Below are 143,505 nucleotides of genomic sequence, written 5' to 3'. Positions count from 1 at the left end.
CTGAGGACAGGGGATGGGAGCGAGGGGTGAGCAGACCCCGGGGCTGCCAGGAGGGACCTCCCTGCCAAGCTCAGGTACAAAAATCCTGCAGCAACTGAGCAGGACAGATCCCCCTGCAGCTCCAGCTCCCCGTCTTGTCCTCATATTTTAGCTGAACATGCTGGTGGTTGCCTTTTGATGTTTCTAGCTGAGAGAACATTTTCATAAAGCACAACAAAACAGAAAAATCTCTTTGGGAATCCCTGTCGGCGCGATGGTTTTGATTAGTGCTAATGTTTTTCTGGCTGGCTGTGAAAATGCATTTAACTCTAATTGACTGGGCATTGTAATTCCAAAGCTTTCTGCAACAAAAACCCACCGAGTGACAATCTGATACAGAAATCTGGCAAAAGATGATGTCTCTTGCTCCTCAGAGACAAGTTTAATGGAATAAAAATATTGATCTAATATAGAAAGATTGGATATACATTTTCTTATAACTTTCAGTATTGTCAGGGGGATAAGGGAGAAAATTCTTAACATGGAAACCTTTTCATATTTGGAATAGTTTCCTCTTCAAGGAAATGGTGTAATTGTAATTTCAGCACTGCAAATCAGACAAAGCACCGAGGGCTGTGCCAGAGAGAGGCTCTGCACCAGCTGACTCCAGCCCATCTTCCCCAGTTCCAATTTCTGTGATTCCATTATTTCCTTTTTCACTGAAACTATGACAAGCAGTGGGGAAGGAGGCAGGAGGAAGAAAGCAGCAGAATTTCCTCCCTGGGATCACAGCACTGGATTCAGCCAGGCAGAGATGGACTCAAACACCATTTCCCATTTCCTGAAGAGCTCCTTTTCATGGGAGCCATGAGGAAACCACGTGTTTGCCCAACTCAGCCTCAAAACTGGAAAAAAACACAAGCCTGGGTGATTCTCACACTGTAAATTTCAGCAGGGACTTTTAAATAATGCCCTAAATTGGATCTTCATGTGGGAAAAACAAATCTGTCAAGAGAAGAGGCTTTTTAATTTGTGAAACCAGGAGCTCAGCTGTGCAGCAGCAACAGTGACAGCATCAATTTGGTTCTGGCAGTTGATGCTAAACTGGGAGGGGTTCAGGGATGGAAACAGGACTGGCTGGATGGCACCAGGGACTGTCCCCTGCTCTCCCTTCAGTTCTAGGGGTGGGGTGTTCACAACTTAATTTCAACCACAGCAAAAGTTGGGGATGGTTTTGAAAGGGAAAATGGGGGGGGGGGGGGGGGGGGGAGAAAAAAACAGAAAAAAAGAACAACCCAAAAGAACACTGAGGATAAGGAGGAAAAAAATTGCAGCATCGAATCAATTAATGCGAGTTCTTCCGAACTTCCATGCAAGCTTTGCCTTCAATTAGCATGATCTCACTGAACCCTCTTGTGTAGGCCTGGAGCAAAAGCAATGGAAACTTTCTCCCTTCTTGTTTTAATCTTTCACCAAGTCCTGACTTTCGCCTCCAGCCCGTCTAATTGAAACTAATCTTCGCGGGCGAGGCCTGTCTCTTTCCCTTAATCCCTCTCTAAGGAAGCTCACATGGTCCCAATTACAGCCACACCGGCCCCTTTTATTCCCCTCCTCGGCTCCTTCTGCCAGTTTCATTTTTTGAAAGTTTGCATTATTAACTCCATGCTTGCGAGTTCCTGTCTGTCACGGGGGCCTCGAGATGTTATCACCGCTGGCCGCTGTCTAAGGTTACCATGAAAGCATTTTATGGATTACATTCTGCGAGGAGGCGATAGAGGCCACGATAGCCCAGCACAGTGGCCAGCTTCAGAGCAGCCCAGGGCTGCAATAAATGGGAGGCCAGGGAAGTGTTTATCTTGGATTTAAGTGTATACCTGCTCAGTTATCTGCGGGCAAGGACAATAAGAGCTAAGAAGGGAGCGCTGGCGCTCACAGAGATGCTTTTGAGATGGGTGCTCCTGGCCTGGGAGGAAGGCAGGACATGGAGAGGAGCCTGGCTGGAGAATGTGTTTAACATTACAGAGTTAATGAGGTTAGAGGAAGGCAAAGATAGCCCTCACTGGTTCCCAAGCTGGCTCCTAATCCCAAGGCAAAGCCTGGGCTGCTAATACCAAAGCTCAAGCAATTTATTAAAAAGAGACAATTTTCTTTCTCTTCCTTTTTTTTTTTTTTTTTTCCCCTCTCTACACTTCCTTCTCATAACTTGCAGACTCCCAGGGAATAGCTCCTGTGTTCCAGGATTTCTAGCTCCTGTGTTCCAGGATTTCTAGCACAGCTTCAAAGTCATGAATCCATGGTGGTGGTTGCCCCACTGAGCACATTTGAACTTCTCAGCACCACCACAGTGACCTCCCTCCTTCCCATCCCCAAAGGCCACTCTGGATTCCTTGCAGCTTTCCAATAACGACCCTCCCAACCTCACGTTCCTTTCCAAGAAGTCACACAAGAGAAGAAAGTTTTCCACCACAGCAGAGCAGATGAATCAGTGCTGAGCCAACTGGTGACAGGAAAACGAAGGGAGGACATGTGTGGTCACATTAAATTGTAGGTGTGGTCTTCATAACCACCAGTGGTTCTACAAATTGGGCTGCAAGCAACCAAAACCACTGAACCACTGCCAGGAACCAGATGTTACTGCCAGGGACAGATGTTCCCATCACCAAAACAAACACAGCTCAACTCTGGAACCACCAGCCTGCCCATTTTTTGATCAGTTGAAGTCTCACCTTTCTCTGGCCACAACCACCAAGGATATTTAGTTGCCTGAAGAAGTAGTTTTGTGTTTTCTCATATTGTTCCTTTCACTTTGGAGAAATATTCATTTTTGTATGTTTTTAAGTGTCTTTACTCCCATGCAATAAAGTTCAAAAGCAAAAAAAAAAAGTCATTTAAAATTTCAAAGCAACACATCTTGACAATCAGTGCAATAAAGTTCAAAAGCAAAAAGTCATTTCAATGAGGAAGATGACAACTGCACCCTCTAAAATTTCAAAGCAACACATCTTGACAAGCACAAAGCATTTGTTCAAAACACTATTCAAGTCAAGAATTGGTAAGAAACCATTCTAACAAGGAAAAATGGCATTTTTAGGAAAAATAGAAACTTGCACATCTGGAAAATGAATTTTTGGCCAAGGCTAACTCGTGGACTGGGGTCTAGTGAGCAGCAGCTCCACCTGTAGCAGAGTCATAGCTGGATCCTCAAGGAATCAGCCATGAGTAGGACTGGGGCTATTTCAGCTGCTCCTGGGTGAAGTCTGCTCACACGTTGGCTTTTACTCCTCCTGACCTTCCCTTATAATGGAAATACAACATGGGCTTTTCTCCATTGGTTTTTTTTTTAGTATGGAAATCCTCATGACTCATTATTTCCCTCTCTTTTGGAAGATGTTTTCAATAAATGCCTGAAAATGTCTCCCTTCAAAAACAAAAGTGGTTTTGACTTCTGCAGTTGAGAGTCAACCTTGAAAACCCCTCCTACCTTCACATTTTGCATGAAAAAAATAATAAAATAATGAAATAATTGAGCTTTTTTGAAGCCTAGCCAGTAGAGGTGCTGCAATAGTTTGGAGCAGTATTTTCTTAAGTTTACATCACTAATATAGATTTTAAAAAGAGAAAACACATCAATACACACCTACATGTGATGCTGGCTGTCTCTGTTCTCTCTCCTGGGAGGTTATTTGGTTTCTGAACACATTTATTCCACCTCCTTTTGGCCTAGAAAGCAGAGTCAGCAAGAAACCCCCACACTGCAACCTCTGGTTTGCTGCTGAATTTCTTACCTGTGAGCTGAGGAGTAAAAACTCATAGCATAACACCACCCATTTATGGCACAGCAAGAACAGGTCGTTCTTTTCCTTTGCCCGGGATATTTATGAGGGCTTGGAGAATGATTAACTGAGGGGGAGGGTGGAAATGAATCCTTCTAAACAGCAAAGCTTTGGGTTCTCCAACCAAATGAATGGCTCTTGTTCCAGATTTACAACCTTCCCACAGCCTGGCTGGGATGAGGGATAGCCTATCTTTGTCCTATTAAAGAATTTATGGTGACTATTTATCACCAAAGTAACATCACAGGGCTTGAGAAGGTTGGGAATAATGGGAGGAGAGCAGCCAACATTGTCCCAGTGCTCATTTGCCCAAATACTGCAGAGCTGAAGTGGGAGTGGCACCTGCTCAGAGGGAAAGTGTCCCAGCAGAATGGCTGGGTGGGAGAAAGTCCAGAGTCCAAAGGTGGGCATGGGAAGGGAACAGCTCCAAGGGAAAGAGAAACAGAGAAAATATCTGTGTGCACTTGCAGCTCTGGTGTTCCCTCTTTATCCCCAGGCTTGATGTTGGGGTGGGAAATAGATTTGCAAGAGGGTATTTAGGTGGACTAATGAGGTTATTCCCTGTGGAGAACAAATCCCTATAATGGTAACTGAGTGTAACTAAATCAGACCCTGGAGATTCCCCATCCCTGGAAGTGTCCCAGGCCAGGCTGGACAGGACTTGGAGCAGCCTGGCATAGTGGAAGGTATCCCTGCCATGGCATGGGGATGGAAAGAGATGAGCTTTAAGGTCCCTTCCAACCCAAAGCTTTCCATGATCCCGTGTTGCCCACAGCAGAAGGAACTCTAAGACAATGAACAGCAAAGCTGAGTGAGCAGTGAGTGCTCTGAATCTGAGGGGAGATCCCCAAGGGTGTTCTAGGAGCCATACAATATTCCACACGCTGCTGGCTGGGTTTTCTCCAGTTTTCAGCTGTGGAACTGTCTGAATTACAGCTGCCTTTGGGACTTTTCAGGCTGAGAACAAGGCTTGAGCCCAGGGCACGAGGAGTTTCAAAATTCACTCCATCACTTGAGCTGAAAATATCCCTCCTGAAAGAAACCTTCCCATCTCCTTACAAGAGACTGCTGCTAGATGAGTTTTCCTCTTTGCAGAGGTTCCATCCTGATGGCAGCTCCAACTCAGGGAACCAGGAGCAATCATGGATTGGCTCCAGAGCCTCCGCGTGTAACTGAGATCAGCCCGTTCCACTTTGGAAGCAGGCTGTCAGTAAATGTCATATTTTATTTCACTTCTGAAAGAAAAATATGGCAACACACGCTCTGCTAGCAGGCCAAAAAGAATTCTAACTGCATTTTGCTGAAAGCAATGTTGATTTGGATTTAGCCTAGCACCGCTTGTAAAACTGAATTAGAATGAATTTGTTCTAAGCAGCTGCGACACAAAGATCTTTACACACACAGACACACACACACACACACACACACACACACACTTCTGCTGGCTGAAGGGAAACTGCAGCTGATGCTCAGGGGAAAGGCAGCTCCTCTCAAAAGCACAGGAAGTCTCTATCCACTTTCTCCAGGCCTCAGGAGCCAGTGAAGTGGGAAGAGAGAATTCCTGAGCAGTTGTGGGTGATCCAGTACCAGGTGGGTCTCAGGGAGGAGAAGCTCCATGAGTACCTGGAATCTCAGTCAATCTCCAGCCAATAAAGCCCAGAACCAAAGCACTGAGTTTCACAGCCCTTCCACTCCCTGCACAAGCACCTGCTGCTCCAGCCCAACCCACAGGTTGAGGGCACCAGGCAAATTTGAGGGGGAAAAGCCCAAAGACAGTGGGCAGCAAATGCAGGGACTGGAATTGAAAGAGGAAATCAGCAGGGCTGGGCTGGACTCAAACATCTGGAACAGCTGCAGAAGCATCCAGGGCCTCGAGGCTCGCACACCTTCCCAGTGGGATGTGGCTGAGCAGGATGGCAGGAGGCACATGTGGGGTGTGTTGAGAGCCATGCCAACCACCCGAGCTGTTCTGGGTTTCCACTGCTCTGCAGAGACCTGACAGCTGGGGGAAAGGAATGGGAGGATTCCCTGAGCAAAGGAGAAGGCTGTTCCCTTCTTCATGGGCACAACTAGAGAAATAGACCTTCCCTGGATGTCCAGGTTAGGATGGGAGCTTCCTCTCCCACGGAGAGCTCTGCTATGGAGCAGTTGTGTTTTCAGGGCTCAGTTCAAACCCTGCCTACAGCTCACCTCATTCTGCTGGGGTTTAGGTCAGGTCTAACATCTCTGGGGCAGCAGTTCCTCTCTTTCCACAACGTATTTTTGTTCCATATTCAAAGAGTTCCAGGAAACTTCACGGGGTCGTGCCCCAGTCTGAGCCAGAGTCTGCTCCCAGAATAGGATCCCAGGTCTGCCAGCTGTGGTGTGCCCACTGCTCCCACTGAGCTGCTGTGTCGATCCCTGACACCTTTTCCTTCAGGAAAAACGAATTACAAGGCACCAGGCAGAGCCTGCTTGTGGCAGTTGTTCTGGTTTAGGCACGAGGGTGGATGAGAGGGGTCACAAATACGACAGTGATGGTTTCTGTGTTCCCAGAACACAATCTCCAGCCCAACTCACCAATGCCAGGGCTCCGAGTTCCCAAACCCCATCTGCAGCAATCATTAAATCAACTCTTAACTGTGTCTTCTGTAGCTTTTAATAGACTGGAGTACTTATACTGTCAGTTTTTACTGGGCAAGATGTAATTTTCCAATAAACACGACCTCTTCCAAAAAGCAGCACTTTCTGAACTTTTTCCAGAACCCAAAGGTTTTGGCTGCAGCTGCAGCAATGGGAATCAAATTAGAAAAACAAAAATCCCTCCTTTCACTCCACGCTTCCAAATGTTTTTCCAGGGCTGAGACGAGAGGAGCACTCACTGTTTGTCTCTGCTTCTGTTGGCTTTTAAAAGCACAGGAGGGTGAAGGGGCTGGGTGGCTGGGACTGGAACTTTCACAGCTTGCTTATGTACACAGAGCCATAACCTTTGTGTCTGGCTGGGAGCAGCTGTGCTGCCATTGTGCTCCTCTGCCTGACTGTAAACTGTGGGTGAGTATGGAAAACAGATTGTGAGTGATGGTGACTAATTGGAGAACATCTTGGGGGGACACCCTGAACGTGTGGGAAATGTCAGCCAGCTGGAGGCTGCCTTGGAGCCCTCTGGGTTAGCAGGGCCCACCAGGAACTTTACAGAGAAATGGCATGAGGAGCACCCCTTGTTTCAGCCTCCTCCACCTTTAGTAACTGATAATTAATCAGTTATTTAGTGATTAAAGTTATTGGTTAGCTGAGAAGTTACTGATCAGTTATTCTGATAATTACTAAGAAATTTAGGTATAAACCTCTGATTTCTCCCAGGTCATTCAGAGCATCCCTGCCTAGAGGAACCTCTGGCAGTGGTGAACTTGGATAAATCAGCTGCCCCTCCAAACAAAAAACCCCAAAAAACTCAAGTAATAAAAAACATCAAGACACAGAGAAAAAAATCCTAGTAACACCCATTCATATTCTAAAATATTTTCCCTGGTTCTGGTGCTCTCACAGAGGGACTGACCTCTCCTAGAAAACCATGGTACTCCTGGCTTGGCATCACTGCCAGTGCCAGAGATACAGGGTGGGAACCCTGGCTCAAAATTCCAGCAGATCCTAAATCTCAAAAGGAAAATTTATCCATTCGAGGGAGGGCTTCTGTTACAGGAACCAAGAGTTGCACTGGATGAAATATTATATTTAATTGTCAGACCACTGGCCAGTCATGCTGGTGTTCCTGAAAGATTCTCTTCCAGCTAATGTGGATGGGATGGTGCTCCCACCTCAGAAAGCAACTCAGGATTTTTTCTGTTAAAGCCTTCCACTGCAGGTGATAAAGCCAAATAAATTCTGCAGGGGACTTTGAATGAAATCTCTAAAATTTCTTCAAAATTGCAGCTCTCCTGCATAAAAAACTAATGCGTCCGTAGCAGTAAAATGTACTTTTTAATGGACACAGAAAGTGGATCAGTTCTTTTCTTAAACACAATTGCACAATGTATTTTAAAGGAAAGAAGAACTTACACTTAAAAATAACAGATTAAGAAGAGTGGCCTAGAACAACAACCAGCTTTAATAAAAATATATATGTGTAAATATAATACTAATACTGCTGGCCTGTGGAATATGCCCACAGCAACTGCCATGCCACACACCCACTGGGGTCCACAGCAGGTAAAATATTGCAAATTATTATCATTGAAGGGTTGCAGCTTTTGTCTAGAGAAGCCATTGGAGATGAAAACTTGCAGGATTCCGTAGGGAATGGGAAGGGAATGGAAATCCCTAGCTCAAACAGGGATTTGTGTGAAGGAGCCTCCTCAGGCCTGTGCAGAAACATCTCCACAGCCACTCTGCAGATGCTCTGAGCCCTCACAGCACAAGACAAGTCCAAAAACCTCCAGCAGCAAAGCCCACAATGTCCCCCATTGTTCCCTGCAGCTCCCCTGGCCACAACCATGGCCTGGTTGTAGTCCCAAGGAGCTGGGACATATCTGTGAGCAGGGAGGGGAGCTGAGGGAAACCCTGCTGTCCTCCTTGGTGCTGAAAAGCCTTTCCTTTTCTCTGCTATCCAGGGCCCTCAATTGACCAGGGAGCATCCCTGAGCTCAGGATGGGATGGGATTAACCAGGGAGCATCCCTGAGCTCAGGAGAGGATGGGATTAACCAGGGAGCATCCCTGAGCTCAGGCTGGGATGGGATTAACCAGGGAGCATCCCTGAGCTCAGGCTGGGATGGGATTAACCAGGGAGCATCCCTGAGCTCAAGTTAGGATGGGATTAACCAGGGAGCATCCCTGAGCTCAGGGGTGGGGTGGGATGGGATTAACCAGGGAGCATCCCTGAGCTCAGGCTGAGATGGGATTTCAGCTGCATGGCCTGAAGTGCCCATTCTGAATTTAAACACCACCAGGATGACTGGAAGGTGACCAGGGCTCAGAACCAGCTCCTCCACGGAGCTCCTGGAGATAATCAGCAGCAGGGTTGGGGTTTGCAGCCCGGCCAGGGGCTCAGCAGGGCCTGGGGAGCTCTGGAGGAGCTCCATGTGCTGCTCAGGTGGGGCACAGGAGCCTGGCCGTGCCCGTGACCGGGGCTTCACCCCCAGCTCTCCAACAGAGGCGTTTTGTTCCCCGGGCATGGAGGGCGTCCAAACACCGAGCGTTCAGCAAGGGCAGGAAGAGCGTTTGAAGCAAATTCTTGCAGAAATAAATGTGAATTTACTTAACTTACCATGTCTCCTGCTTTTCCCCTCATCCCCCACCCCCCTTTTCCTTCCTACTGCTGTTCCTCAATAGCATCCCTCTCCTTTCCAAGTCATCCCTCACACTCACCGCTGTGTCCCCCGCTCCCTTTTGCCACCCACTGCCTGCTGCTTTATTTTCTTTTTCCAATTTCTTTCCCCCTCCCTCCACCTCAGCACAGACTTCTTTCCAGGTGAGAATATTTTACCTAGCGACTCTGTTAAAACAGGCTGTAAAAAAAGCCCTGACTCTCACCATTTTTTAGCCACTCACAAAGCCACTCCTGCAAAAAGGGACCCCCAGACACAAACCTGCATGGAAATATTTGTTTCCCATGTTCTCTCCTCTAAGTGGATCTGAGGTTTTATGGCTTTGTCAGCCACACAGATTTTTTGTCCTGACTTTCAGCACTTTGCATCAAGCCAGAGCTTTTGCCTGGCTGTGTTTAGAAGTTAATTGAATTTTCCTTTACAGCAAGTTGTGGACCACAGGTTGAACATTAGAAATACAAACCTTCAAAACCCCAAATTTTAAAACAATCTTTCAGCAGTAATTTGTGGGTTGAAGCCAATCTCATCAACTGGGAGCTGATTCCCTTTTTAAGGCTGCTTGGTGAAGCTGGGCCATCTCCAGGAAGAGCAAAGCACAAGATCTTGAGAATCTGCTGCCTGGAGAAGCACAGGGAGAAAGGACACAAGGAGAAAGGTGGGAAAGTGCTTTTTTTCCACACTTCAGAGTCCTGCATGGAGCCCCCACTCCCCCAGCCACACCCCAGGGGCTGTGGGGACAGGTAACAGCCAAACTGCTGTGTGGGGCAGTAAAATTTCCTTTTCTATTCCTCAGTTATTTCTTTTTAGGGATGTCCAAACTTCTCCATCCTCCACCCTGCCATGACTGAACACAGACACCTCAGTAACAGCCTCCACAACAGCTGCACCCTCTCTCTCATCGAAATTCCCTACAAATATGGGCTCAGAAGGAACATTTTCCAGAACAGAAACGACCCCAGCAGACAAAATAAGAGGACAAATTCCCTGCTTGCCATTTTTGCCACCTGCCAACAAAATTCCCAGCACTGCTCTGTATGGCAGCAACAAAAACAGCTTTGCTACCCCCATGAGCCTGGGAAGAGTTAAATCCTCTCCTGTTCAAGTTCCCAGAGCTTTTGGAATGCAGATATGTCCAGAATAATATTCAGGTTGCCATTAAGTATGTTATATTAACACGCTGTATTAAATTTTAATATAGTGATTATAGAGGAGAAAAATTATCCTTCAGATTAGGAAGGTTTTAAAGAGTTTGGGGGGAAAAAAACCCTTTCTTTTGAAAGGAGCATTTATCAGGCAGCTTCCAGGACATTGGTTATTCCTCAGAGCACTTCACTGGGATGTTCAGAACCAGGGGAGCCTCCACATTAATAAAAATGGGAGATTCAGCAGCATCTCTTCATTTTAGCTCCTCTAACATGGACTGAAAGTGTGCTCCCAAGCCTAAAAAAACCACCTAATTCCAAGGGCCTGGTGATGGTTCCTCCCAGTTTTAATTATCATTAAATATGGACTGGAAGTGTGCTCCCAAACCTAAAAAAAAACACCTAATTCCAAGGGCCTGGTGATGGTTCCTCCCAGTTTTAATTATCATTAAAGCACAGTGAGCCCATTGACTGGGGATTTTCTTTACCTGACCCCATCCTTTCAGATACTGAGGAAAAATAAACAAACAAAAAAAAAACCCCAAACCCAACTTTTGGCAAGTCCTCTGCTAATCAGACTCAAGCCAGAGTTCAGCTGGATCTCAAAATCCCAGCTCCTTTGCCTCCATGGGGATTTTTATGGTGTCCAGCTCTCCAGACTACCTGGAAGGCTTCATATTTTCCAAAGGGAGGAAAATGCTTGTGCAGGGACAGCACTGGAACCATTGATCCCAGAGGCCCAGATCCTCCAGCAGCAGAGGGAAACAATGGAGGCAGTGTTTTCTGGGAATGAAATGGAAGAAAAATAATTTTGGCTGAACCAGCACTTAGCAATGAAAACCCTTTTTGTCAGAAAATTCCCAGCTAAATCTGCTGGTGGGAAAAATATAAATATCTTGTCCCATTGCTTTGAATCATCCTGATCCAAGATACAGCTGATCACAGGTATCACAGGGAAGGTTTTTCCCTTGGAAAGCCTCATGGCATCAGCAGCAGAAGAATTTGTAAGGAAAAGCTCTTCTCAATTACAAACACTATTCCTTAGAAACATTTCAGGAGAAGAAGAAGAGCAGATTCCAATTTTCTTTTGAAATTACTTCTTGAGTTTTGTATGACCAGCACGAAGATGAAACTGGAATGAAACACATTTTTCAGCCTCACAGGAAGATGCAGGAGGCATCTGGATACTGAGCTTTGTTTCATGGAATAACATTTTCTTTATCCTGTTTTCAAATAGAAAAGACTAAACATTTCCCAAAGTGACAACTCCAAGTGCTGCTCTGCCTTCTTTATATGCACAGGCATTGATAAAAGGCAGAAAATAATGGTCAGTGCTAATTGCCAAGGGTTGTCTTAACTTCTTGTTTCCTTCAGGTGCACCTTGAAGACACATCAAACACACCCAGAGCCAGCAGAGAGCCTGAATGAGCTCAGTGTCTCTGCACTTTCATTAGCAGAAAAGCCACAGTTCATTTCCTAAAGAAAAAAAAAAAAAAAAAGGAGCTGAGGAGAGGAGGAGGAGGAGAAGGAGAAGGAGGAGGAGAAGGAGAAAGAAGGAGAAAGAAGGAGAAAGAAGGAGAAAGAAATAGAAATAAGGAGAAAGAAGGAGAAGGAGAAATCCTGGGCTGCGCCTTTACCTGGGCAGTGTTTGCAGAGCCCTGTTGCAGTTCCCAGCCCCAGGACCCCTCTTGGATGTCCTTCACACCCTGGAACTCATCCTTACACAGACCCACCTCCTGCTCTGCCCCTGGAATAACTCCTGGAGTGGCTCCAATTCCCTCTCCAAGCTGAATTCCCTACCTGGCTTCTCCCAGACTCACACATGGTGATTTCAGGGCTTGGGCAGCACAGCCCTGCCCTGTCCTGGGCTGTTCCCCACAGCCCCTGCTAACATCCCAGCCATGCCTGCTGATCCCAGTGCTCCCAGAGATCCCAGAGATCCCAGTGATCCCAGTGGTCCCAGTGATCCCAGTGGTCCCAGTGGTCCCAGTAGTCCCAGTGCCTGAACTGGCAGGAATCTCAGGGAAACAGGCAAAAACTGCTGCCATAGATGGGGGGAGAGGGAAAATCTAACCCTGCAAAAGGGCTGAGCTTACATGGTGGATGGGAAACTGGAAACCAAAGGGATGTCCTGGAAATGGAAATGGGAAGTTGAAAGGAAAGCTTAGGAAGCAAAAATGCACTTTTTGGGTGTAAGAGGAAGCTCTGGTATCTGCACTAATAACAAGCAGGAAAACTGCTGTGCTCCCTCTTCCCACCTGTGCCTGAGCAGCATTATTTCAAGCTTCCTCATGTTGTGTTTTTTATTTAATTTTCCAGCGAACGCACTCTTTTATCATCCAGAACCGTGAAAGTAAATTAAGAAGAAATGGTTTTCTTTCAATTAGACTCACAGTTGCTTTGAGTAACTGCCTATAATTCTATTTAATGAAAAAATAAAATCATTATTCCAGCTCTCCCTGTGCCCTGACAAGCACACAGACGGGCCCCATTAGCAAGCACTGTAGATTTACTTAATTAGAAAAATATTTTGTTTTCTCCAATTTTTAAAAAAGGAGAAAGAAAGGGAGAAAAAAAAAAAAAGAAGCAAAAAAGAAACCTTCAGGCACAATATTAATCTAACCTGTTACCTGGTGCTTAATAAGTTATAAACTAAAGGCATCTATCAATCTATAATTTAGTTTTGCCTTTGATCTGCTCCAGCCCTTGGCTCCCAGTCTGGCAGCTGCTGCTGTCTTATCCTTCCTGCTTCGCTTCCAAACACGAGGTCCCACACACCCTGCCTGGGCTTTAATGGGATTTTTGGACACAGAACCCTGAGGTTGGAGGGTGCAGAAGAGCAGAACTTCCACCTTGAGCTTGAGGAAATAACAAAACAACAGGAGGGAGCCCAGTGCCCGCCCTGGACCAACCACCCACCCTCTGTGCCCTTCCCTTGGAGTGATGCTCACATCCCACTCTTGGCTGAGGGGTGGGAGATTTTCAGGACATGATCTGCAGTTGTCAGTGACTGCCTGGACTGGTTTCAGCACTTTGAGAACAAATATTCTGCTTTTGGTGAGTGTTTCCACAGCAGAAGAGCCAAATATCAACAGGACAATGAAATGACACAACCACGACTTGGGCCTGGCTGTGCCCAGCTCTGGTGCTCCCCAGGCAGTGGCAGTGCAAAGCAGGGCATTCTCCAGCAGAAAAAGACCAAACCCCACATTTCTGACAACAAATCTTATGGAGCCTCTACTGCACTGTTGGTAAAATCCAACAGAAGGTCCAGTGGGGATCCTCGAGCTGGGCACTGAGTGCCAGAGTTTCCCTGGCGTTTATGGGCTCCTGGGAACAATGCCCTCTCATTTTATCTGCATCTCCCTTTCTTTTTGATGATTATTATTCCTCTGCAGAAGAATGAATGCCTCCAAGAAGAGGAAGTTTCAATTAGGACGCCGAAACCCTAAGCTGTAGTTTTATGGCTTTAAATTAACATATAGAGATTCGCTCCAGGTACCGTAACAAAATCAACATCCAGCCACGCTCTCTGATTACAGAGCTGATAAAGAATTTATGGAACATAGCACAGGAAGCTCTGTCTTTGCTGGCTGCCATTCCAGGGGCAGTGCCCCTCGCTAGGAAATTATGGGGGCAGTGGCAGAGCAGATAAAACACACGGGGCTGCCCCTCCGCTGCTGTAAATCACCCCCTTCGCCCCCTTCCCGAGCCATGCAGGGCTCTGGAGCTGCCTGGAGCACTCCACCCATGTCTCATGCAACAATTCCTTCCCTTTTCAGCATTCACTGTCTTTTCTTTGCTAAAATTACACATTAACCTCCGAGGGCTGCAGTTTTTCACTGTACCCTTCATTGCCACTCTCTGCCTGCCTGAGCTGGGAACTTTCAGATTTTCCCCCATCCTTACAGACTCTCTTGAATTAATAAAGGCCAGTGATGTGCCAGCAGGTAAATTCAAATGTCAAAAATTAAAATCTTTCTGTCTGCGGGGAAATAAAAAAATTTAAAAAAGGAAGAAGCAAAGACATTTAAGGCATTTGAGCCCCCAAAATTAACTCCTTCATTCTGGCTAGAAAAGTCAGGATTTTGCAAGCAGCCTTTTGGGGCGAGTTCCTTGCGCTGAACCCACAAGGCAGTGGCAGCTTCCTGCTTCTGTGTTAATAAAAAATAATAATAAATAATAATAATTTAGGGCCGATTCCCAAACGGGAATTGCTGCCCTTTCCGGCGGTGCGCTGGCCCCCCCTGCTGGCGAGGCCGCGGCATGGCAGGGGTGGCGCTGCGGGGACCGGGGGTGACAATCGCGGCTGTGCCACTCCCCAGCCGAATTTGGGCACAAACCCCTATTTCTCTATGACCACGGGAATCTTCATCTCGCTGTAGAGAATCCTTGGATGCCCGTGGAGTGGGGAATTCAGCCCTGATTTGGGGTGAGAGCTGCGGGTTTTGTGGGATGCCAAACGTGCCGGTGGAACAGCAGGGATGCTCTGCAGCCACATCCCAAGAACTGCTTCCAGGCTCTAGGTTTGCCCTGCTGTCAAAAATGTCCAAATCCTCTCCTACAGATGTTTATCTGACCCATTCCCAAAATCCCTGGTGACAGATCCCACAACCTCCTCGAATAATGTGTTCCCATCTTAGGACAAAATTCCTGCTGCTTTCCATCAGATTATTGACTCCTGATCCAGTGAGAAGCGCTCCCGTCAGGGTAACGTGGGATAATTCCCAGAATGACAATTTATCCAAGGGATAAGAACAGGGCGAGCCTCATGTGGAGATTTTACCCATCCAGGAACTTGGAAAAATCTCCTAAATCCAAATAGGTCAGTGCACCTGCCATCAGACGGAGTGGGCAGCATCACCTACAAACCACAGTTTGCATTTCTCCTTCTTATCTTCCTTTAATTATTATGTCCTTAAGACCCAATTCCAGCTCTCTGTTTAACTTTTGAGTGTAATTTAAAAAAAAAAAAAAAAAGTTAAAAGAAGAAAAAAAAGTCTTTGAAATGCATGTGAGCTGGCTATTATTTATATTAGAATACAAATAATATCATTATTATTTATAGTGTAGTTGGGGGATGAAAGTATAATCACCTGCAAAAAAAAAAAATGTTTAACTTTTGAGTGTAGTTTTTTAAAAAAAAACTTAAAAAGAAGGGAAAAAAAAGTCTTTGAAATGCATGCGAGCTGGATATTATTTATATCAGAATATAAATAATATAATTATTATTTATAGTGTAGTTGGGAAATGGAAGTATAACCACCTGCAAAAAAAAAAAAAAAAAAAAGGCTATTATTTATATTAGAATACAAATAATATCATTATTATTTATAGTGTAGTTGGGGGATGAAAGTATAATCACCTGCAAAAAAAAAAAACCCAAACAAATGAACAAAAACAAATACGACCAAATAATCAAGTTTTATCTAAATAATCAAAACTGTATTTAAATTTTCCATTAAACCAACAGAAAATTTCTGCCAAAAAGGAAACAGAATGGGGGTAAAACTAAAGTAAATTAGTTTTTATTAGGAAGTTCAGGATTTCTTAAGTAGATACCAATCAGGAAGGCTGAGAGAGCCTTGTGCAAGGGTGCCCAGAGCCTAAGTGTGCACAGGGGTGTGTAAGGGCACATCTGGGCACCCCAAATTGCCCAAAATAAACCAAAAACAAGCCCAGCACTGCAGCAGGACCAGCACAGGGAGAACTCCCTCGTCTGACTTCATTAATCCAACTCTTGCTCGTGTATCAAAGTGCAGCACGTTTTCTTGTAAAAATGATTAAGCTGCTAATTAAGCTGTTTATAACTTGTTTCCCTGGTTGCTAATGATAATTAACATGCAAATTAGCTGAGGGAAGAGAGGCACAGGGGTCCTCAGTTCATTACCAAGTTAATTACTGTTTGCATACTTAAACATAACAGTTATAAATGGTGGCATTTAATGTAATGGCCAAGATGATAATTATACCAACGACATTTTGAAAAGTCATTTCACTCTGTGCTATTTTTCTGGGTGATTGATGTTGCCATGGCTGCTTGATAAACTTACTGCAGGCCCAGATGACTTGGAAACAGCAGAACCAAACAAGTTATCCCTTAACAACATCCCCTTATCCCTGTTTGTTTGGAAAACAGGGAAGGAATGAGGGGAAATAAGAGCAAAAAGCTTCAACATTAACAGAGGAGGGATAAAGTGGGCTGGTTAACAGTGTTTAATTTCAGCTGGCAACATTAACAGCTTCCCATTTTCATCCCTCATGGTTATTCCAAGTTTTAGCAGCGCTGGGAGTCCCTTCTGAGGCTCAGCCCACCAAATTCATCACTGTCCTCAGCCTCAAATGCTTCTATGCTAAATAAACATGACAAATAACACATCACGCCAGAAATGTGATGACTTTGTCACTTTGCACTGGGAAGAACAGAAGCAGAGGGCACAGCTATTCCTTTGGAATGCTCCTTGCTTGGCACATTGAGGAATTTGTTCAAACAAACCTGTTCCAATGTCCCTCACTGGCCACAGAGGTGCTGAGCCAGATGGAAAATCAGCCCAATTATGAGGGTGGGAAGTCTGGGATGTTGGAGTGTTTGGATACCCAGAGGTTGGTCTTGGTCCCCAGTCACCCATGGCCCAACTGCTCCTGATTTCAGCACTTTCCATCTAGAAAATCCTGGACTTGCAAAGCCAGGCTGGGAAATTCCAGTGGAATAACTCAGAGCAGGAAAGGACAAGATTACAGGGGGTGAATTTTGTAATACACAGCCAGATCCTGACTGACTGGGTCAGATTATAAAATAACCAGGATAAAACTTCTCCAGCCTGGGCCACCTTCCACCCACACGTTTGAGAGCTCTCTTAAACACCAGTTTAATGACTAGACGTGGACTCAGAGCTCGGGTCTGGATGACAAGGTGGTGATTGGTCACAGGTTGGATTTGATGACCTTGGAATCCTTTTCCAACATCATAATTCTGTGATTTCAGCTGGAAATTTCTACCTTTGAGCCTTTGTATCAGAGATACAGCATCAGAGGGGAAGGCAGGTGCATGACCATCCTAAAGGAGCACCATGAACATCACAGGGGAGCCTCCTTCATTCACCCCACAGATTTTTACTGCTGGTCAAGCACAACCTTTGTGCCTGTAGAATAGGCAGAGCCACTTCCCTGTATCACACAGAGCCACTGCAGGACTCCCAGCACAAGGAGAACAGATTAAATTCTGCAACTGCACAGCTGAATCCCAGAGCCAGAGCCCAGACAGCCACTGAGACAGCAAAGTCTGTGTGTGGTGACCTCTGGGTGCTTTCTGCTGTCACTGCTTTAATCTCCAGAACATAAACAAAGGGATTATTCCTGATTATTCCTTTTTCTAATGGAACAACCACACTTTTCTTGTAATCTCGCTCAAGTGCATCTTAATCCTGCTCCTTAAGGAGGATCCCTGCAATCCTTTTTGTTGTCATTCTTATTGGGTGAGCAGAGATGAAAATAGTCCAGTGCCTGGAGACATCACCTTGGCTTTCTGTGCCCACACACCTTCATGCACCCAGGAGGTTGTGATTACCTGGTGAGCAGAAAAGTTTGACTGAAGAGCTGTGTAACACATTCTATAATAGGATTTTAAGTCCTGGAGAAAAGGAGGCTCAGAGGGGATCTTCTTTCTCCTGACAGGAGGGGTGTCGGTCTCTGCTCCCAGGGAAAAAGGAACAGGAGGAGGGTAAATGGCCCCAGGGCGTGCCAGGGGAGGCTCAGGTTGGACATCAGCAGGAATTTCCCCATGGAAAGGGTGCTCAGGCCTTGGCAGGAGCTGCCCAGGGAGGTTTGGGGTCTCCATCCCTGGAGGTGTCCAAGGAAGGGCTGGATGTGGCACTCAGTGCCTAGGCTGATGACAAGGTGGGGCTCAAGCACAGGATGGGCTCTGATCCTGGAGACCTTTTCCAACCTCAATGATTCTGTGGTAGAAACCACTCTTAAAAGACTGAAAACATCCTGAAAATGAATATTTCCCACCAGACTGCATTAGGAAGCAGATCTGTCACCAACACCCTTAGAGGTCTCTGGAACTCTGCTGGGATCCAAAGGAACAGCAGCAGCTGTGGGGACATGGGGACAAGGTGCCAGGGCTGCAAATTCCCTCCACAGGAGCAGGAGATCCTGCCTCAGGCTGACAACAGATCTCCCAGCAGCCCAGCTCTCCCAACAGACTGAGGGCGTGGAACTAAAGATGCCTCAGGATGAAATTTCATCCTGTGGCTTCAGACACCAGCGGAGCTCCTCTGGCTTCGGTGGGGAGGGCACCCAGCCTGGATCATTTAGGACAAGCATCTTCATTCCCCAGCCTGAATGTTCACACCAGCCTAAAGAGAGCAGAATTTGGCATTGTTTACACCAGCCTGAAGAGAGCAGAATTTGGTGTCTGCTCTCCAATAATATTTCCCACCAGAATGCATTAGGAAGCAGATCTGTCACCGACAACCCTTGGAACTCTGCTGGGATGCAAAGGAACAGCAGCAGCTGTGGGGACATGGGGACAAGGTGCCAGGGCTGCAAATTCCCTCCACAGGAGCAGGAGATCCTGCCTCAGGCTGACAACAGATCTCCCAGCAGCCCAGCTCTCCCAACAGACTGAGGGCGTGGAACTAAAGATGCCTCAGGATGAAATTTCATCCTGTGGCTTCAGACACCAGCGGAGCTCCTCTGGCTTCGGTGGGGAGGGCACCCAGCCTGGATCATTTAGGACAAGCATCTTCATTCCCCAGCCTGAATGTTCACACCAGCCTAAAGAGAGCAGAATTTGGCATTGTTTACACCAGCCTGAAGAGAGCAGAATTTGGTGTCTGCTCTCCAACTCAGAGTGAAAAATAGTCATCAAATAAGTCAAAGATTTTTTTTTTAATATTATTAATACCCCACTCCATTATGCTCCTTTCTGTCAAAGGAAGGTCATCCTTCTTTTAAGCCAAATTTTCAACCCCAAAATGCGGGTTTCTCAGCCTCAGCCATACCTACACGTGGCATTTAACAGCTATAAGAGAAGGGACTTGTTACACTGCAGGAACTGAGAGCATTTAAAAGAAAGAAGTGCAATATTTCTCAGCCCTGACTCTGAGAAACGCTGTTGCAGATGTGTTTGTGCACCTCCTGCTCTGCAAAGCAGGAAAAATAAAGTTTGCAAACTTATTCTGTATTTACTCCCTCCCCACCCACCTCCCTTTAAAAATTCATCAGTAATCAGAGACATCCCAAGGAGCTCTTGTAGTAGAGTTACTATTTAATGAATGTGTGCTAGACTTAATATTTAATGTTTAGATAGACATCTCCACAATTTATCCCTCCTCCCCTGTGTTTTTATGACCCTTTTAGGAAAGGAGCTGGTCTTGTCTACCCCACAGGACATTGGTAGACATTGGTAGACATTGTGTCTACCCCACAGGACAGCAAATTATCTGGGGGCTTGAGAAGAACCTGTAAGTCTTTAAGAGGCATTGCTGGTTCCACCTCTTACAACAAAAGGTTTAAACACTCACAGTCTCAGGGATCATACCAGGGCACAGAGAAATATTCTCTTTTTCCACTCTGCTCCTTAGATGTTGCTCCTCTTATTCCTTCAAGCTTCAAAGTTAAGAACCTAAACTGATTTAAGCTTGATACACAATGTAAAATTGGTTGTGTTTTCCTCACCTAAAGTCAACAAAACAACATTTCATGAGGCTGCTGCCTTTTTGGCCAAGCACAGCATCCCCTAAACCACCCGTGTACATCAGGGAGCACACGGGATCCTTACCCAAACCAGCCTTTTCCGGCTGGAAATGATGGATGGAGGACAATGCCATCCTCACATTCTCTGTATCTACAGGGCAAAACGTGGCTGGGAGCAACTTCCAGCCCACTCAGTCATGCAGCAAAGTCAGATGATGGGTAATGATTTTTGCAGCCTGGACCAGGCTCTGTTGGAGGCTCCAGTCCCAATTTTATTCCCACAAGCTCTGCCTGAGCCTCTGAGGAGGGGCAGAGGCATTTGATCAAGCCAGCTCCCCTTAATGTGATTTCTATTTCAGAACTGCTTCTGTCGTGCCCTTGAGTCTTTTCCTGGCAATATCACCTGTGGCCCAATGTGACAGCAATGCTAAATTATATCTTGATGGCTAATTAGGGTAATTAAAGTGAAAGTAATCAAATCAACGTAATGGGCAAACTCTTAATAAAATGTCAAAAAATCTCTATTCATCATAGAGAGATTTTTTTACTCTTTTGAATGTCAAAGAATGTGGAGAGAGAGGGAAAGAAAGAGCTGGACTTCAGAGTGGCCCTGGCTTAAAGGGACATCATCAGGCTAAACACTCCTAAAAACAGACTTGATCTATTACTAAAAACGCTCTAATTGTTAAAAAATAAGGGCTATTATTTTAAAATGAGGGTTATTATTTAAAAGATAAGGGTTATTTTTAAAAAGTAAGAGTAGTTATTTAAAATTGGGATTACTATTAAAAATAACGTTTATAATTAAAATACAAGGCTTATTAATTAAAAATAAGGTTAAAAGTTTAGGCTGCATCACAGAGTTTGCTGGTTTGTGTAAGTAATTCCCTGTATCTTGTCCTCTTTCCCCAAAATGATGAGGATCCTTTCCCCAAAGTGAATGGAATCCTTCCCCTAAGGCGAGTGGGATCCTTTCCCCAAGGTGATGGGGATTCTTTCCCTGAGGCGAGAAGGATCCTATCCCTGAGGGGAGGAGGATCCTATCCCTGAGGTGAGGAGGATCCTATCCCTGAGGGGAGGAGGATCCTATCCCTGAGGTGAGGAGGATCCTATCCCTGAGGGGAGGAGGATCCTATCCCTGAGGTGAGGAGGATCCTATCCCTGAGGGGAGGAGGATCCTATCCCTGAGGTGAGGAGGATCCTATCCCTGAGGGGAGGAGGATCCTATCCCTGAGGTGAGGAGGATCCTATCCCTGAGGGGAGGAGGATCCTATCCCTGAGGTGAGGAGGATCCTATCCCTGAGGGGAGGAGGATCCTATCCCTGAGGTGAGGAGGATCCTATCCCTGAGGGGAGGAGGATCCTATCCCTGAGGTGAGGAGGATCCTATCCCTGAGGGGAGGAGGATCCTATCCCTGAGGTGAGGAGGATCCTATCCCTGAGGGGAGGAGGATCCTATCCCTGAGGTGAGGAGGATCCTATCCCTGAGGGGAGGAGGATCCTATCCCTGAGGTGAGGAGGATCCTATCCCTGAGGGGAGGAGGATCCTATCCCTGAGGTGAGGAGGATCCTATCCCTGAGGGGAGGAGGATCCTATCCCTGAGGTGAGGAGGATCCTATCCCTGAGGGGAGGAGGATCCTATCCCTGAGGTGAGGAGGATCCTATCCCTGAGGGGAGGAGGATCCTATCCCTGAGGTGAGGAGGATCCTATCCCTGAGGGGAGGAGGATCCTATCCCTGAGGTGAGGAGGATCCTATCCCTGAGGGGAGGAGGATCCTATCCCTGAGGTGAGGAGGATCCTATCCCTGAGGGGAGGAGGATCCTATCCCTGAGGTGAGGAGGATCCTATCCCTGAGGGGAGGAGGATCCTATCCCTGAGGTGAGGAGGATCCTATCCCTGAGGGGAGGAGGATCCTATCCCTGAGGTGAGGAGGATCCTATCCCTGAGGGGAGGAGGATCCTATCCCTGAGGTGAGGAGGATCCTATCCCTGAGGGGAGGAGGATCCTATCCCTGAGGTGAGGAGGATCCTATCCCTGAGGGGAGGAGGATCCTATCCCTGAGGTGAGGAGGATCCTATCCCTGAGGGGAGGAGGATCCTATCCCTGAGGTGAGGAGGATCCTATCCCTGAGGGGAGGAGGATCCTATCCCTGAGGTGAGGAGGATCCTATCCCTGAGGGGAGGAGGATCCTATCCCTGAGGTGAGGAGGATCCTATCCCTGAGGGGAGGAGGATCCTATCCCTGAGGTGAGGAGGATCCTATCCCTGAGGGGAGGAGGATCCTATCCCTGAGGTGAGGAGGATCCTATCCCTGAGGGGAGGAGGATCCTATCCCTGAGGTGAGGAGGATCCTATCCCTGAGGGGAGGAGGATCCTATCCCTGAGGTGAGGAGGATCCTATCCCTGAGGGGAGGAGGATCCTATCCCTGAGGTGAGGAGGATCCTATCCCTGAGGGGAGGAGGATCCTATCCCTGAGGTGAGGAGGATCCTATCCCTGAGGGGAGGAGGATCCTATCCCTGAGGTGAGGAGGATCCTATCCCTGAGGGGAGGAGGATCCTATCCCTGAGGTGAGGAGGATCCTATCCCTGAGGGGAGGAGGATCCTATCCCTGAGGTGAGGAGGATCCTATCCCTGAGGGGAGGAGGATCCTATCCCTGAGGTGAGGAGGATCCTATCCCTGAGGGGAGGAGGATCCTATCCCTGAGGTGAGGAGGATCCTATCCCTGAGGGGAGGAGGATCCTATCCCTGAGGTGAGGAGGATCCTATCCCTGAGGGGAGGAGGATCCTATCCCTGAGGTGAGGAGGATCCTATCCCTGAGGGGAGGAGGATCCTATCCCTGAGGTGAGGAGGATCCTATCCCTGAGGGGAGGAGGATCCTATCCCTGAGGTGAGGAGGATCCTATCCCTGAGGGGAGGAGGATCCTATCCCTGAGGTGAGGAGGATCCTATCCCTGAGGGGAGGAGGATCCTATCCCTGAGGTGAGGAGGATCCTATCCCTGAGGGGAGGAGGATCCTATCCCTGAGGTGAGGAGGATCCTATCCCTGAGGGGAGGAGGATCCTATCCCTGAGGTGAGGAGGATCCTATCCCTGAGGGGAGGAGGATCCTATCCCTGAGGTGAGGAGGATCCTATCCCTGAGGGGAGGAGGATCCTATCCCTGAGGTGAGGAGGATCCTATCCCTGAGGGGAGGAGGATCCTATCCCTGAGGTGAGGAGGATCCTATCCCTGAGGGGAGGAGGATCCTATCCCTGAGGTGAGGAGGATCCTATCCCTGAGGGGAGGAGGATCCTATCCCTGAGGTGAGGAGGATCCTATCCCTGAGGGGAGGAGGATCCTATCCCTGAGGTGAGGAGGATCCTATCCCTGAGGGGAGGAGGATCCTATCCCTGAGGTGAGGAGGATCCTATCCCTGAGGGGAGGAGGATCCTATCCCTGAGGTGAGGAGGATCCTATCCCTGAGGGGAGGAGGATCCTATCCCTGAGGTGAGGAGGATCCTATCCCTGAGGGGAGGAGGATTCTTTCCCCAAAATGATGAGGATCCTTTCCCCAAAGTGAGTGGAATCCTTCCCCTGAGGTGAGGAGGATCCTTTTCCCAGAGTGGAATCCTTCCCCTGAGGTGAGGAGGATCCTATCCCTGAGGTGAGGAGGATCCTATCCCGAAGGTGAGGAGGATTCTTTCCCCAAAATGATGAGGATCCTTTCCCCAAAGTGAATGGAATCCTTCCCCTAAGGCGAGTGGGATCCTTTCCCCAAGGTGATGGGGATTCTTTCCCTGAGGAGAGAAGGATCCTATCCCTGAGGTGAGGAGGATTCTTTCCCCAAAATGATGAGGATCCTTTCCTCAAAATGATGGAGGATCCTTTCCCCAAAGTGAGTGGAATCCTTCCCCTGAGGTGAGTAGGATCCTTTCCCCGAGGTGAACCATCATTTCTGCCAGATGAGGGGGATCATGCCCTGGCCATGCCCTGAGCATCCCTCCCGCTCCCTCGGGATAAGGAGGGAGAAGGGCAGGCACGGTTCCCGTGCCCGTCCCCGCCCCGCAGCACACCCGGGCAGTGTTTGCGGTCTCCAGGCAACACTCCTGCCCTGTTCTCCCTCCCTCCTTTTCTCCTTCCTTTCCTCCTTCCCTCCCGTCCCGTCCGCCCCAGCCCCGGGCTCGTCCCCTCTCAGGTATCGGCAGGACAGGGCTCAGGTGTGCGGGATGAGGAGCAGCAGCCTCCGCTGGGTGGAAAAAAGCCGATTTTATCCTCCTTTCTCCAGGCCAATGGAAAAGGTAAGGGGTGGGGGAAGCATCAAGGTGTGGCCCTGTTTCCTCCGTGTCCCCCGCCATCGGCGACATTGATGATTAAAGATTGAAATTATGATTAAAGATTTATCAAAATGGTTGTCCCAGCCTCATTCCATGGGCAGGGAACGCTGACCAAGGGGGGTGGGTGTTTCCCAACTTCTGTGATGTTTCTCCTCGTGGCTTTACTCCCCCAGAAACCTGGCAGTGACCAGACTTTGGCTTTTCACAGCACCTGGGCTTGCTGGCGTCTGGCATGTGAAAAGCTGCTCCCTCCCAGAAAAACTTATGTTCCGAGCCCCTCGTGGCTGATTTTCTGCTAAAATTCTGCTCCATGGTCCCCTATGGCTGATTTTCTCTCAAACCTGTGCTCCACAGCCCCTCATTTTTGATTTTCTGCTCAAACCCTGCTCCACAGCCCTTCACTGCTGATTTTCAGCTCAAACCCTGCTCCACAGTCCCTCATTGCTGATTTTTTCTGCTCAAACCCTGCTCCACAGCCCCTCATTGCTGATTTTATGATAAAATTCTGCTCCACAGCCCTTCGCTGCTGATTTTCTGTCAAAACCCTGCTCCACAGCCCCTTATGGCTGACTTTCTGCTCAAATTCTGCTCCACAGCACCTCATGGCTGATTTTTCACTAAAATTCTGTTCCACAGCACCTCACTGCTGATTTTCTGCTAAAATTCTCCTCCACAGCCCCTCCTTGCTGATTTTCTGCTCAAACTCTGCTCCACAGCCCCTCATTTATTATTTTCTACTCAAACCCTTCTCCACAGCCCCTCACTGATGATTTTCAGCTCAAACCCTGCTCCACAGCCCCTCACTGATGATTTTCTGCTGATTTTCTGCTCAAACCCTGCTCCACAGCCCCTCATTGCTAATTCTCTAATAAAATTCAGCTCCACAGCGCCTCACTGATTATTTTCTGCTCAAACCCTGCTCCGCAGCCCCTCATTGCTAATTGTCTAATAAAACTTAGCTCCACAGCCCCTCACTGATTATTTTCTGCTCAAACCCTGCTCCGCAGCCCCTCATTTCTGTTTTACAGGCCCCGGCCATGTCCCCCCCGTGATGCCGCTCGGTGAAGGCCCAAGCACAGGAAATGTCCCCCGAGGAGCTCGCCGCCCTGCTCTGTGGGGAAGGGGACGAGCGCCTCTCCCAGCAGGAATTTCCAGCAGCCACGGCTTTTTACCTGGCCGCCTTCAGCTGCTGTGCCCCCACAGCAGTGCAGAGAGTGAACTCCATGGCCCACGGGCTCTGGGAGCGAGTGGTGGCCACCTTGGAGGCCTGGTGCCAAGGCAAGGCTCAGATCCCCAAAATCCAGAGCAGGAACCTGGCCGTGGTGTCCCTCAGCGTGGGAATAGCAGCACTTTTCCTCTCCACCCTGATCCCCAACAATGTGGTGGCCTCTGTGTACGAGCTGGAGGCCCTGCTGCGGCGAGGGTGCTCGGAGGAGGTGGTGAGCAAATGCAATCTCCTGCTGGAGGATAACCCGAGGGGTTCCATGGAGCTGCTGCTGCTGAGGGCGCTGGCACGGGTGCTCTCAGGGACACAGGTTGGGAAGGGAATCGTGGATTACATCCAAGCCTTTTTGCTGCACCAAACTGAGGCAGTGGCCTACGTGTGCAGCAGGCAAAGGGAGCACCTGCCCCAGGTCGTCCAGGCTTTCTCTGATCATCTCTCCACGTGCCAGGAGGGAAGCCCAAGCTGCAGGTCCTCGGAGCAGTGGCTGGGTGACTGCTACAGCTTCCTGGCTGCGGTGGCACCGGGGCACACCTGGGTGTGCAGGGCACGGGCAGCCCACCTCCGAAAAACAGGAGAGTTTCAGGAGAGTGTGGCTGTCTGCAGCAAGGCCCTTGAGAGATTCTCAGCTGAGAATCTCAGAGGTGAGGACATTCTGGCTCTGCTCCTGGAACGTGCTGCTGGGTATTTCTTCCTGGGAGGATGCACGCAGGAAATGATGCAGGATTTAGCAGCGGCCTTTGCAGCAGACCCTGCCCGGGCAATGAAACGCTTTGAAGAGCTTTTCTCACCCTGTGATGCTGAGAAGGTCGAGGAGCAGGCCAGAGCTGCCCTGGAGGGGAGGTTTGCAGCATACAGGGAGGCTGTGCGTGCTCGGGCTGAGCTCAGGGGCACCTGTGGCACTGAGCTGCTCCCTCCTGTCATCCAGACAATCCAGCTGCTCCTGCACATCTGCCCAGGGTCCAGCCGGGAGCTCAGTGTCAGGCTGGCAGACTGTCACCTCCTGCAGGGACACTCCGGGGCCGCCCTGGACATGTGTGAGCAGCTGCTGGCAGCAGAGCAGAGCACTTACCACAACACCCTGCTGGCACTGCGAGGCTTCTGCTCCCTCCACGCCCAGGACCAGCAGGGAGCCCTGCAGGATTTCCAGAGGGTCATCGAGCACGAGTCCCCACATCCCAACAGCTGCATCAAAGCCCTGTGTGGGCGTGGGCTGATCCGAATTTCTGGTGGCAGCAATTACTTGACAGCCCTGGATTATATCACAGCTTGCCAGTTAAAGCTGGATGAAACCATCTTCACCATCAAGTCCTACGTGCCATGGAACCAGAGGGGATTGCTGCTGAAGGTCCTCCAGGAGGAAGGACAGATGATGCTCCAGAAAAAGAGGTACCCAGGAGGCAGCTCAGTTTCCTTTCAGAAAAAGCAAACAGGGCTGTGCACATTCCTAACCTTGAAGGTGGTTTTTTTTTTTTTTTTTTTTTTTTTTAAATTGGCCTTTGTTTTTCCTCTCCAGAGATGCCCCTGGGGTTTTCCAGCTGGCTTCTCTCTTGGTGGAGCTGGACAGCTCTGATGAGGCATCCCAGCTCCTGTGTGCTGATGCGCTGTACCAGATGGGCCGTGGGGAAGAAGCCCACAAGATGCTGTCACTGGCCCTCTCCAGAAACCCCCAGAGGGCTCCTGTGCTGGCCAGGCTGGCCCTGCTGCAGCTCAAGAGAGGCTTTTTGTATGATGGCAACCAGGTAAGGAGCACCTGGAAAGCCTCATCCTCGGGGTCATTCCCTCCTCAACAGCTTTGCCAGGTTTTTTTCCCAGACCACAGTGAAATTACAGATTAATCCCTGTGTTCAGTGGTTTTGGTGCATTTCCCCTTTATAACTAAACTTTGCTGTTAGGAGCTCCCTGAATAGCAGCAGGGAGAGCTGTGACACAGTGAAACTTGGAGCCCACATGCAGAACCTCTAGCAGAACTTAAAGGTGTAAATACAGGGCTGATATTGCCATAAAATCATGGAATCACAGGAATTTGTGTCAAAAAGGCCTCACAAGGACTCCCAGTTAAATCCAGCTCATTCCTCACATGCTTTTTAATGGCATTTCTCAGCACTTTAACCAGGCAGAGCATCCTCTCCCTGGGGACAACATTATGGGATTGGAATGCTCCCTTAAAGAAAAGAAGGCACAAGTGCCACCTCCCCAATTACCCTAATGAAGCATTGGAGAAGAAAAACACAAGTGCAGAAACTTCAATATCAATATTCAGTTTTCTTTCTCCAATGCTGATAAATTGTGCTGGAAACCCTGAAAGCCATTCCAGCAAGTTGGTTCTCCAGGATTACAAAGCTGAATTCCCAGGCTCTGCCATCAGAGGGAACTCTTGTATTCTTTTTAAAACGCCATATAAATTCTGCTAACCCATAAGGAGAAGGGTTTTATTGTCAGCACTTCACTACTGCCTATGAAAACGTTTGCTGTAATTTGCTGCCTTTGGGAAGGCTGTTAATGAAGGGTGTGGCTTTATTAGAATGCTCTCCTTGGAGGTTGGATTTCCATCTGCAGCCTCTGCTGAAATTTCTTCATGGAACATCTGAAAATTTATCTCCAAAATATTTTTATCCCACCTGCCTGTCAGATGCCAATCACTTTTATCTATCAATAAAATAAAGACATTTATGAGTTCAAGGGATGTGTCTGGTACATCAGATAGGATAACTTTGTTCTTGCCCAGATTTCTCTGGCTCAGATTTGAATATTCAGTCCCTGCTGAGCACTGTAATCTTTTGATTCATTTTCATTGGAAACAAAGTAAAAAAAGTGCTTGTTGAGGCAAAGATACCAAAAGTCAGACAGGATTCTTTTCCAGAAGGACAGTACTTTGTGGGTTTGAATCCATGCTTTTCCCAGATTACCAATAACAATACTAAAAATAACTTACAGCAGTTCCCTAATTTTCCATTAATTCACTGGTTTTGATTTTGCAGTCAAAAGGATCACTGGAATCCTTGTGTTCCTCAGGAACATTCTCTTTTTTGGGCAATCATCCTGCATTTATAAAAATACTCCACTGCCAATGTGGATGCTACCCAAAACAAAGCAGGCAGCACCAGGTGTTTGCCCAGAATTATTTCCACAGCTGCAGTGGTGGTGAGGAAAGATAAGAATCCCTGTTTTCTCCAACCTGCATTCACAGCAGGGCCAGCTGAGGAGATAAATCAGGGAGATTTGTGCTCCTGGCCTGGCTGAACCCCCAGGGAGAGTTGGGGATGCTGGAGAAGGACACAAAGCTCTCACACACAACCTCACATCCCATCCAACTCTTTCTCTGCTGCCTTTTCCTCTCCCATCCTAAAGCTGCTGAGGAGATTGATCAGAATTGGAGACTCCTCCTGCCTCCTGCCAGTGCTGGACATTTTCCAGGACGAGGACCGAAAGCTGCTGCAGAGCCACTGCCGCTGGCGAGCCCTGGCCATCCTCAAGGGCAAACAGGAGGCTGCTGCCATCAAAGAGGCCATTGCCCACCTGTCCTTTGCCATCCTTGCTGCAGGTAGGACACCAGGATGCCTGTGGGGATTTGCTCCTAAGGGAAATGATGTGGGTGGGCAGGATGTCCAGGTCTCCTCTGTCACCTCCTCAGTGAGGGCTGACACAGCACGTTCACCTGGGCCGTGAAGTGGTGGAGTTCAACAATAAGGAATTTTAAATTCCTTGAAATGGGTTCAGCTCAGTTCTACAGGGACATCACCCCCTTTTCTTCAGCCAGTGCAAAGAAGTGAGTGCAGCCCCTCACACATTTCACTATCCCAGCTTTCCCTCAGGAGAGAGACCAGGCTGACATGGAAATTCTTCTGGCATGTTCCAAGTACAACCATGTTTGTATGGAAATCTGCCTTTCACTCTGAGCAAATGTTATGACAGCAGCACTGAGAAGAAGAGAGACTGGCTCGTGGAAATGGAATAAAAACCCTGTTAATTGCTTGGAGATGGTTCCATTTCACAGCCCGTGCATTCCAGCTTATCAGCTCCCCACCTGCTAGAACAGATGCTTGTTAAGGAATAGATATTGTCTTTAGAGGAGCCAACTGGTAGAGCTCCAGAGTGATAATAACCTTTGGTACAGAAGTTTTGGAGCAAATCAGGCGGGAGAAAAAGCCTCATTACTGCAGAGGAATTGCTTGGAGCCTGTCTGCTGGCTGATCCCTGCAGGCAGCTGCATTTGATGACCTCCCTATGAAAACATATTTCCAGTGGCACTGATGATTTATCATCCAATACTGGATGCCACAATTATTGATTGCAACCCTGGGCATGTTAAGATCCTTATCGAAATTGCCTTGGAAGGAAGGGATATGTGGATGGCAGGCAGAGAAATGCTCTGCAGGCAGGGAATGGAGGGACCAGGATTTTCTCTGACAACTCTATGTGTTTATTTGGGCAGTACTTGTGTGAAAGCAGAGGGAAAAACAAAACAAAACAAAACAAAAAAATAAAATAAAGCACCTCAGTACCACAAATCCCAGTGCATATTAATTCTGGCAGGGAATTAGTCCCATCTGGATAACTCATTTATCCAAAACAATGTGTACCTTCCCTGCCCGTGGGAGAGGGCTGGGGACTCTTTAAGGTCCCTTCCAACCCAAACTATTCTGTGATTCTGACCCCACTTTATTAAAACAGCCAAATGGCTTTGTGCCTCCACTCTCACATAGCCACAGATCTCCCTCTTAGAGCTTTCTCCTCTCATTCCTGCTGCTCCCACTCCAACCTGACTCAGATTCTTCTTTCCTTTCAACTCATGGCTGATAACACATGGCAGGAATTCCACTTGCAACAAAAATAAAGGAAACTTCCACTTAAGAAAACTTTCATCCTGAGGTATCCTCAGGCCAAGTGGAGCTTTTTTGGAGCTTCCTGTGGGTATCCTTGCAGTAACCATGGCTACATCCCTGTCCTCCAGGTGGTTATGCTGAGGATTGCCTCCTCACCAGGGCCCGATGCTATGGGCGCCTTGGGCAGATGAAAACTGCAATTTTTGATTTTAATGCTGTTCTGAAGGAGGATCCCAGGAATGTGCAAGCTCTGAGTGGCCGAGGCTTTGTTCACCTCGCTCTGAGGCAGCAGAAGGTACTGTCCATGGGGGGCTTTGCCGGTTTTTCTGAGGGTACTGAACAATATGAGTGTAAAGCATCACAGAATTTGTCGTGGAATCACTGGAATCAGAGGTTTCTCACAGAATTTGGATAGTGAAAGGCTCTGAGTTTGGCTGGGTTTATGAACAGCCCATCTGGCTTTACTGATTTTCTTCCCCAAGCCTAGGGAGAGGAGGGCTAAACCTTGGTCATGATTTTCTGTGATAACCCAAGGAGTTTAAAGCACTTTGCAAACACTCATCCAAACCTGCCTTTATGACCTCCTATCAGCTTTGCAAATGGAAAAGTTGCAGCACAAAAACAAGGAAAAGCAAAGTTTTTCCATGGTTCAGCAGAGAACAGAAAGCAGCTGAAAGAACAAATGATCAATACTTAATTACTGCTTCCATTTCTTTCCTTGGTGTTGTTTTTCCACAGGAGGCAGTGCAAGATCTGATCTCAGCACTGAAGGTGGAGGCAGGAGCAGTGATCCCAGCAATCCTGTCCTTGAAGCCTGAAGCCCAAAGGTTGGTCACTGGGTGGCTCCTCCAGCATGGCAGGGCCACTCTCAGCGAGCTCGTGGCCACCAAAGATGTCCCAGGAGAAGAAACCCTTGGGGACCTTCTCACGATGGCAAAAGCACTGACCAAAATCTGCAGGGCTGCACGACATCACATCTTCTACACTGATGTTTTGATGGCAAATGGTGAGTTCCAGTCCTTCAGCACAGCTGGTCAGGCCTGGTGAAGGAGCAGAAAATGGATAGAAGTGGATATGAAATGTCAGGGGTGTTGCTGGATGGTGCTGGATGGTTCTGGATGGTGCTGGGTAATGCTGGATGGTGCTGAATAGTGGTGGATAATGCTGGACAATGCTGGATGGTGCTGGATGGTGCTTCTCAAGAGAAGTTTGAAAACACTTTGGGACAGGTATGACATAATTAACACCTTTAAATGCAGACTGGCTGCCTGAACCCACCTCGCTGTGGTTTCTCGGTACCTTTCTCCCCACAGGATGGGTTGTGGAGTTTGTGCTGGTGTTCCCCAACAGGAAGGCACCAGGAGGCCCTCAAGCACCTGCAGGAAGCCTTTGGCCACTGTCCTGCTGAGGACTTTGCCAGGGCTCGCTTGGCTGTGCTGCAGCTGCAGAGCAGGAACGTGGCAGGGGCAGCTGCCCCGCTCAGCGTCCTGGCCAGGAGAGATGAGAAGGACTTGGCCTTTCTCCTGAACTTTGTAGACACCAAGAAACAGCAGCATCTTGCTCAGGTACAGCCCTTTTTTTTTCTTTTTTTTTTTTTTGAACCCACATCTGTGGATTCAGTGGGCAAAGAATTGGGAAGCAAAACTGGGATTGAAGGGATTTCTCCCTGCCTTGAGAAGTGTGTGGGAAGAGTTTTAGCAGATGGACAGGGCACAAATTGGCTTTTCCTCCAGCCAGGTCAGGGAGCTGGAGCCAAACTTCTTCCACTGCAGTGACCTTGATCAGTCTCTAATCATCCATCATTGCCACACCTGAGCATTTGGGATTCCTTTTTGGTCTCCCTGGCACAAGAGCTGGTGATGCCCACACTGAAATTCAGGGGGTGTGAGGGCAGCAGGTAGGGATTAAACAGATCATTGCTAATTGTACTCTGGGGGATACATGGGGCCCATGGATGGCTCCTGGTGAAGGGGGATTCATGTTTTGTTAATTTTCTTGATGAAAAGAAGCTGAATATTTCAATTCAGTGACATTAAATGCTTCCATCCTTCTTTTGTGCAACATTTAGGATTTCTAGTATGTTCACATTTTTACAAAATGTAAGGTTTTGAGGCTGGTTTTCTTAGCTAAAATTGACACAACAATGCCACAAAGCTCTGGTCCCCCCAAAGTATTTATTACTAAGCATTTTTTCATGTTTCTCCCCCAAAGTACACCCAGAAAGTATCTCCAATAACAAGACAAGAGAAGGTCAGATTGATGGCAAAGAGCTTTAACACTCAGCCAAGCATCTGCAATTCTGATTACCCAGAAGCTCTGTGTTCTGAGAATCAGTTTGCTTCCTTTTATTCAATTTGTTGCTGGTGTGCACCCTGGTGAGAAGCTATATTGTTATGCTCTCTCCCAGGTTATAAAACAAACAACATGCTGATATCCTTAATGCAGCAAGAGGAGCCCTTGGAATGTATTTGAACAGAACAGCAGGAGGATATAAGTAAACAAGTATTAATTTACCAGTCCCCAGACATGACCCATTACAGAGAAAAGAGCCCCTCTCTTCTAAATAATGTAAAAAGTTCAGTCTTAGGGGGAAGAGTTGGAAGATTTCAGAGGCAATTTGCAATCTTCCACTTTAGAAAGTTGATAAAGGAACAACTGAGACTGTGAGTAGGGAGGCTCTAAGGAGGTGTCTGTAAATGAAGACACATTTTACAGCTGAATTTCCCCTGCTGCCACATCACTCCTTCTGTGGGGGTCTCACAGCCCAGTCCATCCATGCTGCTTCCCTTCTGAGGCAGCACAGGAGGGATGTTCTTTGCTGTCAGTAAGAAAAGAAAAATGAAAATAAAAAATCAAACTAACATTTGTATCGCTTATACTGCACTGACAAGAGAGAACCCACTGGTGCCACAGGTGAGTGAAGCCTTTAAAATGGGAGAGAAACTTATTTCTGCCTCTTTTTGGCAGTTGTGTCTGAAATAAAACCCCTCACTGTAGCTTATTTATCATGAGAGATTGAGACAAGGGGTGTGACCAGGCTGATTTCAAAACTGGAGCCCAATACCAGAGTTGGAAGTTTAAAAAGAAAACATTGCTCTCTTTCATCCCATGCTTTTGTTCAACCAGTGAATGTTTGAACTCAAGCACCTGGGGGTTTTTGGATGTATTTTGTGACCAGGGGAGGAGTGTGTGCTCTCTGGGGTGTGGAAGGAATTGTTTCATCCACCTGCCCAGTGTCTGAAAGGATTTCCCAGCAGCACTTCCTTTTGCCTGTCAGGTTATTCTGGTTTATGAAAGGAAGACCTCAGTAAAAGCAAAGTTTTAAAAGCTTACAGACAGAATTAATGCTAAAATTCCCAATGATGGCCTGACTTTGCCAGGGTTCCTACCCTGGGAGAGGGAGTTTGCTCTGTTCCTGAATTTCCCAGGTAGGAAAAGAAGAGTTCAGAGTTCACACCCAGGCTCAGCACTCCAGCACAAAAGCATTTCTGCCACGTTGTTTTTTTGAGAATTTGGAATTACAGGCATTTTAAAAACGTGTCATCATTATTTTAAAAACGTGCCATCATTCCTGGAGCCAGGTCTGAAGAGCTAAAAATAGTTCTCCATAAGCTGAATAGGAAAGGGTGGAGGAAGGAGAAAGCTCCTTGATGTACTCTTTTTTTTTTCATGGAAAACAAAGTCACAAAATTCTCCCATTATTTATAGTGAAAGGGTCTCATGCTGAGAAATTTGTAAACAACTGGGAGAGCCCCATGGGAATAGGAATCTGAAAGATTTATTAAGCTGCAAAAGGTCAGAGGAAGGGAGTTTGCTTGCTGCTCGTGCAGCTTCAACCCTTGGCTTTCCTAAGTCAGGGGTAAACGCACGACTGATTCCCAACCCCTCACACAGATCCTCGGGGCTGCAGCTGCTGTGGAGATCCAGATTCCTACAAAAAATGGTCTCCAAAACTACATGGACTGTGCCAGAGTTAGGTGAAGTTGCCATTCCAAATGGCCTTCATGGCATGTGCAGGTGGGGAAGGAAAGACTTGCTCCAAACTCTCCTGGAAACACCCAACCCTCTCCCAAAGATCAGAGTTTATCATTCCATCTGCTGGGATTTACTGCTCAGGGACTGACCCCTGGCCATAATTCCATGCCCAGTAAACTCCTCACTCTTTTTTCTTTCTAAGGAATTAAGCCTTGGTCTTGTCATAAGGTTGGTCCCTAGGGACTGGATCCAAAAAACGTCACAAAAATATGTGTATGTTCAGTCCTTTACACCCAGTGAGGTGAACAGATGGAAGAAAGAGACACAGAGACCTAATCCAGGAATCCAGGGATCCACTCATTGCCCTTTCCACATGACACCTGAATTATTTCAGTCTGGAAGTCAAAATCAAGCTTTTAGTGACAAGCTGGACTCGAATTCCCCTGGAATGCACTCCAAGGATTTTCCTGCCCTTCCAGGTCACCTGCAATGAGGCTGATGACAAAAATGCTTCTCCAAGGCCACGTGCAGGGAGCAGCTGAACCCAGCTGTGCCATGTCCTTCTGGCTTCCTTTGCCTTCCCTCCCTGAGCCTGGCTTTCATCTTTATCTCTGTTAGGAGATAACGTGCAAGCTGCTGGTTAATCTTTCCCTGTTACACACCAAAAATGTCCCAGCTCAGGTCTCTTAAGTCAGGCAGAGACAAAAGAGAATCCAGAATCCAGCTGCCCAACCTTGCTCCATCTGCAAGGGTGAAAGGGAATCCTTTCTTTTCAGATGGGATTTTTCCTCCAAGTGTGGCAGGAAAGGCAGAGTCTCGTGGCTTGTTTTGGGGACTCTCAGGGAAATGTGAAGGAATCAAAGCAGTGGCTCAGTGAAGAAATGCAATATTGCAATATTGCTCAGTGAATAAATACAATATTGTGGTGCAATAACCCCAAATGCCCCAGGTTAGAGCACTGAAACCTCCAGCACCAGATTCAACATTCAGCACAACAACAACCATTGTGTTTTCTTCTGCCTCTGAGACAACAAATGCACCTTAGAGGCTGAAAATGACAATTTAACCACACAAACACAAGCTGTCTTGAGGAACTGCACTGCGTTCCTTGGAACAATGTGATCCAGAACTCTGGAATTTCTAGGGGGGAAAAAAAAACACCTTCTCCTGCCAAGATGCTCTTCAGGCAGCTGCAATTCCACCTTGATCCCTTGTCAAATTCCTGCCACTGAGGGGACACTGAGGAGTTCTCTTAAAAACATTTCAAAGGACAAAGCAAATGTGCTGCTCTTTAAATGTACACAGGACATCTGAGATGGGTTTGGACAGGCTGCCTGAAAATTTATGGCCAGAATTGTTAAAGCCAGGGGTTGACACTACTGGGGGAGAAGTCCTATTGCTATTGCTCTGTGTGGAAGCTGAGAGACTCCTTAACAAATATGTCAAGAAAAATAGGAATAGACATATATTTTCTTTTATATATATATATATAATTATTTATATATGTTATCTTACCTGTATGCAAAAACACACCAATTATTGTTTCTCCAGCTAGATGCAATTCCAACATTTGATAAAACAACTAACATTTCTTAGTGTCTGTGTGTATGACCAATCCAAACTAGATATTCCCCTATTTTTTCCTCTTCATTACATGGATTTTTCCCTTTATAACTTGGATTACTCTGTCCCCACAGGCAGCAGCCCAGGAAGGGAAGGTGCTGATGAAAAGCCATGACCACCAGCAGGCTCTGGGCTACCACAGCCTGGCTGTGCTGGCCAGCAGGGCCAGCCCCAGGTACCTGAGGCGCAGAGCTGCCTGCCTGATGCACCTGAAAAAATACGAAAAAGCTCTGAAAGACATGGAAAAAGTGATCCAGGGGCATGGGTGTAACAGCCCAAAAACACAGGCTGGGGACCACTGCTGCCAGGGCTTCCTGCTGCTGGCCCTGGCTCGGGAGGAGGCAGCAGTGCAGCACTACATGCAAGCCCTGCAGCTGGATGAGCCCCTGGCCCTGGGCACCATCACTGAGTGCCCTGGCAGGGAATGTTTAACCAAAATATTTCATAAAATTGCACAATATAACTTTGAAAAGCAGCGTTATGAAGAGGCCTGGAAAATCACAGACTATGGGCTTAAAATTGATAAAAGTTCTGAGCTCCAGAAGCTGAAAGCAAGACTCAAAAGAGAGGCATCGAGCTGTAGCATACATTGATTTCTCTGTTTGGGGATTTTCCAGTCTGATTGCTTTCTGGGAGGCTGCAAGAATGAAGGAAAGATGAAAAAGATAAGAAAGATGAGAGGCTGATGATAAATATGCAGCAGACGTGACACTGAACAAGGAGTAGAAAGTTTAAGGCAGCAAAATAAAACTGACCAAGAGAGCAATGAAGAAAAAAAGCAAATTGCAGCATTCAGGATTCCTTAAAATCATTGTGGATTATGTAAACTCCCCGTTGTGAAAAAAGCCCTTTTTTCTGGCTAAACAACAAATTCTAACACAGGGGTTCCAGTCCTACTGAAGGAAAACATTCAAAACACTTGCAGCTCATGAATAATAATAATGTATTTCCTAGCTGGCATTTGATGAGCTTTAACACATACTGTTCAAGCAATTCACCTTATTTTTAAGGGCCAGTTAAAAGGATCAGTCAAAAGTAACTCCTGTAAGGTGTTTGTGAAGGCTCTGTCTGTTGGTTACTACTGGAAGGAAAACATGATCCAAATTTTTTTTTACAGCTTGCAAATGGAGTCAACAGTTGTTTAAGGATATAATTTCATGATTGGAAAGAAGCTCTCCCCCAGCATCTTGATGCCCATTATGGGGAAAAGCCTCATCAGTGTCACTAGGATTAAAATTTAATTTGAAGGGGTGTGTTACACCCCTCTCCTGCCCCACTCCTGGATGAAGGATCTGCCCTGCTGGGAATGCAGTGGATTTGCCAGGATCAGCACCAATATCAGGGATGGGGCAGCACAAGCCCCAGATAAACTGCTCTACTGCCCCAGGGGGCAGTGAAATAACAGATAAACTGTTCTCCTGCCCCGGGGGGCAGTGAAATAACAGATAAACTGTTCTACTGCCCCAAGGGGCAGTGAAATAACAGATAAACTGTTCTACTGCCCCAAGGGGCAGTGAAATAACAGATAAACTGTTCTACTGCCCCAAGGAATAGTGAAATAACAGATAAACTGTTCTACTGCCCCAGGGGACAGTGAAATAACAGATAAACTGTTCTACTGCCCCAAGGGGCAGTGAAATAACAGACAAACTGTTCTACTGCCCCAAGGAATAGTGAAATAACAGATAAAACTGTTCTACTGCCCCAGGGGACAGTGAAATAACAGATAAGGAGAAAGGTGAGACTCAACAGAGATCAAACATCCACTCAGGAACTCCTGCCCTGATATCCACTCCAGGCTTCACCTCGGTGTCTCCCTTGGCCAGCAGATAACAGGGGTCATCTCTCCACGGACTGATCATCTCTGGTGTCTGCCAGAGCTGCTGAATCCCATCCCTCACACTCCTGGGTGTTCAAACCCCAGAGGCAGCCCTGCAGCTCATCCATGCTGGAGGCAGCATCCAGTGGGATTGCTCCCAGAGCTGCAGCATTCCTTCCTTCCTCCTCCTCCCTGCTGAAAAAGGTGGAATCAGCCCCTGGCAGGCCCAGGAGGGCTTGTCCTGCTGTGCTTTTCCTTTTTCCAGCTTTCAGGTGGACTTGGGTCAGTGCTGGGACATCCCTGGGGGTTCACCTGTGTGATGGGAGCCCTCAGCTCAGCCCAGAAGCAGAAAGGACCCGAGGTGGGGCCCAGAGCAGCAGCTCCTTCCTTTGTTTTGGCTGCTCCAAAAGAGTTGTCCCAGTGTTTTTGGAGTGTGGTAATAGAACCATGGAGAAAAACAGAAATTACTGCTGAAAACAAAGATTAAAGCAATGCTGAGGAGTGCTCTGCTGCTTTGATTAGGATGAAAGAGAAGAGGCAGCATTCTCTTTTTTTGTTGAGCTGTTATCTCAAAGGCAACATTCCAGGGTGGGACTTCATTCAGCAGCCATGGGATCAGCCCATAGCAATGATACCACCTGGAACCTTCCACCTCCTCCTCCTCCCTGCATGCTCCTTTTTTCTGCCCTAAGAGCACAGGTAAGACTGGGCTTCTTGCCCTTCAAACTCCATTTTAATCCTAGTGACACTGATGAGGCTTTTTCCCCATAATGGGCATCAAGATGCTGTGGGAGAGCTTCTTTCCAAGCATGAAATTATATCCTTAAACAACTGTTGGCTCCATTTGCAAGCTGGAAAAAAAAAAAAAAAAAATTGATCGTGTTTTCCTTCCAGTAGTAACCAACAGGCAGGAAATTCTGTCTCAAGAAAATTTTTGAGAAGTGGTTGTTTAAGGCTTTGTAATTTTTTCTGGAAGTCTTTCCATTATGTAAAAACAAGATATCCCACTTTTTTCACACCATGGAAAGCACTGGGAAGACAATCCATTTGTTCTGTCCCCCAGAGTAATATTCCCTCCTGTAGTCTGTAAGATTGGGACATTTTGGCCTTGGTTTTTTTGTTAAGCAATGTATTCTCCTGGTCAGAATGCATTTCTGCCCCAAAAGAATTTTTTTTTTCTTTAAAAATAAGGACCACAGGCATCCCTGCAAGACTGCTAGAGAGTTGTCCTGAGGAAAAATTCCTTTTCGGGTGACTGCCTTTTCCTCATGGCCTTGAGGAATGGCTGCTTCTCCCAGCACCTTCTGACTCTTCTCATCAGCATTTTCATTGGTTTCTTTTATTTTCCTAGTCCTCTGTCTGTGCCCACTAAAGTCCTTTGCCTGTACCCAAGCTGCTGATTTATTCTTTAATTCTCTGCTGTGTTCTTACTCTTCCAGCCCATTTCTAGGAGAGGGCTTGGAGTAACCTGGGACAGTGGGAGGAAAAAGCCATTTTCTAAACAAAAAAAAAACCACAAACAAACAAAACCACAAAAAAAAAAACCCACAAAACCAAAACAAAACACCACAACAACAAAAACTGGTTCTACTTCTTCCAGATTGAAGAATCTAGCAGAAAAGCCTACAATGATAATTTCTGTACCTTTTTTTTTAATGTTAAGCTGCAATTCCTGGGGATTGAGGAGCTCTTTCACACTGCTTTGAAACCCGTCCCTCACCCTGTGCAAGCAGCCCAAGGCTGAATACTTAGAAAAGGAACTTTATTGCTGCTTGTACAATGTGCTGTAGGACATATCCTCAAGGAATTCTGCTGGAAATGTCACACAATTGTGAAGAATTCAAATATACTTATATTAATCAAGATTAATGTAATCAAAAAGAAAATACTGCCTAATAAAAGATGAAACCAGATATCTGTTTGTAATCCAGTTTGAAGCTGCAGTCATTAATTAATTACAGCTTAAATATCTGTATGTACAGACACTACCAACTATTTCTTTGCTCTCCATAAATTTTGTTCCTTTAAACTTCACCTCGGTGTCTCCCTTGGCCAGCAGATAACAGGGATCATCTCTCCACGGACTGATCATCTCTGGTGTCTGCCAGAGCTGCTGAATCCCATCCCTCACACTCCCGGGTGTTCAAACCCCAGAGGCAGCCCTGCAGCTCATCCATGCACAAGAGGAGGCAGCATCCAGAGTGGGATTGCTCCCAGAGCTGCAGCATTCCTTCCTTCCTCCTCCTCCCTGCTGAAAAAGGTGGAATCAGCCCCTGGCAGGCCCAGGAGGGCTTGTCCTGCTGTGCTTTTCCTTTTTCCAGCTTTCATGTGGACTTGGGTCAGTGCTGGGACATCCCTGGGGGTTCACCTGTGTGATGGGAGCCCTCAGCTCAGCCCAGAAGCAGAAAGGACCCGAGGTGGGGCCCAGAGCAGCAGCTCCTTCCTTTGTTTTGGCTGCTCCAAAAGAGTTGTCCCAGTGTTTTTGGAGTGTGGTAATAGAACCATGGAGAAAAACAGAAATTACTGCTGAAAACAAAGATTAAAGCAATGCTGAGGAGTGCTCTGCTGCTTTGATTAGGATGAAAGAGAAGAGGCAGCATTCTCTTTTTTTGTTGAGCTGTTATCTCAAAGGCAACATTCCAGGGTGGGACTTCATTCAGCAGCCATGGGATCAGCCCATAGCAATGATACCACCTGGAACCTTCCACCTCCTCCTCCTCCCTGCATGCTCCTTTTTTCTGCCCTAAGAGCACAGGTAAGACTGGGCTTCTTGCCCTTCAAACTCCATTTTAATCCTAGTGACACTGATGAGGCTTTTTCCCCATAATGGGGGGCTCGGCGGGACAGACCAACAGTGCCGAGAGGGGGAGCCCCAGAGCGATCCCACCCCCGAGCTGCGTGATGGAAGATTCTAAACAACTTCTGTTTCGAGGGTAAAGAACATTAAAAAAAAAAAAAAATCAAAAACTAGAATTGTGTTTCTGCTGTTGCTTTTCCCGGGGGATCTCCAATACTGTAAGATTCAGCCTCTTTGTCTCTCTGACAGCGCCTGAAAGTTTGCGTCACAAAAAGGCCAGAATCGTGTTTTGAAGTTGTGGGAAAGACCATTTCGTAGACATGAGATTCGGACAGAAAGACCGTACTGTCTCTCTAGGGCAGGAAGTAGGCTCGGCAGCTCCAGGCGGTGGAATTCACATGCGGCTCACGGCTGCCTTCGGCCGCCGGCGTTAATGGAATAAAAAGGGCCCCTCAGGGGCGGCGACGGACGTCCGGCAGCGCTCCGGGCGCGGGAGAGCCCTTTTGTTGTCCACCCCCTTTTCCTCACGGCTGATGGGCCGGGCCGGGAGGGGGCGGGGCCGGCAGGTGAGTGGCAGCGCCAGGGGCTCGCGCGCTCCCGGGCTCGTGCGTGGGGGTCCCGGGACCGGGACCGGGAACGGGAACAGGTGTAGGTCTGGGTCTGGGTCTGGGTCTGGGTCTAGGTCTAGGTCTAGGTCTGGGTCTGGGTCTGGGTCTGGGTCTGGGTCTGGGTCTGGCAGGCCGTGTCGCGGCCGGGGCTGTCACTCAGGTCGCGGCCAAGCTCCCCAGTGTCGGGGCCGCCGTTCGAGGGGCTCGGGCGGAATTCCCAGTCGCCCAGCGGGAGGAGACGGGGGCGGCGGGAGCGGCCCCGGCCCCTCTGCGCGCTGCTGAGGCCGCGTCTTCCCTCTGTGCATCGCAGGTGCCTTCATGAATAACTTAAATGACCCTCCCAACTGGAACATCCTGCCCAATCGGCGCGATCCCGGCGATGACGGCAGCCGCTGGAATTACGCCCTGCTGGTCCCCATGCTGGGCTTGGCCGCCTTCCGTGAGTAGCGCTGGGCCCCGGCCCACCGGGGGCTCCGGGAGCGGGGCGGTGACAGAGCCGTACCCCGCCTGGGACTTCCCCAGGCCTCCTTGTTTATAGCGCTGTAAACAGCCAGCGCTCCTGGTATCGCTCAGGCAAAGACCGCTTCTCACGCACACGGACGAATCCATATTTAATAAGCTCCAGTATACAGAGGTGTCTCTGAAGAAAAGTAAGATACAAGATGTGCTGGAGAGCCCAGAGGTAACAACGCCAGATGTTGCTGATGTATTTATTTACTGGGCCTAGAAAGTTCTCCATGCAGTATCCCCATTGGAAGCCTCCAGTTTGTTTCTCCATGACTTTATTTTCCTTCTCTAATCTAAGTAGTGCTAGCATAGACAATAAAAGAATAGGGGTATTTTATTTCAGAGAAAGCATGATCATTTAAAGTGACTCACTTTAAATAGTGAGAAATACATTTTGTAGAGACATGTAAATAGAGGTGAGTATCACTGGCAAGGGCAGGAAAGAAAGTTTTTTACCACTTAGTAGCTTCATTTCAGGCATAGCTAATTAATCATACCCCTCACTGCTGCATGTTATACTTGCATCTGAAGTCTTGTTTATGTCTGATAGGTTGGATCTGGACCAGAGAATGTCAGAAAGAAATAGAAAAAGAAAAACAAGAGTATTACAGAAAAGAGTCAACTTTACACAAAGACCTGGAAGGCAAATACCGGGATATAATCACGGAGAATCGTCGCGCTGTTGCTCATCTGGAGGTGGAGCTGGAAAAGGAACGCAACAGGACCCTGAGCTACCGTGAAGCCCTCGTGTCCCAGAGCCGCAAACTAGTAGAAGAGAGGAAGCTCCTAGAACAGGAGCAGGAGAAGCTGGAGCGAGAAAAACAGGTCCTTTTGCACTCTGGAGCAGAAGGTACCTTGTACCAGAGTTGCCTGGCAAAGGAAGAAGAGTGGCAACAGAGAGCCAAAGAATTACTAAAAGAATTTGAAGAGGGACTGAAGGAAAGACAGGACATCTACTGCAGTCTTGTAGTACCCAGAACTCAGAGACTAGAAATAGAGAAAAATCTGCTAGTTAAAGCAGCAACTAATCCTGTTGCTATGGCTTTACATATGGAGAGTGGCTTAAAAGATATTTTCAAACATGATAACTACTGTTGTAATGTGCTGAACAGAACCAGGAGCCAAAATGGAAAGCTTATGTGGCTGTATCTGAGATACTGGGAACTAGCTGTTGAGCTGCAGAAATTCAAGAGGGTAGAACAGGCCATGTTAGGAAAACGCTAAGTAGGGGAGGCAGTGGGATTCCGTGTGATCCACCATGCATGGTAGGGACAATCACAGTTGTAGTCCGAAGCTGTTAAATTCTTCTGCTGTGTGGCCGTCTCTCCTCCTCCTTGCACTTGTGTTTGCATGGGACGTGTGCAGTGCTGGTGCCTTTCCTCTCACTAACAGCAGATGCTCTGGTGAGCTGTGCATGCTCCTGAGCTCCACGAGTGTCTTTGTGTGGCAGTATAGAGATACTCCGACTCCCAAGGTATGAGCAGCAGCAAAACAGAACTCAGTTTAGAGGGATTTGCCTCATTGATGGTCACACTCCAGCTAACAGAGAATGGTCATTTATCTCCCCCAGGTGTGGTAGCACATTGTTGTCCTTATCCCTGACATTTTACGTGTTGTCTCAACAATGTATTTTTTTTATTACTATTATTTTTTAAAAGTTTATTTAAGCAAGACTGATTTTGAGGCAGATATTTGAGAGAGATGGTGTTGGAGCCAGCTGCTTGACACATGAATCTTACGTGTCTGTGTGTACAAATATATAGATATATATGTGTGTGTGTGTGTGTGTGAAAGTATTCTGAGGATGGAATAGATTGATCCTGTTTCAGATTAGTCAGTCTTGCATTGTCTTCCAGCTTAATATACAAATAATGTTTTATGAATGAAACATCCAAAAGATGCTAATTCAAATAATACATAAAGAAACAGATTGATGTCTCATTGGCACTTGGGATCCATTATCAAATTCTAGGGAATGTATAAGCTGGAAGTTATATTTTCATATATTGGAGATACCTTAATAATACTTCTTTTTTTCTCAGCAAGGTTTTAGTTGCACCCCAACAATGTGCCACCATTATGGATGTCCCCATGCTGCTGCTTCTGCCTCTCGGGGCACTGGCTGCCTCCTGGGTTGCTTGTAGGAACTTCCTTGCCATTGCACCCGGTTCTGCTCCTTGGACAGGTGCTGTTTGTTATTTCCAGATGGGAACATAACTGCAGCCTGCACTGGTAGCCACTGCTCTCTTTCCACCTGTCTCCCTTCTCCCAGAACTGAAGTACATGCTCTCTTCTGCAGCTCTGAAATTTTGTGCTTGTGGTTCACCACTTTACGTACACATGAGCGTGAAAGCCTACAGATATACAAGCTTTGCAAACTTTTAATAGAGGGGCCTTTTTAATTTAGCTAGTAAAATAAAATAAGATTTGGTAATAATAAGTACAGTGAAATAATAAAAAAATAAACATCCAGATTAAAAAAACCCAACAACAAACAAAACTTTTAAACCCAGTGCATTTCAATTTCTTAGAACTTTGAGTATACTTTGGGTCCTTTTTAGCAGTAGGAACCACCTTTTTTCAAACGTGCCATGTATTTAAAATAATAACTTTTTTCTTCCCCCTTTCTAATCCAGCCTTAGACCTCAAAGGGGCAGTGTTTACCCTTGTGTTTATAGCATCTAGTCTTCTCTGTTACTTGACTTTGATTAGTGCTGATAGGTTGTCAGTTCATTAATTGGCAGTTTTATTATTTACTGAGGGCTAGACTTGACAAATGTGTTTGCACTAGGCAGTCATGTAGAACCATGGCTTGGAAGCAATCCAAGCTAAGTGAATGTCCATCTTCCTGCAGATGTGGGGTTTTTCTCTTACTGTTCTCTCCTGGTTTCATTTTAGTCTGAGCACAGAAGACAGCAGATAAATCTTTTGGAACAATGTCCGCAACTTAATCCAGTTACTAAATAGAAATATCTAACATGAAACAAAATTCCTGAACAGAATAGATGTTTCCCAGCTACTCAGTTTTCCAGTGGAGACTTTGCTCACCTTGGTAGTCCCAATTATACTGTTGTGTTGACTTGTTAATCCTTTCTTCATACTGATGTTTTTAATAAAGTTTTAGTAGACAAACTTGGAGGAAAAAAGAGAGATCACAAACACCAGAAGGGCCACAGTTTGTCAGGGTGCCAAGCGTATTTGGGGTGGGAGATGAGAACACAATTGAGTTGCTAATCGTGTGTGACCCTGAGCCAAGCTGCTGCAGCTGGACATAGGCATGCAGTCTAATTGCCCAGGGAACAAATTAGTTTTAATAACAGCCCGTGTGTAATTCCTTCAGGATGTGGAAAGTAACCATCCAGCTGTGGCACACTTCACATGCTCCTGCATGCAGTTAAGCTGCTCAGCTGACTGTAAGAGCAGACAGTGAATCAGTGCCAGTGTATTTGAGATTCATGCCTTGAATTTGTGTAAGTTAGCCTTAAAAGATCAGAGGTTTTATGCTTTTTCATTTTTTCATTGTTTGTTACTCATATCACTCAAAGTGTTTAAAGAAAATGTAATCAAGGGTAAAATACTATTTTTTCAGTATGAATATGTATATTCAAGCCTTAAACACTTGAATGTGCAGGGTTGGATGCCATGTAGTAAAGGTTTGATACTCACTTTTTCTTTTTTAGAAGTGTCATTTATTTGTACAGCTAATTGAACTGTTGTTGAACACTTCAAAGATCATTGTCTCAAGACAGAAGGGTTATTTCAGAAGGCTTTTAAAAAGTGTATAACTGATTTGGCATCACTGGTCCTGTTAGATTCTTCCAAAACTCATGTTTGTGGGTATGCAATGTATTTTTGAAATGTTCCCCCTTTGTAGGTTGTTATTCTGAAAATTCTAATGTAAGTTTCATCTTGCCCAGCACTTGTTCTGAATTAGTTAATTGTTTGGAACTGCCCATATACATATGTAGAATGCAAGAATAATTTGTTTTCAAAGTATTTAATGAACTTATTTTTATTATAAAATTGTCACTCAGCTATTAAACAATAACAATTAATAAAAACCTTTACATATTTCTGCACTGTTTCATAACTTGAGGAAGGTGGGTGGGGGAACTGGAATTTGCTACTTTATTCAGACTTTACAAATTGGCATATAAAAAGTTTTGGTCTTGGTGCTGAGAAAACAGCATGTTACAAAGTCTTTTTTTCTTAGCAAAGAACACTGTTAAACAGGTAAGTGCGGAACATTAAAGATGTGGGGTTAAAGGTGACCGTCCCTCTGAAAGACTGGGGACATTGCTTCAGCAGAATGTTGTGCAGGATATTCTGCCTTCCTCCAGAATCCCTCAGATGTCTCATTCTGCATGTCAGCTGCTTCTTATTTCCCTCATCTTCCTGCTCTCATGAAGAATTGCAATCCAGCTGCTCTAAGGCAGCGTTCAGACACACTGAAAATCCTTGTTCCTGTAATAAAGGATCCTCAATCTGTTTGTATTTGACACGGTCCTTCACCATCCTCTGGCTCTATAAATCTTGGGTTTAAGCACTCTTGTGTGAGGATGAGAAAACTGACTGTTCCTCTGTGGAGGATACAAGGCAGAAACAATGGTCAAGGGTTCAGTTACTGCAGTGAAATCAAAGGAATTTGAGTTATTGCTGTGAAAAGAGGATGAAAGGCAGGGTTACAGTTGCAGTTGTGGTGCAGCTAGGTATGAAGGCTTTTCTGGTTTGCATGCCAAGGGCCGCTTTAGTGGTCATTAATTTACTGCCTGGTCCAGGAGCTTTCCCCGGTCACTGCCTGTCTGAGACGGCAGATGGACCTGATAAGAAGTAACTCACTGAAATTTAGCATAGCTCAGCAATGAGGCAACGGCCACTTCACAGCAAAACAGCTGAGTGATTGCTGCTACAAAAACTGAAAGTAAACTGAAAGTCAATGTGCTTCTGGAAACAAGGAGTCTGGATGGAAGAGTTTGAGGAGAGCTGGTGGATTGTAAGAACAGCGGTGGCACCAAACAGCCCTGTGCTGGGATCACCCAGGCTGTCCAGCTGCTGGAAAAATGCCTCCTCACTCTTCATAACAGGCTTGTATTTCTGAGATACCTCACCTCTAAACTTATCTCAGTCAGAACAAAATCCTCAGCTGCTGTGGTTGGTGTTTGTGTGGCTGGATGCTGCTTCCCCCTTGTGGCTGATGGCTCTTCCAGCCGGCAGCCGCAGCCGCATCCTCTGCTCCCATGAGCATTAGGAGCACATCTAATGCCACGCCGTCAGAGCTCTCTGGCCCAAACACCTCCGGGGGTAATAACAAGAAAGGTGAGCAAAACCGTGGTGTTCGGCGACCAAACCAGAATGAACTTGTCTCCGCTGAGGTGTGTGCTGCGGCAGACCTCTGTGCAAAAGAGGCAGGCGCAGGGGGGTGGGTGTAGTTCAGCAACCTGTTAGCACATGATCGTATGTTGAAGCACTGGAGAAGAAAACCGTGACAAACTCGATTGAGGAACACTGTTCATTGTTTAATGAAGATGGCAAGAAGCAATCTGCAAATGTCAACATGTTCTGCTGCCTGCTGGAGGAGAGACACTTGTGGTGTGACAGATCCCAAGCAATAGCACTTCACAGGCTAAGAAATTTAGGGGGACACTGACCACTACAGAATGGTTTGGGTTGGAAGCAACCTTTAAAACTTATCTAGTCCAACTCATCTGCAGTGAGCAAGGACATCTCCAAGCAGACCAGATTGCTCAGAGCCACATCCAACCTGACCGTGAATGTTTCCAGGGGTGAAACACTACCACCTCTCTGGGCAACCTATGCCAGTGTTTCAAAACAAAAGAATTCTAACTTATGTCTAGTCTAAACTAACTCTCTTTTAGTTTAACATCACTATCCCTTGATCTGTCACAACAGGCCATGCTAAAAATTTATTCCTATTCATAATAAGCCCCCTTGAAGTACTGAAAGGCTAGAGTAAGGTCTCCCGAAATCTTTTCTTCTCCAGGCTGAACGACCCCAGTTTTTTCAGCCTGTCTTCACAGAAGAAGCATTCCAGCCCTCTGGTCATGAGATCAATTTGGTGCTGTCCACAGAAGCATTTCTACTTCTATGCTCCTTACCTGTATTTACCCCCAAAGTTATTCCAAAGGTGAGATGTGTCCGAAAATGGAAACAATATTTTGGTGATCTTCGGACTGTATATAGTGAAATATTAAAGACAGCACACCTATTTCCCTGATGTCAAAAAGAAGAACAAAACAACAAAGCATGCTGCTGCTGGAGCTGGTATTGCCTCAGTTAAATATTTATATATAAACTGAAGTAAATATTAGACAAACTACCAGCATAGACAAACATAAAGATTGTGCCTCTTTCTGGGAGATAAAAAGGAGAAAGAGGCCACGTGAGCATCAGTGTCAGTTCTGGATGCACTACACAAGACATGCTATTCATAGCTTGCTCCCTTTTATTTTTCTGTGGCTAGGGACACTGCCACTTCCACAATAAACATAAACTGAAAGTTTCTCGACATGTCAGATTGCTGAAGGAAACTTCTTGCCACCATAAAACTACTCCAGAATGGGATGCATGTGGAAGTCATTGTGTGTGACATCCTACCTCTGCTGTGTTGCCAGTAGTCTGGGACAGAGTTCCAGCAACATCTCAGTGCTGTCTTATTTCTCCCTTGCAGTGATACTTGTTAGCACAAGTTGGAACTTCTCTCCAATCTGCATAAGTTTACAATCTCAGGGGAAGAAATTTAGGCTCCAAAGTTTATTGGACATCTCCAAAATCTTTAGGTATTCCTGCTGTGGGCTGGTAGCAGCAGCTTTCAAGCACTCCCATAGGAAACCCAATCATGCCAGCTGAGGAGCTGTGAGAGCTGTGCCTTTTGGTTACTTATCAGGTAGAGTTTGAGAACAACGGAGCATAAAACTTAGATCCAGTTAAAGATCTACAGATCATTCATTGGCAAGGTAAACTGCATGACCACCTGTGATTGTTTATTACCCTTAAAACTAAGTAACTCTGAAATATCTTGCCTGTGTATCTTCCTTTCTAAGATGGTCATTATCATCCCCTAGGCTGGAGATTTTGAGTCTGCTCTTGAGCCTGGGGCCCCTTTTTTGCACATCTGGTCAAGGATGTTACCCATTGGCAGCTTGTAAAAGGATATTTTGTTTTCACCACCTATCTTAAAGGATGGGCTGTCACAGACACTATTTTATTTAACTTCTCCTTCTCCTTCTCCACCATCTTTACATTTCCATCTTTTCCTGGTTCAAACTCATTACACAAGCAAGAGTAATTGTATTGCTGTATATGATGCTTTGACTACTAAGTAGGAGCTGACTGGAAAGAAACTGGGATTAAGGGTGGTAAGATATTGCTATAGAATTAAGAGTAAGAGTTTTCACTCCAGCATCTGCTGCAGGACTGAAAGGGTCAGAAAATAATGTACTTAATCCTAATAGCCTCGTATATTGCAAGGAACGATGAAAATACCTGGAGAGTTACAGATTTGTCCTGTCATACCAGGCATGACAGAATCACAATGAAAGGATCATACTGCATTTCATGCCTGAAACTATTGATTGCAACCTGAAACCTAGTTGCAAACAATGTGTATTGCCAGTGGCCTCTGCTTTTCTCAGTGGCTTTACATGAAAAGAATTGTTTTTTCAAATGAATAGTCCTGTCCTTCTTCTTCCTATTTGTCCTCCCCTTCACAGGATCCAGATTAAAAAACTTCCCCCAAGGCAGTCTCCTCCAGCCTGTGATGGAGGGCAGAAAAAAATCATAGAATCATAGAATATCTTGAATTGGAAGTAACACAGAACCACTTCCAACTCCCTGCTCCTCACAGGAGCATAGCTGCACATAGCTTTACGTAGCTGTAAAAGATTTCAGTTTGCTTTTAAATTATCTCAAATGTTTCATTGTGACAATAAATAGGAACAATTAATACACTATTATGAAACTGTGCAGAGCAATTTGTTCTGAAAGCTGTTGCACAAGGTATCTCCTGAATCTTTTAGAACCTAAGGCTTCAAACTTCAGTTTTTAGCACTGGATTCCAGTCTTTTTCTTAATTTGTTTTTGTTGCTAAGTCTGGTAATCCACGTTTATCAGGATATTTCAAAATCCTGCTAATTCTGTCAGCTGTTCTGATTTTGTCCTTGTCAGCAGATGGACTTACACCTAAAAGAAGAGAAGCTGCTTGAGCACTTGTTTTCTGTTCAAATCCTCCTTTACAGTACGATGAAATGCTACAAGTTCAAGGTGGAAACTCTACATGGAACAATTGCCACACCAAGTCCAGTTGGTGCCGTAGTTCTGGCCAGCCCTCGTCTGGCTTGGCTCAGCTCTGTGGGCACCTGCAGGGTCCCTGGCACCCTTGGCACCATGTGTGTCCTGGAGGCGGCTGTGGCTCCTTCCATGGAGGAGACGAGGCTCAAGCACTGCAGACAAGCACTTCAGCCAGTGCTTCACTCTGCCCCTCCACTCTCTCAAGGACGAGAAAAACCCATCCTTAGAATCACAGAATCGTAGAATCACTGAAGTTGGAAAAGACCTCTATGATCATCAAGTCCAATCATTTTTCCAAACAGGTATGGTCGTGTTCGAGGGTCCCAGGATGAGGGAAGAGACAAGAATCTTGACTCCATGTTTCAGAAGGCTGATTTATTATATTATGATATTATATTTAAATGCTATATTAAAAGAATAGAGAAAATTATACAGACAGAAAGTTAGAAAGGAATAGAAAGGAATGAGTAACAAAATCTTGTGACTGCTCACAACCTCGACACAGGTGGCTGTCATTGGTCATCAAGTAAAAACAATTTCACATGCTGGGTAAACAAGTCTCCAAATCTCCAAATCATATTCCAAAGCAAATAACATGGAGAAGCTGAAGATTTTCAGTTTCTCAGGAGAAAAGATGCTGGCAAAAGGATTTTTCATAAAATATGTCAGTGAAAAACAGGTTCACCACTAAACCGTGTCCCCATGTGCCACATCCACACACCTTTTGAACATTTCCGAGGCTGGAGATTCCACCACTTCCCAGGGCAGCCTGTTCCAAAGCCTGGCCACCCTCTCCAGGAAGCAATTTTCCCTACTATCTAATTCAAAACTCCTCTGGGCACACCTTGAGTCCATTTCCTCTGGGTCCTGTCACTTGTTACCTGGAAGAGGAGACCACCTCCCACCTCATTACAGCTGCCTTCCAGTCCTTCTCCACATGGGATAGCTTCCTGAAGGGCTGGAGGGAAGCTATGCTGACCCAGGGGTGCCTGTGCTGGCACAGGGAGGTCACAGCAGGAGCAGCTGGTTTGATGAAGTGTGTCAGGCTGCACCTGAGCTCCAGGGGAGGACAGCTTGTCTCCAGCTGGGAACATCCCTGTGGAGCCAGGCTGCCACCACATTCTGAGGGCTGCCCATAGCCAGGAGTTCCTTGGCCCAGGTGGGTCCGCACTGTGACCAGACCTGGCTCCACAAAAGGAAGCAAGTGGCTCCGTCCTTCCTTTAGCCTTGATTTATATCCCAAATAACTTTCTGCTACCATTTCATTTCTTTATTGCCACCCTGTCTCATACTCTTTCATAACATCATCATCATCATCCTGCGAGATGAAAGACATGTTCATCTAAGAAAGGGAGTATGCCCACGTTCTTCCACAAGTGCCTGTGTGTGTATGTGCAGCAAAATATAAGATTTTTATAAAGGGGATATTTCCCTTTTAATTGGGTTTTTGTAAAATTGTGTGTTATTTATAGACAAGTTGGCTTACTTTTTTTATAGCCCTCTTTAGCTTTTGAAAAAGTAGTATATTAAAAATATGGGAGTAGGAGACAAAAAAACAAATGTGTCAAAAACCAATTAGAAATGTTTTAACACGAGTAATCCAATCCAATAATTAGTAGTATGCAATACATTTCTTGTGTAGTAGCCTATATCATGAAAGGATGATTTTCATAGAGATTTATTGGCCCTAATAGACCTGTGGGACCTGCCAAACATAAGCCTAGCATCTCTTGAAGGAGGAGTTTACCTTAACTGGGGAAGGGCGCTGTTGAATAAATAAGTGACTGTGACAAGGCAAGGCAGCCCCAACTTCCCTCTTCCAGTCCACAGGGTGGCAATATAGACAACACCTCCGAGCACCTGGGGATCATACTGGCGCTGCTGTCACTGCTACTGTAAGTCCTTCAGAAAAAGGCACAGTGCCTTCCAAGGTCATTAGCCATGCTATTACACTGATAAAAACATTTGAGCTAGATGGCAGACCAGCGTATTTGCTTCTGCAAATATTTAACAACTGATAGATAACTTACAACCACTGGCACCTTGCATTACCAGAGAAAAATAAAATTCTTCTAAAAGAGAATTTTCTCAATGTAAGGCAATCAGGACTGTATTTTTTGGATTCTGATAGAAGCTGCTTGCTCATGAAACTTAGAAGAGAGAAATTTTCAGTAGTCCAGTTGCCACGTGACCACAACTAGATGTATTAATTGAACTAAATAAGAGATATAACATGAACACAGTGTTGCAGTTGACACAACAGAAGGAAGGAATGCCATCCATGGAGGCCTGGACAAGCTTGAGAAGTGGGCATATGAGAGCATAATAGGGTTCAACCAGTCCAAGTGAAAGGTGCTGCACCTGGATCAGGGCAATCCCAAGCACAAATACAGGCTGGGTGACTAATGGACTGGGAGCACTCCTGCAGAGGAGGACTGTAGGGATGTTGATGGACAACAACCTGGATGTGAGCCAACAATGTGCATTTACAGCCCAGGAGATGAATCAACCAAATTCTGCATCAAAAAAAGTGTGATCAGCAAGCCAAGGGAGGTGATTCTCCCCTGTACTCTGCACTCGTGGGTCTTCACCTGGAGCACTGCATCCAGCTCTGGGGCACTCTGCACAAGGAAGATGTGGACCTGCTGGAGCAAGTCCAGAGGTGTCCACAAAGATGATCAGAGAGCTGGAGCACCTCTCCTCTGAAGACAGGCTGAGAGAGTTGGGGCTGTTGAGCTTGGAGAAGGGCAGGCTCCAGGGAGACCTTAGAGCACCTTCCAGTCAGTACCTAAAGGGTCTACAAAGAAGCCAGAAGGGGACTTTTGACAGGGCATGCAGTGATAGGACAAGTGGCAATGTCTTCGAAAATGAAGAGAGTAGGTTTAGATTAGATAATAGGAAGAAAATCTTCACTGCAAAGGTGGCAAGGCACTGGGACAGGTTGCACAGAGAAGTGGTGGATGACCCATCCACAAGCTGGGTGGGGACTTTGAGCAGCTTGGTCTAGTGGAATGTCCCCCTGCCAGTGGCTGGGAGTTTGGAACTAAATGACCTTTAAGGTCCCTTCCAAAGCATTCTATGGTTCTATGATGACTCTGGGAACAAAGAACTAAGTAAAAATCTAATTATGATAGTAAGCTGTGCTTGAAAGAAGAAATGGTGGTCTAAGGGGAGGTTGCTAAGGCAGATCCTGAAGGATCAGTTTAAGAACAATGTTTTGTTATTCTCCTACTAATGACTAAGGACAAAAAATAGTAGCATGGTAATTAAATGTTCCTGACACATTCTCAGAAGGACTGGGAATGCTGTAATAGTATCAGTCAGGAAGAGCTGTGCAGCTCAATGCACTGGAGTAGCAGAAACAGAGTGAAATTGAACATATGCTTTCAGCAACTTAGAAAAGAGACTTCTGCCACAAGCTAGGAAATCCTTAGTTGGAATCAGTAAAGGAGAAGAAAGTTGCTGCTCCAGTGGTTAATCAGGAGATAGCACATCCACAGACCTGACAGGGTCATGAGAAAGGCAAGTGCTATCACTAGGCAGACTGAGACACTTTTCAAGTCACTTTAGGGAAATATTAGTGCCTATTGCAAAACCCAGGGAAAATCCATATGGGCTACTGTATACAGTTGTCCATGTGAAGGATGAAGATTTCTCTTTTTTTGTAACTTTTCTATCCAAAAATATTGAACAGCCTTTGGAATCAACTTTGAACACGGGAAGATTGCAAAAGGATGCTACAATGCATTCACCTTTTTTTTTTTCCAGGGGCTGGACTTACAAGATCTCTCCTAGTTCTTTACAACACGGTAAGGTTGCAAAGGGATGCTACGAAGCATTCACCTCTTTTTCCAGGGGCTGGACTTACAAGATCTCTCCTAGTTCTTTACTTTGGCCACCCTGTGTCACTGCATACAATGAGCCTGCAGCTGACAACATGTCTTATTACACATGCAGTGTTAGATTTTATATATAGTCTTCAGTGACAAGTAATTTATCTTTTGAAAACAACAATGTTCAAAGGGAGCAGTGTTGTTATGATTGTGCTGAAATAACGAGGATAGGAGTAGTATCTGTGATATTTGCTAACCAGTGGGGTTTTTTTTTATTTTTGAGCACTATATCTAGGGTCACTGAAAAGGTGAAGGGACCTTTGGTTTCAGGCCCATTTATAAAAAAGACATGTTCTTCAGACCTTGTTCTGTACTGATTAGAGGTGTTGGGGTAAGCAGATTATGCTTATGACTTTAAAGGTCAGATTTTATAATCCCTTTCGTATTCCATCATTTTGGTCAGAGCTTTTAGTAGGGTACAATCTGTTACAGAGGAACATTTATTATGAAACATACAATTTTGTAGGCATACACAATTGGAAATGGAACGTGATGGTGAGTCACAATCAGTTTATCTTCCTGATAAAAAATGATATGACATCTCCATATTTAGTCTGAGGCCAGTGGAATCCTACTATTCCTCATTTGCTAGGGCTATATTTGTATTTAAGTGAGTTTAAACAGGGGAGTGGCAAGGGGTGTTACATATCCTTATAGGTGATTAGGGTTTATAGCCAAATTATCTCCTGAATTACATTAGCTGAAATCAATGTATTCTACTGGACGAACAGACTGTTCCATAAAACCTTGGCAGATAAAGCATTAATAAGTGTCAGAGCTGACTTGGTCAATTGAATGATTTGCTGACGCTTCTTTTTACCACAAGCCTGCACTTACAAGTCCAGTGCCAAAGGTTCAGTATATATAGCTGAAGACAGCAAATAGATGCTCTCTTTTTGAGCAGGGTTCTGACAAGCTGCCTTTCTCATTATCCCTCACTGGCAGCATTTTCAGGCAGGAAATTTAAAACATGGTAAAGCTGAAGCTGCCCAATCCTGGCCTGGAGGACAGGATACCTTCCCATGCTGAACTTGAGGTCCTTGAGAAAGAAGAGGCAGACTCCAGACCAAAATGGGACAACAAGGCACAGTATATGCTGACGTGTGTAGGGTTTTGTGTGGGCTTAGGAAATGTCTGGAGGTTCCCGTATCTCTGTCAGAGCCATGGAGGAGGTATGTCTTTAACACATCTTAACTAACTTTGGGTATAAACCAGGTTAAATCTCTCTTTTGGTAAGCAAATAATGGAATATGTTTAGAACTGTTCAGGTCCTGAGAGAACGGTGATGGTCTCTCTAGAAGAACTGCATAACAGAGAAGGTAATTTCACAGGTCATGATCACACACTGAAGTCTCTTTCTTCCACTACTGATGGAAGAAAAGGAAGGGTCTGTTTTTATTTCAGGACATGGACTGAACAAGTGAATCTTCCACTGTCATGTACATAGTTTAGTTTCTCAATCTAAACCCAATGTTGCTTTCCATACGTACATATATATAGCATGTATCTAAACTATTAATAAACTACTTGGGACTATGATTCTGCTCATGATACCAAATGATCTTTTTATAATAGGTTTTTCATTGGGCTTGGACTGATCTATATATCACCTATAGAGTCAGTGTTTGTATACTTTGTGCTAGTATTAACAGCATGAATGAAGTTAATATTAAAAATATTTCTTTAGCAGTTGGTGTTATTAAGTAATTTAAAATCCAAGCATATATTATTTACCATATAATTTACTGGAACTCCTTATGGTTTACGTAAGGACTAAATTACCATGTTAGAAATTTTGTTTTCTATTGCTGTTTGTTTTGAAAGGTAACTTTGAGCTGAACCATTGCTTAATTATACGACAACATACATTTTTCATTTTCTTTCTGACTTTTTTGTCTGCTATCTGGTTATTGTCATTTTTCTCTCTGGGATATGTGTAAAATGTATTTGTTCCTTTGTAATATTTGGTTTTGAAAGAAAAATTTTGGCTTAAGGAACAGTATTTCAAATTAATATTGTTTTACGTGTACATGGTGAGATATTTAAAAATTGCTTTCCTTGTTAGAGTAGGGACAACTGAGGGCTCTGTAGGGAGTTGCTCACACAGACTCAGGACATGTAACAACACGTGCAACAACAGGTGCAAGAAGAGATGCTTTTATTATTAAGATTTCTCTAACGTGGGCTGATATTTAAAGTTTGCAGTGCAAACTGGAGGTCATTTGCAGCAGAGTCATCTTGTAGCAAAAAAGTTACAGCACACACACAATCAGAAGTGTTTCTATATTTGACATTTTTAATTTGAAAAAAAGTGGATATATATCTCCAGAACTGATGGCACTCATTTTCTTCTCAGGTTTTTAAACTTAGTTTAAGAAAGTGGACATGCCCTGTTTTCCAGGATACATTTATAGGCACTTCCTTGCTTTTTGGTCTTTTTGGTCCCTGTGTTCTACTCACATGAAATGCAGCTGAAAAGCAAGCACCCAACTAATGCAAAGAACTTGGTACGGATCATGGTTTTATCACTGATGTCAGTGAAGATTTATGAATTGCTTGTGTGTATGTGTGAGTCCTCTGGCAGCAATTAACTTTCTTTCTCATCATCCTGTAAATCGTTCTTTCTCAGGAAACACTGTCAGGAACACTGACAGCAGTTAACCCTGGGTTTTTTTTCCCCTGGGACTCTCTCACTCAAATTTTAGACAAAATTTGAAAGGGAGCACACAGCAAAGGAATTATAAGCTAATACACAGTGTCCTTCTAGCTAGACTTGCTACCTTCTCTAATATTCTTCTGCACAGCACCAAATGCCGTGACACATATCAAAGAACACAAGTAATGCCTTCCTGTGACTTCTTAGAAAGGATTCCCTAATTTCATCACACATAAGAATGGAGAGCTTCTGTGCAATCCCTCCTCCTCCTCCTCCTCCTCCTCCTCCTCCTATATTTAATGTTTAAACCATTGATTAAAAAAAGTCTCTAACTCTACGGCTCGCATATGGAAACCTTGCCACTGCATGAGGGAGAACTTTTTTATCTCTCTGCGTGGCACACTGAAAGAAGGGACAGTAATGACGTCAGCAATTCCTCACTTAGCAGCTGATGAAATAACATGTTGCTAGAGTTGAGGTCTAAGAATATGTTGGTGTAGTAAAACATCTCCATCTAAAGTCTTCCTGCCTTCCCTTTGTGATGAACTGTGTGCAAGCAATAATGATTTTTTAAAATTTGACATAAGCAGCTCTTAGAGAGGAAATGACATCTATACAGATGTTCAAACCAAATATTATTTGTTTTGAAATACAGTATTGAAACAGGATGAGAATCTAATAGCTCAGCTGTAAGGTTTTCAGACTAGAATATCAATCATTGTTTGTGTACATATATACAGTGTCTGTTTTCAGATCATTGGTTCATTTGTTAGGATCATAAAATCATGGCAGCTTAAAAAGTATTTGTTTATTTTTTTGTGTCCCATGTGAAGCTGAAAGTGTTCTAAAGGTGTGTGGGTGTGGCACCTGGGGACAGGGTGTAGTGGTGAGCACTGTGGTTAGTGCTTGGACTCCAAGATCTTAGAGGTCTTTTCCAACCATAATGATATGATCCTATATGGCAGCTTTGCCAAGCCAAATTATTATTTTTCCATTGTAGCTTCTTTCAGAAAGGTTGGGGAGAAATTGAGAGAAAGGGAAAATGCAGCAGAGATGGATTTCTGAGCTGGCTGCTAGAATTGAACCCTGGAAACCAAAGAACTCAAGAAAGAGAAAAGAAATGTCGTATATCATTGAGAGCTATAATTTTATTTCTCTTGAAAATACAACAATATTCCTACAGCTAAATATTGGTAGTTTCAAATACATAAAATGCTGTTCAAAATGCTGAGTCCTTTGTGGCACGTGCCACACATCAGGGTGAATGACTAGTCACTGAAGAGTGATTAGTGCACCAGAAAAGATATTTTTATTGAAGCCAGTTGCCAAGCGTAGCTCTGAAGACATGGTATTCTCAGACTTCTATACAGCATATAATTTAGCCACACACAAAAATCCTTCTTACCAAAAAGTTATCAGTTTTTAAAATCAGTGTGGTTCATTTTGCTTGCATTAAAAGGTAGTTACTACTGTAAAAATGTAGACTGACAAACTGAAAACATTTCAGAGGAAAGCCAGAAGAAAAACTGAGACATACTTTTTGTTAGTCAAAGACTGAAGGACTCATTATGATTTATTTGTAGAGATGTTTGTTAAATTTCCAACTTTGCTGACTGTTTCTCTGTGTCAGTCTGTCTCTTCAGGAAAAGGATTACGTGGACATCATCTCCAAGGAGAAGAGTGTCTCATTTATTTTCATCCTCACTTCTCCCATCTCAGCTACATCCCTTCTCAGGAGACCATTTAGTCCTTGCAAGAACAGCCTTGCATTAGTGTGGAGCAGCTCTGTGGTAGATCTAGGAGCCTCAGGCTGCTGCTGCCTCACTTTGGAGAAAAGTGGCTGTTTTGTCATGCCAGGAAAGAGTGAACTATGATGATCCACCCGAGTTTTGAGGAAAGTGAGCTGCTCTAGTTGCAGATTCAAATTTAGCATTGTGGTCTTAGTTGAGATATTGTTACAAATGGTGTCAGTGCTAAAGCAGGCAATTCCTGACTCAGGTCTTTCTGTCTGTATTTTCATGTCACAAACCTATGAGACATATAGGGCTTATTCCAATTTTTGAGTACCTAAAATTTCTTCCAAAACAAGGTTCTTTTCTCTGTTTCCCACCACTCCAGGGACTTCTACAAAGTTGCTGACTGCAGGAGCTACTACTGTCAGATACAACAGGGCAGCCCTCTCTCCATGCTTTGTTGATTGCCACCTGAAATGGCAATGGACTCCTCATCCACCTGTGCCTGGCATCACTGCTGACAGTGCAAAGGTTTTGCCCATGCTGGCAGAAGTTCTGGGACTAAATGAAACTGTGTCAGACACAGTCACTGCGGAGAACTGACTGTCTGTCCTTTCAGTTTCTAAAGGCTTGTCCCATTTTCTCTTTATGGACTTCCTTAGCTGTGCTGGAACATGCAGTGGTGTGCACGTAAGGGCCCCTGTTCACCTGATAAGACATGCAGCGCATGCAAATTTGGCTTCACATAGTTTGTTTTCTGCTGATTCTCCACCCTCTTTCTGTGAATAACACTTCTCATAACTGTTTTACTTTTGTTTTAGTAAGCAAGATTTTTGCAGTGTATGCAATGAGAGCTCCCTCACTCTTGCATTCCATGCCCTTGCATCCTGATGGCTTCCTTTCCTCATGGAAGAGAAACCATCCTCCCCCTCCTGATGGGAGGCTCAGTAGCACAACTTCCACACATGGAGTCTGGCCATTCACAAAGACAGGAATTGCTTGCACTGCATGGAAGTGCAAGCAGCCACAAATGTGCCCTGTGCTGCAGCCCCAGGTCAGCCTGACACAGTTTCCTTTGTGTCACACTGACCAGGAGCTCTCATGAGGGTAAGATCAGAGGACACAATCATTGTGTTTATACCAGCAGTTTAAAATACCAGAGTATTCTCTCTGCCTCAAGCAAGACACCTCATAAAAGTCTGAAACCTGACCCTGCAGAGTTTGTGTGGATGCCTCATCTGGACCTTTTCTTGTTACCTGCTCTTTCAGATGCCGTATGGGTCTCTGCTATACCACATTCTCAATTCTCTCTGATAAAGCTCTTCTTGAACAATGGTAACACTTAAGTCCAGAAGATGGATCTGTACAGCTACCTGATCCAAACACTCCCCATTTGCACGGAGGATAAGTCCTTGTCACCCTTTGAAACTCAGCTTGCAGTGACTTTAGATCACGCCTTGATACTTAAGCATGGAGTGGCAGTTAGTTCAGCTGAGGTGCTCCTAATGGAGACACATCACCTTTTTTGGTCAGGTCACAGCAAGATCACTTGAGGACTTGATTGGAAATTATGTCCTTGGTCAAAGATCTTATTGAAGAAGGAAATGTACAACCTTTATACTCTTTTGAAACTATGACCAATTGCTCCTTATCATACCTGTCAAAGAAAAAATCTTTTTGATAGCTATCATCCCTGTTGGCAGAAGGGGGAGAAGATCAGGCTGTTTCTAATGAGCTTTAGAAAGTATTCAAAGGTAGTCTGAACCTTTAGCTTTCTGCAGACAGCAGGCAGACTGATATTCTGATTTAGGATCCATTTTTTCTCACTAATCTAAAGTGCACAGTTCACCTCCACTCACACAGTTCTAGCAGTCTGGGCAGTCATGGCTTTCCCTCCAAGACAGGAAGACTCAGCAGCAGCACAGTCCCAACACCACAGCTCTCCCTGTCAACAGCACAGTGTGTAAAGTTTGCTGAAGGACTCTCAGAGTTGAACCATCTTCTGTGGTGGACATGGCAAAGTGTTCTACCAGCCTCAGGGGATTTCCTCCAGATGCTTACGGAGTTCCCTTTATTAAGATGCTGTGGAAGAAGTCTTTAAGTACAACATATCTATGACAGAGCAGTCAGATAAATGGGTCCCGTGACTGTCTTTGCACACGCACAAAAAGAGGAAAGGAAAAAAACTAAAAAGGTGTGGTGTGTGCTTACAGCTCATCAGCTTTCTTGATAGCTTGGAATTCCCAGGAAGTAAATTTCAGTTTCTGAAAAGGTTTTCATTCTTCAGATTTCCTCTTTCATTTGCTATCTGATTTTCATTGCACACATGAAGAGAAAGTCAGTAAATACCCAGAACTGAACTCTTCGCATTCTGGTCTGCATTCTTTTCATTGCTTTCAGATTAATTGCTCCTATTTAGATTAGGAAGATAAAGCCATTTTGTAATGACAGATAACCATAATTCTAACATGTATCAATATTCAAGCATTTGACTCTGCACTTTTACAGTGCAGTGTTGTGTTCTGTGTTACCTCCCATATCCAAGGTACACCTTGTTCAGGAAAAAAATTACTTAAGAATACTTGTCCTATACTAACCAACTTTATCGTCATTAACAGGGTTTGAACCCTGTACTTCAGATGTCTTCTAATCAAACAACAACATTTTTGAACACAGATGCCAAGAACTTATTGTTGTTTCAGGCAGACAGCCCAAGGCTCCTGCCAAATATTTAGGGGTACTTTGCTTAGTTCATTCAACTGTTTCATATACTTTGCATGAGTCACAGCTATAAAACCACAATTTTTCACAGGAAAAAAAAAAGGAAGTCATTCCAGGAGAGTAGCTACCTTTCCTCCACTTGCAATACAAAGGTGGCTTTTTCAAATTTTAACCCTGAGAGTGTATAATTTCTGTGTGTCACTTGGGAAGAATAAGAATTCCTGCCTGAAACTACAAATGTAACTGAGTGGCCTGCCTGGGCAATCAGGAAAAGCATTGCTCAGAAAACAGGGAAGGGTTTCCACAAAGATGCTTACAGGCTGCTTGCCATGTCAATGTCTCACAAAACTAATGGTTTTGTTTTGTTTTAGTACTTCACTGATTGGAATCGTTATTTTTCTTATCTATTCTAGGGGCCTTCATGATCCCTTTCCTGATTTTGCTAGTCCTGGAGGGCATCCCCCTGCTTCATCTTGAGTTTGCCATTGGTCAAAGGCTGAGGAAAGGCAGTGTGGGTGTATGGAGTTCTATCCACCCTACCCTGAAAGGGGTTGGTAAGTCAAAAAGCCGCCTGAGAAAGCACAACTCTCTCAACTGATGATCTAAAAACCAAATCTACTGGGTTTTATTCTTGTGTGCCATACGAGATTTCAGGATCTATTCGTTTTCCTCTCTTCCTAACTCTCCATTGATAGGTCAAACTAATCATGCTAAAGCACAATGACAATTTTGTATTCACATTCCCAAGTCGCCTGGGTCCTGTTAAAACCTTTCTCCAATCTGAGATCAATTTCAGCCTCAGAGATATTTCCTGTATTATCCATACTGGCTGTTTTTACCATTAGGATAAATCTTTAGGCATGCCAAAAATTGTCCTTTAACTGTTCTGTGGATAAATATTAGTTGAATCTTTATCTGATAGACCTCAGCTCCACCTAGTTTTATTTTTTTGCATCTGAGAGTTGCCATTCCATAAGCCATAGAAACAGTGTTTTGCAGAAAATATTTCTTCACCACTGTACCAAACTTCTGAGTATTCCAACAGTCCATTTGAAAATGTTGCAAAAGCAGCATTATGCACACAACATAAAAATCTCCACAGCTGCCTCCTTACACAGGAAACAGAGGAGGTGCCTCTGAACATCAGGAAACATGGTGAGAGTGCCCAGGGAGGCTCTGGCATCTCCAGCCTCAGAGATACTCAAACCCTTCCTGGACGTGCCCTTCCTGGGCAAGCAACTTTGGGTGGCCAGGCTGGAGCAGGGGGTTGGACCAGGTGACCTCCAGAGATCCCTTCCAACCTCAACCACACACTTGAAAGGGAAGAAACAGGAGGGCTTTGGCATCCACTGCATTTGTAAATCAGTTACGAAAGATAATTGTTCATTGCATCTGGAATTTTTCAAGATTCTTTAGAACGTAGGAGCTCTCAGGAGCTAATGATTAGCATTTACTGTCTGCCAGAGAAGTCATCAGAGGTTGATTACTTGGGAACAGGCAGAGGAAGAGAGATACCAGCGTGAATTCTGTACCTGGTCACAGACTGTGCCTCCTGGCAGCCGTCCATCCTGAACACCACCTCTGCTGACTTTGCAGGGACATTGTGGAAGAAGGAGATATTTCAGTCTCATTTAACCAAAATCCCAAGTCAGTTGAGCTTTACATGTGTCCAGCATCCCAAACTCCCTGGATATCAGCTGGCAAGGCTGTGAACAGGATTGTGTGGTGTCTGTAGGGAATTAGTCCTCTCATAAAGTTGGCTTCTAAGTGGGCATCACCTTCAGTCTCAAAGAGTTTTTAGGATGTAAAACTATGTAGGACTCACTGGTCCAACCTTGAGGCAAAAAATTCACAGTGATAAATCTACATCCAAAATGTAGCAAATTTTTTCCATCCAAAATGAGGAGGGAAAGGTTGAGTTTGATACCATGTACTTTGATATATCTTGAAGACAAGAGTGTTGCAATTTACACAGTGTTCTGATTTTTTTTTTCAGGCATAGCATCAATGTTTGTGTCTTTCCTGGTGGGCTTATATTATAATACTATTATTGCCTGGGTGATGTGGTATTTCTTCAACTCCTTCCAAGAACCCCTGCCATGGAATAACTGTCCTCTCAATGACAACAGAACAGGTATATTTTATAAAATAATCTATTTTGTTGCACAGCACAGATTTCTGTTTCTAACAGTTACCCTAAATGAGCCTTTCTGTGAAATAGCAGTAAGGCATGGCAGTCCTGTCAGGCACATTGCACTATTTGATACTTGTGTTGTGTACAAATTCACATCAAATAAAATGTGGCCAGCACTTAATCTTTGAGGCAAATTTTGGTTTCTTTTATAGAACCTCATGGTAGATTTTGACAGATGTGTTCATATACAGAATATCCACTAAGTGCAGATCTAGTATAAACATTAACATTTTCCAGATTTAAGTAATGACTTTCATCCATCTCTTCAACAGCCCTCCATTAGCACACTGAAAATGAAAAAAAAAAAAAAATAAGCATAATCCATTTGAAACACCTGCACCTCTCAGTATGACGAATCTCCATCTCCTTGGAGACCATTTGGTGACAGCATCTTTGTTCTCCACAGCCAGCCCTGCATGACACTGTGTGAAGCAGGCTTTTCTGCTGGGTCTGTGCACAGCTGCTCAGAGTGCTCTGCCCCTCTCCTCCCAGAAGGAGCATGGAAAGCCTCATATAAGGGCAGGCCAGGGCTGAATATTGCACAGGCCAGCACAGTGCAGGGAGCTGGGGATTCAACTTGAGCTGACAAGACCTTGAACACTGTCCCACAGAACAGAAGAAAAAATATTGCTGAAGGAGGTGTAGGAGGGGAAGAGACACTGTATTAACACACCTGTTAAACAGCTGTCTTTTAAATCTCTCCTTTTGTCATGAAACTACCCTCCAAAAATCTGAAAATTTGCCAACAACAAATCCATTGGCATTAAGTGGAACAATTTAAAACACTGATATTAATTATTTAGCTTCCTTTTTTCCAGGTAAATAAAAGACATACAGAATGACAACCATTTTCTGGTTACAGATTATGTAGAAGAATGTTCCAAGAGCTCTCCTGTAGATTACTTCTGGTACAGAGAGACACTGAACATCTCCACCTCCATTGACGATTCTGGCAGTATCCAGTGGTGGCTATTGCTGTGTTTAACCTGTGCATGGGGTGTGCTGTACGTGTGCACAATCAGAGGCATTGAAACAACAGGAAAGGTACTCTGTCTTGGGGGAACTTCTAATGAGATTATATTAATCATGCTGTTGTGATCCCTTATTTATACAGAATTAATAATGCTGTAGAAGCTGTCTGGTTCTTGAGTGAAAGCATGTCCAAAATTTTGTCTCATCATTGGGACTGCTTTTTGAAGAAGGAAGGTGAATGAAATGGAATCTGACTTGATTTAATTTATGTGGAGAATTTTGTTACCAACTTTTTGTGAGTCTTCCTTGTCCTTACAGGTCCTAGTAACACATTTTTAGGTATTATCACTTTAACACTAATATTAATCTTTAATGCAAGATTAAGGGACTCTCTTTTTATTATTGCTGTTCTCCTCAAAACATACCTATACAGATTTATTTGGGTTTGTGCAAGTCCTAAATATTATCTCTACAAAAGAGTGACCAACATTCTTCTTCCCAACAAAGTCCTGAGAGTCCATCCTTGCATCAGTCTGGTCTCAGGGTGTACATTATTTTTGATGCTGCTTTTGAATGATCTGAGTTGAATTTCAACAATGACAATTTCTCTTAAATAGGCTACTATTGCTAAAAGGTATTTATTATCCAAATGTACCACAAATACTATTTCATTGAACATTTATTACTGTAGTATGCTAATTGTGACTTGAAATTTGCCATTATTGTTAATGAGCAAACCTTGATAATTTCCTATTTTCTTCACTTATAAAAAATAATTCAAGTGTTTTGTTTCATTGGAATGGTTTATTTACTTTTTTTTTTGGTGCAGGCTGTGTATGTGACATCAACTCTCCCGTACTTGGTGCTTACCATTTTCCTGATCCGCGGCTTGACGCTGAAAGGATCAACCAACGGAATTGTGTATCTCTTTACCCCTAATGTAAGCCACTGCTTGGGTCAGGGCTCGGTGAAACATGGTGTAGTCCTCTGTAATTGATAACTGATTGAAAATTAGCTCTCCCCACTGGTGCTTTTCTAACTATCCCTCAGGCACCCTAAAAAACCTTGATTCTGTGAGGTGAATGTTCTGCATTGGATATAAAGAGTATACATGTACACAAATACTTTCTCTCTCCATCCTCCATCAAAAGCTGTTCTAATGAATGATCATCACAGAGCAGTGGGGTTGTCATTTATTTGGCTTGGTTCATTTTCCTGTATTCTACCTAAGAACCAGCTTAAATTTAAGGCATAAATCACGTATTTGGAAGTAGAACCCACCTAATTGCCATATAAACAAAAAACTCTAAGAGAATGGTTTAATTATACAACAGCATTTAAACAAAATTAAAAGAGGGATCATTTTCCATAAGCAGATCTCTGAATGATCATTATGAATGCTAAGTAATAAACACCTTTTCTGAAAACAGGCATGGTAGCTGTCAGCCATGCAGAGCATTTTTTTAATCAATTTTCAAAATATTTACATAAAAACTTCAGATAGGTTTTCTTTTATAAAAAAATTGTAAGTTTGACAAAAATATTGACCTATTTGTTGAATTTCTTCAAGAACAATGAATCTTGCATGGTTAATGTTCTTGTTTTAATTGTTGTTTTAAAACCCTATTTATACTCAGTTTAAATAGCAATGTTGGATGTGCTTAAAGCTGTGTCTCTGATGCCTCAGGTTAGTGAGCTGGCGAACCCAGTGACGTGGCTGGATGCAGGAGCTCAGGTGTTTTACTCCTTCTCCCTGGCTTTTGGAGGCCTCATTTCATTCTCCAGTTACAACTCTGTTCAGTAAGTAGCCGGGCAAAACCCAGATTTTATATGAATATTTCATTGTTTCAAATGAAACATCTCTATTTTGCCCTACTGCTGTGCTACTTGGGACTGGGACAGCCTCCCCTCAGACACGTAAGGTGCATCCCCTCTGACTGCTCCTAGCTCTCCCAAACCAAGATTTCAGGTCCCTGCTCTGGCTGATTTCCTAGAGAAAGATGTGATGATGCAGGATAGGAAGAAGGAGACTGGCTGCCCAGCAGCAGCTGATGAGCAGGAGTTTCCTCTGTGGGATTGCTCGGTGCATGGTGATGCCTTTGGTCTCAGAGCAGGTGGCAAAGAACATACTTCAAATAAATTAACAGAACAAGGCTCAAAATTTAAGCTTTGCAATGAAGAGATATATCTAATCTTGAAATTTAAATTCAATTCCTTTATAGTGTGCTTTGGGGGCAGGAAGTGAAAAATCCCATCGTCCAGAGACTGTCCCAGTCTGCAAATTATGATGCAGTGCTATATTCTACACTCTCCCTCATAAAATATTGCAGCAATCACCAATGCCTCTTGGTGCTTGCCATCCCTTCAGAACTCCTGAAAGGAAAACTGTCTGGCATTCGCTAAATGTAATATTTTTGATAAACATCTCTGAATTAAGTTTTGGATATGTGGTTTGGTCATGCATTCAGAAATTTGTGTTTCAGCTTTGGCTTGGATTCAATTACACCACAGCAGCATTTCAGTCACTGAGGAAGTTCCGTGCCACCACTCTTGATTTCAGGTGTTTTTGAAAAGATCACCTGGAATTTTTGGTGCCTGCAAGTCTCAATGTGAGGTGTCAAGCCCTGCTTAAGGTCCAAGCCAATGTCCCATGGCCATGGGGTCAGAACTGGGAGCATGCACCTTTCCAGAAGACACAAAGAAAAGGAGCAGTATCCTCTGGGTTTTCCAGCACATGGGGCAGTTGCATTCAGGCCATGTTCATTCAATGCTCAATGATTCTTTACTTAAGGAGGGAACTGTACAAAGTCACCAAACTCCCAAGGAATAAATAAAAAATCCCCATGCAAATTCCACAGTGTTACACTGAGGTGTTGGGCCACCTGCAATCCAGCACCAGCTGAACCGGGTGTCAGTGAGTCTGCCCCTGGATGGTTTGGGAGTACAAAAACATCAGAAAATACAATAAGGTTTCAATGCTGTCAAGGATTCACTAACTCATAATGAGAAGGAGCTTGAGCACCTGACTTTCTTTAAAAGGAAGAAATGTTTTTCAAGCCTGTCATTGAGAATCTCATGTTACATTGCAAAAACTGACACAAGACTACAGCAAGGAATTTCCATTCAATGCCCAACATCCAGCAGATGCCTATTTGCAATGCTATAAATGGGGAAAGGACACAATGTGATAGGTCTTGGTTGGACAAGCTTGTCTCTCCTCTTGAACATGTTCAGAAAATTAAATATGACAACATCAAGTTTTTCTCAATACCCCTCTCTTGCCCAGGAGAAATGAATTATCTACAGTTTTACAGCCTTCTCTTACAATGATTAACTAACTTAATATTGATATTTTATCTTGTCCCTTGGATGAAAGTCTGTTTCTGGCTCTGCAAATTCTTTATTTAGCACGGGCACACTGGCAAGAAGTGCCTGCAACAGAGGCGTTTCTACAAAGAATTTTTCTGTCCCAACCTTTCAGCATAACATTACATTGTTCTTCCAAAACTTGGGAATATTTGGAACCGTCTTTTGTCAACAGTCAAACAAAACTGTTCCCAAGTGCTCTTGGCTACTGCAATTTCACCATACCTAAGTGCTATGAAAAGTGAACTTGTGCTCACTTTTCATGTCTGAGTATTTGAGTTCAAGCCCAAACCTTTCACCGTGTAACACAATACACCAGCAGTGAAGGCACATGTTTCTGCACATATCCATGACAAGCCTGAAAAGGAGGGGACTCTTCTGCCCTTCATCCTTTGCTTCCCATGAACCGAACATGAAAACAGCTCGGGCAATTATTCCTTATGAACAGGATTATCAGAAAAGGAAAGAAAACCCCAAAAGAAACCAAACCCATAGCTATTAAATTGCTTAAGGCACCAAGTTTTAATTTACTAAATCTAACAGCACTACTTGTGTACTTTTAGAGGGTTCACTGATGTACCTATGCATCCTAGACTACTTTTTGCTTAGTCTTGGTAGCCAGTTTTACTATTTATTTTAGGAATGTGATTGACATCCATTGTTTCTTCTCTTTGAATTGCAGCAACAACTGTGAGAAAGATGCTTTGATCGTTTCAGTGATCAATGGTTTCACATCCATCTATGCCGCCACCGTCATATACTCCATCATTGGATTCAGAGCCACAGCAAGATATGATGACTGCTTTGACAAGTGAGTTATTGGGAAAAAAAAGCCCACAGAATACACAGGTGTTTGTTTGGCTGAGGCAGCTCTGTTAGCCTGCTGACAATGGATTTATAATTTCTGAATAATTGCAGCTCTTGACTCACATGGCATCAGAACCACTCATTACTTATAAAAATATGGAATCTTGTGGAACAAATCCCATAGAAAATGATAATTGTTTAAGTCACCTTATTTTCTACATAAATGTTGCATAAGCAACTATATTTTACATTATTCTCCATGCTGACATATGGCATGAATGTAATATTCCCTGGTTCTTGTGTTAGCTCCGTGTTTAGGTTTCCTCCTGGAGAGCTCAAAAGCTTAGGTCTCATCAGAGGTGCCTCATTTTACCCGGGCAGTCAGACTCTGTGGTTTCCAGTCTAGTTCCTCCACAGTCAACTGTGAAACTGCATGATTCACAGCTGCAGACAGCTCAGACATTCCCATAAGCCACCCACTCTGGGGACTGGTGTTTAGTCTGCAGTGCTAATACGGGCACTTAAATTCTGCACGGGTTCCTAGAATGTCCATCCATTTAGAGTCATCTATGCCATGAAAGACGGTGTTATATTCACCTTGGAAGAAAGAAAATTGTAGATGCACATCTGGACCTTCCAACTTCAAATCTGATCTTGATATTGTACTCTTAATAACTTGTTTGATGATGTAAATGAATCCTGATGATGCTTACGAATTAATAATTTCAAGTTACTGACATTTCACTTTTTCAGAAATATTCTTACTCTGATGAATGCATTCGATTTGCCAGAAGGTAACGTAACCCAGGATAACTTTGAACAAATGCAGCAGCTGTGCAACAGGACTGATCCAGTAACTTTTGCAACCCTCAAGTTTGAAACCTGTGATCTGGAAACTTTCCTGAATGATGTAAGTTTAACAACCTAACAGATATTGATACCTTAAATATGGTAGGAGTGCATGGCAACTATTTAATTGCCAAGTCTAGTGACTACCAGTGTAAATTTGAGTGATGTTAATGATCCTAAATCTTCCCCAGGGAGCTGAAGGAACTGGCCTAGCCTTTATTGTCTTCACTGAAGCTATCACCAAAATGCCCGTCTCACCTTTGTGGTCCATTCTCTTCTTCATCATGCTCTTCTGCTTGGGTTTGTCATCTATGTTTGGAAATATGGAAGGGGTGCTTGTACCTTTACAAGATCTCAAGATTATACCCCCCAGAGTGCCTAAAGAACTTATAACTGGTAAGTGCATTTTTAGAGAAAAGTGACTTCCCCACCCTCCCCAGGGAGCAGCTTGTGTGCTGAAAAAGCAGCCCAGCCTGCTTCTACCTTCTGATCTGGAATGGTCTTAAGACTGCCAGATAATCTACTGAAGATTTTCTCATGTTCCCCAGTGGGGCAGCCCATGTGAGGTTCCTTCTGAGCCTGCAGGCAGCTGTTAACCCTTAGGCTTGCCCTTCAGCCTGCTCATGATGACCACTATCTCCTCCATTGGGAAGTTGGAGGACCTGAGTCCTTCACCCAGGCAGGATTTCTCTCAGAGCAACATTATCCCATCATCTATGAAGAAGAGGACCTGTTTTCCCTCCTCAGCTTTCTCCCTTTTTGTTTGCAACATCTGCCACCTGTGTAGTGTTAGGAGAGTATTACCCAAACAGAAGCCAGCCTCTCCAGAGTGCTTTAAAAAAAAAAAGAAAGTGGTGGCCTTCAGGCTGCAAGAGTTACTTTTTAAGCCTTACAGCTACTGGGGAAATATTTTTCTTTCCCATTTTGCTTTCTTTGCCTAAGTGTGCTGTTGTTTTTGTTTTTTTTTCCCATAGGTCTCATTTGTTTGGTGTGTTATTTGATAGCTTTCATTTTTGTGCTGAATTCTGGTAATTACTGGCTGAGTCTATTTGATGGTTATGCTGGCTCTATTCCCCTGCTGATAATTGCATTTTGTGAGATGTTTTCAGTCGTCTACATTTATGGAATAGACAGGTATGAAATACAGCTTAACCATTACTTGATCTCAATGGATAAAGCGATTGTTGTATCGCTACAATCTTCCTGCATCTCTGTGCACAGAATTTCTGTTATAGAAATCAATGAAATTATGCAGCCATAATTTATATGTTTCAGGTCTTTTAAAGAGTTCTTAGTGAAAAGAAATAATGTTTGTTGAGAATTTGTATGTGAAATTAATACATTATTATACATTATAATATGTATTATATTATTAATGTATTATAATGAATAATGCTCTTTAACACCTAGTTCAAATAAAGATATCCCTAAGATACTGCAAGAGAATATTAGGCATCAACAAGAGCCCTGGAGTGCATTAATATAGATACAAATAATTTATTTTTAAAGTAGGCATGTAGATATTTGCAACAGTTACATAAGAGCCACTATAGATAATTTACCTTTTAAATATGGTGATATTTATAATAACTCTTCTTCAGGATAATTGCATTAAGCATTTAGTTAGCAGAAGCAAAGTGCACGCACATTGGCACCGAGCTGAAAGTTTAACACAGAGTTATATCTCAGGAGTGTTTACAGGGAGTGCTAAATGGTGCTGTCCAACACAGGGATCTCCAGGCAGGCTGCAGATATTGGTTTACAGCAGCTTGCAAAACCAGGCTACTGAGATACGTTCTTAGCTGATAAATCCAGATCTTTATCAGTTGTAGCAGCGAGTAATTATTCTCTCAACTTTCTACAGATGTAATAAATCAAGTTTCAACATCTTCATGTTTGTAATAAATACAGAAGAAATGTGAAATAAAGTACAGGGAATTCAATCACCCACATGTTTTACTTGAACTTGTGCCAGATTCAGCTGCTGCTCCTGGCAGTGGGGTGAATGCCCTTGTGACCCATTTTCCCATACTTTTATGCTACTCGAGGAAACACAAATCAGGTTAGGTAAATTGGATGGTGTACTCTTGAGAAAGAAGGCTTCTTTTAATTTGTTAAGGACAGAAAAGTCTATGTTGATTACTTTTCCTTCCCTTTAAGATCTCAGAAGTCCTTACAAGAAAATTAAAATAATTCCCAGGACACAAGCATGGGTTGAGTCCATAAAGTGGGGGCAAGGGGTGTGTATGTGTTTGTGTTTGATCCAGATAAAAGCCTCATACCAAATTTTAATGTTCCTGGCCAGTACACACCACTGTAACCCTCTTTGAGAACAAAGCTTTTCAGGGCTACCCAAAAGTGGTGTTATCTGCTCCTGATGAGTTTCTGTGACCTTTCTCTGAGAAAGGGTCATTGGTAGAAAGACTTCTCTGTTGCTTGAAGGAGAACGTGTGTTATCCATGGCACACATGAACTACACCTGAACATATGCTGCAGTCAGGACATGGGGCTCCATATCCTTTTAAGACACCTAGATCTTAGAAGTTAGGGATGGAAATATAAAATAAATTTACATAGTAATTGAGATTCTGGTGGATTCAGTGTGTTGTTCATAGTTGAAGGACCAACTGAATAGTCCCCTCAGGGTTATTCCCATAGGATATGCAGGAAATCCAGACAAAAGGACTAAAGCAGAAATCTCAAACTTCCAAACTATTTTTTAAAGAAATGAGTGCACAAGGTGTTGCATTACATGTAGAAGCCATAAATTGGTTCAGGAATGATGCAGACATTACCACTCTCAATGCAGGGCTTGTTTCTTCTTGTGGAAATATTTTTGCCCCACTGACTGCTGCATGTTCCATGAATAATCCAAATAACACAATGTAGGTGTTTTTAGTAATGTGTAAAGTTAAAAAAAGGTTTCATTATTCAGCCTGAGAAAAATTATAGATATCCAAATTAGGCAAACATTATATTATAATCTAATTATTACATTACTTCTATTTGCTTTTGTTCTTTTTAAATATTGTATCACTCCCTTTAATTTATGCAGTACTGAGATACTTATCAAAAATTGTGAAGCAATACTGCAATATGTTCTGGGGAAAATCGTCTGCAGTGACTCTTTTTTGTTGAAGCTATTTCACATATGCCTCACAGACATCTTCAAGATAGTACATCTCCAAAAATAATTTTCCAGACTTGCAATGATATGTGCCTTAAATTGAACTAGTGAGGTCTAACTCCTGATTCTTGTCAATTCTCGTCTCAAACTGACATTAGCAGATTCCTGGGAACCACAGTAAGGGGTAGTTTGGATTTCCTTGTTTATGAGCAGGCATTCTTTTATCCTGACCAGCTTTTAAGTCTGAACCTCCTGCTTTTTCTTTCTAGGTTTAACAAGGATATTGAGTTCATGATTGGACACAAGCCCAACATTTTCTGGCAGGTTACCTGGAGACTCATCAGTCCCCTCATTATGTTAGTTATCTTTATCTTTTATTTTGTGGTGAAAGTCAACCAAGAACTGCTCTACAGTGTTTGGGACCCTAGCTATGTAAGTGTGTAAACCAAAATATTTATTTATAATTATTTTAAGTATTCTTCTTTAATGTAGGAGTCATTGTCAGTTATATTCATCTTCCATCTGAAACAGTTTTCTAGCAAACTTGCCACAAAACATGGAAACGGGACTGCTTTCTTTTCTCCTCTTTTGCAACCTCACTTCGCTCTTATTGATGTTTCAGTCCTCCCTCACCCTTTGATTTCAGCCTTCCCACAATAAGGCTGATTGGCCATAAGGCCCTGGTGGCCAGTCAGGCCCCCCATGCCCACATTCCTTTGTGCCAAGGAAGTGTTCCAGTCCCCCAGTCTTCTTTCCTGGCTCTTACTGATTTCATGCCATTTTCTTTACATCATTTTAAAGTAAAAATAAGCCCAAAAGAGCTGAGGCTGGAAACCCTTGAGCTGAAAGCTGCCATGGAATTGGCAAACTGTTGTGCCATATGGCCAGCCAGCATTCTGATCACATTTTTGATCTGTTGAATTATTGAATGTGTGCATGGTCCCAGGTATTTGCTCCTGGTGACTTTCTACAACTTGGTTGTTTGCTCTTTCAGGAGGAGTTCCCCAAAACAGAGAAGACTGAATATCCCTCCTGGGTGTATGCTATTATTGTAATCCTCGCTGGAGTGCCCAGTTTGACCATCCCTACCTTTGCCATCTACAAAGCCATCAGGAACCGCTGTCAGAAAAAAAATGATCATGCTGGCCTTATTGCTACATCTGAGACTTCCATTAATGGGAACTTAAAGTATTCATCATAAAACCATTTTTTTTCAAATGTGGAAGGATGCCCTGTCAGTGAGGAAAGTAAAAAAAAATATATTTTTTAAGAATGCAGAGTTAATTTTATTGTCATGAAAGGATAACCATGTGCTGTTTCCAGGTAAATATTTGTGTAACAATGCAATGCACTGTGAAGAGCTGATGGCCTGACTTCTGGAAGCAAAAAAGTGACATTTGCAAGTGATTAGGGCACCAGGCCAAATAATTTGTCCTCTTTTGAGTTCTGAAGCCAGCTTGTTTGAAACTGGCTTCTATCCCCTGTGCTTGGGGATGCACTGTGCATGAAGTGACTCTTCCATGTGTAATCATTCTGGTTGGGTGGCCAATATGAAGGGTAACTTAATGCTGTCCTCTCTTGCACATTCAATTGTTTTTACTTTACATGCCACTGTGTTGCACAAAGCCACTAATATTATTTGTGTCATAGAGAAGTTTAAAATATTTAATAAAAACATTTCTAAGTATAAGAATGACAGCTTGATTCATTTAGAATTCTATATATTTTATAAATTGCCTATAACTTCCAAGTTCCTAGCAGATAGTGCTGCTTTTGCTGATGACACCAGAGGAAATCTTGCAATGGGGCAGCAGCAGCAGCTCAGGAAAGAGCAAAATCTGCCTTCTGTGGCACCCATGAGCAGGGGGTGCACCACTTGCCAGGGGGACCCGTGCTACGGGAGTCCAAGGCACACCAAGGTGCAAATCTTGCTCTCCTCTGTTGTCATCAAGGTGGGTGGCTCTGGTTCATGTACACACACACACACACACACACACACACACCCAGACCTTACAACTATTTGAATGTTTTAACTTCCATGTGACCCAGTGGAGCTCAGTGAGAAGTCCCATTCCTCATGTGGTCACCGGAGAGGGAAAGGGACACTGTTAGAGCACTCAGGCAGAGTGCCTGGAGCAGACAGTGTCCATGTCCCCTCTGGAAGGGTGATCCTCTTCATCCAGCTGTCTGTGTATACGGACAGTGACACTCTTGTATAACCTTGCAGCAATTCCTACACTCACCTTTTGAAACAAGAATGGATCCAATTGCGATCCTCATACTGATTGTAATCGAAACACTCTCTTAAAAGGAATAGGTACACTTAGGGTACATTTACTCCAGAATGTATCTTTAGAGTAGTCTATCTCCTCTAAATTGAGAGTGAAGTGCCAGACATTGCATGTGTACTTCATGGAATCACAGAATCAATGGTTTAGGTTGGAAAAGGACTTGAAGATCATCCAGTTCCAATCCTCCTGCCATAGGCAGGGACACCTCCCACTTGACCAGGTTTCTCCAAGCCCCATCCAACCTGGACATGAAGACTTGCAGGGACGGGGCATCCACAGCTTCTCTGGGCAACCCATTCCAGAGAATCTGAATTATTAAATTAATTCACATTCCATTTTCAACTTTTAAAAATCACATTAATGTAAATAACTATCTAATCTATTTGAAGATGTTACTCTTTAATAGGAAGAACATTTTTTGACAGATTTTTCTGCTGATAAAAAGCTCAGCCACCAGGAACAAGTAACACCCCATGTGAAGTGGCTGACTGCGGTGCCAGGTGTGGAATTCAGGGTGTTGCTGGAAGGGCCCAAGCCCAGCCCAAGGCATCTCCTGATCAGAAGAGCAGCAGGGGAAGGAGTGATGGTGATGTGTGCCCTGGGACCACTGACACTGTGCAAGGGCTGCCAAACCATCCTGTGTGTCCAGCTCGTGTGTGCCCTCTGAGTGAGACAACCCCGACAAGACACTGGGAAGTTGAGTTGCTCCATCTGTGAGAGGTGTAAACAGATGAGCTGTGACAGCCCAGGGAGTATCAGGCACCCTTGATCTCAAACTGGCTTCTGGTTGGATGATCTGCAACCTGATCCCATTTGTGTGCTTAGCTGCAGAGCAGGGCTTGTATTTTGGGGAAAACAATTCACACTCACTTAGAAACTACCCATTTAGAGAGGGGAATCCAGGCATAAACTGTTGATGTACTGAGGCAAGCAAGCTGACTGGCTGCTCTGTTTAGTGTGGAGTGAACTGATTTGGCATGCACACCAGCAAAACCCTGGTATGACTGAAAGAAAACAGAAAAATACTCTCACATACTTTCAATTGAAGGAAAGCATTCAGTTCTTGCATTCATCAGTAACTATTTAATGAATAATAAAAACTGTCACTGGGGATTCATTGACAGGTGGGAAGTGATTAACTTCTAGCAACTATTGTGAAAATGGACTAAATTCTAATGTCTGAACATACAAGGTCTAATTTTTCTTGGCTTTTTTTTCTAATTGACTTTTTGTATTTGGAAAAGATGCCTTCATTTATTTACTTCTATTAATAAACTAAGAAAGAAAATGCCAACGTTTTATTCACAGATTTTTACAGGTATTTTGCAATTTTGATTAGTCCGCTGCAAAAGTTTCTTTTTAATTATATTCATTGTCACACTTCTCTGACAGAGTCTGAGAACATAAGGAACAGAAAATAAAAACCTGTTTGATCCTGAGTTACCCATTAACAACATATTCCCAAGTTGTCTAACTATAGAAGGAGCTGCAAAAAAGGCAAGAGTGGTAACTCTCTATATAATAATAATTCCTGGTTTTGTCTTTAAACAGCAGCCTTGGCAATGACACAGCCCTTTGCATCAGATAAAAAGAAAGCTCCACCTCTCTTCCAAGATCCTTCTGTCACCCTGCATAAAACCTGTAGGAGAGACAGATTTTGAAGCATCTTCCCATTTTTAAGGAAAGGGGCTAAGGAGCCACGGACGTTTCATTAAAATGTCACAAGATTTATCAGCAATACCTGAAACCCCCAAAGAAGATGGCAGACCCAAGTGGGACAATAAGTTCCAGTATCTCTTAAGCTGTATCGGATTTGCCGTTGGCCTGGGGAACGTGTGGCGGTTTCCATACTTGTGTCAGATACACGGAGGCGGTAAGATTGGAACGGGACTTTGCCAAAATACTGAACTGCAATTCTCATGCAACTATACTAACTTCTGAGGGGCATGGGAATTATATAATTTATATCAGTTGTATCCCTTTTTAAAAATGCTGATTGTCATTAATGTTTTGCACCAGTTAATTAGCTCTTTCCATAGGAAGATATTTAATTATAAAATTATATGTTCAGTTAGGAAGACCAGACTGATGCTGACCTGACTGATGATAGAACAAATATATGTTGAAGTTTTTATACTGCTACTACAGTCCCAATGGAAGCAGGAAACTTAACCTGCAGCTGGCTACCTTAAGGAGAAATGAGAAGCCCTGGGGAGGCCTGAGGGAACTGGCCCCTAGACAAATGGCCACTGAACTTCCCTTTGGGATGGTGAGTGAGTCATTCCCCACCCATGATCTTAGGAGGTACCTCATCAGGTGGAATTGCCTCTGAACAAAACTAAATTGTGCTTTTGGTTGTCTGTGAGACTGCTTAAAATGCTCAGCTGATGGAGCAGCAACAGGAGCCTGCCAGGTGTCATGGACAGCTGCCTAAGCCGGTGCCTGGGCATCAGTTCACAAAGAATTGCTTTGGAAGCAGACAATTTGGTAAATATAAATGGATCTGAAAAGAGTACTTGGTAACTCACTGTTCACAGAAGCTTTTGAAATCTGCCACAGTAAGCTGTCTAAAGAAGAGGGAGCAAATTGTTTCAGCCCAGTATTATTAATCTTTCAATTAATTGAAGAAACCGAAAATTCACACCTGGAGAAACTGTCAAGTGACAGAAAATTTTATCACATCCAAGTGTGTTTTACTGAGGTGTCTGTATTTCTTGATGAACTACATATATTTCAATCAAGCAAGGAACCAAGAATTGATATAGCCTGCAAAGGAAGGTGTTTCAGAGAGAAGCAGCCACTTAGGGACTATGGTGAGTAGCTCAATGAATGAGCTATAGCAGGTTGCATCAAGAGAAAGAACCTTGGCAGATGTAAGCAGAACACTAGGAAGTAGACAGAGATATTGCTGCCTATAGTAAGACGACTTCTGAGTCTCTGACTTTTTCTGAAAGTCCACTTTTTAAAGTCAATATTAAAAATTAGACAAAATTTTTTAAGACAAAATGCAGAAAAGTCCCAGCATTTATTCAAGGGTTAGAAAACTTCTGGGACACAAAACAACTCAAGAATTCCATCTATTTAGGCCATGAAGTTGAAAATTAAAGACTATGATTAGCATAGCCTATAAACAAGAAAATGGAAATTATTTTGTGGCAAGGAGCCTTTTAAGGCCGAATATGCAACAACTGAGAGTTACACAAACAGAAATAAGAAAAGACAAGAAGCAGTAGATTAGATTCCTCCCAGGACACTTGATGGTTTCCATTATTTATTTCAAAAATGTGACACCCAGTGAAACTCCCACAGAAAAGCACCATCAGTGGGTGGTTAGAAAGCCAGGACTGCACACTGTTTCTCTGCATTTGTCCAGAGAATGGACAAATTGGGAATTACTGGGAAAAAATCCATCAATTTAGTTAATGATACTGGCATTTATGAGACATGATGAACATCTTTAGAGAGACATCCCCATAGCAGATATGGCATGAGACCTGCAAGGAAAATATTCTTATGCAGCAGGAGCTATAGGTCAAATCTCAGGTGATCTTTCTATCTTGGAAAGCAAGGGGGAAAGTATTCAGGATTAACAAATAACATAATAAAGCAAATACAATGTGATGTTTTTGTAATGTAGTGAATGATTAACACAAAGTGCTCAGTGGAAAGTTTGAAAATCCCAGGCAGGGCCATAGGAAGATGAAGCTCCTCCACACATTTCATTGCACAGAGCAGCTTCTAGAGCCACCAGCTGCAGGAGGCTGTGCATTTGTGCTAAATTGGGATTAAGATTAAATATTGTTCTACTGGCCATAAAAAGGCTCTCACACTTTCCTATGAAGTGCCAATTGTTGCTTCTCCTTGGCCAGCTGTGGCCAGTGGTGTTTCAGATCCCAGCCTCACTTCAGAAGGAAGCAGCGCTCATCTGCTCCTGAGGTTTGATCTCTCCCCTCCACCCTCCCTTCTGGGGTTCCCTGCACCCCTATCCTCACTGCCCCAAGAGAAGCATGAGGTCACCTGTCTTATGGACTTAGCAGTGCTCAGAAAGTCTGCTTGCTTGTGCATCCAGCTCCAGAACTCCACTATTTCCCACAGTAACTTCTAGGGACAAGCAGGTTTAAAGAGGGTAAAAACAGGGAAATGCTGCAGGGGCAAGGGCTGAGTTGCTCCTTTGCTCCCTGAGTAGTAATGCTGCCAGTGAGAAACCAGCTTAAAATAGCCACCAGACTCAGGAATGGCAAACAGCTGCTTTGCATCACCACCAAGAGTGGCACAAGACAGTGGTGAATTAAGGTCAATGTATGGCTTGGCAGCTAGTGTTTGCTCTCAAAGTGCTCAGTAGCAGGATGGACTCTCTAACAGAGTGCTGTGAGGTTTCTGAATAATTTATACTAGAAAGCTGGCATTGGAAAAGTCGAGTGAGTTATGAAGATCACTGAGAAAACAGAGCTCTTGCATTTACATCTGTGTGTAAGGTAGCTGCATTTTTCTTCTGTTAATTTAAAGCAGTGACGTGGTTTGGGTTTGCATTTTCAAAAGCAAACAACTCAGGTGCAAAAGCCCAACAGATTTTCAGGGGTACTGGAGCACAAATCCTGTGTGTATGCATGTGAAGATGTGCACATGGGAGACACCAGCAGCACTGTGTTTAACTGGGAGCCCTGAGAGTTGCCATTGCTTTCTGCATGCAGCCATAACCACAAGCATGGAGAAACCAGGTATGGATATGGCACAGACATCCTTGCAGGCTGGATGGCTTCTGGGGTAGTTTTACAGCTGGTTCAGGTGATATCCTCATTTCTGCATCTTTTCAAAAACAAGAGATGAAACCAAGTGGTTGTACATTTGTCTCATGTCAGCTGTTCCCATCAGACCTCTGGCCCTGATTCATTGCACATTAGTGTTACTCAGTAACTCAGATCTAATATAATATCAGTTCTGCTGACATTTATCACCTGCTGCCGTTACTGATTATTTGGGTTTATTGCCTGAGTTAAGTTAGCTATTTACTTTTCATGACTAATGGGTATGAAGGTTGTTTGCCACAGTTGGTAGAGACAAACACAAACGTTCCCAGGCAACTGGGATTGAAAAGAATTCTCTAAATAGCCCAGTACAGAGTTTGTCACTTAAAACTGAGACACTAACTAGTCATGCATCTACATGTGTACACAGAATCATCTGAGTATACTTAGAGAAACAAACTCAGTTCTAGCTAGAACTGACTGCAGTGGTTTACTTTGGATTATAGCTAATGTGTGTATATATATATATATATATATATATATATATATACATATATGTCATATATATGCACGCTTGCTTAACCCAGGGGTATTAAAAATGTGTATGGTGCCTGAACCTATAAAATTACTGAAAAATATTTGTAATATAAAATACAGTTTCTTTCTAGGAAAAGAAAAACACAAAAACACTACTATAGGTAGCAGCAACCACCATCTAAACCCCATGCTGTTACACACTACAGTCATGCTACAAATGGAGAACTGTTTACTTCTGGGACAACCATTTACAGACGTTCATAACTCGTGGCCTACTTGACCTTTTGCTCAAATTCGAACTAAAATGTGCTGTGAAATGCCTGGTTCACTGTGTCCTCAAAAGGAAAACAAAACATAAGAGGAACAAATTGTATAACTGACAGATGTAAAAAAAAAAACAAAAAAACAAAAAAAACCAAAAACAAAACAAAAAAAACAAACAAACAAAAAAAAAAACCAAAAACAAACAAAAAAACCCCAAACATAGTATGTTGGGAAGAGCAGAACTATTCACTGTCTGACAGAAAAAATTGGGTTACAGCTAGTAACAAACTTCATTTTCCAGTTTATTGCCATATCCTACTTAAGCCCTTGGTGAAAAGCTGTGACCTGCCTGTTACACACTACAGTCATGCTACAAATGAGAACTGTTTACTTCTGGGACAACCATTTACAGACTTTCATAACTCGTGGCCTACTGGACCTTTTGCTCAAATTTGAACTAAAATGTGCTGTGAAATGCCTGGTTGACTGTGTCCTCAAAAGGAAAACAAAACCTAAGAGGAACAAATTGTATAACTGACAGATGTAAAAAAAAAAACAAAAAAACAAAAAAAACCAAAAACAAAACAAAAAAAACAAACAAACAAAAAAAAAAACCAAAAACAAACAAAAAAACCCCAAACATAGTATGTTGGGAAGAGCAGAACTATTCACTGTCTGACAGAAAAAATTGGGTTACAGCTAGTAACAAACTTCATTTTCCAGTTTATTGCCATATCCTACTTAAGCCCTTGGTGAAAAGCTGTGACCTGCGAAGTCAATCCTTTCATAATTTGATATATTAATTGCCCTTTACATCTCAGGTTGGTTCCTGCTTGTATTTGAAAGCTGCCTGCTTGCATACTTCAAATTTCACAGGGGAGTTTGCTAAGCTTATTTTATGAGTTAGCTGTGGGTGTTACCCATGTTCATTTGAAATGGCCATTGCCCCTTTGGTTTTCTGGACAAGGCTTTGGCTCCCTCGCTGTAGCTCAAGGAGGTATAGTCATTTATGTGGGAAATTCAACCCTGCCAAGTTTCAGTCAGTAAGCTGTGCCTGAAAGGCAGTATCAGTGCCATTATAAGTGTGCTGCACAAATATGTTTAGAGTAGCTCATACTTTTCATCTGTATTGATGCATGTGAGAAGACATAAAAGAGGTCATGGAGTGCTGTTTTCTAGAGAGAGAGCTGAGTGTGATTAAGTTGCTTTTTTTCCTTTCTGATGTCTTGATGTAATTCCTTGCTGTGTTGACTATACCACACTGCTTAGCCACTGAACTGCCATGGAGAGAATGGGTCAGGTCTGAAAATCCACTTTGAATAGCTAATATCTTTTTCTCTGCATCTGAACAAGTAGTTCCCACCTATTGCATAAAATTGCATAAATTATCTCAGGTATCTTGCCATTAAGTTCTTAGTCTTTTGGAAAAGTACACCCATCCCTGTTCCTCCTATGTACCAACTGAACTGATGAAGTGGATCTCTGAATGCTTGCTGCATTTTATCACATTGAGATGTGCGAGACCCTACGGAGGGTCAATACGGATGCATTTCCTTCAAAACTACTATTTTGCCACTTTCCAGGTCATTTCAGTCTTTATTATCATTCCTTTTTCTACTCCCAAATCGCTATCTGAAGGAAAAGTATTATTCATGTTCTGGACTTTCAAATGCTGTTGTGTCCTTGAATCATTATTTCAAGTCACTTGCTTTTCTTCTGCTAGCTGATTCACAGGTACTGGTAAGATGCAAGACTGAATCATGGATCAGTCCTTCCTGATTTTTGATCAGTCCTCCCTACAGTTTTTCTCCATCATTTAGGAAGTCTTAGTATCCCAATATCAAGCGAACCTACTGGGTCTTTTTCTCTGCTTCTCACTGAGCCACATCGATTTCTGCAGGTCTTAGTACAAGTAGATTAGGAGGTCACCCAGCTGATACTTCAAACTGCTTTACATTTCCACTAGCCCAGTCTGTGGGTCTCTCTTTCCAAGTGACAAACCCAATTTGGTTGTTTCACTCTGCTTTGCTGGTTGCTGAGAGCCAACTTTAGACTGTGCTCCTTCCAGAGCCTCCTGGTGTCTCTGTCCCGTGGATCACTGGCAGCTCTCCCCAGGCTGCCCAGAGGGTCCTGCACTTCCCCCCCAGACTGTCACGTGCAGGTGACACAACAAAGCTTGTGCCCCTCAAGTGTCATTTTGCTGGACATGGTTGGGCAGCTGCTGTCCTGACCTGACTTGCCCGTGCACTGCATTCGAGGGGTCAGGTTTTAAAATCCCTCTGTGTATCTCGAGTGCACCGGCTCCTTCCTTTCCTACTGCTGTGGCTGTGGAGCTGTCTTCACTCCAATGGTTCTTCAGCAGTCTTGTTACACAGGGGTGCTCCTCGACACTTGGGACTCTCTTGTAAACGACACCAGCTAACCAGTAGTGCAGTTTTTGATAGCCTGATTTGAAAAAGCTTTTGTAGCCTTCTGTGCCTTCTCATGTGCAGGGGATTGTTCCACGGCTTTGTGATATCCTTGTGCAGGATTCCTTCCAAAATAACTTTTGACTCTTGCAAGTTCTGAAGAGTTTTGGGGTTTTTTTTCCCTCGACCTTCTTTTAGTACCACGTGTTTTTACTTGCAGGATGGATGCTTTATGAGTCTTCAGTGTCTTTCTGACAGAAGGAATGTTGTAGACTAAAATTTTCCTGAGTCACACCCCAGGGATGGAACTAAATAATGCTTTGGCAATACTTTTTATTTTTATGGGCATTTCTCCAGGCTTTTAAAGTATTTAAAAATGTTTCACCACTATAATTTTCCTTGTTCACTTTTCGAGAGGAAAAAAGACTCCTAAACTCTTTTTTTTTTTTTTTTTTTTAGGTAGAATATACAAATACAAGATAATTTGTTGCTTGTGCTTTATGATTTTTTCTGCTACAGTTTCCTTTTCTCATGCCCCATGGAAGCCAAATCTACAGAGTTTTGCTGTGCCTGGGCTTAAAATCACATGGGTTCTGCTGAGGCTTTGCTGTGCTTGTGTTTGAATGCTCTGGTTTGTGGTACCTGCTGTGCCTTAGGTTATCTGCTTCTTGGATTTTCTGCTTGCTTTCTCCATGGTTAGATTTCTCATGGCATTTTTTAAAATAGGTACTCACTTTTTGCCTTCTGGCACATCCTCTTCTATCTATTAATCAGAGTCCTCAACTATACAGTGCTAGAGGATTCCTACTCACTATTCCGTATCTGATAACTTACTGTTAATGTTTCTCCATGTTTTTCTATAGGTGGAAAAGAGTAAGCTTCAAGTGCTCCAGCGGACTCTCTGCTCTTTTTCTCTGTTTTTTTTTTTTTTTTTTTTTTAAAAAATTTTTGATGCAAAAGAAAGAAAAAAAAAAAGAGGATTCCTACTCACTATTCCGTATCTGATAACTTACTGTTAATGTTTCTCCATGTTTTTCTATAGGTGGAAAAGAGTAAGCTTCAAGTGCTTCAGCGGACTCTCTGCTCTTTTTCTGTTTTTTTTTTTTGGTTTTTTTTGACTAAAAGTATTGTGATGCAAAGGAATGAATAACTAAAAACTTACTTTACACTACACGCCATTTACTTGAATTAGGTTTGAGAAAGATTAGATTCATAGACTATTTCTTGTTAACCCATTCCTTTACCATATTTTCATATCTTCAGATAGGAGATTATTTTATATAATTCTCATGGAAAACCAGCATTTTTGTCCAAGCGTGACATCATGTTTTGCCATGCTGTAAATATGCCTGAAGATACACACAAGCCAGCACAAAGTAAACATGCTCTTATCAGCAGAATGTCTAAACACGCTCTGCTGCCAGTGGTTCAACTAGCAAACAGAGAAGGGGAGACAGATAACAGTTTGCACTAATTATTACCCAGTTATTTCCCAGGAGATATGATATGGGAGATAGGCTGGTCTCTTATGGAGTGCTCTGCTAGCGAGTGCTCAGCACAGATTGCAGCACGGATTGCAGCTGCTGCCCAGAGCTGGTGGAGAGCCAGGCAGATGGATGAAGAAGTAGAGCACTCCATACTGCAGTGCTCTGGTCACTTGCCTCAATAGTTTGCTCTTCTCAGGAGACAGCCCAAGGCATCAGAAGGGCTGGGCTGGCACCCTCAGATGTGCTGTGGAGAGGGATACTGCAGCAGTTTGAAACAGACCACGGGACTGAGCATGGCAACAGGTTACTGGGTTCTTCTTGAAGGGACCTCAAACTGAGAATTTAACATACTGGGAATTAACTGTGAGGTTCCTTTTTCAAATCTGCTTCTCAGTTAAAAACATTTCAAGAATAGAGATCTTAAGGTGAGACATTTATTCGCAAGTTTCGCAGGTTAAGAACAGTTCTTTGCTGAGTAGAGTTTTTTGATTTTTGTTTCCACGCATAACTTGATAAAAGGCTAAACCATCCAACAACACACCTTCTCTGGGTGTTGTATTTATTGCAGCATGTAACAAGAGGTAGCAAAGTTATTGCAATACAACACTAGCTCAAGAGATTAGATTTTATCTGCCCAGCCTTTCTAAATAGCCATGGATTGCAGAACCCAGGCGCCATTCCAGGTGGAGACCAGAAATCCTTGTCATTCCCCCACCTCTCTCTCAGGGCCAAAGACAGAGCATAGAGAAAGTTTCCTGAGCTGGAAGAGCAGAGGTAAGCAGACCAAGATAAGAGGTCTGGAGGTAAATCAGAAATGGCAGAACAAGGCACAGGTTTATTGACAAAGCTATGAGGAGCACAGAATCTGCTCCCTTTTTAGGAGGATGGGGAGGTGGCTGAGGCAGGACTTCTGTCTTTGTCCCCCTGGAGAAAAGAGACTTTGTGGTCACAGTGGTTGCTGGTCATGGCAATAAACTTCAGTCTATTTCACCATTTCAGTATAATTGGCCATTTGGGCAGGTGGTACAAACATACTGATGAAACTTCTGGTTTTATGAAAGTCAGCATCTGTGCAAAAGAAGGGAGACCCAAATGTGTGTCCCTTCTGGGGGAAGGTGGGGGAAATGAGGCATTGCACACAGTTTAGCAGGAATCAGCCAGGCTGTTGGTAGGACTGGTCCCTTCCCACAAGCAACCAACAGGACATGCTGCTTCTGGCCCAAGGGAGATGTTGTGAGGAAAACAGAAAAGATGTAAAGGACACAAAATGGGAAGAAATGAAGTTTCATGGCTCACATGTCTCAGAGAACAATTTCAGCCTTGCTTTCAGTTTTTCATTAGCTAGAGGCTCTGTCATCTGAGCAGAACTTCATGCAATAAAATAACCTGGTCTCTTGGGGTTATACAGCACATAATCCTGCTTTTCCAGTGCAGGACAGAGGAGCACAGCCCTGAGAGCCTTAAGAAATGAAACGAGGCAATGCACTGAAGGGAAAACAGATGGAATAGGGGACAGGCAAACCCTTGTGCTTTATGAGAAGGGGGACAAAAGAAGATGCTTAAAAGAAAGGGAAATGGATGAAATAGTGAGGCTACTTATAATGGGTTGTAGCAATGCCTGAGGGAAGTGTCCTGCAGCACTAAGCATCCCTGTCCCTCCTCCTCCATCTTCAGCACCAAAATTACCAGCAAAAGATGTCACTTGTAGGTGTCCCTAGCAATGATCCCACTCTCAACACATCCTACAAGAACTTTGTTAGGCTCATAAAGCAAATTAATTATAAACCAGTAATTTCAGTGAGATGCAGAAAAATCATGTGGCTTAATCACACTTAAATGTCTTTTCAGGGGCTTTCCTCATACCATACTTCATCGCTCTTCTTTTTGAAGGAATCCCACTGCTACACCTCGAGCTGGCCCTTGGGCAGTGCCTGAAGAAAGGCAGCATTGGAGCCTGGAACACCATCTCTCCTTACCTTGGAGGCGTTGGTACGTCCCTTCAGCCCCAGCTCAAGGAACTGCAGACAGCTCCCACCCAGCACTCACTTCCTACAGACCTGTGCCTGATGTGTTTTAGGATATAAAAAGAAATGAGTGTTAGGATTTTGTAATGAGGGTGGTGAGATATTTAGGGGTGGTTTCCCTAGAAACATTCAAGGCCATGTTGGATGGGGTTCTGAGCAACCTGGTCTAGTTGAAATGTCCCCGTGCATGGCAGGGAGGTGGCATAAATGATCTTTAATGTCCCTTCCAACACGAACATTCTGTGATTGTGTAACTGTGTATTCCTCTCAGCAGGCGTTACTCCAGGCACATTTTAGGATCATTTGAAGAGCCTAAAATGCAAACCTAATAACCTTTGCTGTGGGGAGCATAATGAACATGGGCTCAGCTCCTCAACACTGCCCCATACCAACGAGACCCTGGTGCTCAACAAAAGCTGCCTGCCCGCAGTGCTTCTTGCTCCTCTCTCACAGGCCCTCCAGGACCCAGTCTTCTCTGTCCATGAATAGCCAGACTTGAGGAAGGACAGAAAGACAGGAAATCAAGGATCCTGGTACCTCCTAATGAGTGCAAAGCACATGGGAAGGCTCCCTTCCATCAGAGGGTGGGGCTACTGAAGGGATTTTGTCAACACAGCTGGGCATGAGGGACAATCCACATGACATAGTGCATCAGACTGATGTGCAGTCCTCTACTGCCAGCTCTTTTCTACTTATTTAATATATGAAAAACCACATCTGGTGCCCCATGTCCACCATTGTTAGGCTGCAAAAAGTGATCCAGAATAGCCACCAGGAGGAGGTTAAGGCATCGACTCTACTGGGTATTTGACAACACCCCTGTGCCTGCAGGGCATGGGGAAACTCCTGAATGCTTTAGCCAGCTCTGCTTGATCATGACCTGCTTTAAGCAGGTGCCTGAAATACGCTTGGCACTGATAGCCCTGCCTGTGGGCCTGTGTGGGAGGAGAAGGGGAGGGTAAGAGGAGTCAACTAAGGGCTGGAAGGCAACAAGAAATAAATACCAAGCTGCATGTGGTGCTTCCAGCTAAACCCATCTCCTACAACCAGGCATGTTCATACTCCCTTGCAAAAATGCAAGAAAGCAAAAACTGTGGTGTTGATAGTCTTCCCTCCTCATCACAGGAGTAAAACAGTGCCCAATTTAGGGCACCTGTGCATGATTTAGGACAAGAGTGGCCTCGTGCAGCTACAGCACACTATAAAACTTTGGTCTCTTTTGCTCTCTGCTATTACGGTTGTCCAGTATTGTAGAAAACAATGGACTACATACTACAGCAAAGATTTGAACCCTAACCTTCTATGTAAGTAGAGTCTCAGCATTCCTGGAGCAGGGCTGGTGATCTGGGGGATTGTGCACCAGTGTTTGGCTACTGAGGACACAAATGCCCATCCTTCATGGGAAAATCTCAGGACGGCATCAGGGGGATGGAGAAGAAAATCTTGAAAAACTAGGAAATGTGAGCTTCTAACAGCTAGTGCTGATAACTTTTTCCAAAACTTTTCTGAAGTAAGATCTTGTGCTTTCTGTAGGAGTTGGTTCATGGATGGTGTCGGTTCTGGTGAGCTTATACTACAACACTGTTTTAACTTGGGTGATGTGGTATTTTATAAACTCCTTCCAAGAACCTCTTCCTTGGAGTGTCTGTCCTCTAAACGAAAACAGAACAGGTAAGTACACCTCCATGAGCATTGCTAGCAAAACATCAGACTCTGGGCTAAGCAAGAAACCACATTTTATTTCGCCCCGAATTGTGCACGAGTCCTGGTTTGATTTCCTTTTAAAAAGCCACAAGAGTCATGCTAGCTTACTCAAATTCATCATCCTCACAGGAGCAATGATAGCCAGAAAGTCCACGAGTCCTTTTGCTTGACTTTGAAATGGGAAACAAAATAAAGAGCAAGTTCTGTTATCCATTACAAAACCTTTACTAAGACTAAAGAGAGACAGTGTACATAAGCAGAATAAGGAAGAATGCTCTCAGGTTTTAAAAATATTTTTAAGCTTCCTTTTTTTCTCAGAGCAGGAGAGAGAACAAGTTTCAGGGCACAGCAAGAAATACCACCTGAGTAAAAGGCTAAGAAAAAAGACAAAACATAGTGGAATTAAACTTTCTCTTGGAGGCCTTAGGACTGCTCTAGAGTAGGAAGATAAATGGACATCACAGGTTGCGGTGTACACCACGTTCCCAGTTCCCTTTTCTTCAGGCACAGAGCCTGGCTGGGGAATGCCCTGCATACAGATGCCTGAAGTTCCTGTTCACAAAAGTCCTGGAAACTCAAAGAGGCCAATGCCCCAATGCCTGGGTCTTTCCCCACCAGAGGGCCATGACATAGCCAGGGAAGCCTGGACTTAAATGTATTCTCAGGTGCCTGAAGTTTGTTATGGCTCCACCAGCTTGTAGCTATACAGCTAAAAAATGTCACTGTTTTCACTACAATTAGTGTAGATTTTACCTTGCACTGAGTGCAACACTGTTTCTAATCAGAAAGTTATCCCCCGTATAAAATGCTGGTGATATTCTGGTGAAGATCTCTCCTAAGTCTCACAGTCTCAGCCTGCTGTGAGTTTGTCTTGCTGCACATTACAGAGAGTGCAGAAAGTCCATTTGTATTAGATTTTGCAGCCCACAATTTATTCTAACACTTGCCACTTTTTTTTTTTTTTATACCTGCTATCGGTGTTGCCATTGCACAGAAAGTTAGCGTAGGACAGATGGCTTTGTTGAACTAACCTACCAATTGCTACACAGGGTTGTGGCACTTCAAGGACTTCAAAGGCACAGTAAGCACACAGCTTCAACACTGCCCTGAATGTTATGAAAGCACTGCAGTAAATTATTTTTGGTACAGGAAAACTTTGAACATAACACCTGATATTGCTGAGAGTGGCACGTTCCAGTGGTGGCTCATTTTGTGCTTAGCAGCTTGCTGGGCAATTGTCTATCTCTGCACCATCCGAGGAATTGAAACCACAGGGAAGGTATGGAAAGGGCAGAGAAGTGATTATCCTGCAGTTTGAAATCTTGCCCTCCAGACACTGAGTTTTTACCACAAGGAAAACCCCATTTACCACACTGGCACCATTCAGTATGCTCCCCGTCCAACAAATTGAGAACAGCAGTACAAGTGGCTTAAAATGATGCTTCTCTCTTTTTCCACTGCAAACAATTCTGCCCTACCAGCCTTCCCTCTCACAGTTTTAAGAGCCATTTTATTAAAAATATATTCTGCAAAAGTACCCCCTGCTTATGTGAAAGATGGCCATACTCATCTGTAGCTGTCTGATCTAATATTATTATTATTGTATGTTGCAATAACTTAAATAGGATTGATTGAACTTACTGCCAGTAACACTCTGTCTTCTGACCTCCTTACTTTAGGCAATTTATGTAACAGCAATATTTCCATATCTGGTCCTGACTATATTCCTTATTCAAGGACTCACTCTACCAGGAGCCACTGAGGGTCTGATTTACCTCTTCACCCCTAATGTAAGTATTAGTATTAATTTTCCTTTTACTCCTCCTCAGATTTCATACCATTTTCCAATAACTCCTGGTTTAGATGTCCATCCAAGAGCTCAGCTAAGCTCTTTTTCTGAGATGAAGCAACTTATTTTAATATATTTTCACAAGAAAATAAGCAGCAAAAAATTTAACAGTTCAGTAGTAAGCCTATAAGAAAATACTGGAAAATTAAGTTTAAGAATGTTATGGGTGCCTCAGTCTTTAATGTGTAAGTGAAACTGATGTACTTCACAAGTACACGAGAAAGATGGGATTTCCCTGCCACTGCTACAGAATTTACACAGTTTTAATCTTTTAAGAATTCACAAAGAGAACTACTGAGGATTTACACCGTAAAGTGATTTTTTTGGAAGGTTGAAAGTAATTTTCCCCTGCCCCTGTTTCTTCACAGTATTTCTCCACTCCCCCATATCTCTTCCTAAAAGACAGAACTGCTGGAGAACAGCCCCTCTCCCATTTTTCTTAATTTCTCATATGTTGAACTTCTCACATGGACAGGAGTTCCAGATCCCTCCACATGCTGGCCATTTCAGAAGCACCTTTCCTACACTGTCCTTGGCAGCATTCCCAAATGCAAAGTCAAACTGTCCTACTAAGTGGTTGCTATCCACTAGAGGCTCCTCACAACTCTGCCTTCATGGCTAAAAAGCTCCATGAAGTGGTGGGTGTAGAGGAGGAAAAGCAGCACTCACGGACGCATTCTTGAGCATCTGCTGCCTCCACAGCCACAGCAGTGCTTCAAACACAGGAGCACTGGATTTTTCCTTTCCTTTCCTACAACAAGAACACAGATATTAAAGAAAACATAAGCCAAGAAGCTCAGAGATATTTTATATGTCACGCTGGAAAAGGACAAGAGCAAGAGAAAGCTCACATGAGACACTGTTTTATCCCTCTTTCTACAAGCCCAGTGGCACAGACACCCATTTAATGCTGCCAGAGTTCAAGGACAAGCTTGGTTTTTACAGATGATCAGGATATTCTCTTATATTTTTGAAGGGCCAGACAGGACTGGAAGAGCTTGGTGCAATGTCTTAGGGAAGAAAGCAGCTTTGACAACACAAAGAAACATGCCTCAGCCTGTCATCAGTTGGTCTCAGCTAGGCTGTCAGGTTTCTCGGGAAGAGCTCAGGCATTTTTGGAATTTAGTTTGCAATGATTCTGAACTGAATACAGGAAACTAGATTTGTGTGTACTCACAAAGCCTGGAGCTATTGCAGTGCTGAGGAGGAGCAGATCATCGTAAAAGAGACGGATGGATTTGTACACTGGCAACAGAAGTCAGAATGAAAATCCACCTGCAGAGAGCCTGCAGCCGATGGTCAGCTGGTTTGAGGAAGCAGATCCTGGGCACATTCATGAAAAGTCGTCTGAAGATGGTTTTAGTGATGTTCCTATCTACAAATGTGGAAAAGCTGATGTAACAGCCTGGTGAGTGTATATCGGTGTTGCCATTGCACAGAAAGTTAGCGTAGGACAGATGGCTTTGTTGAACTAACCTACCAATTGCTACACAGGGTTGTGGCACTTCAAGGACTTCAAAGGCACAGTAAGCACACAGCTTCAACACTGCCCTTCTCTCTTCATCCCCTTACTCCACAGCTGCAGTACCAGTATTGCTTTTGCTGTTAGGCTATTCCCACCCTCCCTGTGAACAAACACCAGTTTTTCTTTTACACCTCCACAGGGAATGCCTCAAAGTGAGTTGTACAGGAGGGCTGTTATTTACAGGGCAGAGATGTACTTGGCCCACCCAGACTCCATCAGTTTACAAAACTGTAAAGCATATTTCTCAAATGTGTGCTGTTTTCCTCTTCTTGTCCTTTTTGCAGAAGAAGTTTTAGCAAAATAAAGTAAGAATTAAATCACCTACTGTCTGTTTCAGCTTGTTTTAAAAATACATAAAATCAACCCTCTTGACATTTTTCCCTGACTGGACACAATGTTTTCCAACTTCTTTCCAACTCTGCAGTGCAGCAGAAATTGTAGTTTTTCTGTAACAGCTGCTACATCCATTATCTCATAACTGTGACACCTCATTTTTGTTTGTGAAAGTCTGTGAAAGTAATACCTAGCACAAAAAGTTCCATCTTACCCAGTTTCAACATCATAACCACCTAACTGAATTTGTTTTTCTAAACCACAATTTTTTGAAGTTTATTCACTTTCCAAGCTTGGAAAGTGTTAATAAGTACCACAAATAATAAAACCATGCATATGGATTTTAATTATGCGAGGCTGTGTTTTTATTTTCATGCAAAAATACACAATCAGCTTTTGTCATGTGACACACTTTCCACCTTAAATTTCAGAATAAATAATTAATACTTCTTTTCATTGACTTTCAGACACAGAGAAGTCTGATGATTCACTCACTTTGTCGAAATTCTTGGTTACTTGGAAAATGAAGCTACCAAGAAAACAAAAAAGTATCCTGAAGTGACACCTGAGGGGAAAGCAGAAGTTGCACAACGATGAAGCCACACAGGGGCTGGAACAGACTTTTGGAAAGGTTTTTGGAAAATATGTAACCAGAGGCAGCAGAAATAAATAAACCAGATTCCATCATGCATCAGCAACAGTCTGCATGTTCAGCTTCTCAGCTTCAGGGGACACCTGTGTAACCTAAAGAATACAAATATCTCCTTCTCCAGTCTCTTTCACATTTGAAAGAACTTCAGAGATTGCAAATATTTGGAGGTTCTCTGGCAATGAACAATTCCAAGAACTTGGTAGGGAAACTGTTGCCTGTGCCCAGAACTGAGCAGCTATTTAACAAGCAGAGAATGAAAAAAAAAGAAAAAAAAAAAGAAAAAAGGAAAAAAAGAAAAAATAAAAAAGAAAAATGAAAAATGAAAAAAGAAAAAAGAAAAAAGTCAGCACAGACCCCAAATCCTCTATTCACAAAACCATCAGCTGTTTTTACACCAAAATTACACATCACAGGGATCCCAGTAATTTCTAATTCTGTTTCTGTCTGTGCTTCACATATACAAGAATCCAAACACCTTACTACTCACGAGGGAGCAATTATATCTCCTTTCCTCCTTACTCCCCTGTTCATTCATTAACACTGATTGTATATCTTCATCCACATGTTTCTGACATCAGCACATTTTTCTTCTGAAGATAGGCTTATAAATCTTATGCCATACAAATACAAAATACTTTTAACAATTTGCTGAAGACCAGATAATGCTTTCTTGCCCATTATCTTTTCAAGTTTGGGGGTTGATTAGTACCTTTTGGAGTCAATAAATGCACTGCACCTAGTACCAGTCTAAACTATCTCCAGACTCATTTGCCAAAGTTCCCAGTGAGAAAGCCAGACTTTTAGGAGTCACATCTGTCAGCATCAACTGACTTGGCAGCACTTAATCAAAGTGTGAAGGCCACAGAGCCATATGAGTGCCAAGTTTCTGCACTGCACCAGCACCTGCACAAGGTCCTGCCAATGAGCACTCTGGCCTTTGAGGGCTTGACTATGATCTTCCAAAATAAACCTCTAGAAGGGTTTACCTTTGCTGAATCACTTCAGCCGGCAATGGTTCCACGAATCTACTTGTTATGTTGTGTTGTAGAAGAGGTGACACTGGTTCTGCTGTGGTCAAAGCACTGGCCTCCCTGCGGAGAGAGCACCTGCAGTAATGGCATTGCCTGAATCCATCCAACCGAGGTGGACCCATTGTTCTTGCTCTTCAAGCTCAGGCCAGCTTCAGAGAGACCCAAAATGCTATGAAGGGTCTTGTGGCATAATTACCTCTCACTCCTACATATGTTCCAGTCACGGACTTGGATCACTAGCACAGGCACACAGACACAAAACACACAAGCTGTCCTGCACGACTGGGATGCAGATTTGACTCAGACTGTTGCAAAACAAAGTGAAATAGTCTACAGTCCCAGCATCACTTTTGAACTATCCGGCTTTTAAAACATTTTCAGCAAAACATTCTTCTAGTCCCTCTCCTTGATAATGGATCAGAGAGCAATTCACATGGTAGGATATAACACACCACTTTGTAGTTTCTGAAGTAAAGTAACATTCATTGATCACGTTTACATTTTGCGCATTACTCGTGTTCTCTTTCTTTTATATAGATTTCAACATCAAGACTCCTTAGTGGATCTATCTAAAACTGCTTAATTTTCTCTGTAATCCACCAGAGATTGTAATCCACTAATCATTGCTTTTTAATTTACCTTCCTGTATCATACTGCCCTTACAAAAAAATTCAAATTTCACTGTCAGTTTCTCCTCTTTTCTTGTATTACCTATGCTGACATTCTATCTTTTATTGCTGTTTTCACAGCACTTTGAATAGCAGATGCTGCTCTTAATAACTCTCTTCTTGCCTGCTTGTACTTTTAGTCACTTCTATTAAATTATTTTTTAAGCAAATTTGGACAGCTACGGAATCACTTTCCATCTTAAAACAGTTTAGGTTTAGTATTTGTTTATAGAGTTTTAAGAAGACAATATTCTTTAACTGCAGGTTAAGTATGTGAATTTTTAAAAAAAGAAAGTAATTGAGGAAAAATGTATTTTCCCTATTGTGTTCCTAGTGTGGTCTATCACTTAGAATCACATTTTTATCATCAGACAGACAAAGATAAAGAAGATTTGTAATTGTTGCACACATTTAAAAGCCTCAATGACACTCTTGAAAACACCTGTTTTACTGACCTGTTTAGTACCTATTCCCATTTTCACAGTATTCAGATGGCAACTCAGCACAAAATTCAGAAGTGAAATAACAGATGAGCTATGAGAAAAGAGAAAAATAAATTTTAATTTAAGCCATGTAATAATACATGTAATACATGCATTTATTCCAATTATTTCAGCTGACCACTTTGAAAAATCCCCGTGTATGGCTTGATGCAGCTACACAGATTTTCTTCTCTCTCTCTTTGGCTTTTGGAGGGCTTATTGCATTTGCGAGCTACAATCCAACAAAGTGAGTAGAACTACAACCTTTATTAGCTGGCTGAATTCTTGCTGAATTTTGTGCAATTTCTTTAAACTTTCAAAATGTTTCCCTTAATTTTTCTGAAGGATCTTTAGAAAAGTATCTTTCTAAAAGGCCCGCTAGATTTTCTAACAGAACAGAGAAGGGGAGGGAGGGAGAGAAGAAATTTTAAAAAAAATGTTTGCATTAATAACTGCATCACAGATAAGAAAACCTGCCTTTTTAATCACTTCACTTGTTTGAATGCTATCTCTAGAAATGACTGTGAAAAGGATGCTGTGACAGTAGCAATTGTGAATAGCGTGACATCTCTCTATGCTTCCATCCCAGTCTTTTCTGTTTTGGGGTTTAAAGCAACCACAGCCTACTGGGACTGCTTGGACAGGTGAGAAAGTTGTGTTCCCAAAGTTATACTGTGGTTTCAGTGCCTAAACAGATAATGTGATAATGTGTTATTTGAAAGAAATTTATTTGAAAAATTTATTTTCATTAGAAAGGAAAAGCACCAGTATGGAGAAGTTTAATGTAAAAATATAAAGTACTATGGGATTGAGTCAAGGGTGATCATTTGTAAGAAGCAAGACAAATTGCAGAACAACCCATTTCAAGTAGTGAACCAAGGCTTGCACCTTACTCTCAGGCTAGAATTAGAAGTAGTAAAAATCTCCACCTTTTTCTATTTCACCAGAAATTTATTTCATTAACTTATTAAACACAAGTAGTAGAAATGGTCTGGAAACCTGATAAAATAAAAATGTTTTAGAGATTGCATCTGTATAAAGTACTCAGAGTTTTTGTCCTAGACAACATTAAATAGTCTGAATATTTTCTGTTTTATATATAAGCTGCCAATTAATAGTCTCCTTTATATTGTAAACAGCAACACAGAAAGTAAACATGACTTTGAAGTAGCATCTGAATACACAGCATAGCATTTCCAGCCACATCATCTGCAAACTTTTAAACTAAAGTTTAAATATGTTGGCTTCTCTGGCAGGAACATTATCAATATCATCAATGAATTTGATCTTCCAGAAGAAAGCATCATGCGACAGAACTATACATACTGGATTAATTTTTTGAATTCATCATACCCAGAAAAAATTGCTGGACTCAAACTGAAAAGCTGTGACCTTCAAGAATTTCTTGATCAGGTACTGTAACCGCTTTCAACAGGTAATCCTTAAACAAAGTTAGGTAGGAGGATTGGTATCTTCCTATCTCTTTTCTCTTTTAGGACACGCACTCTGTCCTACCTGCAATTATATATTACACATAATCATGCAACAAATCAACATTTGTTGTAGGATTATGTGTAATATATAATTGTATCTTTCAACATTTGAAATAACAATACTGCTGTAGGATAGTCTGAAGGTATAGCTGTCTGTTATGGCAAACAAAACTATACATTATTACCACAAAACCGATCTTCCAGGATGCTCCCACCAGAAGTCTACCATGGACACTAGACACAGTCCTAGTTTGGTTTACAGAAATAAGCATAATGGGGGAACACATCTAGATGAAAGATTATAGAAAAAGGATGCTGAATGGGAATTTCCTAAATATGTATTTAGGAAAGTATCAAAAGATCCATTACAATGTACACTGTTCACCACCAAAGTACATCACGAGCCTCTCCTAATTTTCAAACCTTCCTGTAGCATTCCCCCTACCACTAAACACAGACGTTTCTTCTCTGTTTTTTTGTCCTACCTAATTCCACTTGCTCCAGAGATCCTGTTTGGCACAGTCAGTGTGTGCTAAAGCATGACAGGCCTAACACACAATAATGGTAAAGTAGGCTATTTTACTCACCTGATGGAGAAGTGCAAGGACAACATTCCAGCCCTGGTAAAAGTCAGTTTCTTCTGTCTCACTTCTTCTGATGGCATCCATTTCTGATTTACAGTTTGAAATATTCCAAGTTATAGCAACATTAGCATTTTTCAATGCTTAGATTTGAATATCCTTATCCTCGGGAGACTAAATCAAAAGAAACTTGGTTGAAATTGGCTTTTTTCCCTATTAGTCTTTTCTGCCTTGGCCATTACAGGGGGTTTTGTGACCAGTGATTCATGAAGTCTCTTTGGTGTTAAGAGTGATAATCATATCCTTATTTACACCTCTTTTTTTCCAGAAGCTACTACATCATAAATTTTTTAAAAGCACATTTAAGATGGTATTAGCAAAACAATTTCTATTACAACTCTCCAAACTACTCTAAACCCATCTCTGTGCAGGCTAAAATTCTGCTCTATGACTCTCCAGATATCTCTAGAACACTTGAAATTAAACTCCCCACTGCCCATTTTCTCAACTGCTGGCTGCCACAGAGGCCACAGGGTGACCATCAACCTTGACTCCAGAAAAGGACAGCAATGTGTTATAATTACTTTATGCATGAGAAATGACATTGTAATGTGTATTTTTATCTATCTGTTTATGAATGCTGCAGAGCGTCTCAGGAACTGGCTTGGCTTTCATCGTTTTCACTCAAGCTATCATCCTCATGCCAGGCTCCCAAGCGTGGGCCATCCTGTTTTTCATAATGTTGTTCAGCTTGGGCCTTTCTTCGATGTTTGGAAACATTGAGGGTGTCTTCACTCCTCTTCTAGAGCTTCAAATTATACCTAAGTCAGCACCTAAAGAGCTATTATCTGGTAAGGTATTTGCTTTGTTCAAAGAACGTGACTTCCTTATAGATGCACAAACTAATAACTGCTTAATTAATATCACAGAGGAATTAATAATTTTTAGTATTAATTTAGCTGAATGTCACAGTGTAAGTAAGGGCAGTGGATTGTGTTTGCAGAAGATAAGCAGAGAGATGAGGTAGCAGTTGTGGCAGAAGCTGTCAGGTGACTATATTGTATTGCCTTGGCCAGTTTTTTTCTTAGTTTGCAAGTTAAGCTGCTCCAGTCTGAGAAAGCTTGTTAAATTGCTATTCCTGGAGTCCACTCCACTCTGAGCTGTTGCAGTCATCAGGAAGAGCCCTGCCTTCCCTTAAGCCTTTGGCACTGATACAAATCACTTTAAGGCACCCAGTGACATCAGCTGGTCTGCCATAACCACCCGCACTTGAACTTACCACTGTAAGAGAGGTCATTCACCCCTATTTCACCCAGATCCATGCTGCTGCAGATTCACATTTACTGTGAACAGGTCAGAGTAGAAAATTACCACTTGACAACGAGGAATGAAGGTGTGTGATCCTGTTCTGGCACCAAAACTGGAATCTTTTCAACCAGCCATGGTTATTGAATGAAACCTGCTCCTGAAGAACCAGACTCAATAAGAGTCTGAGAGATCCTACCATGAAATTGGTCCAGAAAAATCTATGGCAGTTGCAAGTAATGGATAAATATTTCTGCAACGTGCTGTTTTAAATTCTTATGGGAAATATTGCTGTCATGCCTTTTGTAGAGTATTCTGTGGCATCTAAATTGTATCCCTAACTTTACAATTTTTCATGTAAAAACAAATTTATTCCCAACTTGATGAGTTAACAATATTATTTTTAAATTGATTTTACAATTGTGAACTTTAAAAAATAAAAAAAAAAAGTCTGGAGCCAACATTTCACACAACTGAACCAAAGGCCATCTCAGAGTTAGAAGCAATTAGCCACACATTAGAAAGACATACAAACTGATTTGTAGCCTGTGTCTGTGTCCAGGAATACCTTTATTCCTGCCCATTTTTTCTCTCAATTACCCCAAATCTAAATCTTGGCTAAAGGGGAACTGGCTGTACAGAAGCATGTTGAAACCCAAATGATACGTGCTGGAACATAAGGGACACCCACATTTGTAGCTCTGGGCTCTTTGAAGAAATGGGGACAGAAATCCAGGGAGTCCTTACACTTCTGAGGTGGCACCTGCCTGTGGTTTAAGCCTATGGCTGCATGGAAATGAGGCACTTGAACCTCACTACAGCAGTCAAAAATTAACACTGGCTCACAGCACAGCCCAGGCTGTCTGATGGAAGGAAGCATGAACTGAAGGATGCTCTGAGTCACATGAATGCATTCCTCCTGCAACAGCAGTGCTCTTGGCCAACACACAGGGGAAAATTGAGTTTGGGAAGTGGTATTAGCTCCCCTAATGAGAAAACAGCTTGTTGTAACTCCATAGAGAGGGAGAGAATAAAAATTATTAGAACAAGAACAAAGCAATTTAGAACAAAAATAAACCTACCAGTACTCCAGTAACAAAGATATCTTTTTTTCTTCAGGTATAATATGTCTAATTAGCTTCCTCATTGCTCTGTGTTTTACACTGGGTTCAGGGAGTTACTGGATTGACATTTTTGACAGATATGCAGGTTCAGTGCCTCTTCTAGTCATCGCTTTCTTTGAAGTGATTGGAGTTGTGTACATCTATAAAATTAAAAGGTATGTTGGAAAGAGATGAAATTTTCTTCTTCTAAGACATAAATGCAGCTCAGGCTGCAGTAATTTTGATCCTGACCTGATTTGATTTGGTGCTAGTAACTGAGACATCTTCCTAGCAGGCTATGTTTATTCCCTTGGCAATTTTGTCTTTTTATTTTAAATATCTGAATAGTTTACAGAACTGCTGCAATATTACCATCATTTATCTAAGCTTAGAAACCTTACACTAGGTGCTCAGGTAATTAAACTGACAATGTAAATTGGTCATTCATCTCTGGTATGGCTCAACAAAGACCTACTTGAATGATATTATTATTTACTCAAGCAAGCAGTGAGTTATTAAAGAATGGTGTGGAATAGAAAACATTTACAGCACTGTACTCTGTGTTTCCAACTTACAGGAAGCTATAAAACAGGGAAACTCTTACCACTCTAGATCTGACATCATCATAAACATGCCCTCTTTTACAAGGTTCAGTGAAGATGTGGAATGGATGACCGGACGAAAACTCAGTCTCTTCTGGCAGATCACATGGAGGTTTATTAGCCCTCTGCTCCTGCTAATTGTCTTCATGGCCTTTGTTACTCTTCAGATGCAGAAGCCGCCAAGCTACACAGCCTGGAACCCTAAATATGTATGTGCTCAAATATTTTTAGAACTTCTAAAAAAAGGAAGAATTATCTATTTTCTTCCCTTACCAGATCCTTTAATATCATTGTTATCTACTGCTGACCCATTGAAAACAGCTTGAAGTGATGTAGTGCTCAGAATGAGAAAGCACTGATTGAAAGAGGTGTCTTCTCTTGAGGTGCCCTGCTTATCCCATGCTCCGTATTTCTTATGGATACGTGAAACGCTCAGAAGTGTTGAAGTGAAACTTGTCACAGACATTCCATAACCACAGGGGGTTCAGAGGTAGAATAAATGCCTGAGAAGAGCTTTAGAGCTGCATAACAGACATCAGGGATGAAGGCATTTCTCAGTGAGAGCTACCAATATCACTGGGGCCCTGGTGGATATATGAATGTGTACTTTACACAGGCAGACAGGGAGGCAGTGGTCTGAGTACAGTGTTATTCAGCAACAAAGACATGCCCATGCTAAGAACATTTCATCTGGATGCCACTGTCTCACATCAACTGCAGTTTCTTTGACTGCTCTCAAATCCACCCTTGTGTGGGGGTTTGAAGATTGATTCTGTTCCTAAACTATATGAGGATTACACAGCAGCAGTGTCTCCCCCAAATGCCATTAAGTGTCTATCATCCCAAATAAAACTCATAGCCACAAACTTGCAGAAATTGCTCTATCACCATTCCACCAAAATCTCTAATATACAACTTCCCTATGTGACAAAGAACATACGCAGTAATTGTTGAAACCAGTTAAGCTTTGTGTACAACAAAAATGAACATAGTTTAACCAAGAGAGGGTGAAGATTTGATAACACTTAGGGCAATCCCCATATCCCTAGGAATGTGTCACAATTCCAGCTATACATCTTTGAAAGTGTAAAACATTTACAGCTGTCTCTAGACCCACAAGAAGGGTTTGCAGAGGACACAGCCACTGACTGCTATTGTAGACAGAGTAAAACTTGCTATCCTTACTAAAACAGTGTAAGAAAATAAAAACAGAAATCATAGCAAAATCAAAGTGTACCTATGAATTATTTCTTTTGCTTGCTTTTTTATCTCCACAGGAAGGCTTCCCCATGAAAGAGGAGAAAGTTTATCCACCTTGGGTACAGGCCATTTGTGTGCTGTTGGCTGCCCTTCCTTGCGTGTGCGTGCCACTGGTAGCACTCTTCCACCTGGTCAAACAAAAGCGCAGGAGCAAGGAGCCAAGCTTTGTACCACCAGAAGTCTCCTCCTGTCAGGGGGCTAACAGCAACTTTTCTCATCCAAAAGAATAAATATCCATTGTACCTGTCTGTAAGCAAAAATAAGACAGCCTTTGTTAGACACTATTAGCTGTCATTTTGTATCATCCAACCAACCTGCTATACACAGTTCATATGCTTACAGCAACCACTACTACACTCTGTAAACAATGCCGTTGTGTTTCCTTTAATTTCAACCAATTTCACAGCTTCATGTATCTCTCCAGACAGAATTTGAACTTGGAAAGCCTGTAAAGTATTGTTGCTGGCTTCTGTCTTTCTTCACTTTTAAAACACTAGTCTGTTCCCAAGCATCAGCAACAAAAATTGGAACACAAGCATCTACAGCTTCACTCACTGCCCTGCCCCCCTGCTCCAGGGGATGCAGAATGGGAGCCCTCTAAAAATAAGGACTGCTCTTTACCACTACACTCTAATTTTTGTAAATCCCTATACACACTTAAGTAGCAGTCATTTTGTGATTATTTCATATTCTCAAGCATCACAAGGAGCAAAGATAAAGCATCAGCAGATGAAGAATGTTAAGTAAATTTGAGCAATTAATTCTGCACAAATATCTTATCTTAGCAGATTCCAGAATTTATCGTAGTGGAAAATACTGTTAAAAAAAAAGTCCCCATTTTTGTCCTCTTTGTTTCTCTTACTAAACACAATAGCTGAATAGCATAACAAAAATGCAGATGTATAGCAGCCTTTCAGTGAGCTGCAAGCTTACAGGACATGACAATGAAATTAATCTTTACTGAAAAACAGGATTTCCTGTACTTGGCTGCAGATTCTGGCCACTCTGTAGTGCTGGGAGATGAGGATTCCTCTTGTCACAATACTTAAGGAATCAGCAGCCTCTGAAAAAATATGGAGAAAATACGTGAGGATAAAGTATGACAATACCTTTAGGCTGAGTAACTGAGTCAAGGAAAAGAAAGGATTAAGGTTATAAAGCTGTAAATACACAAATAAGAGTTTTTAACTAACTGAAGCATACATTTTATACTCATGTTTCTGATTACAGATAGCTAAATGTTCATTAAAATCCTAGAGGCAACTACATGCAGCAGGTTTAAGTAGTCGGAGTTCTGTTCTTAAACGAAAACACATCCAATTAATACAGAGAGAAGCTGAGAAAATAATTAAACTAGATCTAAAAGACCTTCAAATCTATAAATCTGTCTTGAGTCACTCGGTATCCAGACGTGACTTTTGAGCTCTCCCTTCCATTCAGCAGAAGGAAGACTTTATGGATCACCGGACATGCAGTTCAACCCAGGACAGGACTCTGGGGGAGGACAATTTTCAGCCCCAGTCACTACAAATGATGGCTGGGAAACACAAGCTGAAGTTACTGTTTAGCTTAAGTAGGCATGTAGAAAAACGTGTTGAGCAACTCCTGCATGAACACTGCTTTTCTGTTGTCAGTGCCCTTCTGATGTTACAGCTACCAAAATTCCAAAACTGTAGCCTTATTCCAAAAAAGTTAGTGATATAGGTTCCCCTTCTTAATCATGAAGAGTAAGATGACATCCTATAGGTACATTTTTCTCCTGAACAGCTCAACTGTTTTACTTGAGGAAGCACATGTATGCAAACACCTTCCACTCACTCTTTTCCCAATCTTTTATCTCCATATTCCATCAAATCTTCTTTGCTCTAATCCCCTGCTGTGAACTCATAATGTTGTGACAAGACAAGACTTTCCTAGAATTGTCTAGACTGCAAGAACCACCTGGGTTCTTTGGGGGTAAATCAGTAAAAGACACAAACACAGCTATGGTGATGTTCAGCCTTAGCCAGAATCCACAGCCCTAAAACAAGGAGATCAATTGCCTATTAAAGGAAAAAGCCTCAGAAGGAGCATTGGAACAGCAGATAAATAAGGACACATCCAAATTATCAGAATACAGTAAACAGAAAACAGATGCAGAAAGAAAAGCACAATCCTTCTGGAACACAGGGGTTTCCTACGTTGTGAAATTTGACACCTACCTCAACCTGAGATTCCCAAAAGCAAACAGTGGAGAGAAGGACTTCTTTGATGGATGCATCCAAGATATTGTGATTTCCCCTAGAGGGGCTTCTGTCAAATTCCTTCCTTACACCTCTGTAGACACACTAAAAACAATGTTCAGCCCTATTTCTCCCTGTCCCCATTTAAACCCTCCAGCAAGATCAACTTCCTGAGTGGTTTGCAACACTTGCAGTGCAGGGAGTTACGTTCAGTGGTTTAGCTCTCAATCCCTCTACTTACCTTCTCTTAAATACTGAGACCTTAACCCTCACCGCAACTCTCAAAGATTTTGAAATTTTCCCAGCTGTACAATGATTGTTGAAAATCCACATTACAGATTCAGAATGCTCCTAAGGTAATTCATTTAATATTTCTAGATTCAAGTTATTCACTCTACCCAAACGTTTCCTGTCAGCAGTTGCTGTTTAACGCACTGCCTTGCTACCAATTAAGTAGAATATATTTTACCACCACAATGGATCATACTACTTCTTTTAGAACAGTTCTGTGTTGGAATAGCTTTATGGAATATTTCTACCGTCCCAACTTCATAAACATCTATTTTTAGAGCAAAAACTGTGTGCCTCTGCCATGGTTAATCTATTCCTTACACATACACTGATAGTTTTTTCTTTCCAATTATCATAAGCCACAGCAGCAACTTCAAGTTTCCAGTACAGACTGCCAGCTCTTCTTCAATTCTCCAAATTCTCCACTTGCTAAAACACATACCAGTTTCACTTTACTTTCACTTGCCTTTTTGGGGGAAGGATATTTTTAATGAAACAATCTTCTCTTGTGATTTCTACACTGTATTTGTATCTGTTTACAAAGAGCTACTCTTTAAAACTGATGACTCAGCCAGTAATCGTTGGGAAAGGCTCAAACATCAGCTCGGAGAATTGCAAGCATTACCCTGTATTCATTTTTAGAAAATAACACCTTCAGCTGAGACCACATCATAAATTTATATTCTCACAGAGAAAAATGGGCTAATCCAAGCCATTGGTGAAGTTTACATTCCCTCCTTTCTTCATGTTGGAGCATCTTGCTGTCTCTCTTCCTGACACACAATCCCATAAAATAAAGTTTTCTGCACTGCCAGGCCTCTCTTATGCAATGCTGTTCCTGACAGTGCTCCCTCATCCAGCATCACTCAGACCACTGAGAGGCATGGGGGTGTTTAAATGTTTGAGCTGCTGGCTGGAGAGCACGACTGTTGTTCTTCATTTCTAGTAGGAACAACTGCTCTGTGACTTTTTTAGAATGTATTTTAAGAGTGCCACTTCGCAGACAGAAAAAGCCCAAACCTGTATGACTGACTGTACATTTTGAACTGAGTTAGGATGTAAGTGGACAGACTGCAATACTGCAATTTAACCACCAGTCCCTGTGTGGTGGGGATTTGTCAGCGATGAGGCAACCATTACTTCTCTGGGGAACCTCTTCCAGCAACTCAACACCATCACACTAAACAATTTCTTCCTTATATGGAATGTAAACCAAACCCCAGTTTAAAGCCATTATCCCTTTTTCTACCACTACATGTCCTTGTAAAAAATTTGGTTTTGGAGAGCCAAGGGTATGCAAATAGAAAAGCAATATACTTGGTATATTATCTCATCAAGAACTTTTGTTTTGTAGGTATAAATGCACCAGCATCATTCTGTGTAACACTGCATTAAAATATCACTAAGTATTCAAAATAAATAAAACATACACCAAATATAATCAGCTTGGACAGTGAAATCTGGGCATATATTATTTGTGACCTGCAAAGCATAAAATTTCTAGCCTCTGCATCTTGCCATGAAATGCATTTGCCCTGTGCAGATAACTGCTTTTTGTGACGTAAACCAGCATAAAGATTACTACAAAATAAAGGCCATGTAAACAAATGTGTTATTGCAATTAACCAGCCAATTTATTACAAAATAGTCTGCAACACAGAGAAGTAAAAAACAGCCCTTCAAGACAACTCATTGAAACAAGAAAGTTAGTAATTTTGTACAAAACATAGTTTAATGATTCCTTCATCAAGAAGGTAAGAATCACGGAACATAATCAAGTAAATTACTTCAAACAGCCTGTGAATTTACAAAAAAAACCCCACAAACAAAAAGAAACCTGAACAGGAAGGCATTAACAAAATTATCTGCTCTTTTTGCGTCCTCGTAGGGTATCTGAGAAACAGACACATAAAACTTCTGCGTGAACTTGATTTTGGCCCACTGTACCAAAATAAACTACAGAGAAGTCACCTAAAGACACAGCATTTATTTTCAAACCTGAGAAAATCATGACATAAACTTCAACCAGTTAGTCCAGGATAGCTTTGAAATCTTGACAAAGAGACGGTTCTGTCACTGCCTGCAGTAGTGTCACAGTATCCTTTGGGATCCTCCTGATTAGCTTCTTCTTACCTACCAAAATATCAGAAACAATTCATTACGACTGGTTTAGGGAAAATGCTAATGAAGCAATGAAATCCATACTAGCTAAAACCACCTAAAAAGCTGAAACACCTGGAATATGGGGACAAAAAAAGCTATAATAAAAGATGCTACTGTTCCTCCACACTTAAATCAGGCTAACAAATAAAGAAGTTTAAAAATTGTATGTGAAAATATTATCAAAGAAAGTAGGAGGAATTTGCTCCTTGATTTTCTGTTTTTGTGGAGGTTTTTTTCAGATTTGAGAACTTCACTGAATTTTGAAAAGTATAAGCCCATTTGTTCAACAACTTTACCCACCAAATAAGGCCTTCCATTAAACCTCATGAAAGACTTTTGAAAGACTGAATGTTCCATCAATAAAAATACAGACAGCAAAAAGAACTTCTTACAGATTAGAAAGAACATGTAAAATCCTAGCAACAGTTTAAGTCCATCACTAAACAGAGTCAGCAAAATTGTCAATGATGCAGAAAGCCAGAAGTACTCAATAAACATTTGCCCTGTATGTGGAAAGGAGACAGATGATGTATTTATATCTCATCATGATAAGGAAAGATTCTTGCTCCCTTCCCCACTGGTAATAACAGGAGGGATGTTAAACAATAACTGTGTTTTAAATACTTAACTCTGAAGAATGATGACAACTCATGACAAACCCCTGATGTTGATATTTAATAGGTTTGGGAATAGTGGGAAGAACCTCCTCCCCAAAACCTATGAGCTTCATTTCAATTCCCACGGAGAGCAATGGAAAGGCACGTGCAGGGACACAAGAGAAAACCACATTTATATCAATTCCTGTCAACAATATTATCTTACAGAGGTAATAGGTTTTATACAGCCAACACAAACTCCAAAATGACAACAGAAATTGCAGCTGTTAAGTCAACATAGGGGCTTTTACCAGCCTTGTTTATCTCTGTGCTACAGATTACTGCAGCATGTAGAGATACTGAGCAAACTTCACAGGATCCCACCTGAAAGTCAGTGACTTCCCTGTCATGACTACTGACATCCACACATGCTACCTGATTTCCAGAAGATAAAACTTAAAATGCCATGTTTAGAATTAGCTCTGACATCTCTACATAATGCTTAGCTCTCTAGTAACCATCTCTACAAGATGATGTTCTGATTACAATAACATTGCCCAGGACTAGGTCTGGTGCAGGGCAAACAAAACAAACTTGAAACTGCATAGAAAACTATCAATATCTCTGTGAATGGATTTCATTGTATGCCCAAAGGATCGGGACACTTAGTATAGTACCAAATTCAGAAGAAAATAAAAATATAAACACCATATACAATCAGGGTCAGAAAAACAGCCTTCACTTATGACCAGAGACCTTGGGGACACAGAGATAATGATCCCCATTCACACCAAGGGTATGCATGTGACTTGTCACCACAAGGTGTCTTTGTACAGCTCCACCAATTATTGTATCAACCCCTGCTGCACCAGTGGGACAGGGCTAGTGGAAGTACAGGTAAGATTTTAAGCTGGCTATAAGCAAATGGAGAGACAGCATTTGAATTACTTGGACCCCAGTGATCTGTCAACCAATCACAGTGAAAGTTTCCATCTTAAAAGTTTCATAGTAAAGCCACAAGTCACAGCCTGCTAATTGTTCAGGCAGCTGTTAAGCAAAGATTTCTGAAGCCTTGATCTCTCAGTAGAGTACTTGAAGTCTCAGATATTTCCAAAAGAAACTGGACTCTGTAGATAAGAAGAGTGGATTGTCTTAACACTATGGATATGAAGAATAGATTCTGCCTCAGAGAAGGTAAGATTTATGAAAAAGCAGAAAACTACTCTTTGCAAGAGAACGCCACCAACAACTTTCTATAGACCTTTGGACTTTTCCTGCTGCACCTCCACAATACTCAGGAAGTACAATTTAAACAGCATTCCTCAGGAATTTAGGAAGAAATATTATTATTCCCTTTCTAAAGGGCAATTCTCACTATTCTCACTGTCAGAGAAGCCAGCTGTGGTCAGCTTTCTCTTCCTGGGTAAGAAACTGTGCAGAGTTAGGCCTGGACCACATGCAAGTTTCAGGTCGGTATTGCAGTCAGGCAAGCAGCTCTATGGGTACAGCAGAAGGAACCCAGTGACAATCACTATTCAGACTAGGAAAACTTCACCTCTACTTCCCAGCCCATTTTCCCTGGTATCTGTGGTGGTGTGACTTTGTGGACAGCAGAGACCACCTTTATGGCTGATGCACACAGCCATGGAAGGTGAGATTCTGCTGAGCAGTAAAGCTGCCTGGGACTGTGCCTCCACCCTGGAAGCGGAGGCACAGATTAAACAGTAAAGCGTGCACAGAGAAGGATGGAGGAGCTTTGGCTTGGATTGTAGTTCGCCAGTCAAAGATCCCAAGAGAAAAACCTTCAGCATTAGAGATGAAAACTCCAATGTGCCCTATATGGATCTCAGAGAAGTGAGGCAGCTCCCAGAGAAGCCACTGTCCTATTGGTTGTGTATACTGCATTCACTGCTTAGTGCCTGTCCCCTCCAAGTGAAGCAAGCAGCCCTGCCCTGGTTTCTCAGCAGCAGTGAGCAGACTTGGGGCCTCTGGTTTTGGTGTCAGTGAGTAACTCAGAGAAGGAGTTCCTCTGGGAAAGGCTGTTGGAATTCTGCTCCATACAGACAGTCCACAACTCTCAAGAATGTGGCTGGCAAAATCCCAGCCATCAGTCTGTTTCCTGTGAGAGTGTAAGTGTCGTCTTGATACATTCACACTGCACCACTGTAGCAGGCCCAGGGCCTGCAATGGCTCCTTGGAGGTCAGAAGCCTGAGCTAGGAAATGCCAAGTCATGATGACTGGGCCTTGGAAGCCCCTCTCTTCTGCCTTTTGGACCCTGCTTATCTCTCTGTAAGCCTATAGGTCACTTTCCCCTGACCCTTTCTATTGGACAGTTTTGAAAAACTCTGCAGGGTATTCTTCTGGTTCGGCAGAAGAAGCTGTCACTGAGAGCCTTCGTGGGACACCCTAATAAAGAATCCTGCGGAACCTTACACAGCGCTTCTCCTCTCTCTCCCTGCGTCTGCTGCCTCGGCCCAAGCAAGCCAAAAGAGCTGATAATCACACAGAGCTGATAATCACTAAGAGCTGAAATCACTTGAGCTTGTTTGGCTGCCCGCAGCTGGGAATGGCTTGGGAGATCGGACCAAGTCTGAGCCTCCACTGAGACTATCCTGGCCTCGGCAGTCCACCGCGTGTAGCCCGGCTGGAACCTACCGGGATAAACTGGCGCCTGATACACCACCAAAAATCAGACTCTGCACTCAGGCATTGCTGCAAACCTTTGATATGGGAAGGAAATGCTTCCTTCCAAAAGAGCTGCTTTCTTTTGGGGGCACTGGAACTCAGCAGCTATCAAAGGAAGCTTATGATATATTTCAAATCAAATAGGTGTTACTCTGGAATGAGACCTAGGAATTTCTTGGTCTTGTATACCAAAACTGCGTAAGCACTGACTCAGAGTGCGAATCACAGAGTCAGCAATGAGAATCTGACCATCACCACAGCTAAATTCATAAGCAGTACTGGCTGCGTCAGGAAAACATCTTGCTGTCTACTTTTAGCATCTTAAAACTGAAAATTCTGTTATTTCTGGGGCTGGCAGGCAGACTGCACAACTGTTTAAGGAAAGAGCTCCCCAGGGGCCAGGGACACAGCTTCTTTCACCAAATGGAAGTGTAAGAGACACACCAACACCACAACTCTGCAAGAATACACATGCAGTGGAGCCACTGCTTCTGCTTCCAAGTGACTCTGGTGACACTATTTTGGGTAAAAGTTTAAATTGCCAGTTAATCAACATTTTTAAAAATAGAAGATTGAGCATTTGTGTTTCATGTACTTAAACCTGCTGACAATACTTACATATTTAACAGTCTTATTAAGCCTTCTGGACTATACAAGCTTACTGAGTGCCAAGCATCAACTGTCCTGTGAGAATAAGGCTCTAGAAAATGCAGTGCTGGAAAACATTTTAAATCTGCCTACTTAGTAAATTTGAATAAAATCAGAAAGATCATTAATGTACATCTGAGAACAACATTTTAGGATTAGAAAACTTGAAAAATCCACTAGTTTTTAAGTTTAATTACAATGAACCATAGACAAAACTGTAAAAAGAGCTGAATACTTACAGACTTTTAAGGATGTAAGCAGACATTTGTAAACAGCTTTGTGATTTAACAGTTTGACAGTGAAGGCATGGTAGCAGAGCCATTCTGCTACCTGAATAGGGAATATGTCAGATACACCTTTGTTAGCTTTAGCAATCCCTAAAGATAGAAAAGGAAAATAATGTAACTGAAAATGATGAGCATTAAAAAGTATGTCTGGTCTCTCCTCTCTTTCTATAAAATCACCCCAGGAATTTTTACTAGAAACCTGTGCAGTCAGTGAAGTCTTGTGCATCAGCAGAAAACTAAGAAACTAGTGCCTGAAACACAATCTTCAGAAAACTGAGTTTGAGAAGAAAAATGCATTGTGATTCTTATTATGCATTTCACATAATTAATTCCTGATTTTTACCCCAAAATTACACCATTGGACTGCACATTCAAGATGTTCTACGTGTCTAAAAAAACCCCAAACAAATCCAAACCCACTACTTCACTGCCATTAACGTCCCATACCTGCATTTATTGTTTTCAGGATAGCATAGCAGCATGATGCAGTCTGAGAGATAATCCTTAGGAAGAAATCAGGATTTTTTCTAACTTGCTGGCTGAATGGTAATTGAAGAACACAGGCATGGAACCTGTTCACAAAGACAGCCTATTCAATAAAATGTAATTTGCAATTTCAAGTGAAACTATGACTACATAGCTTAGGCACTATACAACATTTAAATGCCCACAATAGTCTTTAGGTGTATCAACACTGTTACTGCATGATACCTCTCCCATATACAACATTCCTGGAATGTCAAATGTAAACTATGCTTGTTTCTAATTTTAATGCTGAAAGAAGATCTTGAAGCTATCTAGTTCTAGTTTAGAAAACTAAACTACCTATTGTCACCAATTCCACATCACGCAGAGAACACTCACATGAGAGAGAGTGAGAGGAAGAAAATCAAGGCAAAATCCCACAATAAATTCTGTTCAGGTATGCAGAAAAATAGACTTCCAAATGATTTCACAGTCCAGCCTTTGCCTATTTGGAAGCCAATTCTACAGATGTTATTTGTATCATATGCTTCCTTACACCTGTTTGAAAATATTTGGAAACTGCTGACTTTTTTTTTACCTTCAGACTCTGGCATTATAATCCTGCTTATGCTGAATATAGCCAAGTACACTGTTGATTTTTAATTAATCAACAATGTATACACTTGTTTATTAAATTAATGCAGCAATCACTTTAAAAAATGGTGACATTTTCAATATATAAAGGATAGACCTAAGTACCATGCTGCATTAAAAATCTTTGGCTGAATTAACCTGACATACACTTATCATGGTGGACAGTCTTAAATAACATATAAAAGGCCACTATTAGAATGTTACCATAAAATCAAACAGAAGTAACTAAGTGATCACATCTATCAGAAAAATCTTAAATCAAGATTTAATCAAGCCAAAAGTTTAAGAGCTGGACACATCAGTGCTGTACTAGACAAACCCAATTACACTTCTTGGACAAAGAATACAGCTTGAATGTGGTCCAAGATGAATTTAAGAACAAAACCAAAATGTTCCTTCATAACAAGTGTGACCATAGCAAAAGAGCAACATCTGATTTCTGTGAACAGTGAAGAACGTCTTGCACATTTCTGTGTTAAAACAATAAAAACCCAATTACTTGCTGCTGCCAATCATTCCAAGTTTTCAATGTACATAGTTTAGTATTTTCTTCCAACCTGCTAATCAGTTTTGATTTCTTTCCCTTATCTTAGTTTAAAACATTCACTTCCTCTACCGATCAAGCCAAGGTCAAAAATGCCAAGATATTACCAGCTAAGGAGCAACTAAAATGTTATCAGAAATAAGAAACTGCAATTAACTTGGTAGAATGAAACCTCACTTTACCTAGAGTTATACTGGTCAAAGTATGACTTTAACAGATACAAAGTTCTAAATATAAACTACCTAATATTTAACTGATCTAAATATAAAATTGTTAATAAGGCTTCTTATCATACTCCTGAATCAAAACAGACTGGTTATCTTAAGGTCAGCTGTCAAAACCAAGACACTGAAAATCCATTTGGCGATGTATCACTTAAACACACACATCAAACATATTCCTGTATCCTAAATCTAACAGTATTACTTAAGAACACTGTTGAAACAAGAATAACTTGACCTACTACTGACATTTCCTATTGCACACATCATACATACATATACACACACACACTGCACACCTACATGGCACACTTTTTTTCTGATTCATAGCTCCTCCATGTGTCAAGAAAGAGTAATGAAATATTCATGCTTATTTCAGAAGACAGTGACCCACCTGTAAGCCTGGAGTAAAAATATCTTGTAGATGTTAATGAGAACTGTTCTAAGGCTGTTGATCTAGAACAGAACAGAAACCGATCTATAAGAATATTTCAGTGTCATAATAGGATTGGTTGAAGATCTAGACAAAAAACATTTTATGCTAAACTTAAGAGATTTCTTTTATGCAACTAAGTTAACAATGTTGTGAAGGATCAGTTCCAGAACCCTACACTTTATTTGATGTCAACATTTCCAGATTATGTGGATTTTCTCTCAAAATAAACTTTTATGTTAGAACTCAAAGCAGTTTTAATGCTCTTCATCACTAATCACTGTATTGCCAAACATCCATTTTCATATTCCCACCTGTAAATCAAGAAATAAACTATGACATTTCAGTTTGAGGACTGCACACAGTTTGTATTTCATGTTTTTCCCAGCTGTTATACTTGAATTGAAGGAAAGACTTGATCTGATAGAAGTACAGCTGTAACTAGAAAAAAAAGTAAAAAAAGTAGTTACTCTATGGGATAACAGACTAAATTAAATTCTGTAAAGTAAGCCTCATTTAACTTCCCATGTTACAGAGATTTCCTGCTAATCAATGAGCAGTAGCTAAAAGACAACCATAATTAAATTCAGTGTTGAAAGAGAATAGGCCCTGTGGCATTAAGGGTACTAGCTAAGGGCTGACTTCAATATCTCAGGGCTGAAAAATTCAGCCTGCTAAAAAAAGCTAAATCAATAACCTTAAAAACAAACTAAATTTATTTCTTAAACACATTGTCTAGCCAGAACATTATTCATTACTCCAGTGACAATCATCTTATCTATATCTAGGATCCATGCAATGCAGAAGCTTAGACTTGAAGCCACCTTAGTTACCGGAACAACTGTGGTGTTCCAGCTAGTTAAGTCAAGCTTATCAAAAGCAAAGCCTTGAAACAAACACTGTGGTGGGCTTGGCAGTGCTGGGGTAATGGTTAGACTTGATCTTAAAGATTTTTTCCAACATAAACAATTCTACAATTTTATGATTCTGATTAGTGTCTCCCAGACCAGTAGCATCAATATCCTTTTCAACATAAACTGCTTCTTTTAAGAACTCAGCTAGTGAATAAATCTCTTTGGCTATTGAGTTTGGTCCTTCGCTATGGGAAACCATGTTGTATAAGCTCCTTTCCTAAAGTGACCAAGCTTTTATGTTTAGGAAGACTACTGAGGAACTTTACCACTATCGGTAGAAAAGCTCCTCCAAATTTTCCACTTAAATGCTTAAGGGATTGCAAAATGGTCAATAACCAAGCTAATGAAGCAATATTATCCTTGCGTTTAAACACTTCTTTCTTTTTGACCTTTAGCAAATACCTAATGCCACCTCTAGTAGTCCATGTACAGGGTCTGCAGAACTTTTCAGTAGGATACATTCTTCCTGTCTGGAGTTCTATGCCACTTCAGACTGCTTTGTGTAAATGGTCAAGGTTGCTAGTTTAAAGAGAAGTTCCCTTCCCCACACATTCTTTCCCATCTGAAGTGCACAGGAGGGAACACCTCTGATGTTGAAAGGATTGCTAGTCCCTCTAGTCTATACCAAATTAATCCCAATCTATTTTGCAATTAATTCAACTACACCATTCCCAACACCCTTGTGCTTCTCCCACTATGTACGAGATATTGTAAAGCTGACACTGGAGTGCACAACTCTATTTACCTGGAGTAATCGCAGTAAACCTCAAGTGTTTTTATATCTAATAACAAACCACACCATGGGATCAAACGACAATCTGGCAGCTGTTTAAATTTGGAACATCCTGGGATATCATCAACAGGAAAATTCACCACTGTCTTACTTGGATTTATTAAAAGGCCATACTCAGGAATACCTGTTGTTAAAGTCCTAAAACAGATATAAACAGTTAGGCTAAGCCCCCTCAGCAAAGCAGACAAAAACTGGCACCATGCTGCAAGACAGAAGATCTTGAACAAAAGGGCAGAAATCAAAGAATGAAGGGAACCACAGCCAACTCTTCAGGTTAAGAAACACAGCTAGAAATAAAGAAAGAGAAGAGATTAGAGGTAAATAAATACATAAAATAAATAAATTTGAGGATAATGGAAAAAAATTATAGATTAATGCAAATTAAGCACGTCAGCCATGCAACACTTGAGACCAGCTATATGAACCACACTCACAGAAACCTCTGAGATAAAAATCACTGAAAAATACGACAAGTTACTGTTTTCGGAAGTTAACAAAACCAAGGAGAATCCATATAACAGAAACCTCACTCATCTGATGAAAAGTTTTGAAGGGGAACAGTTTCCCTAAGAATGGTTTCACTGCCAGAATGCCTGCTGATTACCTGCTACATACTGGATCAGCAGTGTCATGGACAAGAAGCAGTTCATCTTACTTGGCAACGTACTTATGTGCAGGCTTTTAAAGAGAGGAAGAGGTAGGCTCTTCTTGGGGAGTCATAGTCTTAATGCTGTCTCCTCAAAGCCAATTTACTGAGTCCCCCAGTTTTAACACTACATTAGGAAAATCTGGTTCTACTCCATTTGTGGCAGAGAGCTCATAGGATCTGATCTGTAAACAGTTCTGGAAATCTCTCAGAGAAAAGGCTACTTCTCTACAGAAAATCAACACAGCTGGTACAGAAGTTGATAGAACAAAGATGCAGACAACTTCAAAGGGCAAGAAGGACAATATCTGCACCGCTACTCAAGTGACATTGTGCTGAAAAGACATTATAAAAGATTAATAGCTTGAAGCCCTCATTGTTAGTTTGATTTATCTGTAAACCCCCAGATCCCTAGAAATTTATTTCTATTCTGCTAAGGAAATGAGGATAAATTAAGTCTTCAGAATAGACTACCACTATTTCATACAATTTTTACTTCAAACTGTACTTAACTGATTGCTCCATAATCTTCCAAGCTCACAACAGAGCTGCATCTTTGTGACTACTGAAAAGCATGATGCAACTGACAAAATTTAGCAGATGCTAAGCTTTTCTTCAAGACCTGTCCTTTGGATCCTTTATATTTATTCTGGCATCAGCTGACCTCCCCTAGGACTGACTGTACACTCCTGTCCACAGTAACCAGGAGCTTCTGGGATTCAATTTCTAAAGAAAAGGTAGTTCTGAAGCACAATGAAGAATTACTGTTTTAAAACTTCAGTGTGAGCTGCATACTACCATGCTACTGCTATCTTCAGATACTCATCACGGAATGTTAACAACCAGAAAATTCTTAGCAATATTGGATCGGACCAGAGCTGCATTCTTTCCTGGGGAACAGAAAACAGCAGCATGAGTTCCCAATAAAAACATTTTGAGAATGGAAATAAGACACCTTAAAAAATTTGAGGGAAAATGGTTTTCAAAGACAACTGTCAGCTGCTTTGGTTAGGCTGCAATACTAATTTTTGCTTCAAGCTCCACCAAGGAGAGTAGGTAGGTCCCTAATTCAAACTTAAGCAGGAATTGCCCACCATGTGAACTGCAACAGATTGTTAACTGGCTATCAAGAATGCAGTTTTAGGATTCTTCCCAAGAACAGGCTACTACCAAGGACTCCAAAACAGCCCTCGATCGTTAACTCATAAAACAAATACACCTATGTGCATAAAGATGAAAAAAAATTACATAAAATATAATAACGCTTACTACTTTGCAGACTATGTCTCTAACAGCATACCTTAGAAAAGTTCTTGCCTTCATTAAATGTGGTGTAAGCAGCAAAAAGTCATCAATGAGACGTATTAGGACTCTGTAATCAAGAAGAAACCAATCTTAGATTTTTTTAATACACAATCTTTTCAAAGTTTTTTCATACACTTCAGAGCAACAAATTGCCTGCCTGCCTATTTTAATTCACATGATAGAGGCCGATATGAACTCCAAATTGATACTCATGAAGAAATTCTCTGTTCTGCTTCTTTCCTAAACATAAATGAAAAAATTAAATAAAATAAAAAAGCAATGAGACTGGCTAGATGAAACATGAAGGAATTTACAACATAGTAACTTCCACAATGGCATCCCTGGATACAGGGCTTTACAATTTTCCAAGGGAGAATTTGCAATATTTTTCTCTATAAGACAAGGGAACGAGGTGCCAGACCAGGTACACAAGTAGATTCTTGATGGGCTTCAACTCTCTCTTTGTTTACCAGGTAATAACTTGTTCATGAAGCTATAGCTTGAATGTAAAGCAGAATACCATCTACCACTGCCAAGGCTAAAATTTTCCAACAGACCCCAAGCATGCCCACATTTTTCTGGTAAATCCTGCCTAGCAGATCTCAGAGAAGTAGCCCTGGAGATGATGATGTATATTCTCATCTTAAAAGCAAGAGTACTGCCATCACTATGCCAGATCAGCTGCACCTTGGCTCACTCAAGCCAATAACCACCTTATTCTTCTGACTTCAAGGACAAATTAAATTATCAAGATCATTCAACAGACACTTAAACAACATTCTAAAATCTGCTCTACATAACAACAGCTGCTACATTAAAGAGTGCATTCTTCTGAAGCAGTTTCATAATTTCTGCTTTCTAAACACCCTTTGAAATCAACAGACAGCTTTTTAGACTCACATCAGAGCATCCTCAAGCCTGTAAGAAGTGCTACTTTTCTAGGGAAATGTTTAAAATTCTGACACCCAGCAAGCCTCCCAAGAAGAGACACCAGACAGATGTACTTATCTGGAGTACTCCCACAGTTCTTTATTTTCTTGGGGAAGAATTCACAGCAATGAAGGGATATGTCTGAACACAAGTTTCAGGGTCCAGCTCATGACTAAACACCCTAATCCAGGATTCAGTTGGGGATCTGTTCATACAAAGGTAAAAGGAACCTCAAAATTTTTACAGCTAATAAAGAGGTAAAGTTTTTGTCAGGCTAGCTTTCTGTCAAGCTCCTAAGGAGCAAGCATGAGCAGGGCACAAAGACTAAGAAAATTTACCAAAAATCACACAGGGCTTCAAACAAGAACCAACATACCCCATAAAAATCTGCTATAAAGCTCTGACCTTGATAAAATGTTAAGATTTACCGACAGTGGATTGGAAAGCCCTTAGGCAGAAATCTGGAGTATCAGTATCAGAAAGTATGTAACAAACATCTCATCTTGTCTGAGGTGAAAAGACCACGGATGATGTGGGAATGAGTGAAATATAAACTTCTCAGAAGTACAAGAGCAGCTTGTAAGACTCCTTACAGCATCCCTAAATACAGCACCCTTTCTAAGAATAAATCTGCTACCAAAGAAAGATACAGGAAAGCTTCTCTGAATTTGCTTCTCAATCTTTCAATGGGGAAATTCTCCCAAAAAAAACCACAATTTCACTGAAGCTGCAGAGATGTTTGTGTGCACCACACTACTAATGAAGTTGGAAATCCTTGAAATTCAAAACTAAATGCCAGAGAAAAATTCTAACACACATACTACATATTATGAATTACTGTAACAGAGCACAGAATAAAGCATCCCTACCCATCCTGGTTTATTCCAGAGAGCCATTTGTTCTCCATATCTCCATAGAATAAGCTGCAAAGTAAGGTTGACAAAATGGAGCCCTGTGGTATTCCACAGCACTGTAAGTAGTACCTACCAAAGAATAAAAGAAAACAAAAAAATCAAAACATGTAACAAGATCGCAATAGCTGTTAAATATTTTGCAAGTATAACAAATATGCTATATGTTTGCCAGTTAGCCTTAATTTTTTTTTTTGTTCTTTCTTCTAAGAATCTACATAGAGATCTAGAAGTTTTAATTTTAAGAGTGAAAAAAACCCCACTAATTCACATATTCCTTTCATATTAACAAACTCCAGGAGACAACTGCCATTAAATAAAGAAATTGCATAACTGATCTCAAACCACAATGCCTCCTTCTGCTGCAAACACATCCTTCATTGAAGCTTTTTAATTCTTTATGTTACATCTTACTGTGACAGCTTCAAGTGCTCTTATATACAAAACAAAGTGCACTGGAAGAATTTTCTATGCTGGCATCAACCAAATGGGTATGGCTCACAAAACCCAAGGGAATTACTTTCACAACACTTCTTTGAAGCAGTGAGGTACTATAATGTCCATTTCACCACTATTACATGAATGACTTGGTGAAGCTGAAGAGAATAAATTCAGACTACATACTACTTTTGAGCACTGATCCTACCTGTATTTTCAGTCATCTGAAAACACTCCTGGCAGTAATTTTGTTTTCTTACAGACTTTTGTTAAATGCAACAAATGGTATTAAAAGATTGCTTAGAAGTCCCCAGCTCAATAGTCAGCACTTTTCTCAAAACATCAAGTCAATGTTGACTGACCATGATTTTTTATGAGAAAAAGAGTCTATTTACTGAACACATGGGGGTTTTTTTGGACAAACAAAAACAAGCTGCTTAAAAGGGCTAAGTTCATTTCAGGACAAACAGTATTTTTTCAGTCAAGTTGTGACTGAATTTGAAAGTACGAAGCTGGTTTTGTCAGGGTGTGCTTTCTCTGAAACCATTACAATTCCATGAAACATACTCATGTTGGTTAGTCATTACTAAAGTGTGCCACGAGAGCATTCTTATGATCCTGCCAAAGGGAGCGTAAGCATCAATGCTACAAAAAAAATATAAACATGCTTCTATGTGAGTCCTTGAGAGCATTTCTCAGTCTCCCTCAATCCTGTGAGATTCTAAAATAAGTATTCTAAAACAAAGATGTTTTTTCCAGAGCAAGAAGCTATTCACTCTAACATAAATTACTCTGACTTTACAAATAATGATCATGTAAGTACCTTCTTTTTTAGACATGGTACACATTTGTCACCTAGAGGCAAAATACAAGTACCAAGTCAGTATCTCTACCAACACAAGAAGTCAGCATTACTACTTTCTGTAACATCTGATTCTTAATTTTGGAGCTGCCAAATAATAATTTAAATTCCTATTGCTACTGCCTTTTATTTTTATTGCAACTTGCCAAAGGGCAAAACCATTGCACTTCAGGGAAATTACTAACAAGGCTTTTGCGTGATTGCTTGGATGTTACTCTCACTTTTGCTCACCACTGGGGATCCCACCATTTTAAAGTATATTCCTTTTGAATTACACTTGCAGTTTCAAATGAAGGTCATTCCATATGCTATGGAATAATAGACATTATGAAGGTTATTCCATATTCTATGGAATAATGCATTGTAAATAGTTAACATCAGCCAGGTAGGGAAGAGAAATTATATTAAATATAAAGTTGACTCCAAACTCTTCATGCTTTTTTGGAGCTTAAACTGATACACAAATTTCTCACTAATATGAAATAAAAAAATCTTTAAAAGACAGCTATTCAAAATTCCACAGAGCCAATTAAAGGTATCCTCTTAACAGGAAACAAACAAACAAAGAAAGCATACTATAAAAGAATAACTAATTTCTTTTTTACCTGTTCCTAATCTCCAGAATGCTGTTATGTATCATTTGAAGGAAAAAATTAAACAGGCTGGAACTTGTCTCATAGAAAGTTAAGCTCTAGAAATGTGACAAAACAAAACAGGATTTGAAATGAAAAATACACTATAACTTTGAAGATACACAGAAATTTTAAAAAAAGTAGACTGCAGCAGCTCAAACCCCTATGTAAGTGAAAAAACAAACCCTAAACCCAAGATCTAGATCATACATACTAAAAAGTTGCTCATATCCAACAAGTTGATTTTTGTTGGATGTTGGATTTTTTTTGTTTGTTTGTTTTGTGTTAGGAGAAATCAAATACAACATCTAAACCCACTTTTTTAAGTGCTGGCATAATATATTGGATTATTACAAGGTATAAGACCCTGCTCTTTTGGCCACTTTCTATCCTGTAGGAAAATTTTTGTACGTCATGATCTTTATGATTCCCAAAGTCTTGACACACTCACTTGCCCATTCTGCTGCAACACACACTCTTCAGGTATTACACACACTTCCATGCATGGCTGTCCATCCAATATTTATGGAATATTTTGTTTAAAATTATAAGACAAAAAATCCATTTACAACAATTCAAACACCCTTAACAATGACTTAAATCAAATTAAAATAAAATTACTTACTACTTGCATAGATTAGACAGCAGACAAATGCACCCAGCTTTTGATAGAGCCATGCAAGATCACAATTACTTGCATTGAAAAAAGAAGGTGATGTACCAGTGGTACAGACACCTACCCTGGCATGACACTTTTTTCAAAATACTTTGTTTTTTTAAGATAATGACACACAAATTTTTTCAAATGCAAAATATTTTTAAATGGAACACTGCTGCTCATGCAGTATCTAGTATAGTTCTCTGAATCAGTTTGAAAAAGATACCAAAATGTACTTATACATCAGAGATCCAGATAGTTTCCATTTTCATCCAGGTACTCATTAAACTTGCTTATTTTTGTAGGATCTTGGAATTGTACACCAGCCACACCATATATTCTACTCCTATGTCCACAGATACACAAGATCATTTCACTCATACGTTAGAAATCACCTTTTGCCAATCTTTGACATTTTCCACTGCCAGGTTTAAAGAAGAAAAATTTGAAGAGGAATTACTAGCTTGAAACAACATATCTGTCTGCTCACTGGATGCTCAGGAAATCTTGTAGGTTGTTATTATGGAACACCATGATTCCAAGCAAGGAAATGTACGAAGAAACTGTCTGAGCCCATCACCTACTTCTGTGCCTTTGTCATGCTGCGTGCATTGAAGGAAGTCTTGAGAACAAGCACTTGTATCACAAGAATGAAAACAGAAGGATGCTTGCTTCTTGCAACAAAGCAACAGTTGGAGTAAAGTGAAAATACTTGTAATTTTAAACTATATTTTAATTCATTGAAATCAAGAAATCTCTTTAAACAAAAACTTAAAGAGCTGATCTTGTTTGCTTTGTACTTAACTTCCCCCTAAAGAAGAGTTCATTCCCATCAACCTTGACAAGTAATCCTTAAAATCAGCTTTTTAAACTGTTAATTAGGAACAAAATAAGGTCTTAAAGCAAACAACAAAAAAAAACTGTGCAGTTTGCAAGTCAAGATGCCACATCCTTAGCTACTTGGCTTGTAATACATTTTACTCATTCTTACTTCTGTATGTTTTGGAGATAAGAAGTGTTGATGTCCAGTTGTACTAGACCGTTAATTTCTCACTTGAGGACTGTTGCAAGAAACAATGAAATTAGGAAAGGAAAAAGAAAACACTGGTAAAAATAAAAGTTTGATAAAATAATGAGAAAAACTGGAAAAAGTCTAGAAGGACTTTTAGTCAGATTTCTTTCCTGGTGCACTCCTCCCACTGAACACTCAGAGCCTGTTACAAACACCAAAGAGGAGATGACAAAAGTCTTTCTACTGAAGAAAAAAAAGTACTGATTAACTAGATGAGAAGTAATGGCACCACATAATATGTACATACAAGTAAAAAGCTCAATCTTCCTCTAATTCTTCTGCAGCTTTCTTTTTCAGTTGAAAAGAAGCCTCACAACACTTACCTGTTCAACTACTATTGCATTTCGCAATGAGGCATTCTCCTGAAGCTGGGACACAAACTGCTTCATGTCTGGCATAAAGTCCTTGAAAGTAGAAACCTGTGCAATTGTTTAAATTGTAAAGAAACAAATGACAAAAGCAATAAAAAATTCAGTAACTGACTTTTCTGTTCAGTGGAGGTCAAAGAATCAGCCTTATTGCATTATTTTAATATAACAATTCTTTTACCGTTAAAATGAAATGTCTCACCTACAAATCCCTATTTCCACAACACATTTATTTTTATTTTTACTAAGAGTGAACAAAAATTTTAAAAGGTATGGACTAAAACCAAGCTTTTCTACCCCTGGAAAATATCTAACAGCATTAAAAATATGTTTATTAAGTACTTAACCGCTTCAAAGGGTGGCTAAAGAAAGCTATAAAGGAAAAACTTTCCTTGGCCCAAAACACGCTTACAACAGCAAAGAGAAGAAATCAGGCAGTCATACATGTCTCCTATAGAGCCTCTTGGCTCTTCCACTTGGGGTAATCATAATCACAGCGTAGCGCCGTATGCAGTACACGGTTCTCTTCTCAGGCTTCAGGATCCGCGAAATCACTTCCACAAGTTTATTGTGAGGAATGCTATCATAAGCCCTGGACACATCAGCCTGAAACAGAAGGAAGATCTTCCACTACATATTCAGCAATATTGCTGTAAACATTCTGATAGTACAGAGGAAGTATGGCTGTAGTATGTAAGTAAGGCTGAAGGATAGATCACATGACAGTAAAATTATTGCACCATTCAGGCCAAATTTCTGACAAACCAAAAACTCACTGCTTATTTGAAACAGCTTTCCCCACGCATTGAGTGTTCCCTTAGAAAGGAATATCCAAATCATCAGTTTTAACACAATTCTTATTATTAACAGAAGATTATACCACGTGCAACCTTAAGTCTAACACTAAACTTCCAATCATTTAAGTTAATAACTAGTATTTTTATGTTTAAATATTAAGAAACTTGCCTCATCATACGGCCATGGATATGACACCTTAGACTTTTGGAAAGCTGCAAACCTACATATTTTATCTTTCCCTTCCTTTCCTTTTATACTGGAAACCTACTTATGCTTTTACTTGTCCTAGTAAAACCAGAAAACTTTCTGTAAAAGCAACAATCCTAGGATTATTATAAGATAAATTATATGTCAATGACTCGACCCTTTGTCTAGAAAGATAAGACAAAATCATGGAAGTTATTTCAGGGCAGGACAACAAGCAACACATGAGAGATGAGAACGCAGCTCCCCTACAACACATACAAATCTGTATAATTTACATATTTCTGCACACATTTCCCCAATTCAAAGCTATGAATTGAAATCAAACACATAATGTTGCCTGATAGACAGAACTGACAAAAGTGCGAAGATGAAGAACAAATTCCTTCAAATAATGGGCTACCACAAGCACTGATTTTTTCCAAGTGGGAGAAGAAACTTCTTGGAAAGACACCAACCAGAAGTCATGTGTTCATTTTCAACAGAAACTAATGATACTGAGATTGAACTGATAAATTTTTTTAAGAGACACTGAATTTATTCTAAAGCACGTGGAACATTTTTTTCTGTTTTCATATGGCTCAAAAGGCTATCTGAACTTCTATCTTTCTCCCACTTTTATAACCAGCTAAATGTGACTGCAAAAAATTCAGTGCATGCATAGAAGCAGGAGTTCCTGCACAACAGAAAGATGGACAGAAAAACACCCAAGCAGAGGAAGTTCTACTGCAGGTACACCCACCCACAAAAAACAATCAACCACCCCCATTGAAAAACTAACCAGAGTCTGGAAAGAATGCACAAAATTTTAGAGAAAAAAAATTATGCAGTCAGATTACAGCTAATACAGCTATAAAAGTATCTGCACAAGCTTGTTTTGAAAAGCTAGTTTGAATATGTAATATGTAAAATACATACCTTTACACAGTAGAAATGAGGAATTTCACCACCAGATTCAAGAATCTTTGTAACAAACTGCTTCCATATCTTGTAGATATCATCTTTCCCAAACACTGAAGAGCCTAAAAAACTGGTGTTTATAGTCCGTTCATAATTTAACACACTAAACAGATTTTTTAGTTGAGTGTTGTAATGATTCATCTAAAGAGACCAAAGAGAATCACCTTAAATTATGCTGAAACACATTAAATTCTTTGCAATATGAAGATTATAAATTTAAATGAAGTTTGAGATTAAATTTATGTATTTACTATATTATTTGGTTCAACTGAAGCTTTCAGAAAGCCTGAATATCACTGCAGTAACTACTTCAAAGTGATAAAACAGTCTCAGAGATTTTTCTTTTGGTACAGTTAAATCCTATGGAAAATGTTTTGTTCCTATACTTGACTCTTGGAAATCAAGGTGTAATAGTTACAGTGATAAATAGATGAATGCCAGCAAACAAATCCACTACTGATCTGAAAAAAAAACTTCTTAAATATTATTCATTCTCTCTGCTGGAGATAACGACACCAACAAGAACAGCAAAGAGAAGGTGTGCTCTGAGATTTTATGCTAACTCCAGCTGCACCATCAGCTGGGCCTCTCAAGGGTACTTTATTCAAGTAATTGAGCAAAGACTTAACTCAGCTGTGGGGATAGTCAAGCACATCAGAGCAGCACTGAAGTCATGCAGGTAGATTAGCTCTGTAAACACCATAATGTGGAATGTTGTGTGAAATAACACTCCACAGTTCATAACAGCTTTTAGCTAATGCTCTTTTCACCTGGTCTGGGATCACATGGTCTGAACAGTTAGTGCTAAGAAGCTGTTGACACCTCACCCAACTGGGGAACATTCAATCTTGGGAATGAGACTCAGCCTTAAGGAAAAGCAATTAATTCATCTGGGCAAGATAGTGAAACTGGGCTGTCACTATTCCTTCTGGCTAACTGCCCTGTTAAATAGATTATTCTGTGCCCTGAGTGTTCTGTCTGTTCCCACACTGCAATTACTCTCAGCTTCCTTCCTATCTCTCTGCCATGCTTGTTCCAGCTTCCTGGCCCTTCCTTAGATCCTCTTCTGTAATGCACCCAGCTCACCACTGTTCACTGGCTCCATAGGCAACTTCACAGATCAACATGCAACATCAGTATTAAGGCAAATCCTAACAGGCCAGACTCACCCATATCAAAAAAACGGGATTACCTTACAAGCCATGTTATTCTATTGGGCTCAATTCCTTAAGGTAGGTTTGCAAACAGAAGTTTGTGATGCTGGAACCAGAGGCTTGTGGTAATTAAGCACTGGAAAGGGAGAAGCTAAGCTGCAACAGATCCATTCAGCCATTTTGATCAGAATGTTACAGTCCACCATGTTAAAACTAGTTTTAGGTAACAAAAATCCTTACTCCATTTATTAGTTACCGAAATCAAATGCATATAAAACAATGAAATTAATAAAAACCTTCTTTTCTCTGCTTTCCTTGCTGAGAGCTTGTGGTTCGACAACACCGCTCACTTTTACTATGGGTCTCAACCCATTTGGTTTTGGAATAAACCGGAGCTTTGATGCCACAGGAACAAATTTTTTTTGACGGATAGTTTCAATCTCCTCTGAAGACAGAGGCCGTAGCTGTACTTTGACAAAGTGGTTTCTAAAATACAAATATACACTTAGTGTAAGCAACAGGAAAGGCAGAAAACTAAAACATTTAATGTCGTTATGATAACTAAAGCCAAGGATTTTTCTAAGATAATACAAATACTAACCTCTACAGAAAGTGACATGAAATTCTGAATTTCAGAACAATTATCACGGTATGACAATGTAATACAAAGAGACCATATATTACTGCTTGATGCAAATAAAAACCCTTATTAACACACATTAAAATTTAAGCACAGATTTGTGGAATACATATGAACATTATGAAATATGTTTTATGCAAGAAACGGGAAGTGAGATATTGCTCAAGGTTTCAGAAGTTTGAAAGGCATTAACAAAGTTGAAAAGAACCTTCCGAAAACTACTCTAAGACAGCTCCTGGGAAGAACATACAAACTGTAATGGCTGTTCTAGTCCTAAGAGTTAGAGGATCTACCACTTATTAGGTGCTGGGATACACTGAAAACATAAGGGCCTTAGGTATCCAGGACTCTGATGAGCTGGCATCAGTTGAAGCAAACAGCAGAAAATAATAAAGAACCAAAGGTGCCTAAGTCACAGGTTCTGGGCTTCCCAAGCTCACCTTAATGGGAAATATGTTTTCTCAGATCCCCCCCTCAGGATTTACAGTTCCATGAAAAAATCAAAATCAATACTTTTCCATACAATGAATCAGGAATATGGTGGTGGAGCAAAAGCCCTTGTTTTTACTTAAAATGCAGAGTTAAAGTACCTTACCTGCAACATAAAAGACCTGGATAAATCTCCTGCACTGCTTGTATTGTTCAGATGGACAAAATGTGTCCTACAGGCTAATGGCTATGATATTACCCTGGGAAGGAAGGGAGGCAATTCAAGTTCTCACAAAAGACTGGACATCAGTCTAAATTTGCATGAAGACTTTTTACATCCCACACAATCCAACAGGCTGGTATAGCAAAAGGAGGCCACACTATTACAAAAGGCAGTGGGTAAATGGTGGAAACTTGGTAAAGATGCTCTAGGAGACACCTGAGAAGCCAAGAATGCAGGTAAGAGAGGCACACAAATACTTCTTTTGTATGCCTATACAAGTCAACTACAAGCTCATGATCCATCTGCTTGGGACTCTTGGTGTCTGAGAGACACAGTGCATGACACCTAGAAGGTATAGTGGCATGCAGGGCCAGTGAGTTGAGCTACTGAAAAGAGTTTTGAGGATCAATATTCAAATTTTTTCAAATTAAATTCCTGGTACAGATGCTGCCGAAAGGAAAGCAGAAATGATTGCTTTTCCACAGTGAGGGATCACTACTCTTTATAGAATTATATTCTTTGCTGAACACATCTACTATACTATTAGATAGATAACCAGGATAAAACAAGTCATTCCAGTTCAACAGAAAAAACTTAATGATCAAATTTCCCTCCCTTTACAGCTCACGTTCAAGACCAGAAGGAAAAAAAAGTGCAATGAACCACTATCACTATACTAAAAAATATGGCTTCCTTTGAAAGTGAAGACAAAAACCAATTATTGCCAGACCTTCACTACTCCCTCTGGCCAGCTGGAGATGCCATTTTGCCTGCAGCAACATTCAACATTCATTGCTTATTTCATGGCATTTACAGCAGTGCTGATGACTTTGAATGTGTGCTAATCTAGCAGACACTGAAGCACGCTGCTGTCACTGGCACTCACAACGCTGTTAAGCACTGAAACTTGAAGGAACTTGACTAGATGGTCCTGCTGTCTTTTGATATCTCACCTCAATCTGATGGGGAAGATTCAGAATTTCTGCAGTGTTTTTAATCCTCAGCAGCCACTGTGTGTGGCAAGGGCAGAGATGGCATGAGCTTCAGGAAGACAGGTGTTCTCACCACTGTGCTCATTATTTTTAACTCACAACTTGACACTCTTCAGGCTATTTAACTTGAAGCAACTGTATCACAAAAATGCTGAATTTTTCTTAGCAAATTCTGCTTTTAATTTGGGGACTGAAGTTTGGTATAGCTTCAAAAATTAATACAAAGTTGTCTGTTCACAATGACAGCACACACTGATCTCCACCAATACAGCAAAGCTAATATACAGATCCAGAGCCCCTCTCAGAACCTTGATCCATATCCTTGAGTGGGATTCTGTCCAGGATGATCTACTCAAAAGGACAGTCCTTCAAGATGAGGATTTACTCCCTAGTGGCAATGCAGTCAATGCAAAGGTAAGCTCACAAGTACGGTCCAGGTCCACTCAGTCCAGCCTGTTCCATCCATTCTCTTCCTCCAAAGGAGGATGCAGAAGAACTCAAGAGGAATCAGTGGCTACCAATGCCGTCCTACGAACCAGCTCAGAGCAACTGCCTTGGGCAGCTCCAGCTGAGGAGAACCAGAACAAACACAGAAGATCCATTAGGGCAACAACTGAGATCACCAGACACTCCTCCTCCAGAGAAAATGGAAGCAGCTCAACAGCCTTTGGCACTACTTCACCAGCAGTGCCTGGCTGGTTAAGAGCAGACAGCGTCTGAACAGCCTCAAAATGGCCAAGGCTGTCCTAAATACCTTGTATCCCAGTATGTCTAAAGACCTATATTCCAATTTCTTTCCTCCTATGTGAAGTTGGCAGCTGGCCACTTCTATGAATGCAAGAAGCTGGGCTCGTGGCAGACCTCATGTAACACATCACACGTGAATCAGCAGTGCTGAAAGCCCTGTCAGTGAAGCTTAACTGCAGCTGTTGGAATGAGACTCAAAGTCCTTAGAAGCTATGATTCCTGTAGCCAAAAGCAAACATCCTGTTCTTAGAACACGCCTTTGGCAAGCACGCAGCAGCATTTCCTTAGGATGTTTCTCCAGCTTCCAACAAGTTTAGAGACCTTCCAAGTAAAAGGTGAGAAGGGGCTTCCTGCATGGTAAGGAAATATGTAGGGAGGAAATCAGAAGAAACAAGACCCTAGATTAAGATCTTTTTAGTTCAAAGCACCTTACACATTGAGTTTTTCTGGGAAACTGGGAACATAAACAAAAGAGCTAAATCCCAAGTTGTTTGCTTTTAACCACAAACCTCAGAAAAAAATCTATTATTTACTGCTTCCATTATTTTTTATTGTATCTCTACTATATGAAAGTCAGTGCTCGATCATATTTTGTGCCAAGAAATAGTCTTTAAGTACATTGAAACTGCATAAAACAGTTTTAATTGCAACACTACAGCTGTTAGTTTGAAGACAAGACAAACAGAATGTGTGGGACTGAAAATTACATTCTATTACTATTCAAAGTGCATTTTCTGTGCTACAACTGCAAACAAGATCAAGACCCCATTAAGTGCAAACACAAATGCAAAGAGTGGCACTGGAGATATCAATGTTGAAATCAGAGAGTGATGGGGCAGGAGGGAAAAAATCACACATATAACATTGTGGACCAAAAGATCAGAGCAAAAGCAAAAGGTTCAAGTGGCTGTTCAAAACAGCCACTAAAACACAAGACATTAAGTATGATAATTTTTCACAGTTCCAAAGCTCTCTCAGATACCAGCAATTTATAATGAAAACCTGAAAGATGTGAACTAAGGAGATGGGTGCACAACACTGTTCATTAAAATTGCCTTTCCTATTTTCTCAGTTAATTGTTTAAAGTTTTGTCTTAAATAATGCTCTAACTTGAATACATGCATGCATTTTTAAGACCAAAAAAAAAAAAAACCAGCATGGAATCTCAGCCATACTAAAAAAGGAGCTGTGGCTTGTAAAGCAACCCTTAACCTTTGGAAAAAAAAAACTCTAAATCCACTATGCTACTGTGTGATTTTTATGAATAGAGTACTACAGCATTTCAGCAGAGCCTTGTTTTTTCTTTTTCTAAATTAAAGTAGTTGAAGGAAATTGAGTATTTTTAAAATGAACTTTGATTTTAAAAGGTTACTTTGGGATTCTATCACTATGCTTTACTCATTGTTAAAAGGTATAAAAACTGGACTTATAACAAAATCCTCTTCATACTGGATTTTATTATTGCAAAGATTTCTAATAAAGAAGTATCAATTTGAATTAGTTTTCTCAAACAAAATATTTCTGAAATTACTAACTGTGCATACTACAATCATAGGCTGAATTTTCCTCTGGAAAATGAAGCAAATAAAATGAAGATAAATGGGCAATAAATTAAAGCAGAAATATATCTTTACACAACAAAACACATGATTTCTACATGTCCATTAAAGGTTAGTTAGTTTTCTAGTGTTACCTAATTCCAATGTTCTGTAACTTGCCCCAGATAAACTTTCGGTAGTAGAAGAGCATGTTTTTCTGGAACATGGTCTCGGTGATATAGAAAAATGATCTGAGCAATTCAACAACATAGGTACCCATCAGCCAGTATAGGAATTTGGCCAAAAGTTCTTCACGGAAACAATGTTCATCGGCAGGAACAAAGTGATCACCTTCAATAAATAATTCAAAGGTAGTTATAGTAACTATCAACTCTTAGCATGAGTAAAGAAACAGAACACACAAACAACTTGGGTAACGTTCTTGCCCTAGCTTGAGGTCATGAGAAAGAAAAAAGGTAAGTACAAACCATTACACAGGTGACACTACAGCTTTTCAAGGCATTAAATAATGCAACTGACCCAAGCTTAAAGCATAAACACAGGAACTAATCTGCAGTGACAAACTGACACATAGAGGACACAAATACATGCCACAGTAGCCCAAAGACTTATTTTCTTATCCCAACATCAATTGTGCAAGATCATTAATGCACAAAGTCAAGATTATTGTGAAAGGAGAGGTAAAATAAAAAGAAACAAGTCTACTACAATATAAAACTTAAAAAAAAAAAAAAAAAAGGAAGGAAAAGACTGAAAATAACATAGGTATACTATGAAAATTAACAAAAGTAAACTGGGATGATTTGAGGTTAAGAATGATATTCAGATTTCCCAATTACATGAAAATTAACTAATTATAGGGTTAGGCTTTATTTCAGACATCCTAAAACTTATTGTTGCTGTCAAAGAAAAACAAAGAAAAAATATAAATCACCCAAAGTCTATCAGTACTTCCAACATTTAGATGGGACAATTATGAACCTACAGCATTCCTAACTACTGCCGAATTTAAGGTCACATGGATTTGTAATTACATCTAAATATAGACAAACAGAGAATAAGCCCTGGGCTACAGTACTGATGTTTTGGCCAACTTTCAATAATAACGTTTCCAATTACATTTAAAGAGTAGAATTTAGCCCAAATGCAACAGGATTCTTAAAGAAACTACGCAGAAATCACAGTTATGGCACAAGTGTGTTTAAAAAGCTTAATTTTGATGCAACAGACCTGACAGTAAAATTTATAAAATGGAAATAAATTTTCAGTTTTCTACTTGGTTTCATTTTTGCATGCTACAGGGCAGAAACATTTTCATGTATTTACAGCACTTAAAAAAAGACTAGTACTACTTCAACAGAAGCTAGTTAACATCAGGGAAAAATTCACTGCTGGAAAAATCTCTAACTGAAGAGTTGCAATATGCAGTTGTAATATGCAAGTTGAATCAGGATGCTGACAGGTAGCTGCCCTGGAAATTTCTAAGTTATTGACAACAGATGTAAACAATGACTACAATTCAGGAAATTGTCAAGAAATCACTACTACTTTGGAGGAAAAAAAACCAAAAAACACCTACAGTGCAGCAAAGCAATTCAAAGCATGTTTAAACATCAGGCACACGAGAGTACTTCCATGAAAATTAAAATAAGCCTACATATTGTTTTGCCTGGAATATGGCCAGAGAAGAGGGCATTACATTTTCCAAAGATCAGATGTTCCAAATTACTATGAATCACACACATATTTTACAATAAAGCCTTTTTAAATACTTAACTCCTCAACATTTTGGAAAGTGTGGTTTTGAACCACAGTATCTGAATAAAGAAATACTGTTTCCTAGAATTAAGAGTTTCTTATTAAAGTGTAACCTCCCTTACTTTTGACTCAGTTCTCAAACATCAGACTTTTGATCTTCCTCCTACACTTGGAAGAACCTGTAACAGCTTCAAAATTATTGCACCTTTTAACAAAAGAATACCATTTTCAGCTCACATTACTGTAGGATCCAAATACAATACCAGGCAAGAATAAATACTCTAAGCATAACAGTTAAGGGAGTGCAATCCATATTGCATTGCATAGATGAAGAACAGAAGCACAGAAAAATTAATATATGCACAAGATCCTACAGCAATCATCCCAGAACAATGGCTTCAGCCTAGATTTAAATCCTGGGATAGAGTCTGAAGAACAAACTCAAGGAAAGGAAGATTCACCTGTCATTTCAAGAGGATTAAAGAGAAATGGATTCATAGACAATCTGGAGCAATCAGCTGTTGCCCTCATGAGAGCTTTTTAGCCAGGGACCACTTAGCCTGGGGACTTCTGCATCACCAATTAGCCAGGCTGAAGCAGTGATCAGTAAGGCTCTCTTGATCCTGGAGAAGGGCTCTAGAAAAGGTGATAGATGACAGCCCTTTTCACATGGACATGTCATGACAGGACAACGGGGAAACCTTTTAAACTGAAAATATTAGATTTAGATTACGTGTTAGGAAGAAATCCTTTACTTTGAGGGTGGTAAGGCACTGGAACAGATTGCCCAGAGAGATTGTGCATGTCCCAGCCCTGGAAGATTCAAGGACAGGCTGAATGGGGTTCTAAACATCCTGGTCTAGTGGAAGGTGTTCCTGCACATGGCAGGGAGGTTGGAACTAGATCTTTAAAGTCACTTCAAATACAAACCATTCTGTGATTCTAGAGTAGGCAATCCCTGTACTGAATGGGTCTCATATCTTTCTCACAGGGTTGATGTGAGAGAGTAAAAACCCTGGGTTTTTTAGCAGAGAACCTGTGCCACTGCAAGTGTCTTGATTTGCTTTTAGCTCTTTCTGAACTCCTACAGTAACAAATAGGCAACAGTTCATTCCTTACGTGCTTAGGTCGCACTTCAATGGATTTTCTGAGTTACTGCAATTTGAATTAGTAGGAGAGGACAGGAAAGAGTTTTGGGTTTTGATTAGCCCAGGTTCTGAATTAATGCTTATGAAAACATCATTCTATTAAACACAAACAGCACGAATACAAACAAGTTTTGGAAGGAAGACAAGCTTAAGTGTCCTTCCACCATCAGTTCCAAACACTAACAGGTTAGCTCTCTCAGCTATGGTTATTACCAACAAACTCAGCAATTCCGAGTCCAGATTCAATATCCTCCCCTTCCCACCTTAACCCTAAACATCAATCATCTGACAGCCCCACCACTTAGTTCTTTAATATAAGAAGTACCTTTGCCTAGACGAAGCCACATGCAGTCATTCACTCTCATCCTCCACATCAACTCCCGCAATGAAACCTTAGCAAACCTCCCCCTGGAAATGAACACTTTGACATTTTTCAGAAACCGGCACTTGTTGTGGTTTGAACCCCAAAGCTCAGCAGGAATAACCTTCTCCAGGCAATCCCTCACAAACATGTACACCTGCCAGTGGCTGCTGTGCTGCTTGAGGAGCTCCATGAGGGCTGAATCACGTGCCCCTTGCGGGTTTTGCTCCTCACTCAGAGGCAACTCCTCATGCACAGATTCTGCGAGGGCAGCACCTAAGTCGTCTGGCACATCAGTGTGACCAGATTCACATCTGCTGCTTGTCACACACTCAGCAGGCTCTTTCCCGAACTGTTCTGCTTGCTTCTGAAACTCTGCTTCCCCAGGCAAGGCTGCCTGACAAGACAACTTGATTTTTTTCATACTGATTTCAGATATCCAAACGGGGCAATTTTTTCGCAAGAGAGCTAAGTAAGCACATTTCCCATGGTTCTCTAGCAGTTTCTGGAATGTATGCCTCATTTGCCGGAAGCGTTTGGGCAACCTCTTCTTTCTCCGCTTGTGTTTTGGCAGACTTTGGTTGTACCTTTGCTGCACCTGATTTTGGTTAAAGAATATAGCTTCTATAAGCCATCTTCCACCTGCCTGAGAGCCCTGCAAGCGATTCAATACAAATGATTTAGGAAAACATTCTTGGAAACTCCTGCAAGAATACAGAAGAGACTTCCTCCCAATGCATGCTTCAGAACTCAGAAGTCTATTTGGTAACTTCTTGGATAAATGAGGTTGGGGATTTTCCTGCTCTCTGCATTTTGAAGTACCCTCCACAGGTTTGGTTTGTCCTGAAGCCAACTGAGATTCATACATACGAATCTCTGCTCTTTTCCTATAGAATTCTGCTTGCATTTCAGTGTTGGACTCTACAGATTTGTTACTCTGAAATCTCTGCAGAAGAGAGCCTGCCACAAACTTCCTCCTGCCACAAGATGTGTGAACTAAAGAAGGACCAGACACAGCACTCTTACTTCTTTCAGAAATACGGGGGGTTTTAATGACACTTTCAGGACGTGGTGCTACATACCCAGTTTCAGATCTCTTGGAACTACTTTGGTTTACATCAGGAAGAAGACTACAAGTCTTTTCCTCTCTCACTTTCTCCCCTATTTTTGTCCTCTTGGCTGAAATTTCAGATTGTTCTCCATTAATCTTCCTTTTTAGAGATGGAGCTGTGGCTGAAACACATGAACTGGAACTACTCTGTTTTTTCTGATCTTCAGTAACCATTCTGATCTGTTTGCTTGCTTTAGAAACAGCTTTTGCAGTACACTGGTCAGTGGGCACTAAGCTTCGTCTCTTGTTCTTTCTTTCATTTCTCATTCTGGAGACATTAATTTCACATCTTTGTCTGTATGACTTTAAAAGATAATTTCTATGAAACATAAGCCTTTTCCGCATATATTTAAGCAAGCTAGTACGTTTATACTTAGAGAACCTTTGTCTAACAAATACCAGGGATGAGTCTACACTATGTGAAATAAGTTCATAAACTGGTTGCCCACAAACTTGGTAACAATTACTAGGGGGAACCAGCATAAAGAGTGCACAGTGTTCCAACAAATACATCATCACATCATCCCCTATCCGGCTCAACAGTGTCTCCCAGAAGCCGCTGATACAAAGAGTTTCTGTGGCAGTATTGGGTAGGTAGCTGTGTATCTTTGAAAGTGGCATGACTGGGAATTGAGAACTGTTTTCATCCGGTAAGGAGTATCCATATGCGAGGATATTCTTCTTCTTTTTTTCACACAACCTCTGAACGACTCTTGCGGTGACCTCACTCTGACTAGATAACTGAAGAAACAAAGAAAAAAGAAAATTAGCTTTTTTTCACTTATTCCTCCATAAACCACAATATACCCCTTAAATAAAAACACATGCAAAGAGACCTAGCCCTAGACACCAGTTTTCAAAACAGTATTAATTATTCACAAGCATCATACCCAAAAATTAAGATTTTTCCAAGCGTAATGCAAGATGTTCAACGTAAGCCAACGACTTGAAGGAAATCTTTTAACATCTGCCCTTTTGACCCTGGCTTTTTATGCCCAGGAAACGCCCCACACTGTTCCCGTTGAGTCCCCCAGCAGCTCAGACTCCACTGCCTCCAGTGAATCCGTGTTCGCAGATCCAGGTTTGCAGGCACGCATACGTGCTCGCGCAGGCTCCGACCTCCAGGGAACTAACGCTAATTTTCTTGAGGCCTCCATTTCCTTTCATGTAAAGGAAAATTCAACGAAACGACCCAGCACACAATTCCAAAACCCATTTAACAAGTTGTCCTGGGTTTGCAACATCTGCTTCCTACCACAACGCAGTTTGGCTCATATGGCGCTAGAAAAAAAGCGGTCTTCCCTCTCTGAAAAGCTTTTCCTCCGCTTAAACACCGACCGTTCTACCCGCCTCTTCTTTAATCTCTCAAGACTGGGGCACTCTCCATCCCCAGTCGCTCCCCGGCCACATTCGGCTTGCTCATCCCTACCCGCATGGGCAGGCGGGGAGTCAGGGAGCCCCACGCACGCAGAGCTGCAGCGCTGTCCGCCCGCCCTACGCCGCCACCTGGGCCTTGCTCTCCCACCCCCAAGAAGAGGCAGGGGCGGATTCCCACCGCTCCCCGCTGGCTCTGGGGCCGGGATGGAGCGGCGCACGGCTGTGGGAGCCGGCCAGGTCCGCCCGGCAGCAGCCAGCAGGGGCCAAGGGCCGCTGCGCCACCCCCGCGCACGCACGGAGCGCGGGAAGCGCCGTCCCCGGGAAGCCCCGGCAGGACTCTCTGAGTCCCCGGGCCCCTTCCTACCTGCTGGAAGGTGAAGGGCCGCGGGATAGCGCGGGCGCCGCGGGGGACGCACACGAGGCACTGCCCCACGAAGTTGCGGTAGCCGGGGGCGTCGTCGGCCCGCAGCACCTCGGCGTCCCCGGCGCCGCAGCCGTCCCCCAGCCGCCGGACGAAGGTCTCCAGCGGGACGGCCTCGGCGTAGCAGCGGCGCAGCGCGGACAGCACGGCCGTGAAGGGCTCCCTGCCCGCCATGTTGCGGCCAAAGGGGGCACGGGTCCACCTGGCGCAGCCGCGGCGCCCCTCCGACCCCGCCGCTGGCCCGCCGGGCATCGCGGAGCAGATGCTTAGCGATTAATTAACGAATAAAGAAAAGCATTAGGTGGTGAGGCAGGGAAAAAAGGAAGCAGCCAAAGCATCCTTTTAAAGCTGCGGCGCGGCTGCCGCGGAGCGGTGCCCCCCGCGTGGCCGCGGAGCAGCGGCGGGCGGGGCCGGGCCGGGCCGGGCGGGGCCGGGCCGCAGGCCGCTGTCCAGCTCCGCCAGTAGGGACAGAGCGCGGAGATTCCTCTGCGAGGAACGCTTTTTCCCCCTCAGGATCCGCATTCCATTGATGATCTATCTGAAATAAGAGCAACTGTAGGAGAGATTGTGGTGGAGATGAACACACTAAACCCTACAAGTACCGAAGTGGTTCACCGTGTACTTTTTCATCAAACTCATGAATGAAGAAGCCAAATTGCTTGCGGTAGTGTGTAACCTCCTACTCCAAATTTGCCTTGGTGTCTAAAGACTTCATGATAGAAAACATGATGCCAGTCTGTGAAAGAGATTGCAGTACAGTCCTGGGGAAGTGCAGGTCTATAGGCCCCATGCCCCATTCACCTGTCTTCCAGGTGAATGAGTAGAAATCCTAGAATTATAGCATGGTTTGTATTGGAAGGGACTTCAAAGATCATCTAGTTCCAACCCCCTTGCCATGGGCAAGGACAATATATGTGAAATATCTGTGCAATAACAGAATTAGGGGATGTTGGGAGAAATACAAAGTGCTCAGCCAACATTGCTCCCATAAGGAGTCCTGCCCTTGAGTTCTGTCAAGTGTTGGAAAGACATGAAAATTATTTGGTCGTCTGGTTGATATATACTACTTGAATTTCCAAAAATCTTTGCAAGAAAATGTGGCATGACACATCTCATAAATTCAACAAACCCGGGCTTTTTCATAAATGTTTGGGCAAGACAGAGTTAGCATTCTACCACGGAGGGTGAGGTAACTGGCTGTCTTCTACCCAGGCTTCATAGTTAGGTTGCTGTGAGTATCCTGCAGAAATATAACAGAGTTCTCTCCTTCCCAAAGATTAGAGAGTACCTCATCTTTGAGAGGAATCATTCAACAGATCCCATTGTAGAGAAGGTTATTTTTTCAGGTGTGTCGCTAGGTGAAGGGAGATGTTAGTGTCCCTATGGTCATGGACAGTCTTGTCCCTGGTAGAGGTGGTGCCATGCAATGAGTAATTCTCACCAGTGGCTGGGACAGACGTGTGGAAGTTGTGGGTCTGCTGAGACAGAGCAATGTGTACCTTCCCTTCCTCTAGTGAAACCTTTACAGACTAGGGAGTGAGGTCAGCATCCCACCACTCATGGAGGACTGGCCTCCTTTCCTACTAAAATAATGAATTTCTTCCTGGGAGCAAAGCAGTTCATCTCCTAACATCAGCATGGCTGAGGAGTAAACTCCCTGGCACCTTGTGACTTACAAGTTGAGGCTTGCCAGACTCTTTTAGCCCTTAACAGAGACAGGCGCCAGCTGGCATTCCAAAGGGAGGCAGAGCAATAACACCAGGCTTCATGGGACCTCAGCGAGGCTGTAAATGAAATACTGTACTGCCACTGCATACTGAGGGGCAGGGGATTTGTAGACAGTCTGAATCCATCAGCATCTGCACCTAGGGTAGTGATAAAGCTGTTGCCCTTGGTCTGACCTCTCTGAAGGGTCTATTTGACATGTATTTTCCCCCATATGTCTGTTGCTCCAAAGGTGACAGCACCTTTAAGGTAGAACGTTGCCTGTGACAAACATAAGGTTCACCATTTCCTGTGAGAAGCATGTTCAGGAAGAAAGTAAGAGGAAAAGGAAGAAAAAGGGATTAATTAATCTCCACCAGCTGCTGGCAGGTCCCAGCCTGTGCCTCTTCCTGATGCCTGCTTGGTGGCAATAACCACAGCAGTGGTGGAGGGGGAGAGGGCTGCTGCAGCCAGCTAAGGGGGGCTCTTTCCTCTTTCTTTTCACAGGTACCACGTGTTTTTCTGTGTGTCTACCATTGGGCTGGGGAGAGAATTCAGGAGGGAGAGGGGGAATGAAGGAAAACAGAAGAGTAAGGTTGATTTTTTGGCTTTTGGGTTTTTTTTTTGGAGGGGTGACAGGATGAATAAGGAAAATAGAATCACAGACACATAGAATAGCTGAGGCTGAAAGAGCTCTATAGAGGTATCTAGTCCACACTGCTGCTCAAAGCAGGGTCACTTAGAGCAGATTGCCAAGTGCCATGTCAAATCAGACTTTAATACCCTCAAGGATGGAGACTCTACAATCTCACTGGGCAACCTGCTCCAGTGCTTTATCACACTTAAAAAAAAAAAATCATGTTTAAATGGGATTTCTTCTATTTTAATTTGTGCCCACTCCCTCTTATCCTTGTTATAAATGAGAAGCTTGACTAGGCCAATATTCAAGCAGCAATCAATTTATTAATTAATATGGTAAAGTATGAGCAATTCAGCACTGGGTACAGTGGGGAAGTTTTCCCTCCAGCTGCATACTGATAGTTGAGGCTTACAGGTATTTATAGGGGTACTCATAAGCTTTCTCAGCAGTTTCTATTCCCAATTTTCACGTCACAATTCTATACACTATTGTGTTTTAATTTTTGTCAGGATGTATCCCAGAAAGGAGTATTCCCAGGTGGTGGGGGTCCAGCTTTCGAAAGAAGTCTCCCAGCTGCTGAGGTCCAGATTCCAGATGTGTGTCCACCTTTTAATTGCAAGGACTATAAATCTCATAGCAGTGATGTCCAGCTTCCCTTGGTCGAAACTGTCAATCCTTGACTTGATGTTCATCTTCCTTTCTCAAGCTGCTTTTCACTGCTTTGTTAAGGCATCGAGATAAGCATGTTTCCTTTTTATATATTCTAAAGCTATAGTTTCAAAGATCCTTACTACAAGCAATATTCTAAAATTATACTTCAAAAGGTTATTATTGCAAAACTCTTTAAGGCTTAGCTACAAGCAGAAAGTTCCTGTCAAACAGCAACATCCTTAAAGCTTTAATTCAAATGCTCCTAAATCAACTTAAGACTTATAAAGGTTAATTGTGAACAAAGGATAGGTTCAAAGGCCTTCTTCCATACTTTACTTCCTCAGTTATTTATTAGAATTCGTCTTTATAACTGTCCCATGGTCAGTTTCCACACATATCACAATCACAAATACACACGTTGCCTGTACGTACCTGACACGAAACACAGCTTTGTATTTCACATCCTAATACTGGATACCATTGAGAAGAATTTGGACCCATCTTGTATTTATTCACTTTGATATGATCACTACTGAGCCTTTCCTCTCTGGGCTAAATAATTCCTTTGATATGATCCCTGCTGATCCTTCCTCCAGCTGCCTCACAATCTCCTCGTAGGTCAGATTGTCCTGCTCCCTAATTACTTTAGTGACCCTTAGTGGAAAGTTCCCTGTGCTCACTACAATATCACTCTTTTACTGGGAACCCTGATCTGGACAAATAATGGGGTCACTGTTCTCAGCAAAATTTATGCTTCAAGGCATACTTAACCTTATCCACATTCTGCTTTACAGCCAGTTTCTGTGAAAGGGGGTTACCCTGGGAATGGATGATGGTAGTGGAATGATAAAAATAAAACACTGTTTTTATGGTCAGCCAACAAAGTTAAAGGAAATGAGATGTTATGTTTGGGTCCAGCTTCAGTAATTGCCATTTAAAGAGGCAAGCTTTCTGCAAATGTGCCTCTGTTTTCAAAGCGCCATTTGAGAAGGCTAAAGGAAACTCTTAGAAGAAATGTCACAAGATGAATAAGTAAGGTGTCTTTCAAAAACCTGAAGCTGTGTTCAAATAGAAAAGTGAAAAACAAATCAAACAATATCAGATTAGTTTGATTAATAACTTCTCAAAGTTGAAAGAAACATGAAACATCAGAAGTGGAACAGCTTGCCAGGAAGTCTATAATGCAAAAATAGAGAAGGAACACTTAGGAGAACTGTGGCAATACTGAGGAATTTGAGGGAGGCTCCTGTGTCAAATCTCCGCACACAGCATGAACAGTCTCAAGGTCAAAGTACTGTGAATTATGTTGTTCAAGAAAGAGGGAAAAAAATACAAAAAATCGGTGAGTCTCTATAATTAGATGGTAATTACCAGTGAGTTTAAAGGGACTCGGGGATTACCCACGTCAAGACAGAAAGTTTCTGTATCACAGGCTATGAAAATACGTAACCTGACATCAAGATTCCTGAAGGATATCATGGGGACTACCTAGCAGTAAATCTGAAGACCCAGCTGTGAAAATTGACTAACTGTAGTAAAGAATGGATTTCATGGACTTGTGGATAACTATGGCACATTGGAGGAGTCAACATTACATTTGCTGAGGATGACATTATATGATACAAGGGGACATTCCTTTGGTCAGTTCAGGTCAGTTGTCCCAGCTGTATCCACTCCCAGATTCTTGCCCACCCCAGTCTGCTCATGTTGGAGGCAGGGTGGGAAAATAGAAATCCTGATGCTGTTCCAAGCGCTGCTTAGCAATATCAAAATGTGGGTGTGTTGTCTGTTAGTCACAGACTCAAAGAAGAACACAAACAGACTGCTTTGAAGAAAGGTAACTCTGTCCTTGCCAGATCAGTACAATTTGTCAGAGTCAGACCCCTTTTTGGCTCATCACATCCATCAGTCTGAGTCATCACTGACTAGGGGATCTTCAGCCAATGTGACTGACCTTGGTGCCAGTCTCACCTGAGGCTGCTGCTTGAGACAGATCATACAGTGATGTGCCTTTAATCAAGGACATCCTTCCAGCCTAACCAGCTGCTCAGTGTAATCCCTTTATAGAGCATCCATCACATGTCATGGCTGTTATCTGCTGTGGAATGCAGCCTGTTGTGATAGTGACTTGCTCTCTACTGTTGGCTTGCATCTGCAGTCTTTGTTTTCTTTACAGTGGTCTTGATAAATGGAGATGTGATTTGGTTCTCTGGCTCCCCCTGTGCAGAGGGCATGTGGTGTGGGGAGACAAGCCCTTTCTAGCACTATTATCACAGTTACCAGACTAACACGGGTCTGGCTCTTCCCCTGTCTGTCCACCACAATCCTCTGGACTGGGACTCTCCCTCAGAGCTGCAGTGATCCCTTCACCTCTTACATGCTTTTTCCAGGCCACTGTATGTCTCTCACACTGTGTGATGGTCCCTCAATGGCACCACTCTTTTAATGCCAGCCCCAGACTTACTGTTTGATTCAGCTTCTCCCTACTTGCCTATTACTCCTTAAAACAGATGTTCAGCCCTTCCTTTCCTCCCACATTTGCCTCCTCTAAGTCAGGTCTTAATTGGATCAGACATACTGTGTGCCCATCAAACACTGAACTTTTCTATTCTGTTTAATAAATGCTCAGTGCTGCTTTTCATACATCAGTCCCAGTATTTCCTCCCCAAGCTCTTTGACCCTTATCTCAGACTCTTGGCTGGCAGCCAGCCACACCCAAGTTCATCACACTTTGCACTTCCTCAGACACATTCTTCCTCAGGTTTCATGCTGCCTTTCAGTATTAGTGAGTTTGAGAGGGATTTAATTTTCCATGTGCTGGTTTTGGCTGGGGTAGAGTTAAATATCTTCTAGTAAATATCTAGTTATTACAGGGCTATGTTTTGAACTTGTGCTAGAAAAAGTCTTGATAACACAGAGATGTTTTTGTTACTGCAATGTTTACAGAGTGTCAGAGCCTTTTCTGCTCCCTCCAATACTCCCTTACTGAGGAGGCTGGAGGTGCACAGGAATCTAGGAGATGACACAGCTGGGAAAGCTGACCCAAACTAACCCAAGGGGTATTCCATATGATATGGTGTCACACTCAGCATAAAAAGCTGAGGGGAGATTTGGGGGCGGGGGGAGAAGGTGCTCAGGGAGAGGCTGGGCATCACTTGCTTAAATTTGCCTAATTTTCTTTTTTGGGTTTTATTTTCCTATGTTTTTAAAAAATTTTTAAAAGTTTATTTTATTCACTGACCTGCAATCTGTTCTAACGCCCTCTTCTCTAATATCTCATGAGTGGGAAAAATGGTGTTTTTCATTCCCAGTTGCTCCCTGGTCACATTCAGTTTGTGATTAACAGGACCAAAGCACACAGATGAACCACACCAATGAAATGCCTACTTGGCTTTAGGCTGCTTGACAAAGACTAACCTCGGGCTAGAGACTGCTACAGGCAAATAATGCCTGGTAAAAATGTTCAGAATCAACTTTTCAAAGTCCAAAATCAGAGGAAGATAGTCCACAAGTCTTTGCAGGTGTGCAAGAAATAGAAGGAGGACAAATCATCATAAAGCAACCATCAGAGCTCTCTCTTAATACGGATTGTGGAGCTGGAGATGAAAAAAGAGAACCTTAGGGGACAGAAACTGAGAGGCAATTATACTCAAATACATATATAGACTCAAAACAGCTTGCAAGACATTTTATGGATACCATATGGCAAGAGTACCATGAAACAAAGCCAGGGGCACCAGGGGAGAAGCTATCCTACTCTTTTGACCAAACATAGGCAGGCATGAGCCACAATGCCCCAGGGTTAAAAGTGCTTTTTGAATCTATTTTGTTCCTTCTGATGAAGACCAAATCAAACCAGGATTTTTAGGGACCCATTAAAATGAGCAGTAAGAAATAGAATAGCTTAAAGAAATAGCTGAAGCAAACCAGTTAGCTCCAGATATCCTTAAAAAGGAGACATCACAGTTCTCCCTTTATACTAAGAGAAAATTCTGAAATAGAATATGTTGAGTTGGAAGGGACTCATCTGGATGATCAAATCCAGCTCCTGGCCCTACCCAGCACCATTCCTAAGACTGACACCATGTGCCTGAGAGCATTGTCCAAACACTTCTTGAACTCTGTTAGGTTGGTGCTGTGACCACTTCCTTAGGGAGCCTGTTCTCTTGCCCAGCCACCCTTTTGGGTGAAACACTTTTTCCCAATAAAATCCCAATCTAAACCACCTGACACAGCTTCATGCTGTTTACTCAAGTCTTGTCAGTGGTCATGAGAGTGATCAGAACCTTCCCCTTTGCTTCTCCTTCACAAGGATGTTTTGGACTGCAATAGACTCCCCTCAATCTCCTTTACTCCAGACTGAACAGACCAAGTGACTTCAAGCTGCTCCTCATAAAGCTTCCTCTCCACCCCTTCACCATCCTCGTTCCTCTCCTTTGATGCTAACAGCTTAATGTCTTTTTTCTGTATTTCTGTAACCACTGGAAAAGTGCATCAATCTTCACACAGGGCCAAACTTCTCTTAGTGGGAGAGGGGGAACAGTCAGAGACTGTCACTGGGCATCTGGGAAGGCTGGGATATTTCTGGCTCCATTTCTCAATACCTATAGTTAGATTTATTCCCGCAGAGGGCTTTACAAGGGACCATCAGGAAAGCATAATTAGTGTTATAAGAGGGGGAAGAGGCTGTGCTGGTAGTGGGCAGCCTCCTGAAGTCCCTTCTCACCTTTTAGATTGTATTACAAGGAAAAGCTGTAAGCTTTTGTAATAAAGGGTATTACCAATAAATGCCACATTTTACTCCTTCAAGATGAGATTTATCTTCTGATGGAAAAAAAAAAAAAAACCCTGGAAAGCATGGTGTTTGCAGACACACTACAGAATTTTGTGTCTTAATGCTTCTGTTGCTGAGCTGTAGGTGCTGTAGCTGAGTTACTGGAGTGTCATGTTAAAAGGGAACATGTACTGGTGCTGAGGCTGCAGCTTAGCAGTCCCTGCTCCAGAGGGACAGAAGCACAGCAGACCAGACTTCTTGAGCTCTGCTGGTAAGAAAAACCTGCCTGTGCTGCTGCTGTTTTGTAAATCCATTTGTCCTGTAGCTCCTGGGAAAAAGTCCAAAGAGTGGAAGGTTGCCTCCTGGAGCACAGCAGCAGGAAATGACGAGCAGGAAGCAGCAGGGTATGGAAGTGAAGTGCTGTGCAGGAATGGAGCACAGTCTCTGTCACAGATTGGAGGCATTGCACCACGGGCCACCAGAGTCCAGTCAGCTG

At 42.5% G+C, this 143,505-nt stretch overlaps 5 protein-coding genes across 7 annotated transcripts; 4 read left to right on the top strand and 1 right to left on the bottom strand.

Moving 5' to 3' along the window:
• The first annotated feature begins 25,355 nt into the window (after window positions 1-25,355).
• Window positions 25,356-37,033, top strand: TTC34 (tetratricopeptide repeat domain 34). The gene is made up of 7 exons (XM_041476551.1): window positions 25,356-26,932; window positions 27,012-27,237; window positions 28,847-29,039; window positions 30,450-30,616; window positions 31,060-31,327; window positions 31,672-31,886; window positions 35,994-37,033. Exons 1-7 carry the CDS (start codon window positions 25,356-25,358, stop codon window positions 36,510-36,512), a joined length of 3,165 nt encoding a protein of 1,054 aa, XP_041332485.1. The 3' UTR covers window positions 36,513-37,033.
• A 3,550-nt stretch (window positions 37,034-40,583) lies between these two features.
• On the top strand, window positions 40,584-45,711 carry CCDC127 (coiled-coil domain containing 127). Of its 3 annotated transcripts, XM_041476639.1 has the most exons (4): window positions 40,624-40,671; window positions 40,785-41,101; window positions 41,454-41,582; window positions 42,201-45,711. In XM_041476639.1, exons 3-4 carry the CDS (start codon window positions 41,462-41,464, stop codon window positions 42,872-42,874), a joined length of 795 nt encoding a protein of 264 aa, XP_041332573.1. In that variant the 5' UTR covers window positions 40,624-40,671; window positions 40,785-41,101; window positions 41,454-41,461; the 3' UTR covers window positions 42,875-45,711. The 3 variants fall into 3 exon arrangements, with proteins under 3 accessions (XP_041332572.1, XP_041332573.1, XP_041332574.1); XM_041476638.1 differs by having other exon boundaries at window positions 40,584-41,101; XM_041476640.1 differs by lacking the exons at window positions 40,624-40,671; window positions 40,785-41,101 and adding an exon at window positions 41,116-41,183.
• Window positions 45,712-54,790: 9,079 nt separating this feature from the next.
• On the top strand, window positions 54,791-73,507 carry SLC6A19 (solute carrier family 6 member 19). Its single transcript, XM_041476610.1, has 12 exons — window positions 54,791-55,022; window positions 61,374-61,514; window positions 62,957-63,094; window positions 64,017-64,198; window positions 64,956-65,066; window positions 65,814-65,926; window positions 68,175-68,303; window positions 69,053-69,209; window positions 69,340-69,544; window positions 70,123-70,282; window positions 72,545-72,707; window positions 73,270-73,507. Exons 1-12 carry the CDS (start codon window positions 54,821-54,823, stop codon window positions 73,474-73,476), a joined length of 1,908 nt encoding a protein of 635 aa, XP_041332544.1. The 5' UTR covers window positions 54,791-54,820; the 3' UTR covers window positions 73,477-73,507.
• A 2,775-nt stretch (window positions 73,508-76,282) lies between these two features.
• LOC121358441 (sodium-dependent neutral amino acid transporter B(0)AT3-like) lies at window positions 76,283-100,849 on the top strand. The gene is made up of 12 exons (XM_041476633.1): window positions 76,283-76,439; window positions 85,856-85,996; window positions 87,565-87,706; window positions 88,822-89,014; window positions 89,415-89,525; window positions 94,410-94,522; window positions 94,791-94,919; window positions 95,532-95,688; window positions 96,996-97,200; window positions 98,774-98,933; window positions 99,406-99,568; window positions 100,637-100,849. Exons 1-12 carry the CDS (start codon window positions 76,283-76,285, stop codon window positions 100,847-100,849), a joined length of 1,884 nt encoding a protein of 627 aa, XP_041332567.1.
• Window positions 100,850-104,780: 3,931 nt separating this feature from the next.
• On the bottom strand, window positions 104,781-135,637 carry TERT (telomerase reverse transcriptase). Its single transcript, XM_041476637.1, has 15 exons — window positions 135,184-135,637; window positions 132,296-134,183; window positions 129,199-129,394; window positions 124,771-124,960; window positions 123,279-123,461; window positions 121,803-121,964; window positions 121,314-121,409; window positions 119,234-119,319; window positions 117,287-117,400; window positions 115,483-115,554; window positions 112,144-112,270; window positions 111,791-111,852; window positions 109,960-110,084; window positions 109,465-109,602; window positions 104,781-105,265 (listed from the first exon to the last, which is right to left on the bottom strand). Exons 1-15 carry the CDS (start codon window positions 135,490-135,492, stop codon window positions 105,162-105,164), a joined length of 3,852 nt encoding a protein of 1,283 aa, XP_041332571.1. The 5' UTR covers window positions 135,493-135,637; the 3' UTR covers window positions 104,781-105,161.
• Window positions 135,638-143,505: the final 7,868 nt, after the last annotated feature.

This window comes from Pyrgilauda ruficollis, unplaced genomic scaffold, assembly GCF_017590135.1.
Source record: "Pyrgilauda ruficollis isolate IOZ18807 unplaced genomic scaffold, ASM1759013v1 scaffold39, whole genome shotgun sequence".
Classification (NCBI taxonomy): Eukaryota; Metazoa; Chordata; class Aves; order Passeriformes; family Passeridae; genus Pyrgilauda; species Pyrgilauda ruficollis.
Note: the sequence above shows the minus strand (reverse complement) of the source record. Positions and strands in the feature narration are given on the sequence as shown.

Excerpts from the sequence above, each read along its gene's own strand:
- TTC34 (XM_041476551.1), top strand. The coding sequence starts at position 25,356 with ATGTCCCCCGAGGAGCTCGCCGCCCTGCTCTGTGGGGAAGGGGACGAG. Across the intron at positions 29,040-30,449 it reads CTTTGCCATCCTTGCTGCAG|GTGGTTATGCTGAGGATTGC; the intron begins GTAGGACACCAG and ends CCTGTCCTCCAG. Across the intron at positions 31,328-31,671 it reads TGATGTTTTGATGGCAAATG|GAAGGCACCAGGAGGCCCTC; the intron begins GTGAGTTCCAGT and ends GTTCCCCAACAG.
- CCDC127 (XM_041476638.1), top strand. The coding sequence starts at position 41,462 with ATGAATAACTTAAATGACCCTCCCAACTGGAACATCCTGCCCAATCGG. Across the intron at positions 41,583-42,200 it reads GCTGGGCTTGGCCGCCTTCC|GTTGGATCTGGACCAGAGAA; the intron begins GTGAGTAGCGCT and ends TATGTCTGATAG.
- SLC6A19 (XM_041476610.1), top strand. The coding sequence starts at position 54,821 with ATGGTAAAGCTGAAGCTGCCCAATCCTGGCCTGGAGGACAGGATACCT. Across the intron at positions 65,067-65,813 it reads TGTATCTCTTTACCCCTAAT|GTTAGTGAGCTGGCGAACCC; the intron begins GTAAGCCACTGC and ends CTGATGCCTCAG. Across the intron at positions 72,708-73,269 it reads GTGTTTGGGACCCTAGCTAT|GAGGAGTTCCCCAAAACAGA; the intron begins GTAAGTGTGTAA and ends TTGCTCTTTCAG.
- LOC121358441 (XM_041476633.1), top strand. The coding sequence starts at position 76,283 with ATGTCACAAGATTTATCAGCAATACCTGAAACCCCCAAAGAAGATGGC. Across the intron at positions 89,015-89,414 it reads GAATTGAAACCACAGGGAAG|GCAATTTATGTAACAGCAAT; the intron begins GTATGGAAAGGG and ends TCCTTACTTTAG. Across the intron at positions 89,526-94,409 it reads TTTACCTCTTCACCCCTAAT|CTGACCACTTTGAAAAATCC; the intron begins GTAAGTATTAGT and ends CAATTATTTCAG.
- TERT (XM_041476637.1), bottom strand. The coding sequence starts at position 135,492 with ATGCCCGGCGGGCCAGCGGCGGGGTCGGAGGGGCGCCGCGGCTGCGCC. Across the intron at positions 124,961-129,198 it reads TTACAGAACATTGGAATTAG|AAACCACTTTGTCAAAGTAC; the intron begins GTAACACTAGAA and ends TTTGTATTTTAG. Across the intron at positions 105,266-109,464 it reads GCTTACATCCTTAAAAGTCT|GTAAGAAGAAGCTAATCAGG; the intron begins GTAAGTATTCAG and ends ATATTTTGGTAG.